The following is a 144,179-nucleotide window of genomic DNA, read 5'->3' as shown; positions in this document are numbered from 1 at the left end:
GCTTGTCTCACCCTGGCAGGAAGCCGTCCTCGCGACTGGAGTCTGAGAAATTTGTGTGGCAGGGGCTCAAGAGGGATGTGAGAGCCTGGGTCGACACGTGCACCGTCTGCCAGCGCGCCAAGGTGCATCGGCACATCAAGGCCCCCCTGGAACAGTTCTCCGTGACCATGTCAACGTGGACCTGGTAGGACCGCTGCCCCCCTCGCACGGATACAACTACCTTTTCACCATGGTGGACAGAACGACTCGCTGGCCGGAGGCGGTCCCGCTCTCCTCAACGACGGCCCCCGACCTGGCCCGGGCGTTCATCGCGGTGTGGGTCTCCCGCTACGGCACCCCGGCTGATCTCTCCTCTGACCGTGGCTCACAGTTCACTTCGGAACTGTGGGCGGCGGTGGCGGAGAGTCTGGGGGTCAAGCTCCACCGTACGACCGCCTACCATCCGCAGGCAAATGGGCTCTGCGAGCGTTTTCATCGCTCCATGAAGGCCGCCCTTCGAGCACAGCCTCACGGAGCAGCATGACATTAAACAAACATTACGTTACCTCCGTTTATTCCTCTTTCCTCCGGCACTACACTATACAATTTTATTTTTTATTACTATAAAAATGTATCGTCATACTGGCTCAATTGGCATACTGGCTCAATTGGCAGAGTCAGCGGGAGGGAAGCCGGTGGGGTGGTATTCTGACTCCTACAGGTCGGTCAGGGCACCTGCACAGCAAAGAAGGGATATGGTGAAGGTAGTGTGACCTCCCACGCGTTACACTTCACCAATGAGAGTCCGCGCTGGCAGGTGAAAAGAGGTTGCTGGCTGTCTCCTATGTAACGGAGGAAGCATCTGATAGACTTCAGGACTCCCTAGACTGACCAGTGGGGGGCACATGCGAGCAACGGCCAGGAAGGGGAGGGGGGAATTGGCATAGCGACTAAATTGGGATGGGGGAAAATCTGAGAAAAACAGGACAAAAAGTGGATAAAAAAAAAGAAAGAGAGAGATGCTCTTTAAAGATGCTGCAGTTGCCTCTAGTTGCCCTGTTGACTGGCAAGCGTATCACGTTTTTAGGAACACAATAACTCAAATTAACAGACAGAAGAAAAAACAGTACTATAAATTAAGATTTGAGGAATGCAAAAATGACAGTAAGAAACTCTGGAGAGTGATCAACGAAGCTGTAGGTAGAGATACAATTTGCAGGATGCCTTCATTCATAGAAGTATAGAGGGTACATGTACTGTATCACAAAACCAGCTGACATAGAAAACATTTTTTATTTATTTTTTTATTATTGCAAAACAAAAATTATTAAAAGTCAGTACTCAACACACAATGCATAATGAAACCAACAATCAAGGTGGCTAAAATGACATGCAAGTACAGAAACAGAAAACTAAAAAAAGTCTATAATAATATTTTACCGTATACAGTGTATATCCAACGAAATTACCAATTATACAAATGCCTTATACAGGATATACCCCTAATACCTATTTTCTAAAACCCTACACACATATGCTCCAGCTCGAACCCCCCCCTCCCGGACCCCTCCTTGGATAGTACCTCCATTATCCCTCACTCCTAACCAGACACTACCATTATAAGCTAGCTTTTATTCTCTCCACCACTTCTAACCACATTGACATTTTGGATTCGTTGAGACCCAGAATTCTTGCTTTAGATATTTCTTGATAAATCACATCGAGATATGTAAGAAACCAAACCTTCCGGCACATTTTTTCCGGTTGAAACCAGCGTGATACGATCAGTTTTTTAGCTACTGTGATACCCGATAAAACCAATCTCTTTAGCTGTGGATTTACTGCAAACTCAAAAACATCATTCAATAGTAATACAGAGGGGTGTACTGGTATATTCCAAGATACGAGTTTTGATAATTGATGGGTCACATCTTTCCAGAATGCCTTAACTGGTGGGCAGTCCCAATACATGTGCATAAATGTCCCTTCGTCTCCATTTGTACATTGGGATCATTTTGAGTCTTGTTTAAGGCCCATTCTGTTCAGTCTTATAGGAGTCAAGTATGTCCTGTGAATATAGTTAAGATTGATTTGTTGATGGTCCGGGTTCCTTGATGTAAGACGGACATTTGCCCATGCTGCTTGCCAATCAAAGTCACTTTCCAGGTCTGGTATATCCCTCCTCCAGACAGAGTCTAGTTGGAGGGTTTCATACGAGGACGTTAGTAATTGATAATAAAAACCTGATACAAAACCTCTCGATGTTTCTCTTTCATAGAAAACAATTGTAATCGTTTTTTCATTGATAAGGTAAGCACAATTAGAAATCAGATGATGACGGTGAATGGCAAAAGTTCAGAGTCGATCATAAAAAAACAAGATTATGCAGGACAAGGTGTGCAGTTTTGAGTTCAGGAGGGTTGATGCAAAGGAGGTGGAAAATCTCTTATTATAAGCCCTGTGGTGTTGACAATCTGCACAGCAAATTACTGCAGCTAGCAACCGAGTTTGTACCGGTGCCTATTTGTCACATCTTTAATTTATGTTTTGAGAAAAGTGTATATCCACAGTTATGGAAAATTGCAAAAGTCACTCCGCTGCCGAAAAACAGTAAGGGGTCCTTTAATGGGCCAAATAGTAGACCTGTGACTGCTCATTTGACAGTCACTATCTCTCGTCCAACATGTAAAAAATAGTAAATTTTTTCATGTATATGTTCGCGTGTTATCCCGTGGTGAATATTGTATAGTTTCAGAGTGATCCTGGCTAATTACTGGTAGCTGCGTTATGGAGCGCTACAGTATGTGAATTTAGCTAAAGGCGTTCGCGTTGCTCGCCTGGACACGTTACTATTTCCAAATCAAAGGTATCTCGATGGTGATGCCATCTTGGAAAAAACAGCAACAAGAAAAAAACTAAGATCTAAGAATCTAAGAAAAAACGAGTAATCACTGTTGAACGTGTGCCTGTGGCCAAACACTTCCGAATGATTGATGAATGATTGATGCTCCCCGTTTATATACGTAACCGGAAATGGGCGTGGCCGGGCAAATGGAGGTGCATGTAGCAAAAGTTTTCAGTGATACATATGAAATTAGGTTAATTCCCAGCAGAGCAGAACGTGAAGCAAGAATGAAATGTAACTGGTTGAAACACATAGACAGAAAGTCAATTGTGGGTGCTGTGCTTCTGGATTCTAGCGCAGCATTTGATATCATTGATCATGAGCTCCTACTCAGGAAGCTATTAGCATATACGTTCAATGAATGTTAAATTAATGAATAGTTACTTGGTTAACAGACAACAAAGGGTATTGTTTAATGGGACACTTTCAGATATGGAAACCCTTCAATGTGGCGTCCCCCAAGGAAGTTGCCTTGGTCCTTTGCTCTATAAAATTTTTGTTAATGATTTACCTTATGTATTGAATAATGCATGCATGGCAATTTATGCGGATGACACGACAATGTATGTCTCTGCAGAGAAAGATAACTTGGTTAATACGTTGCACCAAGAAGAGTTAATGCTGGTTTCTAATTGAAAACAAGTTAAAGTTAAATGTTTCAAAAACAAAGACTATCATGCTGGCCTCTAGAAATAAATTAAGAACAGATCAGGAACTAAATATTGTGTTGAATGGTGCTGCTATTGAGCAGGTTAGAGAGGCCAAGTTGTTGGGTGTGATTATTGATGAAAAGCTTGCTTGGTGAAGGCACATTAATAACAGTGGCAAACATTTGTAGGAGTATTTCAATGATCAGAAGGTGGGCTCATCTATTGAGTGAGAAGACAGTTAAACTAATGTTAAAAGCTTTAGTCCTATCCCACTTGGACTACTGCCCAACAATTTGGACGAGTGCTTCAAAACTTCAGCTTGCTCAGAACATAGCGGCACGTCTTGCCCTCCACTGCTCTGTGAGGATCAGTGTTGGGGGAATGCATGCCGCTCTGTCTTGGCTTAGAGTGGATCAGAGGCTGGCATGCAGCCTTGTAACATTTTTGTTTAATATTTATAAAACTGGTAAACCTAAGTCCTTGTGGTCAGAACTACAACCCACCAAAACTAGACATGACTATGTCACCAGACAGAATGTGGGTCATTTTACTCTACCTCTACCAAGAACTGCTGCATACTGGATTTGTATACCAGTGAAGATAATGATGATCAGCAACAAATTTACTTTTAAGAAAAAGTTGAAGGATGCTGTTCTATTTCATTCTGGCCTCCGCTCAGCGTCAGTCTGCACTGACTTCACTTCGTGCACGTGCACTGAATAAAAAATTCCACAATGTACCTTTACATACCAACATTCGTCTGGCCACACCCCTATCCGCTTACCTTCATAAGCAGGTGTGTGGTCACCTACTTGCCTCCTTCTTCACTTTCACCATAAGGAAGTGCCTTCGGTAGATACCCACAATTGACGAGGTTGTTTATTTGAAGAAAGTTGATACGTGTTTACATTTGTTCTTGCTTTTTTCTTCTCTCATATATTTCAAAAAGAAAAAAGCTAAGTCATAATGTCTACCTCAGAGGGTCACGCTCGCAACGCCACACTTCACCAGCGGTTCTCCATTGCCTCCTCTGTCGTACGTCTTGGAGCGGGGGTTGAGGCCTCTCTCGTGGTCGGCAGCCACGCCCGGTAGGCGTCTGATGGGTAGTTTGCCTCTCCAAGGAGCTGGTGCACCAGCGCCGTCTCCTGTGCGATGGCCTGGTTCCGGCTCTGGTTCCTCTGCTTCCGGGGAGTCGTCCGCTGTTGGGCGGCCGGCGCCTTTGGTTGCGGGGGATTTGAGACGCAAACTTTTTGCGTCAGCTCGCTCCCGTCGCAAGATGGTGGCTTGCAGACGCGAACAGCCTGGTTTTGGTGAGTTGCTGGAGCCGGATGAGGATGCGTCTGTCTCTACATGGCCGATGGAAACAGAGGACTACATGATAGAAGCGGTGGAGACATGTCTCCCGCCCGTCCAGGTAACACTGGAGGGGGGTGAGATGTCTCCTTGGGGTTCCTCGTCCGCAGATGTTGGGTTAGAACCTCCGACTCGGCGGGGTGCCCTGCTATCAGCCACATCAGAATGTGGCTCCTTAACCAGTGGTCTGCTGCATGTGAGGGACGCGGGCTCGGAGGGGGAAAGTATGCAAGGGGAACTGCATGCTTTGTTCCACGAGCTCATGGCGGCGGCGGCAGTCACAAGCGGCGTGCCGCTGCCGCAGCCACTGCCTGTTCCTATCCCTGATGATCTCATAGGTCATCTATGGCAACGTCGCCCGGTGAGAGGGGTGGACGTTGTCTACCCATTTTCCCTTCAATGGTGGCCTACGTCCGTCAGGGACAGGTGGTCTCCCACATCATGGGCCTTACTACCGCCTACGTGCAAGTCACGCGGGTGGTGGGTTTGGTAGAAGGCATGAAGGAGGGCGTGCCTCGGCTTGATAGGCCGATGGCGGCGCTCCTTTGTCCTGAGGTGGTGTGGGAGCCGTTACGGAAGCCGGTTCCTCAAGGGAAATCGGCGAGGCGGTTGGCTTACTGGAGTGACCAGTCATTTATCTCCGCGATGCAATCTCTGGCTGCCACTTCCAACATCGCGCAGCTGGCGAGATTCATGTCCGGGATACTGACGGGCGGCACGGAGCTGACTGATTTACAGCATGATCAGCTCGCCCAGGCGGCAGGAGCCATCCTGCATCTGATTCAGCCGCAGGCTATAGCCGCTGGAAAAGTGCGTGCCCTGGCCACTCTGATCCAGCGCCACCTTTGGCTGGAGCAGGCGCGTGTGCCGGAGAAGAAGAGGACTCCACTTCGGGACGGCACCCCTCTCCGAGGCTGGACTATTCGGGTCGGCACTGCAGCTGATGACCTCAACCTGCAGGGAGATGCAGGAGGAGCGCTCCGTGCTCCAGCCTCATTTCCCCCCGCTCGATGTTGCCGGTGGAGTCAGACGGCCGCCGCGTCGTCGAGGTTCCTCCGCCGTGGCCGCCGCTGCTACCACCGCCACTGCTGGACCTTCAGCGAAGAAGGCCAGGAGGAGAGAGGGCGCCCCCGCCACTGCAGCCGGCCCATCTACGCCCGGAGGTGACGGTAGGGATCGTCGTGACCAGCCGCCGATCACTTACCGTCCCTCCGGGGCTCCACGGGGTGGAAAACCCCGAGCGGCTCGTGGCAGGCGTCGCTAAGATAATTGACTTTTTCCCTCTGTGGTCCCTCCCTGTTCCCTTCCCGGCCCTACTATGATTTTGTTGAAAAATAAAGAGTCCCTCCTAAAGTGTGCTTATTCACCAAACATATGATGGGGATGCAACGTGTGAATCTTTCGCTAGTATGGGTTTGATAGGAGGGCTAGACGTTACTTTCATGTTAGAGCTTAAGCAAGGCCTGCAGCCTACACTCGGTTGAAAAAGGTTTTTTTTCTGCCTCGACCTGAATCTTCACATAAAGGTAGAGGTTAGTTGTGTGCTCTGTTGCTTAAACAGTGATATTGAGCTGCAACACTATTGTGTTGGTTTGCAGTAATGCTCGTATGAAAACGTACCGCGGCTCAGCCGCTCTCTCTCTCTATCAGATTTTTCTGTGTCTTACAACATAGATACAGGTGTTGGGTTCACACATACACAACTTGGCCTTGCTATAAACCCTGTTCACAGATGTGTCTGTGGCTAGCATGCATTGAATTAGCTTGCGCTGTTCATTAGCATTGCTACTGAAGGTATCATATGGCTGTTGTTGTTGTCGTATGCAAGGGTTGGGCTTGCGAGGGGGTACCGGATAAACCCCTCCTTCCCTCTTCTGATTGGTCAGGGGGTTATTGGACTCTCTTTTCATTCGGTCAGGGGGCAGGGGGGGGGGGGGGGGGGGGGGGGGAGGGTTTCCCAGACTCCGCACCTATCACAGGCGATTGAGTCTTGGGTTTCCCCCCGTCATAGCAAACGTCACTAGGCACGTTTCTATTGGACGACGGCTTCCGTGAGTTTAGACCCGTATGTAGGGTCTGTTGTTGTCAAGTTGTCGGGGCAGAGCGTAGGAACTTACTGTTCTACTACGTTCGATATACGTGTAACTTGAGTTGGTTGGTCACATGACTCAATGTTACCGTGACTTTTCAATCTATGGCTCACGTGGGAAGTCTCTCTGAGGAGTTCCGTCTCTCCTCTGTGGTGAGGGTGGGGTCTGGTTAGACTGTCAATTGATATGTTTGGGTCCCGACGCATACATAGTGCTGGCTCGGGGTGTTTCTGTTAAGAATCATGCGGGAGGGCGGTTAGGTGGCCGAGCGGAGATTGCGTTCGTCACCAACCCCGGAGCTGTGAGCTGGATTCGCCTGTTCGAATCCAGCTCACAGCTCCGGGGTTGTCACCAGCTTGGCTGGCCGTCTGCACTAATACAATTGGCTGTATTAGAGGGTGGGAGAAGCTGGCGGGGTGGGTCCGGGTCGTTGTAAACAGCAACTCCTACAGTTCGGTCGGGGCGCCTGCTAAGCGCGGATAGGACTTGAGGGGGATAGTGTGATCCTCCCACACGCTACGCCCTCTCGATGAGAATCCGCGCTGCCAGGTGAAAAGAAGCGGTGATTGGCTGGACGTGTGTCGGAGGAAGCACGTGGTAGCCTCTACTCTCCCAGATGATCTGACTGTGGGGGGTAAGTGCGCAGCGACCAGGAAGGGACTGGGAATTGGCATACGACTAACATTGGGATGGGAGAAAATCGGAGGAAAATGGAGGGGGAAAAAGACAAAAAAAAGAAAAAAAAAAGAATCATGCGGGAGGCTAGTACGCCTTGGTTGCTCGTTATTAAAACAGCGTTTTATAGGGCAACTGGGATGGGGGATTTTTTCCTCTTCCGAGAGCCTGTTACTGGGTCTCGACGGATTCTCGTTCATATCTGGGGGATGTTAACGGAATAGATCAGAACATAGGTAGAGGGGTCTCACGCCCTTGGGGTGGGCCACTGAGCGCGGTATAAATAGGACCATCTGGGTGGCGCCCTCTTTTCATGTTTTAGATCAACACGCATACCTACCCCCTCTCCTGGAGTGGGCATGTCGGCGTGGTTAGGGCACGGGACTGGTTCTGGTCACGCTGGTCCAGGTCAGTTAACCCGTTGTCCGCCGGGGACGCAGATCTGCTGTTCTGGTACCCTGAGGGACCTGTGCTTTTTTCGGGGGGAAAAATGCCGGGTCGGCCCGGGTGTCACAGGGTTAGGCGTTGTGGAGACCCTTTGTTGGGTACACATTGTACCTGGCACTATCATAAGGGACTGGTTCTCCTTTCTTTCGCTCCTCTCTCACGCTTGGCGAAAAGGGGGCTGTTGGGGTGGTCTTCTGGACCTCCTCTGGTAACCCTGTGTGCTTCCCGAGCCGCCGGGCCCGGTCCGAAGTAATGTTTAGTTGAAACCGTAGGCCTGGGATAACCCTTTTTTCTTGAGGGGTTATAGGAACAACCACCGTATGTGGTACCAAGAGTGTGGTTGATTCCCTGGTGTGTTGGAGCAGAGTCAACTCCCGGGTTACCCGGTTGAGTGTGCCCCTGCACGTTCATGACGTCTGCCAATCGTGTCAGCCTTCTCTGCCTCGACCCCTCTGGGTGTTTTTTTTTTTATGGAGGCTTTGTCATGGTGCACAACAACTCCAGCATACGCCCCTTCCGCCGGGGGGCTGTTTTCAGTTGACCCCTTTGGCACCTGTCTCGTCCGCAGTGCTTCAGGCTCGGGTCTACAGCCTGCTGCCTGGTTTCCCCGGTGCGCTGCCTGCTTCTGTTGGTTAACCTTTTGAATGCTTTACGGCCATGCTGACTGCCTGTGTTGCAGGGTCAGTGTGCCAGGCGGTGTACTAATGGGGGGAAAGGGCCCGCTCTTGGAGGGGCCCTGTCCAAATACGCTGGCGATGTGGGGGGCGGTGTCACTAAGTGACCGCCTGGTGGGGTCTTGATGCCTGGCGTCATTGACCTCTCCGGGCCCCCCTTTTTCCAGGGGATCCAGTCCCTTCAGTGGGTCTGGGTCTTCCTTCGCACTCCGCTGCTACGGCCTTGCCACGGGGTTGAGTTTTCTCTTGACCCCGTGATTTTGGGGGCAGTAACGAGGGTTGTTCCTTTCGTTCGTTCCCTGGTGGCATGCAGGTTGTGCGTGTGCGTAGTCGTGGGGTCAAGCCATGATCTGCTCACCCTGTGCGTTGAGTTGCTTGAGTTCCTCTTCGCACGGTCAGATCCGTCTCCCTCCCGTCCTCCAATAGGGAGGGTATCCCTCCATTAGGGATGGTCGGGGGGCTCGGTCCTCCCCGGTCTGATGGTTGTGGGGGGCCTCAGCGGGGTACATTTGTCGAGCTTCTGGCTTCCGCTCAGCTCCTCTTGTGCAGACTGACGCTGAGCGGAGGCCAGAATGAAATAGAATGTAAGGTTATGTATATAACCAAGTTCTATGAATTCTGGTGACGCTCAGCGTCAGGACGGCGCTGCGGCCCTTGATCTCGCCTTGTGGTGAAAGTTTGGGAAGGAGTCGAGTAGGTGACCACACACCTGCTTATGAAGGTAAGCGGATAGGGGTGTGGCCAGACGAATGTTGGTATGTAAAGGTACATTGTGGAATTTTTTATTCAGTGCACGTGCACGAAGTGAAGTCAGTGCAGACTGATGCTGAGCGTCACCAGAATTCATAGAACTTGGTTATATACATAACCTTACGTTATGAATGGTGAAATACAGTTGAGTTACTGATTCATTTAGTTAGTATTGTTAGTTTAGTTAGTTAGTTTAGTTTGTATTGTATTTGTGGTTGGAGCCTTTGTGTGATTTTTTAGAGAGATTTTGAAGATGTTGAGAATGTGCTTAGGCTAAGATGTTTCTTATTTTTTTATTGTTTTTTTGTTACTGTAATGTAATGTACTGTAATGTTGTAGGTTGTGTGTTAGGACCCCAGGAAGAATAGTCTTTCACCATTGGGTGTAGACTAATGGGATCCATAAATAAACAAATACAGTATGCCACGCCTGTGTGTGTGACGAGCGTGCATCGCAGGACTTTGCTCTCGTCTACCGGGTCGAAACTGCATTTTTCGAGGATCATCCAATGCACAATTCGAAAGTTGAATTTGCCACCTTTCGATCACCACCACACTCAACCAGCTGTGTACTTTGGTTCCCGAGTTACATGACGATATATCCGGCGAGCGTCATCCAAAAAGCCGCTCCGTCAAATGACCACTTCCGGTCTAGAACTGACCAATCACCTCTGATGGCGAAAATGATTGATCACCATTGTAGCCAACGAGCGTCCGCTCGGAAGATACCACAGCCGAGTAGGTGATAGTGGGGGAAGGTGGTGAAAGTTGACGAAGAAGAATGTTGTTGTCAGAATGAATTCAGAATGAATGGAAGTGGATCGCCAGTTTGGATTTTCATGCTGTTTTTTCTCGGTATACTGTTTACAAAAACCTTTCTCAAGCACACATTTTTTTATGGATTTTTATCAAATGTGGACCTGTTCTACATAAGACGTCAGGCTATGGAACCGCTGTGTTTTCCAGCTCATACCTCTATGCTAGAACTTAAAATCAGGAATATGGCAACAAAGTCAACAAAAAAGTAAGGACAAATATTTTATTTCAGTGTGTTCAAACCTCTGTCTCTCTAATATATTAGCACTCAAAGTGATTTTTCTTATTGAGTTAGCAACTTCAGAATGTTACAGTACCTTTCAAAAGAGACCAGACTCATGCATTTGCAATAAGTATAACGTATAAAGCTAAGCTTTGCAAAAGAGGTATGCAAATCGCTATCGCTTATAGCTTAGCCTATATTGCTGCCACACCCTCACACAACTCTGTCACTGGTGTTCTTTTAGGAATAGAAGGTTAACGTTAGTTTATGGAAAACCATTTGGATGCTTCTAATATTGCTGTGCTAATTAGCTTGAAAATATTATGGAAACAGGGGTCTAGAAGCCTTTTTTGGGACTGGGGGAATATAGGACTCTTTTTTCGGGACCGGGGAATATAGAACCTGGGGAACATAGGACCCTTTTTCAGGAGAGGGGAACATAGGAATGCTCCCCTCTCACTGCCTATCTTTCTACATGTTGGGTTGTGGTGGCCATCAGGGGCCATGTGGTAGGGTATGTAACATTGGCATTGTCAATACCTGGAGCTCACATCAAAGGGGCACAGGTTTGTTGAACTTGGCAATGTTGCTTGGGGGCCGTTAAGGGCCATGTGGTAGGGTATGTAACATTGGCATTGTCAATACTTGGAGCTCACATCAAAGGGACATCGTCTGTTGAAGTTGGGAATGCTGTTTGGGGGCTGTTAATCTATAGTGTGTAGTTTCATAGTACAATATTTCTAGGCATGTCTTTACTGGCACTTATCATTAGGGCACAAGTATCTTGTGTTTTATTATAAATACGGTACTAAACAATTGATAGGCTATATAAATAATGACATTATCAAGGATTTATAATATTTCTTATTGAAAAGTAGGTTACTTTTGCTTATACATTAACGGCTTCCCAATTATTATAATTATTTGAATATTGCTCATATTTGGGACCCTGCAGGGACGATACAAGTAAAACCTATTGTTGGTGAGCCTGTGATCTGTTATTTGCCAGTTCAAAGTTTGTGAAGTTAATGACCTGCACCTGCTTGAGAGACAGCTGCATCTAATCGAATAGGACACTACATGATTAGTCCCATGACAGATAGCCAATGTTTGTTATAAGGGTTGCATGTGCTAATGGGCTAGATAGCCTGAATAGTGGATTTACTGGTCTGTGTTAATGTCACAGGTCGACCTAAATGGACCTGGACATGAAATTTGACCTGGGGGAGTAGGTTCCCCAACAGCAACACAGACACGTCAGATGAAGGGATAATAAGGGGAAACTTTATTGCACACAATTATATTCCACAGTCACAGTAGGAAAAAAGATTCTGGCTTTCCAGCTGTCAATTGCCGGGGGCCAAACTTGGTGTTGGGGGCACTCTTGAGTCTCGTAGTGGCAGTGTTTGCGGGGAGGGGGGGACCTGATCCTGACAGCTACAATGCTAGCTGAACTGGCATTCCGTGCAAACTCCGGTCAAATGTCTACTCAAGATACCTATGCCATGCATCTTCCGGCCCGCCTGAGACCCGCTCTTTTTCGGACTCCTGGGAGGTCATTGAAATTAAGCAGGCTATTTTCTGTCCTGGCTCCACGGTGGTGGAACACATTTCTCACCACATTAGGACAGCTGACACCTGCCCAATCTTCTGCCATCAACTAAAAACACACCTTTTCAAAAAGAAATTAAAAAAAAATCTATCTACTATGCTACTATGCCTATGCCACTACAAACTGTGCTACTGTGTCTACACTTATTTACATTTTAATGGGGGGCTATGTATAAAAAGGGCTACAATTCCAATATGGTTCACTATGGATGTAAACAAGTTCAAGTTCAAGTTCAAGTTCTTTAATAGTTGTCATACAGAAGTACAGAATACTTTCATACAAAATGCTTCTTACTGTTACGCTCCAGAGACTGTGCTAGACAAGATAGTATCAAATAACATAATAACATAATATAGCATGAATTTAGAAGAAGAATGAGGTCACAGTTGTTCGGTATAGACATATGTACAATGTTCTGAGTTACCATATAATATACAATACACAATACTATGCAGTGTACTAATGTACAGTACTATCTAGTGCAAAGCAGAAATGGGATGAGGTACAATTTTAGGTACAATTTACAGTAAGGTGTACGAGTTGTAGTGCAATCCTTCATCCATAAATATAAAGTGTGGGGAGTGGGTGCTACAGTGTGTTTGTTTAAAGTGGGTGTGTGCTATAAAGTGTGTGTAGTGGGTGCTACAGTGTGTTTGTTTAAAGTGAGTGTGTGCGTGTGGATGTGTGTGCTATGTGTGTTTGGTGGTTGTTGTTGTGTAGTGTTCATTCATTGTTCGTTTAGCAGCCTGATGGCCTGGGGATAGAAGCTACTTCTGAGTCTTTCTGTGCTCGCCTTGAGACTCCTGTGTCGCTTGCCTGACGGCAGCAGTTCAAAGAGGCAGTTGTTCGGGTGGCTCGAGTCCTTAATAATTCTCTTAGCCTTCCCCTTGCAACGCTTGTTGTAAATGTTCTGGAGAGTGGGGAGCCCCCCTCCAATTGTGCGTTCGGCTGAACGTGTCACTCTTTGTAGTCTGCTTTGGTCTTTTGCAGTGCTATTCCCAAACCAGGAGGTGATGTTGCCGGTCAAGATGCTCTCTATTGTACATGAGTAGAAGTTCTTAAGGATCTTCTGGCTGACTTGGAACTTCCTTAGGCGCCTGAGGAAGTAGAGGCGTTGTCGTGCCTTCTTCACCACACTGTTAATGTGTATGGTCCATTTCAAGTCCTCGGATATGTGGGCTCCGAGGTACTTGAATATTGAAAATAATAAAGAAACACCCTCAAATGAAAGCTGGAATTCTGCACGTTATCCACAGTCATTATTCTATTTCAAGTCCAATGTGATGGAGTACAGAGCCATACAACAAACAGTGTTTCACTGGACTCAGACCTACGGACGGCACTGTAGACCAGTATCCATGCTGCTAATTATGGCTTGCGTTGTGGTGTGTAAATGTCATTATGTGAGCTGCCAGAGTTTACTTTCCTGTCTATGACTCTCCTGTGTTTCACTTTGAAATTACCACCCTCTGGTGCTGTGTTGAGGTGGAGAACGGAACAGATGGAGGGGAATCCCATTGGAATTTCATTCTTTATTATTTTCAATATTCAAATTATAATCAGATTTCTAATGCTTAAATTTAGCCTATTGCTATGTAACTTATTAATGCAAACTCCTCTTTTGGCAATTTTCATAAATTCCAGCAATTTCTCCGCATTATATGTCCAAATCCGAGCCATATGAAGTCGAGCCGTATAACGTTATACACATAATGTAGCAAATGCATCTGTACAAGCAAAATGGTTAGGAAAAGTAATCGTAATAACTTATTGATCAGAAGTCTTAAATATAACATTGAATGGTGATCGTTTTTGATGAAACAATATCTTTGTTTGCACTGTTACTGTTATCTAACACTGCTATCTAATGTTAGCAAGTATAGCATAGCTTGACCTGACTGTTAATGTTAACGTTACAAGTGTAACAGGACCGCGCTGCTCCGGTCATCAGAGCGCGCCTGTCGTGGGGCTGACCGGCGGCGGGTTCCTGCGCCGACGTACCACCCTGGGCAGAGGGTGTGGCTTTCCGCAAGGGACCTTCCACTTCGGTCCTCGGCCAAGAAACTTAACCCCCGGTTCGTCGGACCTTTTGAGGTTCTGAAGGTGCTCAGTCCGGCGGCGGTGCGTCTTAAGCTTCCTGCGTCCATGCACATTCACCCCGTTTTCCATGTGTCCCGGGTTAAGCCTGTCTCTCTCAGTCCCCTGATGCCTCCTGCTCCGGAACCACCTCCTCCCAAGATGGTGGACGGTCACCCCCAGTGGCAGGTCCGCCGGTTGATGGGCGTTCGACGGCGGGGTCGGGGGTTCCAGTACCTGGTGGACTGGGAGGGGTACGGTCCGGAGGAACGGAGCTGGGTCTCCCGCCAGCTCATCGTGGATCCCGGCCTGATCACCGACTTCCATCGTGCCCATCCGGGCGAGCCGGGTCGGCCTGGTCGCCGGGTGGCTCCCGTGGAGGGGGGGGTACTGTGAGGTTTGGTCCGCTCCCCACCCACACGCTCCGTTCCTTTAAGGTACTTTGTTGATTTATTGCATTCCCCGCCACACGCTCCGTTCCTGTAAAGTGCCGTGTTGTTTGGTGCTCTCCCCACCACACGCTTCTGGAGCAATGATCAATTTCATCCCGCAGCTGTCACAGCTTGTAATCAGCGCCCTGTGGCTTTATATACCCTGATCCCCCTACTATCGATGTTGGATCGTTTTGAATAACTCCTGCATTTGCCTGTCTTCCCCGTCGCTGTTCCCTGTCTGTTGCTCTCCAGGACTTTCGTGAAGAATCCCTGTCGAGAACCTGATTCCCCGTTCGGAGCTGCGCCTCGTTATCTGCCCGCTTTACGCGTTGCGCTCTGGTGAGTTTTTGGAAACACTTCTTTTTGGATCACCAGTTTTTTGTGTGTTTGTGAAACACAGAAGAGATCCCGTTTTTGTTTATACTGTTCTCACCTATTTTTTGTGTTGGATTTACACTTTGGATTACCGTATTGTTTTTTCTCTGGACTCTGCTAACTGTGTGTGGTACACCGAAGATCAAGTCACTTGGATATTTATTGGATCAGTCACCTCTTTGTTTCTGTTGTGCGCTGGGCTAACTCAGATTTCTCTCTCTCTCCGTTTCCACCGGGAGTGAAATCTGGGAGGATCTGCAGAGCGGCTTCAGACGTCACAAGCTAATTCCTCACCACCACCTACTGGGAGAATCTGCAGAGCCGCAACAATCTTCACATGCCAGATTCCCCGTTTGTTCAGTTGCTCAACTTAATTCAATCTTGTAACTCTGAAAATAAATACGCCCTTGCTTTGGCTAACTCTGAAACAACTCTCTCTGTGCCGTTGCGCTTGAGGTCGGTTACAAACCCTAACAATATCGGTATATCGGTATCGGTAAAAAAGCCAATATCGAGCATCCATAATTGCATGTTGACCTGCATTCTTTCAAATGTATAATTAATCATTAAAACAGATATGTAACAAATAAGAAATACAAATTCCACAGAAGGCATTAAATAATTATTATTTTCAATCATTTCACAATAATTGCATAATTGTGTTTGAATATCTGAGTAATTAAAGTAATTATACATTTGTCCAAAATAGCTGGTTCAGATATGGTTAATCCAGCTGCCCTGTGATCAGATGAATCCATATTATTTATTTTTCCGACATCAAATGCGTCATTTCTTATCGTACAAATATTGTCATATTTATATTAATTATGATTAAGTAATTAATTCCAAGGAGGCCTGTAGCGTTGACATGAAGGAATCACTATGAGAACACAGTCTGTCAAGTTAATACAATTTTCAATTAGTCAATCAATCATAAGTGTGCTCCTCAGCACTCTTAAATTCTGCTCTCAGCCACGACCAAATCCGATCTCAGGAAAAAAGGTAGTAAGTTTAACCCGAGCTCGCTTGCCTCGCCATATACATTTTGAGACTGATCTATGTAAATTTTCCCAATGAGCAACAGGTGGGGCAATAGGAATCATGGAACTACAGAAGTTTACTCGAGGTAATATGTTCATTTTGATAATAGAGACTCTTCCGGAAAGGGAGACAGGTATATTACACCATCGATTGAGATCATTTATGATTGACCTAATGGTTCTATTGTAGTTTACGGACAAAATTTTTTCAATTGAAGGAAATATATCAATACCAAGATATTTAAATTGTGTTACAACCGGGATCTCATGGTCAAGCACAGAGTTAGGAGTGGTTCTTAGGTACATTAGTGCTGATTTGGTCCAGTTTATTTTATAACTTGAAATTGAACTGAATTATTCAAAGATTTTCAGGAGGCTTGAGAGAGACTGAGATACATTCTCCATATATAACAAGATGTCATCCGCATAAAGCGAAATATGATGATCAGTAGAATTTACAGAGATTGGCTTAATGTTTTCTGATTGCCGTATAGCTTGGGCTAAAGGTTCAAGGGATAAAATAAACAAGCTTGCAGAGATCGGATCCCCTTGCCTACTTCCACGAGTGATTTTGAAAGGAGGAGAACTAATATCTCCGGTTATGACACTGGCTGATGGATTAGAAAATATTATTTTTACCATATTTATAAAATTTTGTCCCATATGTTTCAGTACAGCCCAAAGATAGGTCCACTCCAGGCGGTCAAAGGCCTTCTCTGTGTCAACAGAGAGAACAGCTGACGACACTTTAGCATGAGAGGCGGAGTTGACAATGTGAAGGAGATGTCGCAAATTATCAGACGAAAGCCTTTTTTTAACAAAACCACTTTGATCTGGGTGAATCAGTTTAGGTAAAAACGTTTCAAGACGGCAAGATAATACTTTAGAAAATAGTTTGGCATCTGTATTAATTAAAGAAATAGGGCGCCAATTAGAACACTGGTTTGGATCTTTACCTTTTTTTAATAAAAGAGAGATTAGGGACATATCCACGTCTCTCCCTAAGGAGCCTTTAGATATGGATATATTAATAATTTCAAGTAGTAGTGGGCCTAAGACGTCCCAGAACCGCAAATAAAATTCAGGGGGAATGCCATCCCACCCTGGAGACTTGCCTTTATTCATAGTTTCCAGAGATGTTTTGAGTTCTTGTAATGATATAGGAGCACCCATTAAACTTGATTCAACTGGTGACAAAACAGAGAGATTAAGGCCACTTAAAAAGGATTCAATCTCTTCAGAGGAACGCTCGCCTTCTGTAGTATATAAATCATTATAAAATTTAGCAAATCTTGTATTGATTAATTTTGGATCTGTAAGCAGCTCACCATTTTCTGATGTAACAGTAGTAATATTTCCTACAAGATCACTATTGCGTAGTTTGTTGGCCAGTATTTGAGTTCAGTAGTTCAGTAGTTCGGTCGACTACCATGAAAGTATTGATTTACTCTACCTTTATGGATGGAGGATTCGGCTCTTTTCCTGATAAGATCGTTTAGTTCACTCTTAACATTGGCTAGTGTAGCGGCAGTCTGCTGAGAGTAATGCCTCTGTTGAGATAGGTCCAAGGTAGACAGCATGGTTTCTAATTCCGATATTCGTTTTAGCTGAGATTTATTAAGACTTGAAGAGAAAGTAATAGCATTATTTCTGACAAAGCCTTTAGTAGCATCCCAAAGTATCCTGAAATCATCCACAGAGTTATTATTAATCATTAAAAATTGGGCTAGCTCAGACTGAAATTGCTCACAGAATGCTGGATTATCCAATAAAGAGCAGTTAAAGCGCCATTTGTGGCCTTTTTCTTAGCCTGGCTGAATTGAAATTGACAGAAATAGGCATGGTGATCTGATAAACTCATAGGTTGGATTTCAATTTTTTTTACGTCTGAAAATAAGGATGCTAATATTAAAACTAAATCAATACGGGAAAATGATAGATGTCTATTAGAGAAAAAGGTATACTCCCTGTTGCCTGGATTATGAACCCGCCAAATATCAATAAGATTAAAGTCAGATAGCAAGTGCTTTAAAGCATTTGTCGAGCGAGCATTATGATTAACTGCTTTTGATTTATCCCAAGATCCAAAACAGAATTCATATCTGAACCAATAATCAACTGGAAATCAGCTAGTTCCATTAGGATTTTATTCAATGATTCAAAAAAGTCTGGTTCATAACAGTTGGGTGCATAGACATTAATAAACGCAATTATTTTACCATTATGAATACATTTTAGAAAAGCTATTCTTCCTTCTTGATCACTGCCTTTGCCTATGATGGTAATTTTGCATTTTTTTATCAATGATTATAGCAACCCCTTTGGTTTTATTCAAAGCTGAAGCAGAAGAAGCCACTTTATAACGCTGATTTTCTAATTTGTGCATATCTCTTTCAAGCAAGTGCGTTTCTTGAAACATGGCAATTTCAACTAGATTTCTTGATATAGTATCAAGACAGCTAGCCCTTTTAATGGAATTGTTAAGACCTTTAACGTTCCATGAAAAAATAGCTAAAGATGACATTTATAATATGAAATAAAATAATTCAAAAGTATATGAATCTGTACTAATAGATAACCCAAATTTGGTCTTTGTTGACGAGATGCCCAAAGTACGAACATAAGAAAGAAAAAATGCCCATATAACCCACCCCATCTTAAAAAAAAAGTCTGTAAGAATATTAAAAACCAGTACAAACACTTCAAAAACAAAACAAGAAAAAACAAAGGTGATTGGTGCCCCTCCCACGTAGATCCTCCCCACCCTGTATATCTAACACAGGGTTGTGACATAGCTGCAAAAGGAAGCTCATCTCCTCATGTCCCAGTGGGTGGCTGTGTGCTGGTCGGTTCTCTGTGCAATTGGAGTAAACAGTATTGATTAACAGGTGTCTGAGCAACTATTCAGTTGGAACATATCTTTATGACATTTGTCAAATTGATAAAAATAATGTTAAAAAAACTTTGTGTTTATTCAATTAATAAGTAGACTTAGATAGCTTAACTATGTCCCTCTGCACAGAGAAGCCCCGCAGAACTACACCACCCAGATTAATCCTATGATGGACTATGCAGATGGATAGGTTAAAAAAAAAGAAAACAAAGAAAAGAATAACTGAAGCAGGTAAAATAAAAGGAGTATTGGCCAAAAGTTTGAAAATTACTATAACATTGTTGGTATCACCATTAAATAATTGGTGTTCTTGAGTGAAAGTAAAAACAAATAAGAAACAGCATCAATAATAAGTAGTACTGATAATATCGCCTATAGTAGCATTTTATTTAACCATCAAAATATGGTGAATATGAATGTGTGATATTATCTATATCATCTGTTAAGTATTATGTTAATGCGAGTGGTTATATACTAAACTATAGTAAACGCTGACCCGTTTTCTGAGGGAAGAACTGCCACAAACTCATTCTGTATGTGGCTGCTTGGTGTACAATCACAACCACCGGACATGAGGTCAATACAAGCTTTCTGAATGGAGACTCTTATTTCATGCACTTTCATCATTTGTAATTACAATGAGGGACCCACATTAATTCTTCCTCAAAACAACTAGCTTTTAATCACATCAAGAATATGTGGGGATCCAGGGATCCTGATGGTAGATTCCAGTTCAAATGCAGTATTACGTAAACAAATACATTCAAACTGCTAACATTTCATTTTTTATGTTGCTATGAAAATATATAGGACAACAGCTCATCTGTGGTTTCCTATGCAACACCATTGTGATTGAGCTGCTGTTTTCCAGTAGGCTACCTATTGCCAATCGCATATTATTCAACTGATTACTTTTGAGAGAAGATAAAGGAGAACTGTCTGTCTAGCCTTCAGCTGTACCCCATGGCAGAGGAACACAGGCTAGACGTTAGCATTAATATGGATGCCAACCAGGTGCCTCTCCCTTCTTTCTCTCTTTGTGTGCTGGCACAGGGCAGGGCACCATGGGCCACTGAATAGCATTAGCAACATGTCAGGGTCATTAATAAACATAGTCAGATGGCACATAATTAACAGTGGTGCATTTTAAATGAATAGCACCATGGTTTGATTAGTTGGGACAATATTGAGATTGTAGATGATTTTTCAAGGTCCACAACCACCATGCACACAGCTGTCATTAACCAACAATAACAACTGATTCATTCATGTACCTGAAAGCAGGGTATCATTTGGAATAAACCTTTACAGTGAAGCCTTTGTGCTGAAATAGTCAAACTAATGGGATGGGTGCTCATTGCCAATGTGGATACACCAGTAATAATAATAATAATAATAATAATAATAATAATAATAATAATAATAATAATAATAATAATAATAATAATAATAATAATAATAATTAATATTAGTATTCAGTGTCATTCGGACCCATTAAACCCACTTTCGCGAATTACCCCAGACCACTCTGAAATTATACTTATATTCACCACGAGATAACACACAAACGTATGCATGGGAAAAATATCTCTTTTTTCATCTTGGACGGAAGAAAGTCACTGTCAAATGACCATAGTATTGTCCCCATAGCTATAATATAGAATATAGATATAGCTCTACAAACAAGGTGACGCACTCCTCTAGGGTCGGCCCATCCTGTTTGCACCCACCCGCGGGTAACAAAGGCAGAGAGAATTTCTCAGAAATGACCAAAATAGAGAAATGGCATTTTTGAGTGCTTTGAGATGTTATATATATGTCTCCTTATTTGCCAAACTTAATACGACTTGTAAATACGTTTATTTTTATTAGATTGTAAGGCTTTTTCCCCACAATAATATGAAAGAACTACAATGTCGAGGGGAGGGGCTGATTTAAGGTCGATCATGTTGGGCTCTTAGACTGTTTATTTCCTGTACCCTCGGTTTGGATTTAAGTGTGTATATTTGCTCAGAAGATTTGTGCTTTGTGTCATAGTGGGCGCTTCACATTGCCACTTTTAATAATTGCCATGGTGTCGGAATATATGAGACATACTGGTTTTGAACTGCCTGTGGGAAGAATGAACATGTGAGAGTCTGTCCGTTCCTGATTAAAAGCTCTGTTTTCGCTGTCTGCGTTCCTCTTCTTAGAGCACGCCATGTGAAATTACTTTTCTCTGCCTCACTAACTTCTCGAACTGTTGTCTCTCGTCTCATCTCTCCCTTGTGTTTATCTCGCTCACTGACGCGAGCCGCAATGCTTATCGGAATGCACAGATTTGATTGGCTGAGTAGCATCATGTGAGATGATTTACAATGCATGCAATTGGTCTCTTAGTTTCCCGGGTCACTAAACCAGTACCACAAGGGCTAGAAAAGCTGTGTTAGAATAGAAATGCTCCATCAAAATGGACGAATTCTGGCGGCTGAGTGGCGCAGTGGGCAAGGCGCTCGCCACTAATGCAGGATATGCTGGTATCGAGCCCAGCTCTCGGCGTTGCTACCAGCTTGGCTGGTCGTTCATACTAACACAATTGGCAGTGTTAGGCGTGGGAAAGCTGGTGGGTGGGGATTGGACGTTGTGGACAGCGACTCCTACAGGTCGGTTGGTGCGCCTGTACAGCAGAATCAGGAAGCATACTCCTCGCCACTGAGAGATCGCGCTGTACAGGTGAAAAGATGCGACGGCTACCTCCTCGTGTACCAAAGGGGACACGTGATGCAAGGCTTCATCCTCACTGCAGCCGACCAGTGGGAGGCATAGTCTAGCAACGTTCGAGACAGGGGAGGGGAGAATTGAAGGGAGAATTGGCTAGGCGAAATTGGGATGGGAGAAAAATTGAAAAATAAGGAGAAAAAGTGGATAAAAAAAAAATAATAATAATAATATTATAGCATTCGTTCAGTTTCAGACCGTTTCTAGTGTTTTAGCTTTAGTCCTTTTAGCTTCATGGTATATCTCATCGATTAGCATGGGTTACATTCAGGGGTGGGCAATTATTTTTCCCAGGGGGCCGAATGAGCAACTGAAAATATGTTGGTGTGAGGATTGGTCCGATTCCGCACGCTTCCAGGTACCAATTACCTTTGCGCACCTGAAGTGAGTTTCAGATCAGCTCGGTGGAGCCCTTATATACTCTTGGGTTCTTAACGTTCGGTGTCGGGTCGTTTTGGCTTACCACTAGCTGCTGCTTGTTTTTTACTCCCGTGTTGTTCACCGTCTGTTTCTTCAGGACGTCTATGGAAGTTGCCGCTGTTGCTTTGCTCTGCCATCCGTTGGATCTGTGCCTCGTTGACCGCTTTGCGCAAATGCGCCTTGGTGAGTTTTTGGAAACGTACTTTTTTGGATGCTCTGTTTTTTCCTGGACTCTGGACCTTTCTGTTCTTTTTGTGTGTTTCGGTAAACACTGAAGATGTGTCGCTTGTGTTAGTACTGGACTCAGCTAGATGATACTGGACTGCTCATTATTCCATACGCTCGTTTTGTTGACATTCTCTCTCTCTCTGTTTCCCCGAGTGGATCTCCAAGTAGCTGCAGAGCCGCAGAGTCAGTGGCGCAACGCCACAGTGCCGTCTCTGCTCTGAGCCGAGCTGTAGAGCCGCAGAGCCAACTCTGCCTAAAGACATTTCTCCCCTTGTGCTTTTTGTTGTTTTCGCTCATTTCTGTTTTGTAAATAAATACGCCCTGGTTTTTGGCTAACTCTGAACTACCTGTCTGTGCCGTGCTGTTGGGGTTGTTAACAAACCATAACAGTTGGAGGGCCGGGCCAAAATTCCAAACTCAATTATGCATAATATACATTTTATTTCTATATAAAAAGCAGTAAATGGCATTGTTTTGACCCCTGGTAAGAGTGTATGTTATTATTTGGCAATTAAAATGTGAGGTTAGCTTTCAAAAATATCATTGATTCAAATAGAATTTATTTCCAAAATGATAAACAAAATGTGAAACATTAATAACAAAGGGCATTTTGAGTTTCATATACTATTGAAACAATGATTTTCTTAGCTTTCTAAAGACATCACATCATCTTATAGCAAAAATAAACAAGACATGTCACTGAACTGTGTAAAGAAAAGTGTCCCAGTTTTGTAGCCTTTTTTACTTTACATGCCTAAACATTTAATGTTTTCAGAACTGTGCAAAAAAAAATATATATATATATATCAAGTGTCCCATTTCACTTGTTATTATTCCACATTTTAGTGTTCTTCAGTTATTTTTTTTTCATTCAGTGTGATAAATCCAGTCTCTGTTGAGCTTTAACAAGTCCATCAAAGTCAGGTTGCATGTCTGAGGTGGAGATGCGAAGCACAGCTGCCAGATGTTCATCAGTGAGAGAGGATCTGTACCTGGACTTGGTAAACGTCATGACTGAGAATGTGTGTTCACATATGTAGGTGGATCCAAAGAGAACCAACATCTTCTGAGCATGTCTCCTCATGTTTGGAAAGTTCTCCTCCTTGAGAGCAGAGTAGAACTCTAGCAGTGATGCTGACTTAAAGTGCTCTTTCAGTAGTGAATCAGACTGCAGGTCAATGAGTTCAAGCTGAACAACTATCAACACTGCAGGTAAAGGGAGAGGAAACCAGCTGCATTTCATCCTCAACCTTTTTGAAATCTTGAAAACGCGTACCTGTGCTGTGATCAGCTGATGGTTTGACTTCTTTCAGGGTTTTCATGTGTTTGAGATTGTTGCTGCCTAGTTGCCTTGAAATTAATTGCAACTTTGTCATGAAGGCTTTCACATGGCTATGCATTTCATGAGCAAAAATGCCCTTGCCCTGCAGTTGTGTGTTCAGTAGGGATGGGTACCGTTCACATTTGAACCGATACGGTACCGGTACCTGTGAATCGATACCGGTACCCAACGGTACCTTTTTTCTGTACTTTAGTCTCTAAAAATGTAATCTACCTACCTCAGTTGTGGAAAAAAAATCCAAACTTCAAATAACCACACTTTCGACCGTTTTCGGCTTGCCCCGACTGCTTTGTTGTTGAATCAAGTCAAATCCTAGGTAAGCGTATATTGTGCGTGTGAACGTTGACATGAAAAAATAAATAAATAAATTTTCTTTTTTAATTATCATGTAATCTTCGCGGGCCGGTCAGAATCATCCCGCGGGCCGTACAATGCCCAGGTCTTACATGATAACTAGCCGGCAACAGGGCCTCTCGCTCCCGACGCTCCGTGCTGGTGCTGTGTCAGCTCGCCCCCGGAGATCCGTCAATTGACGGAGCATAACGATGTTTTTATAAAAAGTCGATTTGCTGTTATTAGTGTATTGAATACTGGCTCATATTCTATATATATATTACATTTTTTTCAACAACCCTGGCCCGATATGGAGACTGTTGAATAGAATAAAACACGATGACAAAAATAAAGATTACTATATACAGTTCAAAAAATGTGTGCATTGCAGATCAGGATGTAGATATTATACTATATTAAATTTGAATAACAAAATGGCTATGTACAGTTCCAAAAAAGTATGTTGTGTGATGTGCAATGACCAATGTGTAGAATGATCAGATAATTGTACAAACAAAAATGTGACACGGTAGGAACGTGCAACAATATGTAAATTATTCATTATTAATACTGTAATTTTAAGGATTAGTCTTATTGACGTTTTCTTAGTGAGCTTTGGGCAATGCAATACAAAATGTTTACACACAGTGCCTTAATAAACAGTTGCTAGTATTGGATCTCAGGATCAATCTTTTTCCTCACTTGCCTGCATGCGTCTTCCATTCAAACGCATATATTGAACTGCCAGCATGATAAGACCAGAAGACAAAGATGGATCATTCTACAGGCTTCCCCTCTCTGTGATTGGAGCTCAATAAACATCTCCCAGATGACGGAATAATAAGCATCTCAGCATCAAATGTCATAATATCCACAGAAGAAAATGAGAAAATCCATCCAATTGATCGGGATATGAGTGGCTGATGCACCCGTCAGTCACTTTGATGGATGGACCCGTCTGGCCAGTCATGGTAAAGGTTAATTTGGGAGGTGCTGCATGGAGGAAGTGGGAGGCAGGTGTCCCATACGGTAAAGTCTCTGTCACTTTGATCCTTTAGATCTCAGTGTGACTCATCGATCTCTCTTCCTTTATTGATCTCATCTTTGACTCAACCAACTGTTTCTCCATGTGTGTTTGTTGTATTTTTTTTTTTTTATGTTTGTGTGTGTGTCTGTGGTGTAAGTTCCTAGAGTACTAGTGCTAAAGTCTATTAGAAGTAAGGGCAGCAGGGGGATAGGAGCCATATTTAACTGACAGCATACAGGCAAAACAGTGACCCCTGTATGAAGGTAATCGATAGGCACAGCCAGACTCCAAAGCATCTGCAGCTTGATATAAGACCCTCAAACACCCTTTCAAAAGGTTCTTTGGCTCAACCCAGCGTGGACGTAATGTAGAAGTTTGTGTGTGCAGTGTGCACGTGCTGTTCTAGGGTGGCCTAGACCAGTGGTTCCCAAACTGTGGAGCGCCCTCTAGGTGGTGCGTGACATGAAAAGGCAATTTTAATTTTTACAATAAAATTTCATAAAAATCTTAGTTAAACCTTTAGTATTATGGATATTAAACATGCTGGCAGAGTACATGCATCCATGTTGTCATGAACATTTTAATTAAATAAAGAAATTCCCTATCCATAGTCGCCGTGGGAAGAGATAAAATAAAAAATAAAATAAATTTCCTACCTACTCATGGCCTTAACAGACAACCAACAGGAACCAAACAATATTTTTTTTATGCCTAATAAATATAACTAATATACATTATTTCAAATGGGGATTTTCACTGTGTAAATCATGAAATTCAAGAAACGTTTTAATAAAAAACGTACGTTTTAATAATAATAATAAACAATAATGTCTCGGGCGTGTCTGACACAGGTGTGCTTCATCTGTGCACGGAGACCAGCAACAATTTTTTCTAACAGAAACCCATTGGGGGGTGCGTCAGCTAGGTCGGGAGGTGACAGGGGGTGCACGGCCAAAAAAGTTTGGGAACCGCTGGCCTAGACTAAAGAAATTCTAAACCTCTTAAGCCCTAGCCATATTTTCAGAAAATTTGCCTAAAAATACATACCTAAGTAAATGGAAGATTGCTTCACTTCTACAATCCCATTTGCATGTTCTTGGTACTGTATCTAGAGACATCTATGGATCTCAGGGAATGTATTCCCAGTGTCAGAAATATTGTGTCTCTTACTAGGGCGAGTAAATTGTAATGAACCAACGGAGAGTATCAATTTTCTTTTTTTTTCTTTTTTCATCTTTGACTCATTCAGCACCTTCTTGAGATCAAGTGTACAACAAATCTAAGCAAATTAATGAAGGGCAGATGATGTACAGCTGGTTGCCAAATTGACAAATGCAATTTGAAATATGAATATAGAATATCAGGCCTATAAATGACCTTATTATGGCCAAGTCACACATCTATGGATCGGGCCAAATCTTCTTTTAAATTCCAAAAACGTCAATGAAATCGACCTTAAGTACTGTTACTTTTGTATAATGTAAATTGCTCCGCCATTTTTCATCAGATTGCAATGCGTTTTTTTTAAGGCTGTCAAATATATCGCGTTAATATCGCGTTAACTCCCGATTCTATTAATGCCACTAATTTTTTTAACTCAAGATTAACTAATTTTTTTTTTTTTTTTTTTTTTTTTTTACTAGACTTCACTCAGGTGTATTATTGATGCTCTCATTGATACTATGTTTGTTTCTGAAGTGTGTGTGTGTGTGTGTGTGTGTGTGTGTGTGTGTGTGTGTGTGTGTGTGTGTGTGTGTGTGTGTGTGTGTGTGTGTGTGTGTGTGTGTGAGATATAGAGAGAGAGGGGGGTGAGAGAGATGAGGAAGGGGCAAAAGAGAAAAAGAACTGGGAGAGTGTGTGTGAGGGAGAGAGGGGGGTGTGTGATTAATCAGCCCTTGTGTGTGTGAATGTAACAAGTTCCTAACGTTTTCTTTCCCCTATTATTTCATGCACACTTTATTCATTGTTTTAAATTATTATTTTCTTTTAAGTTATTTTGTGCATCACTCTGTTTTGAATTTGATGCAAATTTGCAATGCATGAGGGTCATCCTTTTGTGTTAAATGGCTGCACAAAGCAAGCATTTGTTGACTCGCATGTTGATAAGAGTATTAAAACTTGGAACTTGAAAAAGATCTGTTTAAGGTAAAAAAAAAAAAAAAAAAAAATGCGATTCATTTGCGATTAATCGCGAGTTAACTATGGACAATCATGCGATTAATCGAGTTAAATATTTTAATCGTTTGACAGCACTAGTTTTTTTGCTAGTTGTTCACAGAAAGGTAGATAAACTAACTGTGTTCTATTTTATGGCAATAATGTTCAGGTTTGTTCCACCTGTGAGATATGATCGTGAAAATAACAAGAAAAAAAAGCTTCACGCTAGAAGTCAGATGATTGACAGGGTGTGAGCTTGGAAGTGTAGTTTCTTTTTTATTCGAAAGCCCATCGAAAGCCTTGGGTCTCTTCTCTCAAAAGACTACACTCAAATTAGGTTGCGCCAAGTCCTTGCATGCGCCTTTTTCCGATGCGCTGAGATTTCTATAAGCTCATATTTAGCTAATAACACTTAAAATCATTGGTAAACAAATGTAGTGGTGGAAATATACACTTTGACTGCTGTTTTGATAGGGTAGTCTTTACTCTTGGCTACATTTGAAAAAGAAACACAACATCACTCAATACTGTATTGATCTATTTGTGACGTGAAATAAATCTCAGTCTGGTACCGGGCTGATCAGGCTTAACACATTGGCGCCCAGGCACGGAAATATCCGGCTTTCGAGTCCATGCATTGTGGGCAGAGGCACGGATATATCCGTGGGAAGTTGTTAATGCTTTTATTCCATTTTAATAACCTGTTCAAGGTCGCCGAGCGGCACTGCAGATTTCCCCTACTCTATGAATTCGACAATGTGCAATACCGGCCAGATCCTCTTAGGGGCGCTATCGCGCTACTGCAATGTGCCCTGTGGGCGAACGGATCAGTCTCTTTGTTTTCTTTCAATGGAGATTTCAGTAGCACGATTCTGGATCTGCTCGGGGGGATCCCACCGGCTCATGGTAAGATCTTTTTCACGTAAATTACAGCCCGATCAGAGCTTGCTATGATACTCAACCAGCCGACCAGTGTATGTGGCTACTTAGACGAACACGGTTATTGGTAATCAATCATAATAAACAACGTCCCCCGCCCACCCCCCCCCCCCCCCCCCCTTTCATGCATACATGCTTTGGGATTGTCCGGATCATATGCAGTTTGAGTTATTTCTGTAGCATCTGTAAAACGGAAATGCCATTGGATATAACGTTAGCAGCTATTAGCTATAACGTAAGGTTATGTATATAACCAAGTTCTATGAATTCTGGTGACCTTCAGCGTCAGTCTGCACTAACCTCACTTCGTGCACTGAATAAAAAATCCAAAATGTACCTTTACATACCAACATTCGTCTGGCCACACCCCTATCCGCGTACTTTCATAAGCAGGTGTATGGTCACCTACTCGCCTCCTTCCCAAACTTTCACCACAAGGCGAGATCAAGGGCCGCAGTGGCGTCCTGACGCTGAGCGTCACCAGAATTCATAGAACTTGGTTATATACATAACCTTAAGTTCTATTTCATTCTGGCCTCCGCTCAGCGTCAGTCTGCACAAAAGGGGGGCTGAGCGGAAGCCAGAAGCTCGACAAATGTACCCCGCTGAGGCCCCCCACAACCATCAGACCGGGGAGGACCGAGCCCCCGACGCTCTCTATTGGAGGACAGGAGGGAGACGGATCCGACCGTGCGAAGAGGAACTCGAGCAACTCAACGCACAGGGTGAGCAGACCGTGGCTTGACCCCACGACTACGCACACGCACAACCCGCTTGCCACCAGGGAACGAACGGAAGGAACAAACCTCGTTACTGCCCCCAAAAACACGGGGTCAAGAGCAAACTCAACCCCATGGCAAGGCCGTAGCAGCGGAGTGCGAAGGAAGACCCAGACCCACTGAAGGGACTGGATCCCCCGGAAAAAGGGGGCCCGGAGAGGTCAATGACGCCAGGCATCAAGACCTCACCAGGCGGTCACTTAGTGACACCGCCCCCCACATCGCCAGCATATTCGGACAGGGCCCCTCCAAGAGCGGGCCCTCCCTCCACTAGTACGCCGCCTGGCACACTGACCCTGCAACACAGGCAGTCAGCATGGCCGTAACTTGAAGCACTCAAAAGGCTAACCATAACGGAAGCAGGCAGCGCACCGGGGAAACCAGGCAACAGGCTGTAGACCCGAGCCTGGAGCACTGCGGACGAGACAGGCGCCAAAGGGGTCAACTGAAAACAGCACGCCGGCGGAAGGGGCGTATGCTGGCATTGTTGCGCACCATGACAAAGCCTCCATAAAAAAAAAGGGTCGAGGTAGAGAAGGCTGACACGATTGGCAGATGTCATGAACGTGCAGGGGCACACTCAACCGGGTAACCAGGGAGTTGACTCTGCTCCAACACACCAGGGAATCAACCACCCTCTTGGTCCACATACGGTTGTTGTTCCTTTAACCCCTCAAGAAAAAAGGGTTATCCCAGGCCTACGGTTTCAACTAAACATTACTTCGGACCGGGCCCGGCGGCTCGGGAAGCACACAGGGTTACCAGAGGAGGTCCAGAAGACCACCCCAACAGCCCCCTCTTCGCAATGCGTGAGAGAGGAGCGAAAGAAAGGAGAACCAGCCCCTTATGATAGTGCCAGGTACAACGTGTACCCAACAAAGGGTCTCCATAACGCCTAACCCTGCGACACCCGGGCCGACCCGGCATTTTTCCCCCCGAAAAAAGCACAAGTCCCTCAGGGTACCAGAACAGCAGATCTGCGTCCCCGGCGAACAACGGGTTAACTGACCTGGACCAGCGCGACCAGAACCAGTCCCGTGCCCTAACCACACCGACATGCCCACTCCAGGAGAGGGGGTAGGTATGCGTGTTGATCTAAAACATGAAAAGAGGGCGCCACCCAGACGGTCCTATTTGTACCGCGCTCAGTGGCCCACCCCAAGGGCGTGAGACCCCTCTACCTATGTTCTGATCTATTCCGTTAACATCCCCCAGATATGAACGAGAATCCATCGAGACCCAGTAACAGGCTCTCGGAAGAGGAAAAAATCCCCCATCCCAGTTGCCCTATAAAAACGCTGTTTTAATAACGAGCAACCAAGGCGTACTAGCCTCCGGCATGATTCTTAACAGAAACACCCCGAGCCAGCACTATGTATGCGTCGGGACCCAAACACATCAATGGATAGTCTAATAAGACCCCAACATTGTTCCTTCAAGTCGCCTGGGAGAACGACAAGAAGTTTGTCGCGCTCTTTTTTTTTTTATTAAAAAAGAAAGAAACACCGGCTGACATGAATCCCACGTGACGCAGCCGATGGTAAATTTTTTTACATTTTTACATCCCGCCACCCTCACCACAGAGGAGAGACGGGACTCCTCAGAGAGACTTCCCACGTGAGCCATAGATTGAAAAGTCACGGTAACATTGAGTCACATGACCAACAGACTCAAGTTACACGTATATCGAGCGTAGTAGAACAGTAAGTTCTTACGCTCTGCCCCGACAACTTGACAACAACAGACCCTACATACGGGTCTAAAACTCACGGAAGCCGTCGTCCAATAGAAACGTGCCTAGTGACGTTTGCTATGACGGGGGAAACCCAAGACTCAACCGCCTGTGATAGGTGCGGAGTCTGGGAAACCCTCCCCCCCCCGTGCCAAGCTGCCTAACAGCTTGGCCCTGACCGAATGAAAAGAAAGTCCAACAACCCCCTGACCAATCAGAAGAGGGAAGGAGGGGTTTATCCGGTACCCCCTCGCAAGCCCAACCCTTGCATACGACAACAACAACAGCCATATGATACCTTCAGTAGCAATGCTAATGAATAGCGCAAGCTAATTCAATGCACGCTAGCCACAGACACATCTGTGAACAGGGTTTATAGCAAGGCCAAGTTGTGTATGTGTGAACCCAACACCCGTATCTATGTTGTAAGACACCGAAAAATCTGATAGAGAGAGAGAGCGGCTGAGCCGCGGTACGTTTTCATACGAGCATTACTGCAACCAACACAATAGTGTTGCAGCTCAATATCACTGTGTAAGCAACAGAGCACACAACTAACCTCTACCTTTATGTGAAGATTCAGGTCGAGGCAGGAAAAAAAAACTTTTTCAACCGAGTGTAGGCTGCAGGCCTTGCTTAAGCTCTAACATGAATGTAACGTCTAGACCTCCTATCAAACCCATACAAGCGAAAGATTCACACATCGCATCCCCATCATATCTTTGGTGAATAAACACACAGTTTGTAACAAAAAATACAGTCCCTCCTAAAATCATATTAGGGCCGGGAAGGGAACAGGGGGGGACCACAGAGGGAAAAAGTCATTATTTTTAGCGACGCCTGCCACGAGCCGCTCGGGATTTGCCACCCCGTGGAGCCCCGGAGCGACGGTAAACGATCGGCGGCTGGTCACGACGATCCCTACCGTCACCTCCGGGCGTAGATGGGCCGGCTGCAGTGGCGGAAGCGTCCTCTCTCCTCCTGGCCTTCTTCACCGAAGGTCCAGCAGTGGCGGTGGTAGCAGCGGCGGCCACGGCGGAGGAACCTCGACGACGCGGCGGCCGTCTGACTCCACCAGCGACATCGGGCGGGGGGAAATGAGGCTGGAGCACGGAGCGCTCCTCCTGCATCTCCCTGCAGGTTGAGGTCATCAGCTGCAGTGTCGACTTGAATAGTCCAGCATCGGAGATGGGTGCCGTCAGAAGTGGAGTCCTCTTCTTCTCCGGCACACGCGCCTGCTCCAGCCAAAGGTGGCGCTGGATTAGAGTGGCCATGGCGCCTAAATATTAAAGGCAACCAACTTGTGTCTAGCCACGCCCAACTTGCGTCTAGCCACGCCCCCGCGGCAGCAGCAGAGCGGAGTGTCCGCTCTGCCGCGGAGCTCTGTCGTGGCAGCATTATGTAGCAGTAATCCCCCCTCTTTTAACATCGACAACTAGCTCAACTGGTAGCGCCGCCTTGCTGTGGATCCTGCGGTCCGTTGGTGACAAGTTCGATTCCCTTCAATTTTTTATTTTTTTTATTTTTTTTAACGTGCATTCTTTCGCCGGTTAAGTTTAGGCATGTTAACTTTAAGCATTGTTTCGGAGTTGGTTAAGGTTAAGGTTAGGCATTGTTTCGGAGTTGGTTAAGGTTAGAAGGGTTAAGTTTAGGCACTGTTAAGGAGCTGGTTAAGGTTAGAGTTTGTCTTAGAGAATGGCAATATTCTTTCAGAGTTGGTTAAGGTTAAGGTTAGGCATTGTTTCGGAGTTGGTTAAGGTTAAGGTTAAGGTTAGGCATTGTTTCGGAGTTGGTTAAGGTTAGAAGGGTTAAGTTTAGTCGCTGTTAAGGAGCTGGTTAAGGTTAGAGTTTGTCTTAGAGAATGGCAATAGACAGCCTATTTCCGCGCTGCAGCTCTCTCGCGCTGCCACGGTCACATGGGCGTAGTGGCCAATCAGAGAAACGCTAAACACAAGTTGGTTGCCTAAAATATTCACGTGGCCAGGGCACGCACTTTCCCGGCGGCTATAGCCTGCAGCTGAATCAGATGCAGGATGGCTCCTGCCGCCTGGGCGAGCTGATCATGTTGTAAATCAGTCAGCTCCGTGCCGCCCGTCAGTATCCCGGACATGAACCTCGCCAGCTGTGCGATGTTGGAAGTGGCAGCTAGAGATTGCGTCCCGGAGATAAATGACTGGTCACTCCAAAACGCCAACCGCCTCGCCGATTTCCCTTGGGGAACCGGCTTCCGTAACGGCTCCCACACCACCTCAGGACAAAGGAGCGCCGCCATCGGCCTATCAAGCCGAGGCACGCCCTCCTTCATGCCTTCTACCAAACCCACCACCCGCGTGACTTGCACGTAGGCGGGAGTAAGGCCCATGATGTGGGAGACCACCTGTCCCTGACGGACGTAGGCCTCCATTGATGGGAAAAGTGGGCAGACAACGTCCACCCCTCTCACCGTGCGACGTTGCCATAGATGACCTATGAGATCGTCAGGGACAGGAACAGGCAGTGGCTGCGGCAGCTGCACGCCGTTTGCGACTGCCGCCGCCGCCATGAGCTCGGGGAACAAAGCATGCAGTTCCCCCTGCATACTTTCCCCCACCGAGCCCGAGTCCCTCACATGCAGCAGACTACTGGTTAAGGAGCCACATTCTGATGAGGCTGATAGCAGGGCATCCCGCCGCCGAATCGGAGGTTCTAACCCAACATCTGCGGACGAGGAACCCCAAGGAGACATCTCACCCCCCTCCAGTGTTACCTGGACGGGCGGGAGACATGTCTCCACCGGGCCTTCGAACAAGAACCCGTCCGCTTCTATCATGTAGTCCTCTGTTTCCATCGGCCATGTAGAATCAGACGCATCCTCATCCGGCTCCAGCAACTCACCAAAGCCAGGCCGTTCGCGTCTACAAGCTACCATCTTGCGACGGGAGCGAGCTGACGCAAAAAGTTTGCATCTCAAATCCCCCGCAACCAAAGGCGCCGGCCGCCCAACAGCGGACGACTCCCCGGAAGCGGAGGAACCAGAGCCGGAACCAGGCCATCGCACAGGAGACGGCGCTGGTGCACCAGCTCCTTGGAGAGGCAAACTATCCATCGGACGCCTACCGGGCGTGGCCGCCGAACACGAGAGAGGCCTCAACCCCCCGCTCCAAGACGTACGACAGAGGCGGCAATGGAGAACCGCTGGTGAAGGGTGACGTTGCGAGCACGACCTTCCGAGGTAAACATTATGACTTAGCTTTTTTCTTTTTAAATATATGAGAGAAGAAAAAAGCAAGAAACACATATCAACTTTCTTCAACTAAACAACCTCGTCAAATGTGGGTATCTACCGAAGGCACTTCCTTGTGGTGAAAGTGAAGGAGGCGAGTAGGTGACCACACACCTGCTTATGAAGGTAAGCGGACAGGGGTGTGGCCAGACGAATGTTGGTATGTAAAGGTACATTGTGGATTTTTTATTCAGTGCATGTGCACGAAGTGAGGTTAGTGCAGACTGACGCTGAGCGGAGGCCAGAATGAAATAGAACTAGCCTTCCAGAAAATATACTAGACCAAATCCGCTATAATGCTTATATTCACGGCGGTATAAAATCAGAACCTATTGATGAATTTTCTTTTCTTTAAGCCATTTTGAAGGGACGGTTTATGGACTCAATTGACAATGAGAATGGACAGATAGCAATACTATAAAGTATAGATTTAGCTGTACAAAAAGCCCCACGTTTGTTTACAAAAGCTGGCCCTCAACCATTATATTAGACGGGAAAGTGTTAAGACGTTAAATCTTGTGATTACCAGAGATGTTCTTACAATACAGAAGGATCTCTTCAATGACCAGGAATCATACCCCACTGGCTTCCTACCAGCAAACTATGCCAATTGTGTTCATAGTAATGACTGACCAAGCCAGTAATTTAACCGGGGTCTCTGTGGTGGTAGAGTCCTTAGACCTCTATACTACCCAGCCGCGCCTTGAAGGACATCTTTAAATGTCATGATTACCAGAGATGTTCTTATCAGAAGGACCCTTTTAACCCTTTCACTACCACACTATAGAAGTTTAACCATTTCACTACAGACGGTTAACCGGTTAACTACAGGCGGTTAATACAAAGGCATATAAAATCACATAGATCATAACAATAAGACAACAAGGCGAGACAAAAGTAAGGATAACAAATCAATTAAAACACGTACAACTTGATTGACAATGGTTGGAGATCAAGGTTTTAAATTCTGCAACAGGGGAGAATCTCAAGCTATAAGGACTGTTGGAGTTCATTCCATGAGGTAGGGGCATCATAGCAAAATGCAGATTTACCCTGTTCCGAGCAAACTCGGGGGACCTTAAGGACCAGCCAGTCACTAGAACAGGTTTCATACGTTCCAAAATTCCAATAATGATGTAGTATAAGGAGGTAGCTTACCAATAAGGGCCTTATGAACAAATACCAATGTTTGTTGCACATCAGCGAGGACAAACCAACCTTCTCATAAAGAACACACATCTTAACAATTAAATGGCTTTAACACCTCCTTTTCTCTTGCTTTCCCTCTTATATCCCACTCCCCCACTTTATCTTCTTCAGTGAGAGAAGTGAGCTCTAGTCCTGCCAGCATTTTTAATCTCGGCTGGAATGGTGTCAGGGCCGTTCTCATACACACAAGTGTACTATAAGTGCTCATTAGTGAGCCTACAACGATATTTGGTTTGAATAAATAGTGAAGAAAGCTGCCTCGTAGCATATTGATTTAAAAGCTCTGTTTGCTTTTATCTTTTCAGAGCACGCCATGTGAAATTACTTTCCTCTGACTATTTATCCGACAGTTGTCCGTCTCGCCTCTCTCCCCCGACTGCCTGCGTATCTCACTGACTCAAACCGCAATGCTCATGGGAATGCACAGATCTGATTGGCTGAGTAGCGTCACGTGAGATGATTTGGTCTGTGAGTTTCCTGGGCTTTCTAAACCAGTGCCGTAAAGGGTTGAAAAGCTGTGCCACTTAAAATAGAAATGCTCCATCAAAATGTTCAAGCCTTTATCAGATCTAGGTCCGGGTCCGGATAGGATGGCGTCTGACCTATAACATATGGCATCTAAATGCATTGGCATGAACAGGACATACGTACAAGTCAATCTCAGAGCAGTAGGACTTCCCTTGCTTACATTGGCAAGTAGGATTGGGTATTCACATTTGAACCGATACCGGTACCAGTACCAGTACCAGTCCCTGGAATTCGGTATCAGTACCCAATGATACCTTTTCCCGGTTCTTATCTCTTTCTGTAATAACAAAAACATTATTTCAATTGTAAAAAAAATAAGTCCAAACATCTCAATTTCAACATTGTTATTTATTTTGAACATTTTGTTATTTATTGTTATAACACACCACACAAAATTAATTGCATGATCATGTATTATTTTTTAAATATCAACATTATCTGACCATCCTCAGTAAATATGATCAAACTCCTCTGACCTCGACCCAAGATATGGGACAGTAATATAATATATATATATTTTTGGAAAAGGCTCCCTCTTGTCTAGTAAAATATACTAACTTACTAAACATGTAAAGGTACCGAAATTTGGTACTGACTGATCTAGTGTCAATCGGTACTCGGTAGTACTGATGTAATTGGGTCGGTACCCTTAAAAGTACAGAGTTTGGTACCCAACCCTAGTCGCAAGGCTCCACTGGTTGACTCATGTCAATAGATAGGCAGAGACAACTACAGGTGATGGTGATGGTAGGGAACAGTGATGAATCTCGTCTTGGCATGTGCAGGCGCTTGCATCAAAGAAAGGAAAGGCTACCTATTGTTCAATGCTATGTGTGACCTTTTGATAAAACTCTCCTACCTCCCGTCACAAGGCAAAGCAGGGCAGGTTAGCGATGTAGCAGTCACATGGATTCACCAGCTTCAAAGTGGCAAATGTCCTTGGAATTGTCATGTTATGTTTACTGCCTTTTGATCCATAATATGTTTGTGGTGATATGAGTGCTGTAATGGTATTGTCTTATTTCAGCTTCCAGAAAAGGAAGGGTGGGGTGGAGGGTCCAAAGACAGAGGACATAAAAAATGCCAAATAATCTCAAATCTACCTCGCAAGTCTCCCAGCGCTGACTGCCCTGTCGGTTGGGTCAGGAATTGTCTTTGGCTTTAATTACAGGGTGTTTCAAAACACAAAGGATGAAAACCACCACAGCAAATGTATCTGATCCTAGGATGCGTCTCTGCGCACCCTGCAGAAAACAATAATCGCAAAGGAGAGTTAGAAAACACACCGCTTCAGTGATCAGACAATGCAAGTATTGATTCACGAACCTCATGAAGACGAGTGATAATCTCTAACAGGTGTAATGCTGTCGAGGAGCAGTAAAACACATTTTAGTCACTGTAAAGCAAACACACACTTCCGATTCTCCATCTAATAGATATCTATGTTGTTGTTGGGGAGGGGGGGGGGGGTTGTGGCAAGGGGAGATGGCTTAATAACGGAGCGAATGGCAGCGGGTCGAGAAGGGAAGAGAGAGTGTGAGGAGGGGTCGCCAGGCGGAGAGCTGCCCAGAGAAAAGGGTAGCTAATGCGTGTCAAATGAAAACACTTAAGGAGGCAAAAGGAGGCGGCAAATCGATTTCATCTTCAGCACTAGCATGGCCATATATTCTTTCCGGTTAAGATTGCCTGCATGTGCGAGTGCTTTAAACACAGCTGGGGATGTCACTCCACCAGACTTTTACTAAATGTATGTACAGTATAGTCATTTTTAACCCAATCTTGGTAAAGGGCTTGGCAATTCTTAATTATTTCTTTTATATATAGAGTTTGGTATTATTTTAGTTTCCTTGGCTTATACCCTAACCCCGTGTAATTGTATTAGGTACATTACAGTAGATGTGCATTTTGTGGTTTCTTTTCCATTTTTCCCCCCAATTCCATTTCCATTCAGTGCATTCAATGGAATGTGAGAGTCATCCCAGAACTCTTTGAACAGCCCCAGACAGCTGGAGGTTATTCTCGCTTGAGGCAGAGGATGTGATTTTAAAACAAATAAAGTGATGAAACTACATGTTATTCTAAGTGTCCTTGATGCAGCTGCCTCGCATGCAACCAGGAAATAATCATCAATCATAATCATCTTCACATCAGATTTCATTTATTCGATTCTTCCCTTTCCATTTTATTTTCTTATTGCACCTACACTGAGATGCTGGGTGCACACACACACACACACACACACACACACACACACACACACACACACACACACACACACACACACACACACACACACACACACACACACACACACACTCATAATCATTCAGCCCTTTAAACTAAATAAAGTTGTGCATTTACACAAGTGCAGTTCAGCAGTCTATGTTGTCGCAATAACAATGCTATTAGCATATAAGTGATTGTTCATGGCTAATGAGCAATGCTAATGGAGAGTGCGCTAATTGTAGCCGCCTAGTCATGATTATGAAGAATGTCACGAGAAGGAAAATTTACTTTATTCTTAAATTACAGGCCCCTCTGTGGCGGATGCGCCTGTCCTATTATGTGCTAATTAGCTGACGCTGGGGACAGTTTGGTTAACGAGCCCTGGATAATGTTAACCTTCCACATGGTAGAAGAGAGACACTAGTGTGTGACACAGAACCACAGACACCCAAGCATACGCACACATTGACAGCTCTTACATAAAGCATACAGACACACACATACTACATGTGAACACACACACACACACACACACACACACACACACACACACACACACACACACACACACACACACACACACACACACACACACACACACATGCACTGTTTAAACGCTGCTGTGCTAATTGGCTTGATGTGGTTCTGAAAATAGTATCAGTACAATCCCCTATCTGCCTTCATAAAAGAGCATGCCCTTTCAATTCAGATTCACAGTGGGCTGTCAACATTGATTGTTTTCCAAAATGGCCAGGTAATAAAAGCGATGTTTGATAGACATACACTGATTTATCAATATGGTACTGTATATCAATATGGTACTGTATAACCAGTGGCGTCGCGTGGGTAAAATAACAGGGGAAGCCAAAAAAAATTTATTAAAAAAAAATTATTCAATATTTTTATTAATAATTTTTTTTTTTTTTTTTTTTTTTTTTTAAGTCAAGCAGTCACCATGTACACTACAGTATGGCTCGGCGGCCAGTCAAACGTTATTTTTATTTATTTAACAGATTGCAGAATGGGTACAATACAGTACGGCTCAATACACATTTACGATGAATTGAAAATGGGGGACCCTGATGTAAACAAGACGAAAGTCTTTCTCTGGTCTGCATCCCCTTAACAATTGTATGTATTGAGCTGTACTGTACTGTACCCATTCTGCAATCTGTTAATAAAGTTTTCATTCATTCATTCATTCACACACAATTGTATAAGGGGATGCAGACCAGAGAAAGACGTTTGTCTTGTTTACATCAGGGTCATTAATACTGCTGGAGCATTGGTTAATTTTTGGTCCGATTTTTCCTTGCGCGATTTTGCGCGCCGCGTGGGAGCAAATTCGAGACACATATTCGGTTGCAAAAAGGTGTCCCACGGTCTCCTCTATGGCCGTGAATATTTTCACGCGGATCGGAATCACGGCGCGCCCGTGGGACACTTTTCCGTTTCGGCGAGTTTATTCCATGCTTTCTGTTTTCCTTTTCTAAGCATTTTAGGGGCTACATGTGAATCAGTAAAAGTTGCGGGACGCCCAGATGTTTCCACGATAGAAAGCTCGCGTGGATCCCATAATAGGCTCACTTAATACAGCGTTTTTAAAATCACGCGACATTTTCAGGGTCGCGAGCCGACCTTTTCCCCTCGTTTTCGATGATGGAAGTGATTTAGGAAAAGCTTCGGCACGCCGAGAGGTCCCCGTGGATTTAATCTCGCGAGGATCGGGGCAATATTCGGCCCGTGGGAACAGTTACGGGTTAATACAATGTTCAGAGTGCAGAGGGGAAAATATGGCACCTGCCCCGCCTCCAGGTGGAATATTATGCTGAACGTCTTCCTCCCAGCTCCGTTTTAAACTTTTAGGGTGTGGCCCAGTGGCAGTCAGCTCGAATCTGATTGGCTAGGATCGGATTTGGAGTTTGGACTCACTCTATAATGCTGGAAGCCTGGAGAAAGAGACCTACCCACTGCTTCTCTCCTATACTAGCTGCAGTAGTGAGCACAGTCTGACAGTGTGTTAAAGGGAGTGAGAAGGAGAAGAGGGAGACATTAAAAAAAAAAAAAAAAAAACACAGATGCACAGATGAAAATGAATGTAAACTATATTAAAAAAAAATTATATTTTAATTTTTTTTTTTTTCATATTTCATATTTCATAATTTGATATGAAATTTATAGGGAGGCATGGCTTCCGTTGGCTTCCACAAGGATTCGCCACTGTGTATAACACAACCAGTGTTGTGCTAGTTACTGAAAAATAGTAACTCAGTTACTTTACTAGTTACTTCATTTCAAAGTAACTTCGTTACTGTACTAGTTACTTACACCCAAAAGTAATGAGTTACTGTGAAAAGTAACTATTTAGTTATTTAAAAAAAAAAAAAAAAAAAAATTGCTCAAGTCCCATGCCCCATATACTCAAAATCGGTTGATCAACTTGACAGTTTCCATTCACATCACCGAACTCTGCTAAGCAATGTGGTCTAGAGCGTTTCATTATATATTCCCTCCCCGCTGTATGTATATTTCTCTCCCACCCACCCACCCCCTCCTAATGTACAGTCCCCTCCCCATCATATGTATATACTCTGTCAGGATCTAGGGGTAACAGTACTGTATATTGGAATACCGTTTATGTCACAAATGTATCAGTACTAAATACCTATATGTCCCTATGCCATAAATGTCATGTATGTTGTGTATGTCATAAATGTCTATATGAATTGAAAATGGGGGACCCTGATGGAAACAAGACAAACGTCTTTCTCAGGTCTGCATCCCCTTAACAATTGTATGTATTGAGCCGTACTGTATTGTACCCATTCTGCAATCTGTTAAATAAAGTTTTCATTCATTCATTCATTCATCCATTCATTAATTCATTCATAACCATCTTGCAGCGTTGTTATCAAAGCATTGCAACGTTAGAATAGTTAGGATATCAATTGTGCATGAAAGGACTATATTTATATTGTTTGATTAGTATTATGAGATTCCCTGGCAGATTTTGTACAGTCAAAATCCGTTGATCTTGAGTTTCAGTGAACACATTGCACTCACCGTCACCAGTCTGCGGTGGTCGAGATGTAACGTTAGTCCAGTTGACTCCAGCAGCCCTTCAAACATGTTCTTTATCTCGTTTCCATGTTGTATATTAATTATCTCTCCAAGTAGTTGCTAAATGGTTTGTTAGTTCGTTATTATTACTGCGTTCTTATTATGTAGATTCATAGCGAGCGTCCTCTTGTTGTTTACTGTAGAGAGCGCCTATTTCTTTCAGAACGTCAGTGGCCAATCAGAAGTGCGAAACCAGAATGAGGCTACGGAAAGAAATAATAATAATAATAATACTTCGTTTTATATAGCGCCTTTCAGTCTACAGTAAACAAAACAAACGCAGGCGAAATAAGGACGCTCGCTATGAATCTACATAAAAAGAACGCAGTAACGAACTAACAAACCATTCAGTAACGTAAGTAGCGTTACTGAATTTCAAAAGTAATGCGTTAGAGTACTAGTTGCGGCAAAAAGTAACTTCGTTTCTGTAACGCGTTACTTTGTAACGCGTTAGTCCCAACACTGAACACAACTAAGTTACTCCTCGCCGCTGAGAGATCGCGCTGTACAGGTGAAAAGATGCGACAGCTGCCTCCTCGTGTACCGGATGGGACACGTGATGCAAGGCTTGGTCCACATTGCAGCCGACCAGTGGGAGGCATGGTCTAACAACGTTCGAGACAGGGGAGGGTAGAATTGGATAATACAAAATTGGGATGGGAGAAAAAAACAAAATGGGGAGAAAAAGTAGATATAAAAAAAGGAAATATGCCGGTTTGCATAATGTGTGTCTGCGATTTATAATGACAACATTCATACTACCTGCGGCTATTATTGTGGTGCTTTGCTAACAGCACAGCAGTGCATGATTGAGCACAAGTATGCCCAGCTTTCATCCCTGAATGGATTTAGCTTGATGATATGTTGGCCAAAAGTTAGGGTTTGTTTATTGCATTAAGCCTATATAGAAATAACTATGAGCAGAATTGGTTGAAGCAGTCTCCATCAGTGTTACTGTGTCAGCTGAACTGTGTGTCTTTAGCATTAGCTAACTGGATATACTGTAGCTACAATGAGCTGGAAACTAGACCTACTATTGTGGCTCTTCAACTAAAGCTTCACCAGGAGCTACTATACAGTAAATCCATTTTTGCTAGGGCTGCCCCTGACTAAAGATTTTCCTAGTCGACCAACAGTTTAGGGTGACCATATTTTCAAACCCCAAAACCGGGACACTTACCTGGGATTGAGTAGCTTTACCTAGTTCGAAGTGCTGGATAAATTCGGAATAAGCTTTCGCGATTTGTGGTTTGAGGTATCGACAGCAACAGAGACTGACATTCATAGTGTCCACTTCAGCCAGTCCATAGCGTGAGGGGATATAACGTTGCTCACAATTGCCTCAGCTTTTTGGAGAGAGCGCATGTAAAACGCTCATCGTAGAATGTATAATAAGACCAGTTGTACAGTCCATAGATCAAAAGCTATCTTTGTGTTTCACCAGATGGTAGGCAATGGTTTCAGTCTTAGCCTCCTGGAGCTCTTTAGAAAAGAAGTTATCTTCAGTATGACAGCTTAATGCTTAGTTAGCATACTAGATTATGTCAGAAAAAGACGCACGCACATGGCCGCATCATAGCAACAGCTTGGCAACAACATTTATTGACATATATACAGACAAATCAGTGTTGAAGTAGCGTGGTGCATTGTTAATTGGTTGGTTTTCTATTGGTTAAAGCCAGGGTAATTTTATAGTGAATGCTGAAAACCGGGAGATATTAGCGGTTTACAGATAATTTCTAGGGACTTGGGACACAAAGCTTGAAACCGGGACAATATTGGATAAACCGGGACAATATTGGATACGCCAGGACGTGTGGTCACCGTACAATAGTCGTCAGTTCAAGCCGACTAGGAGTCGCATGTTTACTATGTAAATACAAATGATTATTAAATATATATTTTTTTCGGGGGGGCTGAGAAAGAATGTTATAAGTAACATTGGTCCTCATTCTCGAACGTGTTCGTAAGTGCCTTGGTAAATATCTTGGTAAAAATTTACCAAGATTTACGGAAATCTTCCTCCGGATTCCTGAAAGCGTGAAACGGTCTTTGTAAGTGGGCAAAAACGTTCGCAGCTGTGCTCCGCTGAATGGAGTATGTCACTCATTCTTAAACTTTCAGCGCATGCCCGTATCCCTTGAATTTGCATACAGACACGCCCGGCCAGCTCCTTATAAATTCAGTGCCGTATGCAAAACAGAAGTAAGACGGTCTGCCGTTGCATCTCTGCTGTGTTGATCCTTGTATTTAACAGGTAGCGATTTGCGACTGATCACAATTCGATTAGTCATCATACTGTATCCTGTACACACATACACATGCGCACTCCGCAGTGCGACAGCGATTTGCTACTCAAAATGATAATACTACTCTTTTATATAATCTCCCAAAATGAGATTAGATTCGATTAAAATGTATTGTCATCATACAGCACAAGTACAATCGTAACATATATCAAGCCGTTTTAATACTGGCTCTTAGATGTGCGCAAGCAATGTAATAAATAAATAAAACCAACAATAAATAATATAAGAATAACAAGACAATATATGGAATATTAATAGTCTATTCCACTAGTTACGGTTTGTAAAGCGACCCCAATAGCACAACACAAGTATGAGAGTTAGCCAAAACTGGGCTGTCACGTACGTGGGTTGTTCATTATCATTATTGCCATATATTTTAACACCATGTAACATCAGGGTAATATATTATTTGTGTTGTCTGTTATGTGTGGTGTTGTGTCATCTCCTAATTGCTGTTTCTATTCACAGATGCCACTCATCGGCACGCCTCACTCTGTCAGTTGTCACTGATCAGAGTTTCGGGAGGTTGCCATTGATTGACCACTGTGGGTGGATTACCTTGTGCTTATGTTGGCCACTGTGTGTGGACTTACCAATAGCCAGATATATAGGTATTGTGTTGTGGGCCTTAGAGCCATTTGCCTTCCTGCTTGGAAGTAAGTATCCATATATATATATATTTATCGGAATTATACGATATCTTATATTATGTTATATCATATGGTATTATATATATATATTTAGTATTTTCCTATACCTCACTTTGTCTGTTCTCCAATTACCTTTTTCCCTATTTGTTTACATGTTTGTGGGTTGTTTTTTCCCTTTGTTGCCTATTTAAATCAGTGGAGGTTTCAAGCCCTACCCTGCAAGAATAAATATAATTTACTATTTGGATCAACGTCTTGTGTTCACTTTATTACCTGCCCGGGACCTTGCTTTAAAAGCACTACTGGACGGGCTGGTTTTCACATACAGCCCGTTCCAGCTTATTCTATATTGTCTTGTGACATTGTGATGTGACATGGGGGCTCATTTCCGGTCTTTCATGTCCTTGTGACATGGGGGGCTCAATGCCGGTCTGCTGTGTACGTTTGACATAGGGGCTGATGGTATCAGGTAAAGTGGCGTTGTTGTTTATTAGTATTTATGTGTCCATGCTGTGTTGTATATAATAATTAACCATTCGTGTATGCTCTTAAACCAGATCTCTTTTTTCTACCACATAGGTAACATGGGGGGGTCACCTGCTTGGCTAGAGGGTGGGGGGCACGAGTCGTGATTCCGGTGGAGTGCGCAATGAAATCGGTAAGCGACTGAAGATATGTGTAGCCTTCATCCCGGTATGGGAGTAGTTTAGCTGGGATAGGCTAGAGTGACACAGGTGACTCCTAATTGAGTGGTTAGGAACATTTGTTATTGTTTTCATTTGGTAGATGTGGTCAGTTGGATTGTTTTGGTTAAGAGGTGTAAAAACAGAATGTGTCTATTATTATTGTGCACGGTCATGGTTAACTAAGTGACTAACTAAGTGAGGACGTGATATATATATTTTTTTGGGTGTATCATAGTCACGCATAAAGACATATTATGGCTGCGTCGGCGTTTGTTTTTGAAGTCTTCGTGGCGGATCCAACAGAGGATCAGGTGGAAGGTTGCACTAAGGCGGAATTATGCCTTATTGCTAAGCATTATAATATTACTGTGCAAAGTTCCCAGTCCAAGGCTGATATGAAAGCGGCTGTAATAGCTGGGTTGGTGGAGCAACAGGTGTTCAGCACGGCTGTGGGAGTGGTGAGTCATAGTGACTCACTGTTAGAAGACCAGGAGGTTAAAAACACTGGCGATAAGTCTCCCTTGCGTGATCTTAACCGGGAGGGGGGTGCTATTAGGAAGAATGGTAGTACTCACAGAGCTGAAAGTGAGGGCGCGGGTGATTCAGATAAAGAATCCGCGTCTTCTGGCCATACACGCTCTAGTCTGCGTTTTGCCCGTCTCCAGATGGAGGAGAGAGCGCTTTTGCGCAGGGAGGAGCGAGACAGGGAAGAGAGAGACAGAGAGGACAGAGCGGCTGTACAAGATAGAGTGGAGAGACAGGACGAGAGGGACAGACTGGAGAGAAAGGAGGTGGAGGAGAGAGCCGGGCTGGAGAGAAAGGAGGCAAAAGACAGGGAACTTCAACTGGCCATAGAGAGGCTGAGGTTGGAGGCTGGAGCTGGTAGTGGTAGTGCTACCTCCTCTCCAGCTGGGGTTTCCCCGGCTCACTTCAATATCGGCCAGCACGTTAATCTGGTACCCATGTTCCGAGAATCAGAAGTAGAGGCTTATTTTTCTGCTTTTGAGCGTATTGCACAGGCTCTGCATTGGCCGGAGGAGATGTGGGTAATTTTACTTCAGACCAGGCTCACTGGCAAAGCCAGTGCGGCGGTTGCGTCGTTAACTATGGCAAAATTATGAGCGGGTGAAGAATGCTGTTTTACGTGTGTATGAGTTGGTTCCCGAAGCATATAGACAGCGTTTTCGCTCGCTCAGAAAATCCCCTTCTCAAACAAATACTGATTTCTCCCGTGAACAGAGGAATCTTTTTGAACGATGGTGCGCGGCGAGTAAGGTGCAGGATCTTGCAGCCATGAGCGAGTTAGTACTCATGGAACAATTTAAACTCTGTATGCCCGAACGAACCGAACTGTATCTGAATGAACAGAAAGTGTCTACTCTCCAAGACGCTGCTGTTTTGGCGGATGAATTGGCGTTGACGCACAAACATGCTTCGGTGCGTAACGATACTGTGTGTGTTAAAAACGGTGCGTTTCCCTCTCGGGAATTACCATTTCGGGGAAATGGCGAGCGTGCGTATCGGCCACGCTCGCCTCCGTCTGAAAAGAGACATTGTAATTATTGTAAGAAGCCAGGTCATTTGGTGGCGGACTGTTATGCATTTGTGCGCGATCGGCAAGATACTAAAAGGCCAGCTCAGAAACCAAAGGGGGTGGGGTTGATTAGCACTGTCTCACGCCCAGAGCGGGAGAAACCAGACAGTTGTTTTGATCCTTTTATGTCTACTGGTTTTGTGTCACTGTCGGGTAAAGTCTGTGACCAGCGCGAGGTGAGGATCCTTCGTGATACAGGTGGTTCACAGTCCTTTATGCTGGCGGATGTATTGCCGTTAAATGAGGAGTCGTCTTGTAACTCAAGTGCTATTGTGCGCGGGATAGAAATGGGTTACATACCCGCTCCGTTACATATGATACATGTGACATCAAAACTAGTCACAGGTTGTTTTCCCGTGGCGGTTCGTTCCTCTTTTCCGGTAGCCGGAATAAATTTTATCATGGGGAATGATATAGCTGGGGGGAAGGTGATTCCATCCCTAGAGATGGTGGATGCCCCAGTGTCTGAGTTTTTGTGCGATGCGTTGGTCAAAAGTCACCCAAATGTTTTTCCTGTCTGTGCTGTGACTAGGGCTCAGGCGAGACGAGGGCAGGCGGTGACGCTGCGTGACTCCATCTGTGGCGAGGCGCTCGCTGAGGACAGGTGGCCGTCTAGTGACGAGATAAAAAGGGGTGTGAGTAGCGTTCAGGGGAAACTGGTAAATCCCAAGTTTTCCGACGTGCTGTTGCCTCTAACGCGTCAAGCGTTGATTGACGCTCAGAAAAATGATTCCTCCCTAACAAGTTGTTTTGCGGCAGTAGCCAGCACTACTGATAGTAGGAAACACACCTTCTTAATGGAGGAAGGGGTGTTGATGCGAACTTGGGTAGCTAGGCCAGGTGTGACAGGCTTAGAGTGTGGGGATGCATGGAATGTAGTGCACCAGGTTGTATTACCAGTGGAGTGTAGACTTCACGTTTTGATGTTAGCTCATGAACATATTTGGTCTGGTCACTTGGGTATTTCAAAGACTTATGACAGAATACTGCAAAATTTCTTTTGGCCCGGTCTGAAGGCCGATGTGGTAAAATTTTGTAGTACTTGTAGTACATGTCAAATTGTGGGTAAGCCAAATCAGGGGGTTCCTTTAGCTCCCTTGCACCCCATTCCGGCGATAGGGGAACCTTTTGAACATGTGATCATTGACTGTGTTGGCCCCCTGCCTAAGACAAAGGCAGGTCACCAATACATGTTGACTATCATGTGTCTTGCCACCCGTTTCCCAGAGGCGATACCTCTGAGGAAGATTACTGCCCCAGCCATTACCAAGGCATTAAACAGGTTTTTTTCGACTTACGGGTTACCAAAAACCGTGCAAAGTGATCAAGGCTTGAATTTCATGTCTAAGACCTTTAATCAATCATTACAGGCTTTGGGTATCAGTCACACTGTGTCGAGCGCGTACCATCCTGAATCGCAGGGGGCGCTAGAGCGCTGGCACCAGACGCTGAAGGCGATGCTGAAGAAGTACTGTGTTGATACGGGTTGTGGTTGGGACGAGGGTGTGCCATTTGTACTGTTTGCTATTCGGGATGCTAAACAGGAGTCACTTGGGTTTAGCCCAGCAGAGTTAGTGTTTGGTCACAGTGTGCGTGGTCCATTGAAACTGCTCAAAGAGAAGATGTTGTCTGGGTCTTCTCCTAAATCGACTGTGTTTGATTTTGTCTCCCGGTGCAAGGAGCGTCTCCGCTGTGCGTCCTCGCTGGCTAGGGAGGCCCTCGCCTCTGCCCAGGGGGAAATGAAGGTGAGGTTTGACAAGAAGGCGGTGGGGCGGCAGTTCAAGGCTGGCGATGAAGTGCTGGTTTTGCTGCCCATGCCTGGGTCAGCTCTCTCTGCCCAGTTTTCAGGGCCCTATAAGGTGGAGAGGAAAGTATCAGACACCAATTATGTTATATGTACGCCCGAGAGGCGCAGGAAGACACGGTTGTGTCACATTAACATGTTGAAGAAGTATCTCACCCGTGCTGGTGAGAGTGAGCAGGAGGTGCAGTCTGGCAGCCCAGGAGCTGTGCCAGCTGTTTTGTTAACGTGTGTTAATCCCCTGCCGGACGACGATTTGAAGGCGTTGTCTGAGGGTCAGCAGACGGGGCGTTTGACTAACTCAGAGTTCATGAGTGAGGTCACTGCCCATCTGTTGTATCTGCCTGAGTCACAGAGTGATGATGTACGTCAACTGTTGTTATCCTACCCTGTGTTGTTGTCTGATGTGCCTTCCAGAACGACCGTCCTGGAGCACGATATTGATGTGGGTGGTGCGACCCCCATCAAACAACACGCGTATCGGTGTCCGGTGGTGAAGAGGGAGGTAATGAGGAAGGAGGCTGAGTATCTGTTGGAACATGGGATGGCTAAGGATAGCCGTAGTCCCTGGAGCTCTCCTTGCCTTTTAGTTCCTAAGGCTGATGGGTCTCCCCGGTTCTGCACCGATTACAGGAAGGTGAACGCGGTGACGGTGCCTGACTCGTTCCCGTTGCCCAGAATGGATGACTGCATTGACAGTATTGGTCCCGCTGTATTTATTACGAAACTCGATCTCTTGAAGGGGTACTGGCAGGTTCCCCTGACAGAGCGAGCATCTGATATTTCGGCGTTCGTTACACCAGACTGTTTTTTGCAGTACACCGTCATGGCCTTCGGAATGAGGAACGCACCGGCCACGTTCCAACGTTTGATGCACATGGTGTTGGGGGGTGTGTCTAAGTGTAACGTTTATTTGGACGATGTGGTGGTGTACTCTGACACATGGGGGGAGCACATAGACAAATTGCGGGTGGTTTTTGCACGCTTGGCGGAGGCTTCGTTAATTCTGAACCTCGCCAAGTGTGAGTTTGGGAAAGCCACGGTGACGTACTTGGGGAAGCAGGTGGGTCACGGACAGGTTCGCCCGGTGGACGCTAAGGTGACAGCGATCCTGGCGTATCCGGCTCCTTCCACGAGACGCGAGCTACGGCGTTTCCTGGGGATGGCAGGGTATTACCGGTGTTTTTGTAAGAATTTTTCTGTGGTGGTGGCTTCCCTCACTTCTTTATGTAGTCCTATAGTACCTTATGTGTGGTCCGAGGAGTGTCAGTGGGCCTTCGAGGCTGCTAAGTCTCTCCTCTGCAGTGCTCCTGTTCTGGCAGCCCCTGACTTTGCGTTACCCTTTCAGCTGGAGGTCGACGCGAGTGCTGCTGGGGCTGGAGCTGTGCTGTTGCAGGCGGGAGAGGGCGAGGTGCATCATCCGGTTTGCTACTTCTCTGTGAAGTTCAAGCTGCATCAGTTGAACTACTCGACCATCGAGAAGGAGACGCTGGCGATGCTCCTCGCTCTCCAGCACTTCGAGGTGTACGTGGGCTCCAGCGCTATCCCAGTGTTGGTCCACACGGACCACAATCCCCTGGTGTTTTTGGCGCACATGTATAACCATAACCAGCGGTTGATGCGTTGGGCCCTGTTGGTGCAGGGCTACAACATTGTCATCCGTCACAAAAAGGGGGTGGACAATGTTGTGGCCGATGCCTTATCCAGAGGGTAGGTCTTGGGGTACTGCTCTGATGTTGGTTGTATAGGTAATAATGTTTTGTTCACCCGGTGGGTTCGCTTCTATGGGGGGAGGTGTCACGTACGTGGGTTGTTCATTATCATTATTGCCATATATTTTAACACCATGTAACATCAGGGTAATATATTATTTGTGTTGTCTGTTATGTGTGGTGTTGTGTCATCTCCTAATTGCTGTTTCTATTCACAGATGCCACTCATCTCCCTGATTGGATTGGTTGCATCTGATTGGTGCACCTTGGAACAGGCAGTGGAGATGGGTGGTTAATAGAGTGGAGATGACACACATCGGCGCGCCTCACTCTGTCAGTTGTCACTGATCAGAGTTTCGGGATGTTGCCATTGATTGACCACTGTGTGTGGATTACCTTGTGCTTATGTTGGCCACTGTGTGTGGACTTACCAATAGCCAGATATATAGGTATTGTGTTGTGGGCCTTAGAGCCATTTGCCTTCCTGCTTGGAAGTAAGTATCCATATATATATATATTTATCGGAATTATACGATATCTTATATTATGTTATATCATATGGTATTATATATATATATTGATACTTACTTCCGAGCAGGAAGGCAAATGGCTCTAAGGCCCACAATTTATTATATCACAAAAAGCGGCACAGTCCCTTTAACACATTGCCCGCCGGGGGTTATGCCCATCTAATGAGCCTCTCTGCCAGCGCTGTAAGCCTATGGAGATGTTTACCTTCTTTGCAGGGCTATAACTTTTTTAATTGTATTGCTATATTGACATTACTATGGCCCATTCAACATCGATTATCTATCGTTCAGGATGTGGGAACGTTATACTTTTTCATTCATACATTGTTGTGTTAATACCTTCTAGAATATAAGTATGTTTTTAATCTTTTCTGCTGTAATTCCAAAAACGCTAGTTATAGGCCCAAACGCATTATATAGATTATCGATTGTCGTTTCCCCCCCATACACGCTACACCAAAAAACTCAAATGTATATGATCGGTATACATTATGCCTCATCATGCGCGGAGGAAAGGGGGGGGGGGTCGTTTATAATTCCCCGATCATCAGTTACTGCTTTATGTAGGTTGGGTGGATATATTGATCAGATGGTTTGCAAACAAGGAAACGCACAATCGGGTTGAAAATAACGTTATATTCCTCTTACCGTGGGCCAATGAGAGTGGCGGTGAAAGATCCCAATTATACGACGCTGATCGCCTAGGTCCATTTCTGGTTTGTATGGCGCAATAAACGCCGAAATCATATCGATTATTAAGTTTAGAAAGCGATCCATTATGTACATAGTGTCTGTCAGGAGTCCCGTAACGAGATGTGACTGCCGGATGGTTTTCATCGATGCACTGATGGCACATCCTGTTTGGGAGTGTAACTCGCCCGACCATCCACCAGGCGGCGGTATTGAGCCGTCGTTGCAGTCACATCTAAGGTCCAGCTGCAGGACCGGGAGTGGGTATATGAATTATGAATGCCATGGCGAATTTTTTTATTATTGATCTCAAAAACGCTGTACAGCGATCCTGGCGGTCAACGCATGGCGGCCAATAACGCTGGACAGCATTTTTGGCACTGGATGTGTTAAGGGAGAACACAAAAAACACTAGAGTCCATGAAATATGAAAAATGCGGCACTGTCCCTTTAAGGGCAACATATACTAGAGTCCATGAAATAACAAAATGTCCTGAGTCTGGCCTTGTTCAGACTCACCAGAGTAACTGCCGACGGGCAACTCAACTAAACAGGGTCCACGGAAAATGAGCGAGAACGCAGGCATCCTCCCGTGGAAGCATAGGGAGCAAAGACGACGTCTCACACCAGGAACGAGGAGCCATGGAGAGAGAGAACGCACACGCACAGGAGTCCTCCCGTGGAAGCATATGGAGCCACTCGACATCTCATACCAGAGACGCGACAGTAGGTGGTGGGGTACCAAAGGCATGACGTCTCGCACTGGAGACGCATCAAGGAATCCTCCCGTGGAAGGGAGCGACTCGATGTCTTGCACCGGAGACGCAACAGTAGGTGGAAGGTTACCAATGGCACAACGTCTCGCACCGGAGACGCGACAGTAGGTGGTAGCAACAAAAACGACCTGGCCATGAGTGGAAGGCAGTCGGCAATACTTAAGCTCTTCCGATGAGCTGATTGCCAACCACTCTCAGGTGCGGGAACCTGATTGTTGGGCATGCCCCTCGTTGGGAAGCGTGCAGAGTTCCACCAGCCCTCACAATAGTGATCGGGATTAGTTCTTATTTTAAATTTTTTTGTATCCACTTTTTCTCCTCCTGTTTTTTTCTCCCATCCCAATTTTAGTCGTGCCAATTCCCCCCTCCCCTTCCTGGTTGTTGCTCGCATGTGCCCCCCACTGGTCGGTCTAGGGAGGGTTGATAGATACTATTGTCCCCTCCGATACATGCAGAGTCAGCCAGCCACATCTTTTCACCTGCCAGCGCGGACTCTCATTGGTGAGGTGTAACGTGTGGGAGGCTCACACTACCCTCATCATCTCCCTTCCTCGCTGTGCAGGCGCCCTGACTGACCTGTAGATTACCACCCACCAGCCTCCCTCCCGCTGATTCTGCCAATTGAGCCAGTATGGCGGCCGGCCAAGCCGGAGGCAACGCTGACAGCCGGATTCGATACCAGTGTATCTCGCGTTGGTGACGAGCGCTTAGTCCGCTGCGCCACCCAGCCGCCTTGGGTTAGTTCTTATTTATTTATTTTCGGACATGGTTTGTTGAGTCATGACTATTATGTAAAAACGTGATTGTTAATGATACAAATAGTGTCGTATTTATTATCATTATAATAATTTAATTACGTGGATATCTGTCATATTGAAGTGATGGAAATCCACAAGGCTTTGTCCCAAAGAAGGCTCTTCCAAACTCGGGTGCATTCCATGCATCGAGACAGTCGTATTTATTATCATTATAATTATTTAATTCCATGGATATCTTAGTGTAGAGCCATGTCAAGAGCCAATCGCGCAGTCGTTCAGTAGAGAGCGTTCTTTAACGTCACCGTACGCCGGCGCCCCCTACTGTCCGTGAGGCATACCTGTGCGTCTCCTCTCTCTTGCGCCAACCCGTAGGTGCGCCTCCCGTCTGCCAGCTCCATGCTGTGCCTCTCCGGGTGGAAAGTGATGTCAAAGTTCTTGAACCGATTCCTATCGTTGATGACATGGGACGACGCACCTGTGTCCACTATCAGTCCCCTCCTCTGGGCCCGCTGCAGCTGTGCCGGCCCGTCCGCGCCCCGAAAGCGTAGTCTTCCTGTCCCGTTATTCTCCGGGCGTCGTCTCGATCCGTCTCACGTCGACCGTTGCTGCCATCGTGTCCACTGCCGCCATCTTGTCCGCAGTCGTCATCTTGTCCACAGCCGCCATCTTGTCCGTAGCCACCATTTTGTCCGTGGCCGTCGGCTCGTCCATGGCCGCCGTCTCGTCCATGGCTGTCATCTTGTCCATGCGCGTATTGCGCGCTCTGGTCGTGTTTCTTCATGCACGCTCTGTCTGTGTGCCCCGTGGATTTGCAGAAGCTACACCAGACAGTCTTTGTGCAGTCGCTTCTCCGATGGCCTTTCTCTCCGCATCGCCAACACGCCAGTTCTGCCGTGGTCCTGGTCCTCTCCCTTGGCGTCGCTTTAGCACCCTCTCTCCCGCCTCCGCAGTGGCTGGGTGGGTATCTTCTGAGGCCTCGAAGTTTCTTAACTTAGCCTTGAACTGTCCCAGCGTCATGTCCGCTGAACCGTGTGTTACCAGGAGTGTGAACGGTTTGTACAGCTCCGGTAGTCCGCTCATCATCATCGCCATCATTAGCCCATCGCTTGGTGCTTCTCCTGCACTCCTCAATGGCGTTGTGATCTGCTCCGCTCTGTTGGCGTATTCGGTCACAGTCTCGGTGTGCCCCTTCCTCAGGGCCGTTAGTGCTATGTAGAGGGCCACGACTCGGGGTCTTCCTCGCCCGATGTAATGCTCTCTCAACACCTCCAGGCTTTCTCTGCCTTTGTCTTTAGTGTCGCGGAATATCAGCCCCAAGCTGGTGTCGTCGAGCAGTGGCGCTAACTCACAGTACGCGTCTGCGTTACGCTGGTCGTCCAGGGCTTGCTCTTCCATCGTCAGGTCTCCCGTGGGGGCTGCCAGGATTGTCTCCTTCAGTCCTGCACCGTGCATGCAGCATAGCATGCGCTCTTCCCAGAGCTCGTAGTCCTCTGCTTTCCCATTGAATGAGGGCCATTTGCTCCTTCCCTTGGTTTCCATCCTCTTCGTTGATGGTAGGCGTAGCTTTAGCTCTTGTTGGCCTAGCGTCTAGCCACGCGGTGCTCCCGGCGCTAACATAGCCTATACTTTAGCTAAGCTCGCTACCCTTATTATTTCGCCCTGGCGTTATCTGTGTTATGGTTTGTAACCGACCCCAATCGCACAACACAAGACAGGTATGAGAGTAAGCCAAGAACTGGGCATTTATTGAATACAACAGAATCAATCAATCAATCAATCAATCAAATGTATTTGTATAGCACGTTTAAACATGACGCTTGTCAACCAAAGTGCTTCACATGGCTAAGCTAAGTACAAAGAAAAGTATAAAATAAACAGAGAAATAAAATAAAATCAACGGATAGACAAAGGAAAAACAGAACAACACGTCAACAAGTACGGCAAGAGTCAAAGTGAGTCAGGGAAGGCCAGGCGATATAGGTGGGTTTTGAGTTTTGATTTAAAAGACTCGATGGAGGGGGCAGATTTGATGGACATGGGGATGCTGTTCCAGAGGTCAGGGGCTGCGACCGCAAAAGCACGTCCCCCCCTAGACTTGAAGTTGGACCTACGAGTGGTTAGGAGACCCTTATCAGCCGATCTGAGGGCCCTGGCGTTGGTATAGGGGGTGAGGAGGTCTGCTAGGTAAGCAGGGGCTTTACCATTTAGGGCTTTGTACACCATTAAGAGGACCTTGAAGTCTATTCTAAAGCGCACCGGGAGCCAGTGGAGGGAGGCAAGTACAGGGGTGATGTGAGCTCTCTTCCGGGTACCTGTGAGCAGTCTAGCGGCAGCGTTTTGGGGGAGTTGTAGACGGGCTATGGTGGATTTATTTAGCCCCAGGTACAGGGAGTTACAGTAGTCTAAGCGTGAGGATATGAAGGCGTGAATTATTCTTTCCAGTTCTGAGGGGGATAGAATGGCCTTGATCTTGGCTATGGACCGGAGCTGGAAAAAGCATCCCTTCACCACCGAGTTTACCTGCCTATTGAAGGAAAACTCGGGGTCAAAGAGCACGCCCAGGTTTTTAACAAAGGGCTTGACTAGGGGAGACAGGTTACCCAGGCTGCTGGCAATGACATTGGTTTGGTTTGGAGGGCCAAAAAGGAGGATTTCACATTTTGAGTGATTAAGTTGTAGAAAATTGTGTGCCATCCAGCATTTGATGTCGTCTAGGCAGGAATGAAGACTGTCAAGATTGTTTATATTGTTGGGTTTCATGGGGAGATAGACCTGAGTGTCGTCAGCATAAAAATGGAAAGAGATGTTGTGTTTTTTAATTATCAGACCAAGGGGCAGCATGTATAGGGAGAATAGGATAGGGCCAAGGATGGAGCCTTGTGGAACCCCGCAAGAGAGAGAGGAAGAGGGGGAGGAGCAGTTTCCGATGTTAACGGAGAAGCTTCTGTCACTGAGGTAGGAGGTGAACCATGATAGGGCTGTGCCACTGACACCAACTGCTTGGTGGAGACGGTCAATGAGGATAGCATGGTCTATTGTATCGAAAGCTGCACTGAGGTCTAAGAGCATAAGGACAGTGCAGTCCCGGTTGTCTGTAGTGAGGAGCAGGTCATTGGTGACCTTAAGCAGGGCAGATTCTGTGCTGTGGTTGGCTCTGAAACCTGACTGAAATGTGTCCAGGATGTTATTCAAGTGCAGGTAGGGAGACAGCTGGGAGAGAATAGCCTTTTCAAGGACCTTTGATAGGAATGGGAGCTTGGAGATTGGCCTGTAATTATTGAGCTGGGTGGAGTCTAGGTTGGGTTTTTTCAGAAGGGGCTGGACCACTGCTTGTTTGAAGCAGGTTGGAACGGTACCAGTGACTAGGGAGGTGTTAATGATAGAGAGGATGCTGGGGCCAGTTGTGGGAAATACTTCTTTGAGAAGAACAGAGGGAACTATGTCAAGGGGGGAGGTGGTTGGTTTCATGGCTGAGACTATATCTGTGAGAGTAGAGGGGTGATGGGTTGAAAACAGGCCAGGGTGGATGAACAGGGCGGCGAGACATCTAAGCTACGTGTAGGTGGTGTGATGTTGTTTCTGATTACCTCAACTTTGTTTATGAAGAATTTTAAGAATTCCTCACATTTGGTTGGAGACACATCCAGGCTAGTTCTAGGGGGGGGGCTAATGAAAGAGTTAATGGTGGCAAATAGGGTCCTGGGGTTTTGAGAGTTACAGATGAGGTCTGAGAAGTATGCGGCTCTCGCTGCTTTAACTGCTAACTGATATCTGATGCGAGTGTCTCTAAGCATCTCGAGAGAGACATGGAGTCTATCATTTTTCCACTTACGCTCTGCTCTCCTGTACTCTCTCCTCTGGGCTCTGGTGGTGTCATTTAGCCACGGCTGGCCCTTAGACTTTGTTTGTTTTTTTAGTCTAAGGGGGGCTACTGAGTCCAGAATGGAGAGGCAGGTGGAATTAAACAGGGATGTGAGTTCATCTATGTTAAGGTGGGAGGGAGAGGCTTCAATAGTACAGATGTTAGGGGCAGCTAGGAAGGCGGAGGAAAAAAAAGCGGCACTGTCCCTTTAAGGGAGAACACAAAAATACTGGAACAAGGAAAAAGGGCAATGTGCCTTTAAGAGGCGAGCAGGCTAAGGGGAAGGCTAAGGGAGAACACAAAATACTGGAAACAAGAGTTAGGGAAAATTGGCACTGTGCCTTTAAGAGGCGAGCAGGCAAGGGGCTAAGGCTAAAGGAGAACACAAAATACTGGAAACAAGAGTTAGGGAAAATTGGCACTGTGCCTTTAAGAGGCGAGCAGGCTAAGGGGCTAAGGCTAACGGAACAGGGCCAGGGCAAAGGACAAGGGCAGGAACAGGGGCACTGGAGAGGGGAACAGGGACAGAGGCCCGGGGAGGCGGGCTGGAGACAGGGACAGAGAAAACAGGGTTAAGGCCTTGGACAGGGCTAGGGCCAGAGCTGCTTACAGGGATGGAGTAGGAGCGCACAGGCTAGACGTCTGGAGTGGTGCGCGTCGGCTTGAAGAGCGCGCCGGCTCGGAGAGACGCATCCTCCCGTAGAGAATTAGAGAGCGATGCGCGTCTGGAGAAGTAGCGCGCCGGCTAGAAGTCTGGAGTGGTGCGCGTCGGCTTGGAGAACGTGCCGGTTCGGAGAGCGCGCCGGCTCGGAGAGACGCATCCTCCCGTAGAGAATTAGAGAGCGATGCGCGTCTGGAGTAGTAGCGCGCCGGCTAAACGTCTGAAGTGGTGCGCGTCGGCTTGGAGAACGCGCCGGTTCGGAGAGCGAGCCGGCTTGGAGAGACGCATCCTCCCGTAGAGAATTAGAGAGCGATGCGCGTCTGGAGTAGTAGCGCGCCGGCTAAACGTCTGAAGTGGTGCGCGTCGGCTTGGAGAACGCGCCGGTTCGGAGAGCGCGCCGGCTCGGAGAGACACATCCTCCCGTAGAGAATTAGAGAGCGATGCGCATCTGGAGTAGTAGCGCGCCGGCTAAACGTCTGAAGTGGTGCGCGTCGGCTTGGAAAACGCGCCGGTTCGGAGAGCGCGCCGGCTCGGAGAGACACATCCTCCCGTAGAGAATTAGAGAGCGATGCGCGTCTGGAGTGGAGCGCGTCTGCTGTAGGAGCGCGTCTGCGCGGGGTCTGGAGTGGAGCGCATCTGCTGTTGGAGCGCGTCTGCTGTAGGAGCGCGTCTGCGCGGGGTCTGGAGTGGAGCGCATCTGCTGTAGGAGCGCGTCTGCTGTAGGAACGCGTCTGCGCGGGGTCTGGAGTTGAGCGCGTCTGCTGTAGGAGCGCGTCCGCTGTAGGAGCGCATCTGCTGTAGGAGCGCGTCTGCTGTAGGAGCGCGTCTGCGCGGGGTCTGGAGTGGAGCGCGTCTGCTGTAAGAGCGTGTCTGGCGCGGGGTCTGGAGTGGAACACTGGAATACCTCCCGTAGAGAATTAGAGAGCGCAGGCTGTGTCCCACTCCAGGCAAACAGCGACAGGTGGCGAAGGCTTGCACCTCGTCTCACGCCGGAGATGAAACAGCATACAGAATACAGAAACAGATACAGATAGGGAATCTCCCGTAGGAGCTTACAGATAGAGAACGACCCGACAAGGACTGGGGGGGAGATCCAGGTATTTAAAGCCCACTGGGGCGCTAATTAGAACACACATCAGGTGCGTGATGGTAATTGATACTTGACTAGAAGTGTGTGTTCGGCACGGACCAATCAAACACATAATGAAAGGTAGTCCAATGGTGTGGGCTGCTGAAGAGCAGACGAGAGTAAACGAACGCGAGGGTGGGGGCTGGAGAGGTGAGGAGACAGGGAATTAAAGGTCCAGGGAAACAGGAATTAAAGGTCCAGGGAAGAGGCGAACCTCACAGTAACGACAACGCGAGGGTGGGGGCTGGTGAGGTGAGGAGACAGGGAATAAAAGGTCCAGGGAACAGGAATTAAAGGTCCAGGGAACAGGCAAACCTCACAGTACTCCCCCCTCCACGGGAGCCACCGGGCGACCCAAAAATAAAGACAGAGGGGCAGGGGACATAACAAGGCAACAAACAAAGATTTACTGGGCCATGCTAGCAGGGGAAGCTACACCAAAAGTGGGGCTAGCAAAGGGACAGGGTAGCTGAGGGGTAACTAGGGTAGCTGAGGGGTAACTAGGGTAGCTGAGGGGTAACTAGGGTAGCTGAGGGGTAACTATGGTAGCTGAGGGGTAACTAGGGTAGCTGATGGGTAACTATGGTAGCTGAGGGGTAACTAGGGTAGCTGAGGGGTAACTAGAGGAGCTGAGGGGTAACTAGAGAAGCTGAGGGGTAACTAGAGGAGCTGAGGGGTAACTAGAGGAGCTGAGGGGTAACTAGAGGAGCTGAGGGGTAACTATAGGAGCTGAGGGGTAACTAGAGGAGCTGAGGGGTAACTAGAGGAGCTGAGGGGTAACTAGAGGAGCTGAGGGGTAACCAGAGGAGCTGAGGGGTAACTAGAGGAGCTGAGGGGTAACTAGAGGAGCTGAGGGGTAACTAGAGGAGCTGAGGGATAACTAGGGGAGCTGAGGGGTAACCAGAGGAGCTGAGGGGTAACCAGAGGAGCTGAGGGGTAACTAGAGGAGCTGAGGGGTAACTGCCAGGGCACTGATAGCTACAGGGCCTATGCTAGCTGTATGCTACATTAACATAGAGGCTGCGCTAGCTGCCGGAGCTAGGCTAGCAGACAGGGCTGGACCAGCATGAGAGAACAAGCTAGCTGGAAGGACAGTCCTAGCTGTGGGGAAACTGACCTTGCTAGCTGAAGGGGCAGTCCTAGCAGTGGGGAAAACTGACCTTGCTAGCTGAAGGGGCAGTCCTAGCAGTGGGAGAAAACTGACCTTGCTAGCTGAAGGGGCAGTCCTAGCAGTGGGGAAAACTGACCTTGCTAGCTGAAGGGGCAGTCCTAGCAGTGGGGAAACTGACCTTGCTAGCTGAAAGGGCAGTCCTAGCAGTGGGGAAAAACTGACCTTGCTAGCTGAAGGGGCAGTCCTAGCAGTGGGGAAACTGACCTTGCTAGCTGAAGGGGCAGACCTAGCAGTGGGGAAACTGACCTTGCTAGCTGAAGGGGCAGTCCTAGCAGTGGGAGAAACTGACCTTGCTAGCTGAAGGGGCAGTCCTAGCAGTGGGGAAAACTGACCTTGCTAGCTGAAGGGGCAGTCCTAGCAGTGGGGAAAACTGACCTTGCTAGCTGAAAGGGCAGTCCTAGCAGCGGGGAAACTGACCATGCTAGCTGAAGGGGCAGTCCTAGCAGCGGGGAGAACTGACCTTGCTAGCTGAAGGGGCAGTCCTAGCAGTGGGGAAAACTGACCTTGCTAGCTGAAGGGGCAGTCCTAGCAGTGGGAGAAAACTGACCTTGCTAGCTGAAGGGGCAGTCCTAGCAGTGGGGAAACTACACAAAAAGTGGAGGCCATGCAGAGGAACCGGGTTAGCTGCCTGGGCTTGGCTAGCTACAGGGCCTATGCTAGCTGCAAGGGCTGCATTAACATAGAGGCTGTGCTAGCAGCCGGGGCTAAGCTAGCAGACTGGGGCCATGCTGGTAGTAGAGGCCTGGCAAGCTGCAGGGGAGCTAACGAGGCTAACAGGGAAGCCAACAGGGGAGACTAACAGGCTAACAGGGGAGCTAACAGGGAAGCCAACAGGGGAGTCAACAGGGGAACTAACAGGGGAAACTAAACAGGGAAGCTAACAGGGGAGCTAACAGGCTAACAGGGGAGCTAACAGGGAAGACTAACAGGCTAACAGGGGAGCTAACAGGGAAGCTAACAGGGGAGCTAACAGGGAAGCTAACAGGGGAGTCAACAGGGGAACTAACAGGGGAAAACTAACAGGCAAACAGGGGAGCTAACAGGGAAGCTAACAGGGGAGCTAATAAAGGCTAACGAAGGACAAACTCAACATACACTGTCTGTGCTGGCTGGGGTCGTCGACTGGTCGGGTCGTACTGTTATGGTTTGTAACCGACCCCAATCGCACAACACAAGACAGGTATGAGAGTAAGCCAAGAACTGGGCATTTATTGAATACAACAGAAAAGCGGCACTGTCCCTTTAATGGAGAACACAAAAATACTGGAACAAGGAAAAAGGGCAATGTGCCTTTAAGAGGCGAGCAGGCTAAGGGGCTAAGGCTAAAGGAGAACACAAAATACTGGAAACAAGAGTTAGGGAAAATTGGCACTGTGCCTTTAAGAGGCGAGCAGGCAAGGGGCTAAGGCTAAAGGAGAACACAAAATACTGGAAACAAGAGTTAGGGAAAATTGGCACTGTGCCTTTAAGAGGCGAGCAGGCTAAGGGGCTAAGGCTAACGGAACAGGGCCAGGGCAAAGGACAAGGGCAGGAACAGGGGCACTGGAGAGGGGAACAGGGACAGAGGCCCGGGGAGGCGGGCTGGAGACAGGGACAGAGAAAACAGGGTTAAGGCCTTGGACAGGGCGAGGGCCAGAGCTGCTTACAGGGATGGAGTAGGAGCGCACAGGCTAGACGTCTGGAGTGGTGCGCGTCGGCTTGAAGAGCGCGCCGGCTCGGAGAGACGCATCCTCCCGTAGAGAATTAGAGAGCGATGCGCATCTGGAGAAGTAGCGCGCCGGCTAGAAGTCTGGAGTGGTGCGCGTCGGCTTGGAGAATGCGCCGGTTCGGAGAGCGCGCCGGCTCGGAGAGACGCATCCTCCCGTAGAGAATTAGAGAGCGATGCGCGTCTGGAGTAGTAGCGCGCCGGCTAAACGTCTGAAGTGGTGCGCGTCGGCTTGGAGAACGCGCCGGTTCGGAGAGCGCGCCGGCTCGGAGAGACGCATCCTCCCGTAGAGAATTAGAGAGCGATGCGTGTCTGGAGTAGTAGCGCGCCGGCTAAACGTCTGAAGTGGTGCGCGTCGGCTTGGAGAATGCGCCGGTTCGGAGAGCGCGCCGGCTCGGAGAGACACATCCTCCCGTAGAGAATTAGAGAGCGATGCGCGTCTCTGGAGTAGTAGCGCACCGGCTAAACGTGAAGTGGTGCGCGTCGGCTTGGAGAACGCGCCGGTTCGGAGAGCGCGCCGGCTCGGAGAGACACATCCTCCTGTAGAGAATTAGAGTGTCTGGAGTGGAGCGCGTCTGCTGTTGGAGCGCGTCTGCTGTAGGAGCGCGTCTGCGCGGGGTCTGGAGTGGAGCGCGTCTGCTGTAGGAGCGCGTCTGCTGTAGGAGCGCGTCTGCGCGGGGTCTGGAGTTGAGCGCGTCTGCTGTAGGAGCGCGTCCGCTGTAGGAGCGCATCTGCTGTAGGAGCGTGTCTGCTGTAGGAGCGCGTCTGCGCGGGGTCTGGAGTGGAGCGCGTCTGCTGTAGGAGCGCGTATGGCGCAGGGTCTGGAGTGGAACACTGGAATACCTCCCGTAGAGAATTAGAGAGCGCAGGCTGTGTCCCACTCCAGGCAAACGGCGACAGGTGGCGAAGGCTTGCACCTTGTCTCACGCCGGAGATGAAACAGCATACAGAATACAGAAACAGATACAGATAGGGAATCTCCCGTAGGAGCTTACAGATAGAGAACGACCCGACAAGGACTGGGGGGGAGATCCAGGTATTTAAAGCCCACTGGGGTGCTAATTAGAACACACATCAGATGCGTGATGGTAATTGATACTTGACTAGAAGTGTGTGTTCGGCACGGACCAATCAAACACATAATGAAAGGTAGTCCAAGGGTGTGGGCTGCTGAAGAGCAGACGAGAGTAAATGAACGCGAGGGTGGGGGCTGGAGAGGTGAGGAGACAGGGAATTAAAGGTCCAGGGAAACAGGAATTAAAGGTCCAGGGAAGAGGCGAACCTCACAGTAACGACAACGCGAGGGTGGGGGCTGGTGAGGTGAGGAGACAGGGAATAAAAGGTCCAGGGAACAGGAATTAAAGGTCCAGGGAACAGGCGAACCTCACAATCTGGGCCCATAACCAGTTAGACAGTTACTAACAATCCTACATAGAACCTCTGACTTCAATATATACTGTAGAGATGAAAGCTGCAGCTGCTACTAGTGTGGACTGAATAGACGGCAGCAAAGCGTTATGGAAATGCCAGTATTCTGTGGTATGGCAATGAATTTGACAAATAATAGCTTGCAGCAACGTATTGAAACAAGAACTATAAACTATAAATTAGTTCATTTTTGAAACCATGAACTTTAGTTAAAAAAATTTTTATTATGAACTATGAACTGAACTAGTTCATTTTAAAATTTGTGAACTGTGAACTGAACTAGTTCATGTAGAAAGTGAACTTTCCCAACACTGATAGCTATATATGGTAGTATACCTGTGGCTGGTTGTCTTCACTTACTATAGCCTACTACTACTTTTACTTACAGACAATATTGCTTTTATGCTTTATATATAATAGTATTATTCACACAACACAATTATAGTCGATCAACATATTTTATTCCATATTCTAGAACTTCAAACTTACTTGCTCCTAATCAGAATTCCCTCTGTTGCTGATGAACAGCTCTTGAGAGTGAGTAACGTGACCAACGAGTGTGCGGCTGTGACGGGGCTGATGAGAGTGAGTAACGTGACCAACGAGTGTGCGGCTGTGACGGGCTGATGAGAGTGAGTAACGTGACCAACGAGTGGACGGCTGTGACGGGGCTGATGAGAGTGAGAAATGTGACCAATGAGTGGGCGGCTGTGACGGGGCTGATGAGTGAGTAATGTGACCAACGAGTGGGCGGCTGTGACGGGGCTGATGAGAGTGCAGCCCTGTAGCTCTCACCTCCATAGCCATGAAGTGCTTTGAGAAGCTAGTAAAGGGCTACATCTGCTCCTCCCTCCCCATCAACATGGACCCCCTGCAATTTGCATACCGCCCCAACAGGTCCACGGAGGACGCCATAGCCCATGTGCTGCACACAGCAGCATCACACCTGGACAAGAGGCAGGGGAACTATGTGAGAATGCTATTCATCGACTACAGCTCGGCATTCAATACCATAGTCCCCTCCATACTCATAGCCAAGCTCAGGGACCTGGGCTTGAACTATGACCTCTGCCAGTGGGTCTTGGACTTCCTGACTGGCAGACCCCAGGTGGTGAGAGCAGGCAACTGCACCTCCTCATCCATCACCCTCAACATAGGGGCCCCCCAGGGCTGTGTTCTGAGTCCCCTCCTCTACTCCCTGTACACACACGACTGTGTGGCTCAGCGGAGTAGCAATACAATCATCAAATTTGCTGACGACACAGTGGTGGTGGGCCTGATCTCTGCCAACGACGAGAGGGCCTACCTGGAAGAGGTCAAGGTCCTGGCGGGATGGTGCCAGGAAAACAGCCTCTCCCTGAACGTCAGCAAAACAAAGGAGATGATTGTGGACTTCAGGAGGTCGGGGGTCAAGGACTACAGCCCCCTCAGCATCGACGGGGCACCGGTTGAGAGAGTCAACAGCTTTAAGTACCTCGGAGCCTACATATCCGAGGACTTGACATGGACCACACACATTGACAGTGTTGTGAAGAAGGCACGACAACGCCTCTACTTCCTCAGGCGCCTAAGGAAGTTCCAAGTCAGTCAGAAGATCCTTAAGAACTTCTACTCATGTACAATAGAGAGCATCTTGACCGGCAACATCACCTCCTGGTTTGGGAATAGCACTGCACAAGACCGAAGCAGACTACAAAGAGTGACACGTTCAGCCGGACGCACAATTGGAGGGGGGCTCCCCACCCTCCAGAACATTTACAACAAGCGTTGCAAGGGCAAGGCTAAGAGAATCATTAAAGACTCCAGTCACCCGAACAACTGCCTCTTTGAACTGCTGCGGTCAGGCAAGCGATACCGGAGTCTCAAGGCGAGCACAGAAAGACTCAGAAGAAGCTTCTATCCCCAGGCCATCAGGCTGCTAAACGAACAATGAACACTACACAACAACAACCACCAAACGCACATAGCACACACATCCACACGCACACACTCACTTTAAACAAACACACTGTAGCACCCACTCCACACACTTTATAGCACACACCCACTTTAAACAAACACACTGTAGCACCCACTCCCCACACTTTATATTTATTGATGAAGGATTGCACTACAACTCGTACACCTTACTGTAAATTGTACCTAAATTGTACCTCATCCCATTTCTGCTTTGCACTATATAGTACTGTACATTAGTACTGTTGTGAAGGGCCAGATTAAACCGAATATATATATTTATTTATATATATATATTTAATTGTATTTGTATATTCTCTAATATTCCCTGATATCCCTTGTATATTCCTTGTACAATATGCATTGAATATCCATTCTAGCCTACTGAACATCCCATAATAGTCTCCATTCTACTATTGGTCGAGACCTTGGTGCCAGGCTGCCATACCCCTCAGACCCAGTTCAAACGTACCGCTCCACATGTACGAACAAGTCCTAGTTCCGCGTAGGAATCTGACTACCGCACCACTAATGGGACTATTTGTTCATAGTGCGTATATATACTGCGCTACTAAAGTAGGACTTCCTTTTCAGTCCAGTTTCTTACCCTCCAATAGAGTCACAGACGTAAAGCCTCCCCGCGACGCCACGTGTGGGAGTAAGGCCAAGTTCGCCTACCATCGGTATTGAGACATCGTGTATATTAATATTTGAATAGTCATATTTGGCACTATATCGTCGAGTTGGACGTAGTCTATTAAGCTAATAATAGTCTGTTAATATATAGTGCTTCGTGCGGTGAGAATACTACCGTAGTCAGTACCCCATCGTTTCGGGCAGAGAACTGGCTGCTTACCCAGGGTGGTTGACCCCACGTGAAGCTGCACCCGAGGAGCCCCAGAGCCGACGAGCGAGTGGACCTGTATACCGGATTATTCTACCGACGACAGCCCGCCTTCCCAGGCACGGATTATGCTTTGTATACTTTGATTATTCCATGGATAAAGACCCCCGACACTGCCGTGTGTTGGAACCCCCCCCCCTGGAGAGGACGCAAGGTGAGGAGACGCTCTGCAAGACGAGGTCGCTTCACGTCTCTCCCCCGTGGACCGGAGAGAGCCGGCCCACAAAGAGTCCACCTGCTTTCATCTGTGGTCCAAGGATCGCCGGCGGATTGAATGGCACTACAGTGGGTTCACCTGGGATACCCTTGGCCGGATGAGGCAGTCGGATTCTACCCCCCCCCCCCATCCTACTCCTGTCGGCTTACAAGCGACCGGATTAACCCCCCCTAGTGTGTCCAGTATATAATCATTAAAGTATCATTGCTGTTATTCCTTAAACTATTCCAGGTCGTATATGTACCACCTGCGCCTTCAGAGATTGGACATTCTCTATTGATATACCGACGAATACTCTTGCCATAAAAGTGCATACTAATTCCATTCATAAATGTGATTGATTTGATTAAGTGCTTGCTCTACACACCATCGCTGTGTAGAAATAAAGACCTATTTCTAATTTGTACATTTGTGTTGGATCCGTTTCATCTACGTGACAGTGTTCATCATAATATATTTATGCCGTGTACTGGGTGGCCGAATATTAAGTACAAAGGTAGTGGTAGTAAGTATCATATCTAGTAATACAGTCAGGGAATTGTACCCCTCAGTTACAATTGGTCCTTCGAGCCGGATGGTAATCAGTGTAATATTAATATAGTGTTATTAATATTGAAATGGCCTATGATGAACACTCCACGAAACGATCCTCCTAACCAACGCCCGCAGCGCGAACGACGGCTCCCTCAGTACTTAGAGGCTTACGCTGTCAGTCAACAACCTAGTCTTCTACTAACAGTAAACGCGGTAAAACTAGAAAGTAAAAGTATGTCTAACCCCAACGCCCAGACTACCCCGACCATAGAGGCCCCTACGGGCTCTAATGTAACTGACCAAGTTCACGGTGGGGACCAGTGGGAACCAGACATGACTTCACACCCCGCCAGTACTGAAGAAGTAGTCCCCGATGAGTCCCGGGAGGAATACAACGCTACCGAGAGAGAACTCGGCACGGAAGAAGACGGGGAGAGCACCGTGGAGATAGAGCTCCAAGGCTCCGCAAGGAGTACCCCGAGGGAAGGCTCCCCTATACAACCGCCTTCTCCCAGCGAGGCAGAGAGGACCCTACAGCAGGCCTTCCTCATCAGCCTGAACGCCGCTGCTGAACGCGACCGACTGCAGATCCAGCAGCGAAGCGAACACGAGCAGATACGTCTAGAAATAAGACGCATTCAGATGGAAGAGAATGTGGCCCGAGAACGAGTGCGTCGTGCTCACAGAGACCCGAATGGCCCCGAACCGAACCTCCTCGATCTAGCAGACTTCCTGGCGAGAGAAGTCAGCAGCCTACGGCTAGATACATTCGGACGGAGCACCCCTGGCTCCAGAGAAGGAACCAGACGACTAAATGATGGAAGAAGATCGGTGACTGTGATGCACCAATCGGAGTCAGTACCGAGCAGCAGGAGCCACAGTACCCCCTCCAGAACGGAGAAGTGGAAGATAGTGTGCCCCTACTGTGAGAAAGAACACTGGCTAGCGCAATGTGACTCCTTCCCCAAGCTGAACGCGGAGGAAGCAAGTCAATGGATAAAATCCAACAAGCGCTGTTTTCGCTGTGCGCGCTCACACATGGCAGCCGAATGCCGCTTAAAGAAAAGGTGCACCAAGTGCGATGGAGCCCATCTGGACATACTTCACGACAGTAACAGACGGCGCCCTTCACCCGCACCATCCAGCCGCAAAGCGAGCGTCATGTACATCGATCCCGCCAGCAGCAGTGGAGCCCGAGTACTCCTAAAAGTAGTGCGTGTGACACTAAGCTACCAGAATAAAGTCCTGGACACTTACGCCGTCCTCGATGACGGGTCAGAGAAGACCCTGCTGCTCGCCTCCGCTGCGGCCCAGCTAGGGCTGCGGGGAAGCGAAACCCAAATGACAATTCGGACAATAAGACGAGATTTGAAGACGATAAAGGGCGAGAATGTCTCATTCTCTATCGCAGCAAGCGGCCAGCCTGAGCGACGGTACCAGATTACAGACGCTTTCACCAGCCAAGAAATAGGACTGTCGCGGTACACATACCCCGTCGCCAAGCTGATGGAGAAATATGTACATCTGCGCAAGTTACCGATCCCGCTCATAGACAATGCTATGCCGACCCTGTTGATAGGCTCCGACCATGCAGACCTCATTGTCCCGATAGACCGGGTTCATACCGGACCCCGAGGCTGTCCTGCAGCAGTCGAGACCCGTTTGGGATGGACTCTCCAAGGCCCGCTCGCCAAATCTCTCAACCGAAGTACAGCCACTAGATGTCTCCACTCCCGAGTCACAGAGGGAGAAACCGCACTCCTGCAACACGTAGAGCGGCTATGGACCTTGGAACAAATGCCCTTTAAGAACGGAAAGAAAGACATTCGCTCTAAAGATGACATTTACGCCATTCACCTCCTCGAGACAGGGACCAAGAGAATCCCGGTCAACGGCGTGTTGAGATACGCCACGCCACTCCTGCGGCGAGAAGGAATGCCTACTTTCCACGCCAAGACAGACGCGACAGAACGGTACCTGCTGAACACGGAGCGGCGCTTAGCCAAGAACCCCGCCCAAGAGAGTGTATACCGCGCTGAGATTGAGAAGCTCATCACAGCGGGACACGTCACAAAGATGGACATAAAAGAGGCTGACCAGACCACTGAATCGTGGTACGTGCCTCACCACAAGGTCCATCACAACGGTAAAGACCGCATAGTATTTAACTGCAGCTACCAGATCGGATCCCAAAATCTGAATAAAGAGTTACTGCCCGGTCCCACACTCGGCCCCTCCCTACTCGGCGTTCTACTCCGCTTCCGCCAGGAAAAGGTGGCCATCAGCGGGGACATTAAAGGAATGTTCCTGCAGGTGAGATTAGTAGAGGCGGACAAGCCCCTGTTACGGTTCCTATGGAGAGAGAAGCCAGGAGATGAGCACCCAGCCATCTACCAATGGGAAGTCCTCCCCTTCGGAACGACGTGCAGCCCCTGCTGTGCTACATTTGCACTACAGAAACATGTAGCAGAGGACCCAGCAGCGGACGAAGAGGTCCGACACAGCGTAAAGAACAGCTTCTACGTAGACAACTGTCTACAAAGCCTTTCAACCCAAGAAGAAGCCGAGGCTCTCCTGATTAAACTCCGCGCCTCATTGATCAAAGGCGGCTTTGATCTCAGGCAGTGGGCCAGCAGCGATCTGCAAGTACTGCGCAGCCTCTCCTCCGAGGACAAGGCAGCCAGCAGCGAGACCTGGATGGCTACAATCCCGGGAGAAGCCCAGGAGATGACCCTGGGATTGGTGTGGCGATTCAAGACGGATTCGCTTCACTACAGACACAAGCCCCTGACTACGGAGCAGGGAAGGCCGGCGGCGGCGCCGACCACCAGACGGAGTGTGTACACAACACTCGCCCGACAATATGACCCGCTAGGATGTATTCTACCGTACACCACCAGGGCAAAAATGATTGTACGAGCATTGTGGGACAAGGACCAGGGCTGGGACGACCCCATTCCCGCACACCTTGCATCCACCTGGAGAGAGTGGGAGATGGAGCTCCACTCACTCCCAGGCGTTAATATGCGCCGAAGCTACTTCCCACCCACGGTAAGGCCAGAGACATGTAAAATGGACTTACACGTCTTCAGTGACGCCTCAGAGGTCGCATACGGATCAGTAGCCTACTTGCGGGCCCAAGACCAGGGGGGAGAGATCTACACAGCATTTGTCCTCGCCCGCTCAAAAATAGCCCCACGCAAGCAACAATCTATCCCACGTCTAGAGCTCTGCGCAGCCCTAGCCGGAGCGCACCTAGCCACGCTCATCCAACGTGAGCTCACCATACCGGTGTCTAGAACAATCCTGTGGTCAGATTCCACGACGGTACTCGCCTGGATCAAATCGGACTCATGCAAGTACAAAGTCTTCGTGGGAGTCAGAGTCACCGAGATTCAAGACTTAACCGAAGAGTTAACCGGAGAAACAGAGTGGCGCTACGTTGATACAAAACAGAACCCAGCTGACGTCATCACCCGGGGGATGCCCCTGGATGACCTCACCCGTCGCAATGTCTACAGTGACGGCCCCGCATTCCTAAGACTCCCGGAAGGACAGTGGCCCATGCCTATCCCGAGGGAAGCAAGTCCAGAGGAGGTGGAAAATAAGAAGTCTGTGTTCTGTGGATTGAGCACCGTAGCCTCCACCGACCCTAACATAGACGATTGCACGTCCATAGAGAGTGCACAACAAAGAACATTCCTGCGGTACCACCCGGAGTGCAAGCCCCTCGGATATGTCTCCAGTGATGTGGCGGATATCGACCCAGTTACCCCCAACACACTCCTGATGGGGCGGCTAGATCCTGCATTACCCCAGACAATGTACCGGCCTGAAGAAGCGAACGGCCGACGAATGTGGAGGTACAGCCAAGTATTAGCCGACAAGTTTTGGAACAGTTTCCTACTGCACTACCTACCGTCTCTACAGACCCGCCAGAAGTGGGTAAAGGAGAGAGACAATTTGACAGAAGGAACAGTCGTCATGATTATTGATCAATCACTGCCCAGAGCTATGTGGCCGGCCGGCCGCGTAAGCAAAGTGATCACCGGTGCCGACGGCAAGGTCCGAGCAGCTGAAGTGCTCGTCCAGGGTCGCACTTACACCCGTCCCGTGGCGAGGCTCATAGAACTGCCTCGACTCCCAGACACAATCGATGATGACCATGACCCTACAACCCTATGACTTTGTGAAGTTGACTGACCCTACAGCAAACCCTTATGTGTAAATAGACAACGCGATTAATCTGTCTCTGTTTAACTGATTAGGTCTGGGACCTATTCAGGGGGTGGCTGTTGTGAAGGGCCAGATTAAACCGAATATATATATTTATTTATATATATTTAATTGTATTTGTATATTCTCTAATATTCCCTGATATCCCTTGTATATTCCTTGTACAATATGCATTGAATATCCATTCTAGCCTACTGAACATCCCATAATAGTCTCCATTCTACTATTGGTCGAGACCTTGGTGCCAGGCTGCCATACCCCTCAGACCCAGTTCAAACGTACCGCTCCACATGTACGAACAAGTCCTAGTTCCGCGTAGGAATCTGACTACCGCACCACTAATGGGACTATTTGTTCATAGTGCGTATATATACTGCGCTACTAAAGTAGGACTTCCTTTTCAGTCCAGTTTCTTACCCTCCAATAGAGTCACAGACGTAAAGCCTCCCCGCGACGCCACGTGTGGGAGTAAGGCCAAGTTCGCCTACCATCGGTATTGAGACATCGTGTATATTAATATTTGAATAGTCATATTTGGCACTATATCGTCGAGTTGGACGTAGTCTATTAAGCTAATAATAGTCTGTTAATATATAGTGCTTCGTGCGGTGAGAATACTACCGTAGTCAGTACCCCATCGTTTCGGGCAGAGAACTGGCTGCTTACCCAGGGTGGTTGACCCCACGTGAAGCTGCACCCGAGGAGCCCCAGAGCCGACGAGCGAGTGGACCTGTATACCGGATTATTCTACCGACGACAGCCCGCCTTCCCAGGCACGGATTATGCTTTGTATACTTTGATTATTCCATGGATAAAGACCCCCGACACTGCCGTGTGTTGGAACCCCCCCTCCTGGAGAGGACGCAAGGTGAGGAGACGCTCTGCAAGACGAGGTCGCTTCACGTCTCTCCCCCGTGGACCGGAGAGAGCCGGCCCACAAAGAGTCCACCTGCTTTCATCTGTGGTCCAAGGATCGCCGGCGCATTGAACGGCACTACAGTGGGTTCACCTGGGATACCCTTGGCCGGATGAGGCAGTCGGATTCTACCCCCCCCCCCCATCCTACTCCTGTCGGCTTACAAGCGACCGGATTAACCCCCCCTAGTGTGTCCAGTATATAATCATTAAAGTATCATTGCTGTTATTCCTTAAACTATTCCAGGTCGTATATGTACCACCTGCGCCTTCAGAGATTGGACATTCTCTATTGATATACCGACGAATACTCTTGCCATAAAAGTGCAAACTAATTCCATTCATAAATGTGATTGATTTGATTAAGTGCTTGCTCTACACACCATCGCTGTGTAGAAATAAAGACCTATTTCTAATTCGTACATTTGTGTTGGATCCGTTTCATCTACGTGACAGTGTTCATCATAATATATTTATGCCGTGTACTGGGTGGCCGAATATTAAGTACAAAGGTAGTGGTAGTAAGTATCATATCTAGTAATACAGTCAGGGAATTGTACCCCTCAGTTACAAGTACACTGCATAGTATTGTATATTATATGGTAACTCAGAACATTGTACATATGTCTATACCGAACACTGTGACCTCATTTTCTTCTTCTAAATTACATGCTATACTATGTTATTTGATACTATCTTGTCTAGCACAGTCTCTGGAGCGTAACAGTAAGAAGCATTTTGTATGAAAGTATTCTGTACTTCTGTATGACAACTATTAAAGAAACTTGAAACTTGAAACTTGAACTTGAGTGAGTAACGTGACCAACGAGTGGGCGGTTGTGACGGAGCTGATGAGAGTGAGTAACGTGACCAACGAGTGGGCGGTTGTGACAGAGCTGATGAGAGTGAGTAATGTGACCATTTACCAATGAGTGGGTGGCTGTGACGGAGCTGATGAGAGTGAGTAACGTAACCAACGAGTGGGCGGTTGTGACGGAGCTGATGAGAGTGAGTAATGTGACCAATGAGTGGGTGGCTGTGACAGAGCTGATGAGAGTGAGTAACGTGACCAACGAGTGGACGGCTGTGACGGAGCTGATGAGAGTGAGTAACGTGACCAACGAGTGGACGGTTGTGACGGAGCTGATGAGAGTGAGTAACGTGACCAACGAGTGGACGGCTGTGACGGAGCTGGTGAGGCACTCACTGGAACAGAGGTGAGGGAGGGAGGAAAGTCCAGGTTGTTGGTCAGTCATCCAGTAAGCAGACCACTAAAATATAAACACATTTATTCATCGAAGGTGCGGTGGCATAAGTCTCGACAGCCCAAATCTGACAGCTCAATAGTCCCATTTTCCCATTGGACCGAAAGCCCATTAGTCTGACAGTCCGTTATCCCCGAAACAAAACCCATTGTTCCATAGTGCCGTTGCCCCAAATAGTTGATAAGGTCAGACAGTCTGTTAGTCCGAAAATACACACTCCATGTGGCATTGTTTCAGCAAAAGCCAAGGTATGGCACAATTAGGGGGGAGACCAAAGCATGTGCACCGATAATGCCAGACTTACACAGAGTAGTGACGGGAGTTCCCACTGTTCTTGACAATCCAGGATAGAACTTTCTCACAAACGGTCATATAATTTACCGGTAGGCCTAGTATTGACACATTTTAACCCAGTTTTATTCCACCTCTTTTAATGATGTAGGTTTCATGAAGTGTCTCACGTTCATTACAGGTGACTTAAGCATTACATCACGAGACAGAGTGGGTTATAGAAATTAGATCACGGCTGTTAGGCCCGAGGCGCAGCCGGGGGTCGTTAGACCCCCATAGGCATGATCTAATTTCTATAACACACTCGGTCGTGTGATGTAATGCTTTTATAAAATGGCCGAATTCATCCCTAAGGAAAAATATGCCCCATAGCCCCCACATTTTTAGTGTACCGGTCGAGGGCCTCTTCACGGACACTTCAGTTAACCTTAATTTACAGGGGAAAAATCTATAATTCTTTTTATTATTATTATTATTATTATTATTATTATTATTATTATTATTATTATTATTATTATTATTATTATTATTATTATTATTATTATTATTATTATTATTATTATTATTTTTTTTTTTTTTTTTTTTTTTTTTTTTTTTTATTTATAAATTGTAGATAACTTTTGAAATAGCACCAAAATAACATTCTAGAGTTGAAATTGTGAATTTTAAGAAGTGACCGGTAAAGGGTTAATGACTTAATATCAGAACAAAGGCAGGTAGCAGTTTTAACACGCCCCCACTTTCAGGTCAGAGAAACAAGGCTGAATTCAGATTACAAAACAGGACTTCCGGACTAGCCCCACCATGGAGCATGTGAAACAGCTGCTCACTCGTTTTTTTTATTTTATATACCACCAATGCGTTTAAACCTTGACGCATATATCAACTGAGATTATCAACTAACTATATTGACTGAAAGAATCGAGATGCCAGCAAGGAAAGATAGAACGGTTGCAAAACCAAGTTCAGAGGTATCTTCTACGGTTTCGGGTTTCGTGCGTAGGACAGCAGAGGAAATTGACGAGATTACCTCCTCCCCATACCAACCGCTACAACCACCTCCGCAGATACCGAATATATCGTCCGGGAAACCACTAAACTAGTAAAATCGATGGAGAAGACAATATCCGACAAAGTAGATGCTATCAAAGAATCTATCGAATCCAATATCGAAGCGCTAAGGGTAGCTGCTGATGCACATATCGAACGCACCATAGCAGTGGAAACTTGTTTGGAAGAACACCAACGTAAATTCGAACTGATCTACGGAGACATAGCTGATATCAACGATAAGCTAATGGTTAAGATAAAGGAAAACAACGAAGAACACAAGCAGGGACTCGAAATGATGGACGTATCCATAACGGATCTCAACGATAAGCTAACGGCTGAGCTTAAGCGAAACAACAAGGAACAAAAGGCTAAAATATTCGAGCTGGAATATCAATCTCGTAAGCTGAATATCCGTTTAGTTGGGCTGGACGAGTCGGTGAGCTGCACACATCCCGAAGCGTTTGCGACAGTATTACATCAAATCCTGGGAACAGCTATCCTTCCTATGGCACCCGAAGTGGAACAGTGCTACAGACTGGGGACCCGACAAAACGACAACAACGCCAGACCGAGAGTGATTATGGCTGTCCTACGTCACCTGGGCCCTGTTTCTCGTACCTGGTTCAACTAAGTCGATCAAGATGTCATTATCCAGATTCAGTTAACCCGATGTTTGAAGCCGGGATTTTCCTGTTCCTCGAAGGTGGATTCAGTCTCGTTAACTCGATTCAGACTTGAGACCCAGGCTAAGTGCGCGCGGCCGCTTCAGGTGAAAAGCCAGCACGTATCGATGGCAGAGATCCTGATTCTCTAACGGCATTGATTGATTAATTGATTTAAAACTTTATTGACAGATTGCAATACGGCTCAATCGCCTCGCCGACAAGTTAAATGCGTTATCTATAGGCTAATTTTAAGTCCCTCATTACCTCAATCAATCAGATTATATTTCTTTAAACTTGCCTGCTGGATTGAATAATCAAATGAGATCTTGCTAGCGAAAATAATTAGTTAAACTGTTATACAGGATAACGATACGGCTCTCTTACCCATTGATTGATGTATAGTCGATCTTTAACTTATCTCCACTGTGGTCTAACGGGTTGTTCTTTTGACTTTCACGCAGACGACCGGGGTTCGAAACCCTAGTCTTTTCCTTCTTTTTGCAATATAGGAATAATTCAATTTGGTGCACGTTGAGAGCTATATAAAGAATGACATCCTCAATGCATGTAGATTTATAATATTTTAACTTAAAACCAGGCTACTTTGGCGTATAATCATTAATATTATATTCAAAAAAATTATATTGGAAACACGGGGTTTCGAACACCGGTCGCTGGGTTGGCAGGCTTGAGCACTACCGCTGCACCACTGTGCCAGATGGGATAAATTCATTGTTTATACATTAATGAACGAGAGACCCGTGTTTAGAATATTCTTTATTTTGAATTACGTTTTATTTCTTTATCCTCATTCATTAATGTGACGTCAACGGCTCATTCAATTTCTCAAATCCGTCAAACAGCGCATCTCATCAGACATCTTAATCCCAGTTACAATTAAAATAACCACGTCATAATGTGTACATCGCACCGAGCGAGCGCCACGGTATATATAACGTGCATTATTTAGGACAAAGTGAATTTAGTATCAGCATTTTGGGTCTATTTTACATTTCAAAAGCCCCCTCTGGAAGAATGGAGCACAAAAACGTAATTCAGAATGGTATAATGCAGATCGTAGACTGTGGGAATAATTTCAGGAAACGGGCTGTCACTTTTTTGCGAGGGCGTGGCGATGGTTCAGGCTAACTTGAACTTAAACTCTGCTTTCGACCAGGCTCAAACTTTTGGATCTGTTGTCATGGTGATTTGGAAAATCCAGGTACGGGGAATCGGAAAGTCCGGCTTAAGTCAGAATTACCCGAAAGTTATCCGGCTAACTCAGTTATCCAGGTACGGGGAACGGGGCCCAGGTCAGAATAAAATAATTGATCATTCGGGAGACGCGCAGGGTGAAAGGCAGCCTGAAATACAAGGATGTATCAATATACTTCTTTGAAGATTATTGTCGGGATGTGGTGCTCTTGCGGGCCAAGTACAAGACGGTGATGTCTCAACTTTTTATGGAAAAATACAATCCCACACTACCCTGCAAGGCTCCGCATCATTGATAAACATGGAGAAAGGGTTTTCCTCAACTCGCCTGATGAAGCCATCAAATACATGGCAGCACAACGTGCAGGATAGTTTATATACGGCCTTTTAATCTTTGTTAAGCATGAACACCATATCGTATAAACTTTAATGAATCGCTGATTTGGGACAGATAGACTTACGAGTTCTGAGTCATTGAATGTTTTCCCAGTTGGACTTTTATTATTGCTGACATATTGGAATAGTATGGATCTCTAACAACATTCTGGAACATATTGGAACATTCTGGTACTTTAAAAACGACATATTGGAATAATCTAGAACATTAAAAAACGTTCTGTGATATATGGAACATTCTGGATCACAGCAATATGTGGCCACACACCGAGCCAGAAGACCTCCGGAGGAACAACATTCTTCACAACGGAACATCGCCCACCCCTGGCTAGGGGAAGAACTGCATAATTATACATATTTAAAAACGTCTTTTTATTAATTGGAAATAATTCCACTACTTTTCCACTTTATAATCTAGGTGTTTAAGCATAGCAAAGCTCTTTCAAGATCTAAGTAAATGTTCTCTTTCTTTGAGGTTCTCTATTCAGTTCAATACTTCTCTATTATTCTTGGGTTGTTTTAACTTACACAAGTTCGTATCAAATGTAAGTGATTATAGTATGATATTTGAAGCTTATTTTTAGTTTAATTTTAATTTAATTTTTTTTACTTTTATTTAGCGGGAGAGTGGCCAAGCCACTGTTGACATTCTACTTATGGTAGAATTTAGAATGTTAGATCCTATGGCATACATAGCAGTGGCGTCGCGTGGGTAAAATAACAGGGGAAGCCAAAAAAAAATTATAAAAAGAAAAAATTATTAAATATTTTTATTATTTTTTTTTTTATTTTTTTAAGTCAAGCAGTCACCATGTACACTACAGTATGGCTCGGCGGCCAGCCAAACTTTATTTTTATTTATTTAACAGATTGTAGAATGGGTACAATACAGTACGGCTCAATACACACAATTGTATAAGGGGATGCAGACCAGAGAAAGACGTTTGTCTTGTTTACATGACCCCTCTGCACAAAAAAGGCAGTAAATTAGACCCAGCCAACTACCGCCCTGTTTCTATCCTTACCTCCATCTCGAAAGTCATGGAAAATTTTTTATACGAACAGGTCGAAAAATACCTTGCGGAAAAAAATCTAATCTACGAATTCCAATCTGGCTTCAGAACATCCCACTCCACTGACACATGCCTTCTCTATTTAAACGACAACATCAAACAAGAGGTGGACGCGGGCAAATACTGCGGCATGGTCATGCTGGACCTACAAAAGGCCTTCGACACTGTCAATCACACCATTCTGATTGACAAGCTAAAAGCAATTGGTTTTGATAGTCTATCAGTGAGCTGGATGCAATCCTACCTGGAGGGGAGAGAGCAGATGGTGGAGGTAAACGGTACCCTATCCCCCCCCTCACAGTAAGCTGTGGTGTTCCACAAGGAAGCATACTAGGTCCGCTACTGTTCCTAATTTATGCAAATGACATGTCGTCAGCTTGTGACTGCAACTTGTTCCTGATTGCAGACGACTCAGCCCTGCTGGTCTCTGACAAGAACAAGTTACAGGTTGAAAAAACCCTCAGCTCAGAACTAGGCAAAATCTGCATATGGCTCGCTGATAACAAACTATCATTACACATGGGCAAAACAGAGTCCATTCTCTTCGGTTCACATAACAAACTCAGCAAGACCGACGGCTTCTCAGTTACAGTGGGTGACAATATTGTCACAAGGAAAGAAGATATTACCTACCTGGGTTCCATGCTAGAGGCAAATCTTTCCTGTGACAAAATGGCATCCAATGTAATAAAAAAAGTCAACCAACGAACTCGATTCTTGTACCGGATCTCCTCACTGGTAAACAAGAATACCCTGAAGACTCTAGCAGGAGCACTCATTCAAGGGTACTACGACTATGCCTGTACCTCATGGTACCAAAGCACCTCAAAGGCGCTAAAAACAAAATTACAAACATCTCAAAACAAACTGGTCAGACTACTGCTTGACCTTACTCCTAGAACCCACCTCACCCCTGCCCACTTTGACAACCTAGGATGGCTTAGAGTAGACGACAGAGTACAGCAACTTGCAATGGGCCTGGTCTACAAGATACACTACACGACCAAGGTACCCATGTACATGTCAAAATACTTCCCAAAGGTCAGTGAATACCACGATCACAACACCAGAGGGAGCTCCACAAATCATGTTAAACCCAGATTCGGCTCAAACAAGGGACTAAACACGTTTCGCAATTATGCCACATCAATGTGGAACGCCCTACCCAAAGCTGTAAAGGAATGTGAATCACTACCCACTTTCAAAAACACTCTCAAAAAACACCTAAGGGAGACTGCAATTCGAAACTGGCCACTGTAAATGTCCGAACACAACCCCCTCCAATGTACAGTAAATTACCAAGTATGGTCATGTCAATATTCCAATGTACAGTTTTGTTTGTACAGTTGTACAGTGTACCCCACCCACCCCACTCCTACCCAACCTGCCCCCCCCACCCACCCAACCACCTCCAATGTACAGCCCCCCCCCCCCCCCCCCCCACCTACCCAATCCAATGTACAGTTTCTACGTCAAATGTATATACTTTTTTTTCTGGACTCTTTTTGTATCACAAACAGTACTGTATTTGCAAATCTGGTGTATAGATGTAGCAGTACTGTCTATCTGTATGTCATGTATGTCATATATGTTACGATGAATTGAAAATGGGGGACCCTGATGTAAACAAGACGAAAGTCTTTCTCTGGTCTGCATCCCCTTAACAATTGTATGTATTGAGCTGTACTGTACTGTACCCATTCTGCAATCTGTTAATAAAGTTTTCAATCAATCAATCAATCACATCAGGGTCATTAATACTGCTGGAGCATTGGTTCATTTTTGGTCCGATTCTTCCTTGCACGATTTTGCGCACCGCGTGGGAGCAAAATCGAGACACATATTCGGTTGCAAAAAGGTGTCCCACGGTCTCCTCTATGGCCATGAATAGTTTCACGCGGATCGGAATCACGGCGCGCCCGTGGGACACTTTTCCGTTTCTGCGAGTTTATTCCACGCTTGCGGCTTTCCTTTTCTAAGCATTTTCGGGGCTACATGTGAATGAGTAGAAGTTGCGGGACGCCCAGATGTTTCCACGATAGAAAGCTCGCGTGGATCCCATAATAGGCTCACTTAATACAGCGTTTTTAAAATCACGCGACATTTTCAGGGTCGCGAGCCGACCTTTTTCCCTCGTTTTCGATGATGGAAGTGATTTAGGAAAAGCTTCGGCACGCCGAGAGGTACCCGTGGATTTAATCTCGCGAGGATCGGGGCAATATTCGGCCCGTGGGAGCAGTCACGGGTTAATACAATGTTCAGAGTGCAGAGGGGAGGTGTGCAGAGGGGAGGCCACACTCAGGATTCTTCTCACAGCCCCGTTTTAAACTTTTAGGGTGTGGCAGTCAGCTTGAATCTGATTGGCTAGGATCGGTTTTGGACTCTAGATACATGAATCACATGGTTGAGGCTGGAGAAAGAGACCTCCCCCCTGCCTCCTCTCCTCTATAACTGCAGTGAGCACAGTGAGTCTGACAGTGTGTTAGAGGGAGTGAGAAGGAGAAGAGGGAGACATTTAAAAAAAAAAAAAAAAATATAACACAGATGCACAAATGAAGAAGAATGTAAACTATATAAAAAAAAAATTATATATATATATATATATATTTTTTTTTTTTCATATTTCATATTTCATATTAATTCATATTTTAATAGGGAGGCCTGGCTTCCGTTGGCTTCCATAAGGATTCGCCACTGATACATAGGAAAGTTAAAGGAAAACTCCAACATTTTGGGAAATTAGCTTATTTAACATCTTCCCTGGAGTTAGACAAGAAGATGCATACCTTTTTTGTCTCTGTGCGTGCATTTAGCTTAGGGAACAATCGCTCCGTTAGCATAGCTTAGCTTCATCACTGGAAGTGAGGCGGATCCGGAGCCTTACAGTGTATAGTTTGATTGATTGATTGAAAAGTGTATTAACAGATTGCAGAATACACTCCAAATACAACTCCAAAACGTTCATGTAAACATGTTGTGACCTGTGTATTCACCACGTGGAGAAATAAAAAATAATTGAATTAGACAATTACGTTTTATAAGCAGATATACTCTGAACTATTTTTTTGCCCAACCACTCCTCTCTGAGCGCAGCCAGTGATTTCAACGTGACGCCGTGTTTGTTTACATTCTCATTCATTCAAAAGATCCGAACCGATTGAAGTTTATGGATACCATGACTTGAAATCCTCTTACCTTGACGATTAAAAGCCTCCCCAATTTAGAAAACAGTAATCCAAGCCCTGGCATATTGTTATACCGGACGCTCTGAGCTAACCGGAGCTAACGCAGAACAGGAGGATGGTAAAGCATATATAATGACTTCCTTTCTGGGGTTGTCAAAATAAAAGTGCAACGTTTATAGCAGCGGAAAACGTTTATTTTGTACTTTATCTAACGTTAACACGAACCTAAACTAACTTTAGGTTAGTTGTAACGTTAGTTTAGGTTCGTGTTAACGTTAGATAATGAAATTTGTTCACAAAAAGAAAGATTACAAAACAGATTTACTCAAGTTTACTCACTGTTCAAGTTGCACTCACTGTTCTAGGCTGTTCTGGCTGGCATACAGAGTGTGTGATTATACATACAATATACTGTATACTTATTTGATGTATAAGTATTCATGGAAATGTATTTATTTGGTGTTAACTACATTCCCTTGTGCTGCTGCATCTAATTGAATTTCCCCTATGGGTGATAAATAAAGCTACATCATGCACTGTAGCTATTTATACCTGGGTGTGTCGTGGCTAGTACATGGGAACCAAGGCACCGAACACAGAGACAGGAAGGCAGGGGGTTAAACCCAGTGGTGGGTGCGTTTATTAATGAAGGGCTGGGGGAAGGTAGAGGCATAAGTAATCTGTTATCTGATGAGACAGTGTTTACAGCAGCCTGCATGCAGAGCTGTCTCTACACCTCTACGTCACAGCCTCTGAAATATCGTCCAACTCTCTGCGTAGGAGAGTGGGTGTAAATAGCTGAATAGCTGCCGTGTCTCACCCGGGTGCAAATAGACACTCGGATTAAAATGTCCAGGACAATATAGATTTTTCCCCCAGGATATTTGGTTATTTCAGTAAATTTTCCAGGTTTCCCATGACTGATCTAGTCTCTGAATTTCCTGGTTTTCCAGGATGAGTGGTAACCCTGAATGAAATGCATTTCATCCTAACTATTTTAGCTTGCATTACGGCACCATGGACAGAGGGCGGAGGTATAATTATCATCATAGCTGCTGATTTATGTTTCTGCCAGTGGTGCTCAACATACCTTTAGTTGAATGCCCCACCCCCATGTTCTGCAAGCGTGCATTTTAGCACCATAGGAAAGGAACCAATACACACACACACACACACACACACACACACACACACACACACACACAATATGTACAGGAATTGGAGATCAAAGGTTTAACTAATGTTACACACCACACACCATGAAACACATGGAAAAGTGATAATCAATGCCACCAGAATTATTTAGTGAAAAGGCTCACATGAACATAAATCATAGGCCAAGTGCACGAACAACACCACTGTGGCTGTGAGATCCCACTGGTAGTACACACATAAAGAATGCAACATAATAGTATGGGCTAAGGAACCTATCAACAAGCATATAAGGAAGCATACTAGGACCGCTACTGTTACTAATTTATGCAAATGACATGTCGTCAGCTTGTGACTGCAACTTGTTCCTGTTTGCGGACGACTCAGTCCTGCTGGTCTCTGATAAGAACAAGTTACAGGTTGAAAAAACCCTCAGCTCGGAACTAGGCAAAATCTGCATATGGCTCGAACTATCATTACACATGGGCAAAACAGAGTCCATTCTCTTCGGTTCAAATAACAAACTCAGCAAGACCGACGGCTTCTCAGTTACAGTGGGTGACAATATTGTCACAAGGAAAGATGAAATTACCTACCTGGGTTCCATCCTAGAGGCTAATCTTTCCTGTGACAAAATGGCATCCAATGTAATAAAAAAAGTCAACCAACAAACTCGATTCTTGTACCGGATCTCCTCACTGGTAAACAAGAATACCCGGAAGACTCTGGCAGGAGCACTCATTCAAGGGTACTACGACTATGGTTGCACCTCATGGTACCAAAGCACCTCAAAGGCACTAAAAACTAAATTACAAACATCTCAAAACAAACTGGTCAGACTACTGCTTGACCTTACTCCTATAACCCACCTCACCCCTGCCCACTTTGACAACCTAGGATGGCTTAGAGTAGACGACAGAGTACTTGCAATGGGCCTGGTCTACAAGATACACTACACGACCAAGGTACCCATGTACATGTCAAAATACTTCCCAAAGGTCAGTGAATACCACGATCACAACACCAGAGGGAGCTCCACAAATCACGTTAAACCCAGATTTGGCTCAAACAAGGGACTAAACACGTTTCGCAATTATGCCACATCAATGTGGAACGCCCTACCCAAAGCTGTAAAGGAATGTGAATCACTACCCACTTTCAAAAACACTCTCAAAGAACACCTACGGGAGACTGCAATTCGAAACTGGCCCCTGTAAATGTCCTAACCCAACCCCCTCCAATGTACAGTAAATTACAAGTATGGTTTTGTCAATATTCCAATGTACAGTTTTGCTTGTACAGTTGTACAGTGTTCCCCACCCACCCACCCCTCCTACCCAAAATTAACTATACACTTAAATAAAATAATGTATTTGAGATTATCTTATTTATTTATTTTTATTTTAATTTTTTTTATTCTTAAACTAATTTAATCTATTGAATAACGACCTGTTGAATGTAACTACAGTTCAATATCTTAAACAAATTTTATCTATTGAACTGTAGTTGCATTCAACAGTTTGTTATTCCTCTGACTGCTCAGTCTCTGGTTTTTCAGAAGACCAGCGTACGCACACACACACACACACACACACACACACACACACACACACACACACACACACACACACACACACACACACATACACACACACACACACACACACACACACCCTCTTTCTACCCTTTCTACCTGAGCAGTGTGTCTGTCTCTGTGTGTCTATGAGCTTGGTTAGCTAGCGTTAGCTCCGCGGCTAATTAGGTTAGGTTGCCCCGAATTAAATAAATGACTAGGTTCTAATTAAAGCATTGGAGTAGTTTTCACTGCACATAGAAACAGTCAAACAGTGGGAGCATTTCGGGAGCATATGACCTTAAAGGGGACATGCATTATAAATGGCTTTTTTCTGTGTTTAGCATGTTTTTATAGTAATAGGAGTTAGTATCAATGGGTCTGTGTCTCTAATTATCATATTGACTCATCAGTCTAGTCTCGAGTTCACGAGATCCTCCCTCACTCAACTAAGCTGTTCTGATTTGACCCGCTCCCTGACGTGAATAGGGTACTGATCTGCATAACTAACGCCCCCTCTATAGCGCACAGTGAAACCCGACACTTCCTCAAACGGGAGGCAGAGGGAGGGAGAGAGAGAGAGAGAAAGAGATATAGAGAGGGAGAGAGACAGAGGGAGAGACAGAGGGAGAGAGAGATAGAGAGGGAGGGAGAGAGAGAGATCGCTCCGAGAGCCTGCGTGTGCGTGTGCACGCTTCGAGTCGCGATGCAGGGGGACTTGGGGAGAGACAGGGGAGAGATCTCTCTCCCTCTCTCTATCTATCTGTCTCTCCCTCTCTCTCTCCAGTCGGGAGCACTATATATCACTGTAATATCTTTGCGCATGCTCCCACTCACACGCCGGTATTCAGATCCGTACAATAATAATCACAGAGGTATATATTGTCATTTGAAACAAATTACAAATGCATTGTTCCGTGGGATTATGCCCCGCCGCGGCGAAATTAATTAGTATCCCCCTCAGTCTCTCTCTATCTCTCTGTCTGCCAGTCGCAGACTGTGTGGATGACTGTCACTCAAAGTGCTTATGGGCGGAGCCAGGCCAACACAGCCTGAAATCCAAAGTGAGAAAGATTTGGCTTTTGAGTACTTGATTAGAAATATAAAACAATGCATTTTTTTTTTATAAAACCTTACAGAGGTGTTCCATAGACTCACAGGAATTGTGTAAAGTTGCCCAAATAGTGCTAGGAATAGCAATGCATGTCCCCTTTAAGGAATCAAATAGTCTGCTCTATGGCTGCATGCTAACGCTAACGCTATTGTTTTGAAATGCGCAACGGACGGAAAAACATGGCAGCGATAAGAGGAATCGATAGTCACTGAGGCATGTGATTCCAGGAATCGGACAATTGGGAACCGGCTCCCAATGGGAACCGGTTTTCGATTCCCATCCCTACAATTAAGTACAGTCAATTAACCCATTTAGACCTAAAAACGCCTGCTAATAATGCATTACATAGCCTGTATATAATGCGTTTCCTGGTTTCAATGGGTTAACCATCAACACATAGGCCCACACAGCTAAATATAAAAAATCTGATATTTTTCACTCACAATTTGATGTTTAGTCCGACTTGGCTTCCTGGAGGCACTGGAAGTCACACTGGTGGAACTGGAACTAACAATTTATGTTTTTGGTTATCTGATCACAAATTTGTCCATTTTGTTGGGCTGGTGTCTGGTCAACGGCAAGGCTAGTTAACAAGTTGCCAGCCAGCCAAGGCTAGTTAACAAGTTGCCAGTGGTTAATCTGACATCGCTTTCAATTGGACAGTGCAATGTAAAGCTTTTGAGTGGGTGGATGAACCTTTTGCTAGAATACAAGTTTGCTATCAAATCAATGTAAATTTGGCCCCTGAATGGATACTAACCTGGCGCATCGGCGCTCTGCTTTCTCTGTGGGTGCTCAGGCCCTGAAGTACCCACGGAATCTGCATCTATGATTATTATCATTAGGGGCGACAGTGGCTCAGGAGGTAGAGCGGTCAGCTGAAGGTTCCCGGTTCGATTCCAGCTCCTCCCAGCAGCGAGTTGAAGTGTCCTTGAGCAAGACACTTAAACCCTAACTGCTCCTGATGAGTAGGTTGGCACCTTGCATGGTTGCCTCCACTGTCAGTGTGTGAATGTGTGAATGTCTGAGTGAATGGGTGAATGTGAGGCATAAGATGTAAATCGCTTTGGATAAAAGCTGCTTTAAACAGTAAATGCAGTCCATTTACTAGGGATGGGCACGAGTAATGTTTTCCCAGATCGAGGACTCGCATGAATTACTCGAGTAGTGCTCGAGCAATTGTTTAGGGAAATATATTTTTAGAACACATCTTAAAGCACATGGCAGCAAGGGCGCCTGGGTAGCACAGCGGACTAAGTGTCTGTCTACCACCGCAGAGACACTGGTATCGAAACCAGCTGTCAGCGGTGCCTCCGGCTTGGCCGGTCGTCATACTGGCACAATTGGCAGTGTCAGCGGGAGGGAAGTCGGTGGGTGGTAATCTGGTCGTTGTAAACAGCGACTCCTACAGGTCGGTCAGGGCGCCTGCACAGCAAGGGAGGGAAATGGTGAAGGTAGTATGACCTCCCACGCATTACACTTCACCAATGAGAGTCCTTGTAGTCCAGAGGGCTCGCAGTCACACACACGCGCACACATGTTAGGGCTCGCACTCACGCACACACATTTCCACTCTCTATTGTGTCCAATAGACGAGCGCCCTTTTCGACTGCGTGACATTGTTCAGAAAGTTTGGTACACTTGACAAATTGCAATGTGAATGCAGACCAAACCAAATGAAGAATGCAACAATGTTGCAACTTCACCCCCCGAATCGCACAGAGTCCGCCAAAACTATATCGTGAAAGCGCCCTAAGACTGTCAGGCAACCATTATAGGGCATGGGGTAGCCCCATGACACCTACCATTTACCATTTACCTACACATTTCTTCAATGATAATTTCTTTATTTTCTGTGAAGTTTAAGCAAACAAGAAGTTTAACCCTAACCCTAATGATGATAATTAGTGCTGCATGTCTAGACATTATTATAACCATTTATATCATTTTACTAACCATTCACAGAAACTCAAATACTAAGATTTTCTCAGAAACTGAGATACTACAATGTTCTCAATAACATAAATTAAATTACTCTCCAGTAGGAACTTTTTTTAAATATATATTTTTATTATCCAATTACTTAATGGAATGACTTGACCAGATAACAAGACCCTACTCACCTAAAGTCCAGCTTCTCTGGACACAATTTGATGTGGAATAATTTTACCAAATATTATTCACGGAGGCGGACAACAGAGTATTTGGTTAAGGAGAGAGTTTAAGAGTTTATTGACAGAATGACATGTTGCAACATGGAGAGACCTAGGTTACAGCAATGGCCCTAGCCTAGATCTCTGTAGAATGGCGAGCTAACAAAGTATTTATACAGGAGAGTACAGTAGACAAAACAAGTGGAGCATTGACGTACATAACATAAATTATAGATATGATGTACAGGGATAATGAAGTATACTTAAATGTGTTTGCGTATATGTGTGTACAAGTTGAAGGTTATTTGTATAGAGAGAGAGCAAGAGGGGTAGTGTGTTTGTGTGTAAATCTCCATGTCACACATCATCATCATCATCATCATCATCATAGATGGCCTTCTTTAAACTGCAAGCTCCATGCCCCTGCTTCACTTCCCTGCTGCTTCCCCGCTGGGCAGCCATATGTTTGCACAGCCCAATGGTCCCACAGCCCTATAAGGCTGTCCCCGAACCCTGTTTTTAGGATTCAAACTTCGTCAGGGTTTTTCGAACGAACGTTCAAACCTTCGTTTTTTATTTAAAAAAATAATAAATAAGTAAAAAAAAAATGTATAATATATATATATTTTTTTATTATCTTCAAACTAAATCCTCAATTTGAATAAAGTGATTAATCTGATTAAATTTGTATTTTTTTTATTAAATCAACTTTCCAGCCCCAGACCCAGCCCATGCAGGGAGAAGCCCCAGCCCAACTAAATCAATTAAATCAACTTTCTTTAATGAATATAACTCATCAGTTTCTTTTAATACTATAATATTAGTGTAGCCTAATCTTTATCTGCAACTGTGATGAAAAATCCCATTGGTTTAAACAGAATTAATAGAAACAAATATATTAAAAACATTTATTAAAAAAAATCTTTTTTTGTATTCAAAATTCAAAATTCCAATATTGATTTAGAATTCGAATGCCAACGTAACGAACGAAGGTTCGAATGTTTGGGCTCAGCCCTACAGCCCTATGGTCCCACAGCCCTATTTCCCCACATTTCTAAGATATTCTTTTCACTCAGAATTAGGCCATGTTCCCACAGCCCTATGTTCCCACATTTCTAAGATTCTTAAAAAAATTAGGCCCTATGTTCCCACAGCTAAATGGTCCTACAGCCTTATGTTCCCGGACAAACCCTCTACTACCAGAGGACAATTGGATAATAGGTTGGGTGTAATTGGCTACCAAATTAAGAGAAATGGGGGTAAAATCTGATAAAATGTATGAAAAAAGGAAATGTGGGAACATACTGTAGGGCTGTGGGAACATATGCTGTGGGAACATAGGCACGCTCCCCCACACTGCTGCTAAAGTTCACTGCTTTTTTGCTGCTATTTCGCATTGTTCTCGTCACTGCGGTGTCCCATGGCTTAGCCATCTTGACTCCGGTCCATGAGCATTATTTTGATTCCACCGTTTAACGCAACGCTAATGTAACAGAGTAACCAGTGGCGTCGCGTGGGTAAAATAACAGGGGATGCCAAAAAAGTAATATATTTTTTTATAAATAAATAAAAAACGTATTAATATTTTTTTTATATAATATATTTTTTTATATTTAAGCCAAGCAGTCACCATGTACACCACCACTCTGTCAGGATCTATGGGTAACAGTACTGTATATTTGGATACCACATATGTCACAAATGTATCAGTACTAAATACCTATATGTCCCTATGCCATAGTTTCAAGTTTCAAGTTTCTTTAATAGTTGTCATACAGAAGTACAGAATACTTTTGTACAAAATGCTTCTTACTGTTGCGCTCCAGAGACTGTGCAAGACAAGATAAGTATGAAATAAAATAACATAGTAAAATTAGAAGTAAAAAAATGAGGTCACAGTGTTCAGTTTAGACATATGTACAATGTTCGATGCAGAATAGACGTAGTTACCATACAATATACAATACTGTGCAGTGTACTAATATACAATACTATATAGTGCAAGGCAGAAATGGAGAAATGGAGAAATGGGACGAGGTGCAATTTAGGTACAATTCACAGTAGGTGTACGAGTTGTAGTGCAAATCCTTTATCAATAAATATAAAGTGTAAGTGTGTTTGTGTGATCTAAAGTGTGGAGAGTGGGTGCTGCAGTGTGTTGTTTGTTTGAGTGAGTGTGTGCGTGTGGGTGTGTGTGCTGTGTGCATTTGATGGTTGTTGCATAGTGATTATTGTTCGTTTAGCGATTATTGTTCGTTTAGCAGCCTGATGGCCTGGGGATAGAAGCTTCTTCTGAGTCTTTCTGTGCTCGCCTTAAGACTCCGGTATCGCTTGCCTGACCGCAGCAGTTCAAAGAGGCAGTTGTTCGGGTGGCTCGAGTCCTTAATAATTCTCTTAGCCTTCCCCTTGCACCGCTTGTTGTAAATGTTCTGGAGGGTGGGAAGCCCCCCTCCAATTGTGCGTTCGGCTGAACGTGTCACTCTTTGTAGTCTGCTACGGTCTTGTGCAGTGCTATTCCCAAACCAGGAGGTGATGTTGCCGGTCAGGATGCTCTCTATTGTACATGAGTAGAAGTTCCTAAGGATCTTCTGACTGACTTGGAACTTCCTTAGGCGCCTGAGGAAGTAGAGGCGTTGTCGTGCCTTCTTCACAACACTGTCAATGTGTGTGGTCCATGTCAAGTCCTCGGATATGTGGGCTCCGAGGTACTTGAAACTGTTCACTCTCTCAACCGGTGCCCCGTCGATGCTGAGGGGGCTGTAGTCCTTGACCCCCAACCTCCTGAAGTCCACAATCATCTCTTTTGTTTTGCTGACGTTCAGGGAGAGGCAGTTCTCCTGACACCACTGTGACAGGTTCTCTACCTCTTCCAGGTAGGCCCTTTCGTCGTTGGCAGAGATCAGGCCCACCACTACTGTGTCATCAGCCAATTTGATGATGGTGTTGTTGTTCCGCTGTGCTACGCAGTCATGTGTGTACAGGGAGTAGAGGAGGGGGCTCAGAACACAGCCCTGGGGGGCCCCTATGTTGAGCGTGATGGATGAGGAGGTGCAGTTGCCGGCTCTTACCACCTGGGGTCTGCCCGTCAGGAAGTCCAAGACCCACTGGCAGAGGTCATAGTTCAAGCCCAGGTCCCTGAGCTTGGCTATGAGTTTGGAGGGGACTATGGTATTGAATGCTGAGCTGTAGTCGATGAACAGCATTCTCACATAGTTCCCCTGCCTCTTGTCCAGGTGTGATGCTGCTGTGTGCAGCACATGGGCTATGGCGTCCTCCGTGGACCTGTTGGGGCGATATGCAAATTGCAGAGGGTCCAGGTTGATGGGGAGGGAGGAACAGATGTAGCCCTTCACTAGCTTCTCAAAGCACTTCATGGCTATGGAGGTGAGGGCTACAGGGCGGTAGTCGTTGAGGCAAGCGGGCGTAGATTTTTTGGGTACAGGGATGATGGTGGACTTCTTCAGACAGGTGGGGATGACAGCCTGTTCCAAGGACAGGTTGAAGATGTCAGTGAATACCGGGGCCAGTTGGTCGGCACAGACTTTTAGGACGCGGCCGGGGATGCCGTCCGGTCCTGCTGCCTTCCTGATATTCACTTTTTTAAAGATCCGTCTCACCTCACCCTGAACACTGAGTCTCCATCAGCAGACCCCCCCCCCCCCCATTGCCGTGGTTTGTAGGCTGGTGTTGTTATTCACAGCCTCAAACCTCGCATAGAAGGAATTGAGATCATTTGCTAAGGAGATGTCACTGTTCAGTTTGAGGGGGGTGCCTTTGTAGTCTGTCATTGTTCTGAGGCCCTGCCACATGCCTCTAGAGTCAGCCTGTTCAAACTGAAGTTCAACTTTATCCCTGTAACGCCGTTTTGCCTCTATTACTGCTCTCCTGACGTTGTATCTTGCCATAAATGTCATGTATGTTGTGTATGTCATAAATGTCAATATGAATTGAAAATGGGGGACCCTGATGTAAACAAGACGAACGTCTTTCTCTGGTCTGCATCCCCTTAACAATTGTGTGTATTGAGCCGTAGGCCTACTGTATTGTACCCATTCTGCAATCTGTTCAATAAAGTTTTCATTCATTCATTAATTTGCTGTCTCGTTATAACACAAACAGCTCACGTTAGTCACCATGAACCATGACCAGCTTACGTTAGTTAGCATCCAAGCTAGCCTGATAACGTTAGTAGTTTAGCTAGGCTGCTTACCTGGCCAATAATGTGGTCCTCCTCGCTCCTCCTGGACAGATAGATCATAATATCCACAGTGGTGTGCTGTGCTGGTCCTCAGTAAATGTCCCGCCGGCGAAAAATAAGTGGCTAATAAAGTGCTAAATGTTTGACACACTAATAGAGGATTCGAACGTGCCTGCTCTGTTAATAAAATGTTCAATCAATGAATCAATCAATCACGCGAGGGGATGACGTTGTCACGTGACTCACGTTAGATGCCAGTATGTGGATGCAAGAGTACTTTCTGTCAGAAGGACAGATATGAATATTCATATTTTAATGAGAAAGCCTGGCTTCCAGGATGATTCGCCACTGAGAGTAACATCGGTCCAGCTTTCGTAGCAGAAGCAATATACAGCGTGACTGGCCTGCCAATCGTATCCCCCGTAGTAGATTCATGCCTGTAATGTTTCAGTCCCACGAGACTCGACGTGGTTAACAGTCTAGTTTTATTCGCGTGAATACCAAACCAAGCCGCATTTCTCGGAGACGCTCTCTGATTGGCCGATGCCTGTTTCTACACTGGTTAAGCTTAGGCACTCTTCGAAGTTGGTTAAGGTTAGAGTTTGTCTTAGAGTGTGACGGCAAGTTCTTTTGACGGTTAAGCTTAGGCACTCTTTCGAAGTTGGTTAAGGTTAGAGTTTGTCTTAGAGCATGGCGATAGAACGCCAGGTAGTTTGCAGGCTGTTTGGCGTGGAAATGGGCACAGACACAGCTCGTCACGGATTGGGCAAACGCGTCAGTGGCCAATCAGAGAGCATCAGTCAGTGCCAATCAGAGAGCGTCTCCGAGAAATGCGGCTTGGTTTGGTATACACGCGTTTTATTCACGTCCTCTCATCGTTACATTTAACAAACGAATCAGTGCAAGTAAATTAAAGTCCAACTTGCTCAGGTGCAAGTTCCCTGCTGACCTTTGTTAGATTTGTCAGAGGTTGGTTGAACCTGTGTTTACACCTGTGTGTCATCAATGGCATATGTCACAATGTGTATACAGTAGCTTCCTCACATAATGTGTTTAGTCGTGGAGACAGACTGCAATCAGTTTGCCTCATGGAAACCACTCAGTTCAGAGCTCTGGGTAAGGATCGCACAGATCAATGGAAACGGGTCAGAAGTGGACTATAAAATAAAGATAAGAGATAAGATATTCCTTTATTGATCCCCTTGGGGAAATTCAGGTATCATAGCAGCATGGGGGAGGGGGGAGGGGAGGTACAGGTAGTAGAAGACATACAGGTACAGGTCACAGAATTATAGTACAGTGGAGAAGTAAACATAAAAATAGAATAAAAAGGCAGTATACAATATACAATATAATTAACTCTGGACATGTGCATTATGGGCAACAAGGTGCGAGATGAGGGTATGTATGCCCTCTCAGATATTTTGCCCTACAATAAATATAGTTACAATATATAATCTAAATCTAATCGAATATAATCTAAAAAAACTAAATGTAAAAATTCTAAATATATGCAATATATAATCTAATAATCCAATAGTCTAAATCTAATCTAATATATAATCAAAAAATGCTAAATGCTATATGATGTTCTTGTGGGAAATTACCATCACTACAAAGGGGTGAGGGCATGATTGATTAAATAAATGACTCCACTAATAGGCCTAATTGATTCTGTGTGTTAGTCAATATCCATTCCAGCCTATAACCATTTGTTTGGTAATCTTCATGTCTCTTCATTAATTTCCTTTGAAAGTTAGATTTGCTCATTCTTTTTTTATATTGAATAAATAGAAATGTACATACATTTCTCCGCAACAGTAGCATACATTTGATGCATGTATCATCTGCATTGGCAGTGCGCAATGTAGCAGGGGCAAGGCATTTTTTAATGAATTATCTTCCGTCAAAGAGCAAGGCATTACGTTTGTGTGTCACCAGACCCCAATGGGAAGCATCCAGATCTTGGATTAAGGTGTGCAAACGCACGGATGCACTTCCCAAAAGGCTCAGCTGACCTACCAGACACAGGAGAATGTTTAAGAAACAATAAGAAAGACTTTATTACATATAATATATAGCATACAGTTCATGAATCTAAATAAATAACTACTAACTAACCTAATCCTAGTTCATTTGTTAGTCAATGGCCGCCCCGTTTCGCTGCTCTCCAACAAGCGGGCCTGTGTAAATAGTAGCAGCGTTTCAGCACGCGGTGCTCTCAATTCTCTTCAATTGTACTGACAGCTTGTATTATCCAAAGTTTCTTATAGCACAGTTCACATAATCCATTCACTGATAGCTCGGGAAACAGTACATTCATCCGGCGCAGATATTCCGATACTTTGTGTTGTGAAGGATCAGATTAAACCGAATATATATATTTATTTATGGATATATATTTAATAGTATTTGTATATCGTTTGATATCCCTTGTATATTCCTTGTACATATACACGGAATATCCCTTTATTCTACTACAGCCCATAATAGTTCATTCTCTTATTGGACAAAAGGACCAGGCGCCAGGGACAAGCCCCTGGCGTTCAAGTTCAAAGGTACCGACGAGACATGCCCTTACTAGCCCCAGCTCCGCGCAGGAATACGGCTACCGAAAGCAGAGCGGCACTACTTGTCCACTGTGCATATAAATATGGCGCAAGAAATGTAGAATTCCTCTTAGTCCTTTACCCTTCTACCCAACTAAGTAACAAGACGTGAAGCCTCACCCCACGATACCGCGTGCGGTGTAGTACGGCCTGTTTGGCCTTAGAATAGCATTGAGACCTCGTGCGAATTAATAGCTGAATTGCCAGAGTTTGGCACCGTATTTCTATTAAGTAATAATAGTCTATTATGTATGGTGCATCGTTCGGTTAGAGTTCTAAAGTGAGCAGCACCCCCATCGCTTCCTCGCGTTATCTAGAGTCTTAACCAGGTTGGGCAGACCACACGTGGTGCTTTCATCCGAGGAGTTCTAGGCGAGGACGAGTGGACCTGCACATTGGATTACCTACCCCGACGACTGCTGAGCCCTATACGGCATGGAATATCTATTTGCTTTGGTGCTTTGATTTGTGGAGCGGATAATCGCCAACACCGGTGAGTGTTGGATTTACCCCGAGAGGAGCCAAGGTGAGACGGCGCTCAGACCAGACTGAGGTCGCCTCGCTTCTTCTTCGTTGTGGACCGACAGCTACAGCTACAGCTATCGTCTACAAGAGAGCCCAAGTGTATTCATCTGCGGATCAAGGTTCTACGGGCACTGTGTTCTGTACCTGGACTCTCCCTAGAAATCGTTGACCAGACGGGATACAGCCGACGGCTCTCCTACCCCCCCTACTGGCTTACAACCGGCGGGACCCCTTCAGTATATTATCCAGCTATAATCATTAAGTGACCATCGCTATAATTCCCTAAGAGCCAGGTTGTATACTTGCTTCCTGGGTAACCAGAGATTGGACATTCAGTGTTGATTTGCATACGAGTACTCATTTGCCTTACAAGAGCATTCAATTCAAATCATAAATGTAATAAGTAACTATTATATGTACCCTTTGCTATATATTAAATATTTGACTATTACCTTTGTGTGGACCTGATTTCATATGTGGGAAAGTGTTCATCATACTTGGATATCGTGTACTGTATGGCCAGTAATTAAAGTACATAAAGCGGTAGTGGTTTAATGATACCATACTTATCAATACAGTCAGGGAATTGTACCCCTCAGTTACAATTGTTCCTTCGAGCTGGAGGGTAACTAGTGTAATATTAATATAGTGGTATTAATATTGAAATGGCCTATGATGAACACTCCACGAAACGGTCCTCCTAAAGTAGAACGCCCGCAACGTAGACGACAGCCACCTCAGTACTTAGAGGATTACGCTGTCAGTAAACTACCTAGCCTTCTACAAACAGTAAACGCGGTAAAAGTAGAAAGTAAAATTATGTCCGACCCTATCAACCAGGATACCCCGACCACAGAGGCCCTAGTGGGTTCTAATGTAACTGACCAAGCTCACGGTGGGGACCAGGAGGGAACTGACACGACTTTACCCCCCGCCGAGACCGAAGAAGTAGTCCCCCCAGAGCTCCGGGAGGAAGACAACCCTCCAGAGGTGGAACTCTGCACGGAACAAGATGAGGAGAGCGCCGAGGAGATAGAGCTCCAGGACTCCCCAACGAGTACAGCCAGGAGCAGCTCACCTCTACAAGCGTCTTCCGCCAGCGAGGCGGAGAGGATGCTGTCACAGGCGTTCCTCGCCAGCCTGACAGCCTCTACCGAACGCGATCGACTTCAGGGTGAACGCGATCGACTTCAGGGTGAACGTGATCGACTCCAAACACAGCAACGGAGCGAAGAAGAGCACATACGTCTGGAGCTGAGACGCCTTCAGACGGAAGAGAATATGGCAAGAGACCGGGCCGACGCCCAGCGCGCCGCTGCCGGTGCCCAAAGAGAAGCAGATCTCACCAAGCGCGAAGCCGAGCGCGACAGACTACAAGCGCAGCTAATGGAGCAGCTGATCACCAGGGCAACACCCCCTCCCTCCACAAGGGGTTCCAGAGCCTCGTCAAGACACACGTCAAGGGCACCCTCCCCCAACCGAGCAGGCGACCTTGAACTCGACCACCAGAGAGAGTCTACACCCCCCTCCGAACTCATTCCCCGACCGGTCCAAGTGAGACCCAGCTACAAGGAAGGAACAGCGGACACCGCGGAGAGGCTAAATAGACGACTACAGGATCTAGGTGACCTGGCAGAAGAAGAAGAGGGAGAAGAGGAGAGTCAAGCCCGACAGCAGCACATTACTCCACAGGACCAGGAGGTCCAGTACAGCCCAGGCTATACCCCCGCGGCTCTGCGCTACAGACCCCCGACTCGATTCACGGGTGAGCATGACGCACAACCAGTCCCGAGGAATAGCACCTGGACCAGCGGGCCATGGTACCCTGCCAGTACCAGCCCACCGAGAGGCGTAAGAAGAGACTCGCCCAGGAGGCCTCTCTTCCAACGCTCACCGATGTGCCAGCCATCCATGGCGTCATACATTGGCACACCGACGTTTCCAGACTTCACCCATGAGAATCGAGCACAGTACACGGAACTCCGGATGTGCTTAGAGACAATGATGGTGGATGTCGCTGATGAACGCCACAAGTATGCAATATTATTGAAGCACCTGAAAGTGCCCCGAGCGCACAACATAGCGCTGGCCTATGCCACCTCTACGACCCCATACACCGCGGCTCTAGCAGCGCTGGACCAGAGATATGGACGTATATGGGATTACGTAATACAGGAGATAAGGCATATTGACCGCCTACCCCCAGCAACAGACAATCGCTCACTAGACGACCTGTCTATAAAAGTACAATCCCTGGTAGGGATGCTGGGGGCGCAACGAGAAAAGGGTATGCACGAACTATACGCAAACTCGAACGTCGAGAGGATTTTAGAGAAGCTGCCGCCCGCCCGACAGGAGCGCTTCAGGCGGCAAAGAGACCACCGTGATCCTAACGGTCCCGAGCCATCCCTCCTAGACTTAGCCGACTTCCTGGCGAGAGAAGTCAGCAGCCTACGGCTGGATACGTTCGTGCGGAGCACACCAAGCTCCAGAGAGGGACCTAGGAGAGTAAACGATGGCCGAAGATCGGTGACTGTCATGCACCAATCAGAATCAGTACCGAGCAGCAAGAACCACAGTACCCCCTCGATGAAAGAGAAGTGGAAGATGGTGTGCCCGTACTGCGAGAAGGAACACTGGTTGTCACAATGTGACCAGTTCAAGAAGATGACCGCTGAAGAAGTAAGTCACTGGATAAAGTCCAACAGGCGCTGTTACCGATGTGCGCGCAGTCACATGGCAGCCGAGTGCCGGCTAAAGAAGAGGTGTAGTCGGTGTGACGGAGCCCATCTGGATGTCCTACACGACAGTAACAAAAGAAAGCCTGTACCATCCAGCAGCACAAAGGCAAGTGTTATGTACATTGACCCCGCTAGCAGCAGCGGCGCCCAGGTGCTCTTAAAGGTGGTCCGTGTAACACTGAGTTACCAAGATAAGGTCATGGACACTTACGCCGTCCTTGACGACGGGTCAGAGAAGACCCTTCTCCTCGCGTCCGCTGCGGCCCAGCTGGGGCTGCGGGGGAGCGAGAACCAGATGACGATTCGGACAATAAGAAGAGATCTAAAGACGATAAAGGGCGAGAATGTCTCCTTCACTATCGCAGCAAGCGGGCAGCCAGAGAGACGGTACAGGATTACTAATGCTTTCACCAGCCAAGAAATAGGACTATCGCAGTACACCTACCCCATCGCCAAGCTGATGGAGAAATATGTGCACCTGCGTCAACTACCTATACCGCTCATAGACGGTGCCACCCCGACCCTGCTGATAGGCTCCGACCATGCAGACCTCATAGTCCCGATAGACCGGGTCCATACAGGACCCAGAGGTTGCCCTGCAGCAGTCGAGACCCGCCTAGGATGGACATTACAAGGCCCCCTCGCCAAGTCTCTTAACCGAACAGCAGCCACTAGCTGTCTCCACTCCAGAGCGACAGAAGGAGACACCACACTCCTGCAGCATGTCGAGAGGCTATGGACACTAGAGACAATGCCCTTTAAGAACGAAAAGAAAGACATTCGTTCTAAGGAAGATATCTACGCTATAGCCCTCCTCGAGCACGGGACAAAGAGAGTCAACGTCAACGGAGTGATGAGATACGCAACTCCACTCCTGAGGCGAGAGGGAATGCCCACCTTTCGTGCTACAAAAGAGGCGACGGAGCGGTATCTATTGAACACAGAGCGGCGCCTAGCCAAAGACCCCGCTCAAGAAGCTGTGTACCGCGCTGAGATTAACAAATTAATCACAGCGGGACACATAAAGAAAATTGACTGGCGACGTTGTGCGCTGCTCCGCGCCTCCCTGATCAAAGACGGCTTTGATCTCCGGCAGCGGGCCAGCAGCGACCCCCCAGCATTGCGCAGCCTCTCCCCCGAGGACAAGGCCGCGAGCAGCGACACCTGGATGGCGACCATCCCAGGAGAAGCCCAAGAAATGACACTAGGACTAGTCTGGCGCTTCAAAACAGACTCGCTCCATTATAGACACAAACCCCTGATCAAGGAGCAGGGAAGGTCGACGGCAATACCGACCACCAGACGGAGTGTATACAGAACACTCGCCAGACAAAGATGATTGTAAGAGCGCTATGGGACAAAGACCAGGGCTGGGACGATCCCATACCCGAACACCTTGCATCCACATGGAGAGAGTGGGAGACGGAACTCCGCTCACTCCCAGGTGTTAATATACGCCGCAGCTACTTCCCACCCACAGTGAGGCCAGAGACATGCAAGATCGACCTGCACGTATTCAGCAACGCCTCCGAAGTAGCCTACGGTTCGGTGGCTTACTTGCGTGCCCGAGAGGAGGGAGGAGAAATACATACTGCTTTCATCCTGGCTCGCTCAAGAATAGCCCCACGCAAGCAACAATCTATCCCGCGCCTAGAGCTCTGCGCAGCCCTAGCAGGAGCGCAGCTCGCCACGTTAATCCAACGTGAACTCACCATCCCGGTGCAAAGAACAATCTTGTGGTCAGACTCCACGACCGTACTCACATGGATCCGGTCTGATTCGTGCAGATACAAGGTCTTTGTGGGAGTCAGAGTCACTGAGATTCAAGAGTTAACAGAAGTAACCAGCTGGCGGTATGTGGACACCAAACACAACCCAGCTGACGTCATCACCCGGGGAATGTCCCTGGATGACCTCACCCGTCCCAACCTTTACAGTGACGGGCCAGAGTTCCTCAAGCTCCCCGAAGAAGAGTGGCCTACACCCACCCCACGGGAGGCGAGCAAAGAGGAGGCAGAGAACAAGAAACCTATGTTCTGTGGGTTGACACACACACTCGTCCCCACAGACCCGGTTCTAGACGATTGCCTCACCCTAGAGAGTGCGCAGCTAAAGACATTTCTGTGGCACCACCCAGAGGTTCAGCCCACAACTGACATTTCAGCAGCTGACTACGAAGAAGCAGAACTCCTTCTACTACAACGAGCCCAGAGAGACTCGTTCCCCGATGAGCTAGCCTGTCTACAGGGAGCAAAGCCCGTCCCATCAGACAGCAGACTGCTTCACCTGGCCCCCGAGAGCGACGCCCATAATCTCATCAGAGTGGGTGGTCGTCTGCGGAGAGCCCCAGACCTACCGGATGACGTTAAGTACCCGATAGTCTTGAACAGCCGACACAAGGTCACAGAGCTGATCATAAAGAAATACGACGAGGATGTGCACCACGCAGGGGCAGAGAGAGTCTTCGCGGAGATCAGACGTCGTTATTGGATACTGCAAGGGAGAGAAGCAGTGCGGCGCTTCCAGCGAACCTGTCTAGACTGCCGTAAGTGGCGCGCGCAGCCCAGTATACCCCGGATGGCTGACCTACCTCCCTGTCGCCTCCGACTCGGCGACAAGCCCTTTCACTCCACCGGTATGGACTGTTTTGGCCCGCTGTATATAAAGAGAGGAAGAGGAACCGAGAAGCGGTGGGGTATTGTATTCAAATGCATGACCACCAGAGCGATACATATCGAACTCCTCCCAACCATGAGCACAGACTCATTCCTTATGGCCTTCCGAAGATTCACATCACGGAAAGGAAAACCGTCTACATTGTTGTCTGATCACGGGACAAACTTCAAAGGCGGAGAAAGAGAGCTGAGAGAGAGCTTCCAAGCTATGGGCCCAGAACTTAAGACCCACCTCGCTCCATCCCAGATTGACTTCCAGTTTAATCACCCGAACGCACCTCACTTCGGTGGAACCTGGGAACGAGAAGTACGTTCCATAAAGACAGCCCTGTACGCCGTGCTTGGGGCCCAGACTGTGGCGGAAGAAGTCCTAATGACAGTCCTCACGGAGATCGAGGGAGTATTGAACTCAAAGCCCCTCGGTTACGTCTCAAGTGATGTAGCAGATGTCGACCCAGTCACCCCCAACACCCTCTTGATGGGGCGGCTGGACCCCGCGCTACCACAGACAATGTACAGGCCTGAAGAAGCGAACGGCCGAAGAATGTGGAGGTACAGTCAAGTACTGGCTGACAAGTTTTGGAACAGCTTCCTACTCCACTACCTACCGTCTCTACAGACCCGCCAGAAGTGGGTAAAAGAGAGAGACAATTTGACAGAAGGAACAGTCGTTATGATTATCGACCAGTCACTACCCCGAGCTATGTGGCCGGCTGGCCGCGTAAGCAAAGTGATCACCGGTGCCGATGGAAAAGTCCGAGCAGCCGAAGTGCTCGTCCAAGGGCGGACCTACACCCGACCCGTGGCGAGGCTAATAGAACTGCCAAGGCTCCCTGATACTATTGATGACGACCATGACCCTATGACTTTGTGAGTTGACTGACCCTTACAGCGGACATTGAGTAGTGGACAGTGCGGTTAATCTGTCTCTGCTTAGCTAATTAGGTGGGACTAATTAGGGGGCGGCTGTTGTGAAGGATCAGATTAAACCGAATATATATATTTATTTATGGATATATATTTAATAGTATTTGTATATCGTTTGATATCCCTTGTATATTCCTTGTACATATACACGGAATATCCCTTTATTCTACTACAGCCCATAATAGTTCATTCTCTTATTGGACAAAAGGACCAGGCGCCAGGGACAAGCCCCTGGCGTTCAAGTTCAAAGGTACCGACGAGACATGCCCTTACTAGCCCCAGCTCCGCGCAGGAATACGGCTACCGAAAGCAGAGCGGCACTACTTGTCCACTGTGCATATAAATATGGCGCAAGAAATGTAGAATTCCTCTTAGTCCTTTACCCTTCTACCCAACTAAGTAACAAGACGTGAAGCCTCACCCCACGATACCGCGTGCGGTGTAGTACGGCCTGTTTGGCCTTAGAATAGCATTGAGACCTCGTGCGAATTAATAGCTGAATTGCCAGAGTTTGGCACCGTATTTCTATTAAGTAATAATAGTCTATTATGTATGGTGCATCGTTCGGTTAGAGTTCTAAAGTGAGCAGCACCCCCATCGCTTCCTCGCGTTATCTAGAGTCTTAACCAGGTTGGGCAGACCACACGTGGTGCTTTCATCCGAGGAGTTCTAGGCGAGGACGAGTGGACCTGCACATTGGATTACCTACCCCGACGACTGCTGAGCCCTATACGGCATGGAATATCTATTTGCTTTGGTGCTTTGATTTGTGGAGCGGATAATCGCCAACACCGGTGAGTGTTGGATTTACCCCGAGAGGAGCCAAGGTGAGACGGCGCTCAGACCAGACTGAGGTCGCCTCGCTTCTTCTTCGTTGTGGACCGACAGCTACAGCTACAGCTATCGTCTACAAGAGAGCCCAAGTGTATTCATCTGCGGATCAAGGTTCTACGGGCACTGTGTTCTGTACCTGGACTCTCCCTAGAAATCGTTGACCAGACGGGATACAGCCGACGGCTCTCCTACCCCCCCTACTGGCTTACAACCGGCGGGACCCCTTCAGTATATTATCCAGCTATAATCATTAAGTGACCATCGCTATAATTCCCTAAGAGCCAGGTTGTATACTTGCTTCCTGTGTAACCAGAGATTGGACATTCAGTGTTGATTTGCATACGAGTACTCATTTGCCTTACAGGAGCATTCAATTCAAATCATAAATGTAATAAGTAACTATTATATGTACCCTTTGCTATATATTAAATATTTGACTATTACCTTTGTGTGGACCTGATTTCATATGTGGGAAAGTGTTCATCATACTTGGATATCGTGTACTGTATGGCCAGTAATTAAAGTACATAAAGCGGTAGTGGTTTAATGATACCATACTTATCAATACAGTCAGGGAATTGTACCCCTCAGTTACACTTTGTGTTTAGTTACTCACGGCATATAGCGTGGCTACAATGTATCTCTCTTGGTTTCGGCTCCACTCGTTCCCCAGAGAGAAGGTGAACACATGCAGGCTGGAGCAGTCTGTGTTTTCCTTGGAAAAAGGCACAAGAGAAGGGTAGCGTGTCCTTGTATCTCCGCAGTTCCGCGTTCCTGGTGTCGTCCGTGCGACTCTGTTCTGTCTACTGCCAACACGATTTCTCCTTTCAACAGCGCCCTGTCCTTCCTGGTACCGCCCCTCCACGCCAGCCAGCCAATCCATCTCCTGCCCCCTCCAGCGGCACACCCCGGCTGCGTAAGAAAGAGGGACCTCATGTGTAGACTGCACGACAGAAAATAGATTACCCCCCCCCTGGTGGCCCCGCACTTGCCTGCTGTCACTGGCCCCAGCACATATCACCATCCCCACAGGACGGCTCCCCACGCTCTCACCGGGACTCCAAGGACCTCATCTGTTAAAACGGCCAGGTAAGCATCTAGGTCCTCCTCAGGACCATCACTGGGCGTGTCCTCCTCTCAGGGTCCCGCAGGTACATCAACACACATACATACAGAGACACACACACCCCCACCGCGAGATGTGTACAAAGGATAGGATATCCACCTTGTGTGCAGCCCTCTGGTAGTCTGGCTGTATTAAGTCACACAGCCGTACTTGGTGGGCCGATGGGCATTACGAGGAATGCATAAGGCATTACATGTGGTGTAAAATCAATAAATGATGAAATAAAAATACGATTGTAGTCTCAATTTCATTGCAGGTGGCGACAGAATATTTCTGTGGTCTCATTCTACAAAGTTCAACGTTTTGCAGTTGAATAGTAGCCTATTCCAGCATAGCCTCAAGTGCAAGGTCTAATGAGATGTCCATGGCTTGTGTGGTCAGGTCTCTGAAGTGGTCAAAACTGCAGATCCGAATAAAGCCTATTCTCCTTTTCAGGAGTAGCCTACCTCGGTTTGAGGAGTGTTAAAAAAAATATATATATATTATGAATATAATAATACAACCCCACCTTTGTGTGTAGAAAGTATATGGGCAGGGGGTTATGAAGGCCTCTGCATTGTATAGCTGCCCAATAAGAGCTATTATATTGGCCATTTCAATTATCCAATGCAGATATATCCCAATCAAAACTGCTTGCTCGTTTTGGGGATTCTATAATAACATTGTTTTCTGATGTATAGCTAATCAAATGCATTTAAATGGGAACTATTTAGCTATTTCTTTCACTATTTGGGCAATTTTACACAATTCCTGTGAGTCTGGAACACATCTGTAAGGTTTTTTTCAATACAAGTCATTGTTATGTATTTTTAATCAAGTACTTTGGTGGACCACTTTCTGCCCTTCCAGATTCCAAGCTCTTTTTGGCTGGGCTCCGCCCATACTCTGTGACACTAGTCACCCACCTGCACTGGCAGATACCTTTGGGGGAGAGAGAGAGAGAGAGAGATAGAGAGGGACTAATTAATTTCGCAGCGGGGGGGCATAATCCCACGGGACAATGCATTGGTAACTTGTTTGAAATGACAATATATATCCCTGTGAATATTATTGCACGGATTGGAATACGGGAATACGGGAAAATTCTGAATGGCTTGGTTTAGTGGGGGAGGATCTTGTATCAGCTGAACTGGAGGAATGAGACTGAATGAGAATTTCACATCTAGTCAGTGTTGGTACAACCCCACATTGCTAGAGAACAATGCAAACCACTGGAAAAGGCCATTTATAAGATAGTTCCCCTGTAATCAGACTGCAACTTTGTGGCCTCATTTCAATTATTATATCAATACTCATGTCTGTAATTGGAGGTCAGTGGTCTTGCTAGCTATATGGTTGGTTTGTGCTAAAGGAATATTGGAAGTCGTATGGTGGGCACTCTGCCAGTTCACAAGGCCTCATAACGTGTCCTCTGCTTATAAATATGCAGCATAGTCTTCTTGCCATAATGCACAGCTCTGATGCAGAGCTCTAATGCCTCTTAAAGGAACACGCCAACATTTTGGGAAATTAGCTTACCGTCTTCTCCAGAGAGAGACAAGAAGATAGATACCAGTTTCCTCTCTGTGCATAGCAAAAAGCTATCTGGTAAGCTAATTCCCCAAAATGTTGGCGTGTTCTTTTAAGATGCTTGCTGCTAATAAACATGTTGCATAGTCTTCTTGCCGCAATGCCCAGCTCTGATGCAGAGCTCCAGTGCCTCTTAAGATGCTTGCGGCTAATAAACATGCTGCTGCTCAAGCTGCATATCAGGGGGTTTGCTGGGTGCATTCTTAAAAGTAGAATGCTCCATTAGACACATTTTCAACAGCAGATAGTTCTATTAATTCCTCTTGGTGACAAGGTTCGCTTCTCTACGCTTCAGCCAGGCTTACATGTCTGTAGGTTTCACATACGGCTAGAATGACTAGGTTTGACCCAGAAATGCAATGGCTTTGCATTGTCTCCCTTGAGAGATAATGCGACACCAGCCCCCCCAAAATGAAATCTGTTTATTTTCATGCTCAATAAAGTTTTTATTTCAATACGTGAGTTGTCTGCTTATGCGTCTTTGCTCCCAGCATCCACCTGTGGTCTTTGTTTATCTATAGTCCAAGAAGGACATGGCTTTATATGGTTCCAGGGTTTTGTAATTGATCAGTCCCTGTTCTTATGTTTGGCTGGCTTTAAGTTATTCTACGGCAGTGATTTCGAAACAGAGCCTTGACACCAACATAAAGCCTGTTTACATTCATGCTCAATAAAATTACTATTTTAATATGTGAGTTATTACTTCCACAACTATGACTGCATCTCCTACCACTGCAACTTCAGTTACTGCGGTTTTGGTTGGATTTTATAGTTACTGTAGTCGTAGTACCTATTGTACCTATTTTCTCCAAGGTTAAACCAGGGCCTTTTGTCACACGATAGAACAGATATACAACGGGTACATTTCAGGCATAACAACATTTTTACCCACATTTTTGTTACTGTGGTTAGCCTTTATAGAGCAGTATACCATGGACATTCTATTCTATAGACCTTTATGTATATATATATATATATATATATATATATATATATATATATATATATATATATATATATATATATATATATATATATATATATATATATATATATATAAAGTCATATTTCTGGCTATTAATAGATCGCTCCTAGATTTGTGTGTGGTTCATGCAGGCTCTCTCTGTCCATGCTGTCCAATACGACATTAAAGCACTTGTGTAATAGACTACTATTTTTTTAATATCTCCACGATGCTGCATGCTAGCTGCTCACTTCTTTTGTTAGCTAGCCTACCATTGTAGCTTTCCAAAGGTTATGTGCAATTATGTTACACAATTACACCAGGCGAGCCAAAAACGCGGCTTCGTCTCCAGTACTAGCTTGAACAAGGTGTTCCGATATTGATGTCTCTCTCTGCTAAGGCAGGGGATTTTGAATTTGGAAGCAGCAAAAAAAAGGAAAAATCGCTAACCAAAAGTGTCAGTGCATTCGTAGTGGGGGACAGGGGCGTTGCTGTCGATTCTGGGGCCCATGCAGGGGCGGAGCTATAGGCGCGGCAGGGGAGGCAGCGGCCTTAGGGCCCGCCCACCGTCTGGCGGGAGGGGGGGCCCGGGACTGAATGGAGTTGCCGTTCGCGTGTGGGACTGGATCGAACACAACTGGTGGTAACGGCAACTGGGACTGGTGCGTTTGTTTTGATTCTAGGCTCCTCCCGTTTTGCCAGTACTGTGGTACGAGTACGACTGATAGCGTGTGGTTTAGGAACAGGGCGTTTTGCACAAATCCAGCGCTCCCTTTCCTTGGCTGTGACGTAGCCACGTAAATCTCACAAGCAGCGCGGAGGTGATATTTTTCTCTGATGTCGCGTTCACGTTACGTGGGAAGAATCGGAAGAATCAGCTTCCGACTGGGAAAAACCATTCACGTCAGCCTCCTAGTTGTAATTCCTACTAGGACATATGGGATTTTTTATAGACCCCGATATCTCCCACTTCGCGTCACGAATTGCGGAAGTATGGATGTGGGCGTTTTGATCGAGTCAATGCGTGAAGGCTTCCTAGTTGTAGCAACGAGATGTCCTCTGGTTCTTCCGCTTCTTCCCACGTAATGTGAACGCGACATCAGAGAAACACAACATAATAAGTCACCTGAAACATGAATGAATGAAAACTTTATTAACAGATTGCAGAATGGGTACAGTACAGTACAGCTCAATACATACAATTGTTAAGGGGATGCAGACCAGAGAAAGACTTTCGTCTTGTTTACATCAGGGTCCCCCACATCACCACCGTGGTGTATTAAAATCCGACGACGCCGAGCAGCTAAAGGGGACATTTACCAGCACAAAGTGTGGATATATTATGATTTAACAAGTCTTATCTGTCCAGGACGATGACAACATTATTGCAGGTAAGCTACCTAGTACTACTAACGTTATCACGCTAGCTTGGATGCTAACTAACGTAATGTGAATGAATGAATGAAAACTTTATTTAACAGATTGCAGAATGGGTACAATACAGTACGGCTCGTTAAGGGGATGCAGACCAGAGAAAGACGTTTGTCTTGTTTACATCAGGGTCCCCCATTTTCAATTCATAGTGATCATAGAAAACATATACGTTACCACCTAGCCACAATCTATGGTATTTCTAGGTTACCACATGGGTGGCGCATGTGAACACTTTGTGAATTATGTGAGGGTGTATCATGATGATGGTAATTTGGCACTTAACGAACGTTACCTATCTCTTTGCCGTTTTGCATAGTGCACTGCATAGTACCAGAGATGACAACAGTTATGTGGTAACATAGGTCGCATCACTGCCAGTAGTCGGCATATTACCCAATTCTGACTCTGGTATTAGTCAACTAACGTACTGTTAGCCAGCTACTGTAATAACGAAACTGAAATATCTAATGATGATAGTCAATCATAAAGACAGAAAACACTCTCATCACAGACAAGCTGGATCTGGCCAAATACCTAAACATGTCATGGTGAATGAATGAAAACTTTATTTAACAGATTGCAGAATGGGTACAATACAGTACAGCTCAATACATACAATTGTTAAGGGGATGCAGACCAGAGAAACACTTTCGTCTTGTTTACATCAGGGTCCCCCATTTTCAATTCATTATAACATAATGACATACAGATAGACAGTAGTGCTACATCTATACATGACATACCAGATTTGCAAATACAGTACTGTTTGTGATACGAAAAGAGTCCAGAAAAGAGAGTATATACATTTGACGTATTATTATTGTATTGTGATATGTTTTGTTTCATGTTGGATTTTTTTTTTTTTTTTTTTTTTAATAATACAATAAATATCGGGGGGGGGGGGGGGGGGGGGGCCCGAGCTGTCAATCTCGCCTCGGGGCCCGTGGGGCATTCCAACCGCCACTGGGCCCATGGAAGAATGTATTTGTAGGCCCCCAGTGAATTCGAGCGTGCGTAAGTGCGCGAAAGAAAAAGAAAAATTTGCCATTTATTTATTGATGAAAACGCATAATATGGTTTTTACCTATACATTCGGATCAGCAGTTCAGCATGAATTGACCAATGCAATAGTACCAAAGCCCCCCCCCTCTCTCTATATATCTCTCACACACACACACACACACACACACACACACACACACACACACACACACACACACACACACACACACACACTCACACACACACACACACACACACACACACACACACACACACACACACACACACACACACACACACACACACACACACACACACACACACACACACACACACACACACACACACACACACACACACACACACACACTTCAGAAACAAACATAGTATCAATGAGAGCATCAATAATACACCTGAGTGATGTCTAGTAAAAAAAGTGCTGGGCCCTTGGAATCATCCTAAGCCCCCCCCCCCAGCTACGCCCCTGGTGGGGGATTTAACACAATTGCAACATCCAGTCAAATTAGGCTAGTTAGCAAAACATATAATAAGTATAAAACGTAACTCTTTATTTTCAGGCGATAATGAACAAGGACAGTGTCATAGATGAGAAGTGATGCAGGCTATAACTCACTCACTACGTCTAGGATTATATACGGTGTATACAGAATTATTGTACATGCTATCATACAGAGTTATATGCAGGTATATAAAAATTATTATATGCAGGTATTTTCAGACAGATGTGGATAAATATAGCCTATGGTAAATATAAATATATACATATGGTGTATACAGTTTAGGCTGTACGGAATGACATTTTTTTTACATTCAAAGCTTCTATTAAAGTTTTCGAATGAAGCTTCGAATGTCTGTCGTCATATTTTATGACGTAATCATATATCCTCAAACTAAGTCCTCAATTTAAATAAAGTGATTCATCTGATTAAATAAGTATTTTTTTTATTAAATCAACTTTCTTTAATGAATATAACTCGTCAGTTTCGTCAACATAAATAATCCAATAAGGGCACGGTTGGAACAAAAGTGATGGTGACGTCTTGATGGAGCGCCAAGCAGACATGCTACATAATTTATGAAAAATGTTTTGTTTAAGTTTTTTTGACGAGTCATATACTATAATAGTATAATACTATAATATTAGTGTTGCCTAATCTTTTATTTTTTTTTATCCACTTTTTCTCCTTATTTTTCTATTTTTCTCCCATCCCAATTTCGCCTTGCCAATTCTCCCTTCAATTCTCCCCTCCCCTGTCTCGAACGTTGCTAGAGTATGCCTCCCACTGGTCGACTGCAGTGAGGACCAAGCCTTGCATCACGTGTCCCCTCCGCGTCTATTCTTATCCTAACGGATTTATGCTTCCGCGTTCGCGTTTTGCGAATCTGATTGGCCACTGACGTTTCTAGTGCGATCTGATTGGCCACTGACGTTTCTGGTCATGTGACATGTGCGCCCAATCGCGTGACGCGCCCATTTCCGCCTCGAACAGCAGCAAACTACCTAACGCCTAGTTTATCACTGGTTAAGCTTAGGCGACTCTTTCGAAGTTGGTTAAGGTTAGAGTTTGGAATCAGGGCTGGCATTCTATCGCCCTGCTCTAAGACAAACTCTAACCTTAACCAACTTCGAAAGAGTGCCTAAGCTTAACCGGCGAAAGAACTTGCGTCACACGATTGGCGCGACCAGAAACGTCAGTGGCCAATCAGAGCGCAAAACGCGAACGCGGAAACATAAATCCGTTAGGATAAGAATAGACGCGTCCCCTCCGGTACACGAGGAGGCAGCTGTCGCATCTTTTCACCTGTACAGCGCGATCTCTCAGTGGCGAGGAGTAACGCGTGGGAGGCTCACGCTGCCCCCATTACTTCCTGATTCTGCTTTACAGGCACACCAACCGACCTGTAGGAGTCGCTGTCCACAACGTCCAATCCCCACCCACCAGCTTTCTCACCCCTAACACTGCCAATTGTGTTAGTATGAACGACCAGCCAAGCTGGTAGCAACGCCGAGAGCTGGGCTCGAACCCAGCATCTCCTGCGTTAGTGGCGAGCGCCTTGCCCACTGCGCCACTTAGCCGCCAGTGTTGCCTAATCTTTATCTGCAACTGTGAAGAAAACCCCCATTGGTTAGCCATTTGTTTTAATGTTGATGTAGAATTCGAATGTCAACGTTATGAATGAAGCTTCGAACTATTCGGTACAGCCCTAATACAGTTATACGGGTAGATCGTAGGTAGGTAGTTATGATTACAGTGTAAGGCAGTTGTATTCAGTAGGCAGGTATACATTGAGTATATGCAAGAGTTCAGAGTTCGTATATTATGGAGGCAACAGAGTTCCGAATTTAAACAGTGTGCACAGTATAGGCCTACTATACTCTTAAATTACAAAAGAAAAAGAGTATAAGTCATGATGACATCTATATCCAGCTAGCCAGCTGTTCATAGTTAAATATTGAGTAGCCAGTTGATGGGGAATAATCTAAGCAGATTATTCACAGAGGCGGACAACAGAGACTTTGATTGAGAGTGGAATTTGATTGAGAGTGGAGTTTAATGAAAGCAAGATGTTGCAGCGTGGAGAGATACAGAGTACCACGATGCATGCACAACCATGGATCTCTGTAGAATAGAGAGCTAACAAAGTATTTATACAAGAGAGTAGACAAACTGAGTGCATTGAACAGATATGGAGTGGGTTACGTAGGGAAAGGGTGAGATGAGAACATGCAGAGTGTATGAGAGATATGGGGTAAGTGCCATAGATAGAAATGGGAGAGGGCAGTGGTGACTGGCCAATAGAGGGTGCTAGGGCACCGCCCTCCCTGGAGGAAAGTATTTTTTATTTTTGTTTTGATGACATCATTTAACTCATTCAGCATCATAAACTGTCCCCATCTCTGCCACTTCAGGCCAGCTTAAGATTGTCATTTTCGCGGTGTTTCACAATGTTTGCAGAGCTGTGTGTATGTTCTGTATTATAGCTGTGGAGACAATGGTGTGGCTCATTTGACAGACACTACTTTTAGTCCAACATGGAAAAAAATTGTTTGTTTCTACACACTGTAGTTTATTACACGCTAAACATCGCACATTTCCAAGATAATCCAGTCTTTTTCCATAGATCGTGAGATCAAGCGCGTTATGTGCAATAAGCCCAAACCGTTCTGGTTGATCCCCTGAAACCCCAAATACTTCCAAATCAAAGGTATATACCATGTACACATGTACCTTCACAAAATCAACAAGGGGGAGGGGGGTCGTTTTAACTCAAAACCGTGATCGTTTGTCGAGCATGTTTTTTTACGTCCGGTAAAACACAAAACTGTGATCGTTAGAAAAACATGTTTCAGGTTCGGTAAAATAGACATAGAATATACCTTACCTTAGCCCGAAGGTATTCCAAAAAGAATAATTCCAAGTGATCACATCGCCATCGCGATTACCAGTGTATATGTCTATACACGTTTTGATGGGAAATACGCTCCGGCAACGGAATTTCGAGGCGATTAATGTGAATCTCTGTTCAAGCAGGAGGAGCCCTTACCAAAAAAAATTATAAAGGAAAACGTGTATCCACGCCAAGCCATTCCAGTTCAAAGGTAGGCGATACTGCTACCTGGTGATGTTCTGCATTGCAATTCCAACGTAGGCAAACGAGCCAGGGACGGCTAGAATGATCCGGATGATGATTTAGGAAAGATCAAAGGATCTAAAAACGAGTTTACTCATTATTAGCACTCAACGCTTGGCGGCCAATAACGAGTTTCGCTGAATGTGTTAAGCACTAACCATATTTTCAGAATATTCACATAAAAGTACATACCCAAGTAAATGAAGAATTGCTCCACAACTGCAAGGTCCATTTCGCTGCTGGCGGGACAAAACCTCCTAACTCCATATTTGTATTTAATTTTTTTTATCAACTCAGTAGATCATCTTCCATGTGTGTGTGGTTTTACAAAGTCTACACAATGGGAAAGCATTAAACCAATCATCTGTCTAAACCTCATAACTCTATTCGCCCTCAAATCGTTAGGTTATGACTATAACCAAGTTCTGTTAGTTAGGGGCGATGCTTGGCATCACACTGCACTATCTCGCGTACGTGCACGCGTACTGAATAAACCACAAATGTACCTCTAATACCAGTATTAGTCTGACCACACCCCTCATCAGCTTACCTTCATAAGCAGGTGTGTGGTCACCTGCTCTCCTCCTTCCCAAGCTTTCACCACAAGGTGAGGACAAGGGCTGCAGCGGCCGTCTGATGCCAAGCATCGCCCCTAACTAACAGAACTTGGTTATAGTCATAACCCAACGTTCTGTATCGTTAGTGGCTTAGCTTGGCATCACACTGCACAAGGGAGGCCAAGCGGAGCCACTTGGCTGACAAATACACCCCGCTGACAGCCCCCCAAAACCATCAGAACAGGGAGGGCCGAGCCCCCCCGACCCCCCCTAATGGAGGGTATCCCCCCTATTAGAGGCTTCACGGGAAGGCGACGGACCCGACCGTGCGAAGAGGCACTCAAGCAACTTAACGCACAGGGTGAGCAGACCGTGGCTTGACCCCACGACTACACACACGCACAACCCGCATGCCACCCGGGAACGAACGGAGGAACAACCTCGTTACTGCCCCCAGAATCACGGGGTCAAGGGCAAACCCAACCCCGTGGCAAGGCCGTAGCAGCGGAGCGCGAAGGAAGACCCAGACCCACCAAAAGGACTGGACTCCCTGGAATGGGGGCCCGGAGAAGTCCATGATGCCAGCATCAAGACCCCACCAGGTGGGCACGTAGTGCCCCGCCCCCCACATCGCCAGCGTATTCGGACAAAGGCCCCCCAGTTACTGCACCTGGTAATCCCAGGCGGTATCCCAAGTACTAACCAGGCCAGAACCTGCTTAGCTTCCGAGATCGGACGAGATCGGGCGTGTTCAGGTCGGTATGGCCGTAAACCGAGCGGGCCCCGTCCCCCCAATAGTACACCGCCTGGCACACTGACCCTGCAGAACAGGCAGTCAGCATGGCCGTAAGCACACAAAAAAGGTTAACCAACGGAAGCAGGCAGCGCACCGGGGAAAAACCAGGCAACAGGCTGTTAACCCTAGCCTGGAGACTGCGGACGAGACAGGCGCCAGAGGGGACAGCTGAACACAGCCGCCCCGGCGGAAGGAGCGTAAGCTGGCGGTGTTGCATGACCAAGCCTCCATTTAACAACCCCCACCCAGAGGGGTCGAGGCAGAGAAGGCTGACACGATTGGCAGACGTCATGAACGTGCAGGGGCACCCTCAAACGGTGAACCCGGGAGTTGACACTGCTCCAACACACCAGGAAATCAACCACCTCGGTGTTACCCAATGCGGTGGTTGTTCCTATAACCCCTCAAGAAAAAACTCCAAAACACACCTGCGGGTATACACCGGCTATACCGCAGTACAAGCGTTTCAGTTTCCAAAAAGGGTTAACCCAGGCCTACGGGTCGCAAACATCACTTCGGACCGGGCCTGGCGGTACGGGAAGCACAGGGTCACCAGAGGAGGTCAAAAAACCACCCCCACAGGCCCCTCTTCGCCATGCGTGAGAGAGGAGCGAAAAACAATGGAGAACCAGCCCCTAAGCACACCGTACCTGGTATTCCCCGGCGGTCTCCCAACCAAGTACTAACCAGGACCAACCTGTGTAGCGGCCGAGATCCGACGAGATCGAGCGCGTACAGAATGGCATGGCTGTAAGCCATGACGACAGTGCTGAGTAAAAACATACCCAACCAGGGTCTCCATAGCGCTTAACCCTGTGACACCCAGACCGACCTGGCATTTTTCCCCCTGAAAAAAGCCCAAGTCCCTCAGGGTACCAGAACAGCAGATCTGCATCCCCGGCGGACAACGGGTTCAACTGATCTGGACCAGCGTGACCAGAACCAGTCCCGTGCCCTAACCACGCCGACATGCCTACTCCAGGAGAAGGGCAGATATGCGTGTTAATCTTAACATGAAAAGAAGGCGCCACCCAGACGTTCGGACGAACCGCGCCTGGTGGCCCACCCCAAGGGCGTGAGACCCCACTACATATGTTCAGATCCATCCCGTCATCATCCCCCAGACATGAACGAGAATCCGTCGACAACCCACCCAGGTCATGGGATGTGGTCGTCGGAAGAGGAAAAACCCCCATCTCAGTTGCTTTATAAAAACGCTGTTTCAACCACAAGCAACCAAGGCGTGCCAGTCAATTGCCTGTTTACAGCGAGCTAGCACTATACGTGCGTCGGGACACACCCCCATCAATGAACAGGCTATTTAGACCTGTCATTGAATCCCCAAGGCGCCCAGGGGAACGACAAGAGGGGTGTGACACTCCCTAACTCCAACACTTCTGGAATAGAAAGAAGGAAGCATCAACAGTATGTATCCCAGTCTACACAGCCGGGGTAAAAAATGTTCACATCTTTACATCCCACCACCCTCCCATAGGAAAGAGACGGGGATCCCCAGAGAGACTTCCCACGCGAGCTGTACAGATTGAAAAGAATATATTGCACCTTGAGCCATGTAAAAAACTGGTTTTAGGGCCTCCGGGGAAGAGGCACTGAACCCATACACACTCAATAAACGAATTGAATCGAATATACATACAATAGAAAAGGACCCTTCTAGAGGGTCCACTCACTTTGACAATCTGAGGAGGAAGGCTCTGTACTCTGATGGAGGCTTCCTCACATGGAAGAAGGAGTCCGAACTCACAGAAGGCCTGAATAGGCGCTTGGTGAGGAGGAGCCCTGACCACCCCCCCTGAAAACAGATCCATCACATGGACCTGAACAGCACACGGAAGTCCTACCAACAGAGACGCGCACGGTGACGTACTCTATGGCGGGGGAATTCCTGCGGTGCACACGCCCAATATACCAGGCCGTGGGACCAGGAACTCCCAACCCCCCCCCCCCCCCCCCCCCCCCCGTAACGTGCCGAACCGCCACGTGACGGGAACCCTGAAGGACAGGGGGTGTACCCCTGACCGACAGAACAATGGGGAGAGGAAAGGTTACCAGTTCACCCCTTTACGACCCTAAACCCATGATACGACGTAACGACAAAAAGAGAATATGACACAGTCATAGTCAGCTCTATGAAGCGTTTCACAGCTCCACACAGCGCATGAGCTAACCTGCTATCTGATTTTTACTAAGGAAAAACACAGAATAGAGAGGGCTCTAAGAACCCCGGTCCAACATACACATGTGCTTCTGTGGCCAGTACAACCCAGTTGTAGGTCACATGACACACACAACCCATCATCACCTACAAAAAATGGCAAAAACACTCAACAGAGGAACGCCGTTTTTTTCACAATGAGAGAATACATCATTCTTGATTAGTATCGACCACAGGCCTTGCTAAGCACACATGACAGCAACCAAACCAATTTCCCTTTAGGAAATAAGTTTCTCCAGCAGATTTAGCACAACCTCAGCAATCAAGCTAAGAGTTACATCGTATCCCTACCACACAAAAGACACACTTAATGCACAACATGTCTGATAGGAGGTGATAAAGTCCCCAGGGAACCGGGGGGGAAAACACAATCCTCCTATTTTACCCTCAATACGGCCAGTTAAAACAGGAAAACCTGTTAATGTGTGAACACACTGTTCATTGTCATTACAGTCTGAGAAAGAACATTCTTTTACTCACTTGTCACCAAGCATAGCTTCATAGGTTAGTTGCCTTAGTAGTGAGTACACGGTACACATAAACACCATGATGTTTCTCACACAACAACCAGATCAATACATCACGATCTGCACGGAGAAGCTAACTGCCAGTGACAAAAACAGCTCACACATAACCCGCAACGTACCCTAAATGCATTGCAACAACACACGTTTTGGGAAAAAACACCGTTATTCACAATACATTTAGCAAAGTAAAACCAGAAGACGTGTTATGAGGTCTGGTCAACCCCGTTCCTACCCGGAACGCAGATCAGCGAAGTGCAGTCACAAGACACCGTAGAACACAGCCGTCCTGTGTTGTTCGATCCGGGCAGCGTCGCCGCTCCAACCAGTCGCTACAGTCCTCTTAGTTGACGCAATCCCCGTCCAGGCTCAGGGCAGGGTCGACGAAACATCCCCTGTCAAGGATGACGTCGCGGTCAAGAGTGTAAAACATGTTAAAATCAAAGCACGTTCAACAGAATAGCATCAAGCTAACGGCGATCAGAAGCGAGCTCCCGGCGGCGCGCGAGAAGCTAAGCTACCCCGCGCCAGCCATGGCCATAGCAGCAAGCTAACGTTACCTAGCGACCACGACATGCTAGCCCCGCAGCTAACAGCTGACTGGCTAATAGTAGGCCTTAAGCAGGCCATGCAGCGATCCAGCAGGCTAACGCAGCAGTTAACAGCTGACTGGCTAACCGTAAGCTATGAACATGTAAACAATGACATAACACTCACCCAGACAGGCCGCCGTTCTGAACCTCTCCTCACTTTTTAAGAGAAAAGAGAAAACAAGACGTCAACACCGCTTCACAACGGTGACTTTACCACATCCGGCGGAATCAGCACAGTACCAACTGGCCTGTATAGCTGACTTTGAACATGAATCTGCCGCTATCGCACATTACATGCACATATCCCCTCGTGAAGGAATACTCTCATTTGGATATGAAAGATGGGGCCTTAACACGGTGACAGAGAGAATCCACTCGTCCAGAACACACAGGGATCACCAGTGTCAATGGTCGCGGCCCACTAGTTAAAACTATAATGGTCTCCAGACCAAGGCCTTCTGTCGCCTAGGCGGCTAAACAAAGGACCCTAGCCTGGGGCCGGTTTCCATAAACTTTGTCAAGTAGCCCCCATAGCACTAACAGACAAGTGGAGCCCGCCAGCAAACACTACTCACCCAACCTGGAACGCACCGCTTCTCACAACAGCGGCATGTCCGACAGTTCAGCTGTGGCCTGACAGGTTTCACCCCAACAAACACAGCAAGGAACTGCAGTTGAGAAGCATGCAGCGGCGTGCTCCCAATACGAAAACCGGTGGAGGGTTTTTAGAATGATCATCATCTTCTAGACACTCCAGTACGAAGACAATATCGCCGTATTTTCTCGAAAATAGTGAGAGAGAAAATAAAGATATGATGTCAACGTATCCTTGTTTCCCAAGCTGTTCCTAATCCAATTTCTTCCATCATGGTGTCAAGTGTGGGGATCTACCGAGGCACTTCTTCCTTGTGGTGAAAGCGAGAAGGAGGAGAGCAGGTGACCACACACCTGCTTATGAAGGTAAGCTGATGAGGGGTGTGGTCAGACTAATACTGGTATTAGAGGTACATTTGTGGTTTATTCAGTACGCGTGCACGTACGCGAGATAGTGCAGTGTGATGCCAAGCTAAGCCACTAACGATACAGAACTGTGTTCGTTTTTTTCATCTGCTGAAAAGTTGGGTTTTTGGAGTTATGAGGTTTTGTCCCGCCAGCAGCCATTTGCATGTTATTGGTATCTAGGGACCTCAGAGAATGTCTTCCCAGTGTCAGATATATTGTGTCTGTTACTATGCTTGAGTAAATTGTAATTAACCAAAGGATAATATAAACGCCTAGTTTTTTCCCGATCTTCGACGATGAATAACATGAATATCATTGATCAAAGCAAAAAGATGCCACTGAGCTCATTCAGCAACTTCTTGAGACCACTTATAGTAAATATCTAAGCAAATGAACCAAAGGCAGATCATTTACAGGGGTTTTTGTAGATATGTAACGGAGGTACAGCGTGTCTAATCACAGTCACGATGTTCAACTCCCACTCAGGGCATGTCAAATGAGACCGGTTACAGTGGTGCCCAGTGACCCGGATGCCCTTGGTGGAGTGAGTTTAGGGGGGTGAGTGTAACGGAGGTATCGCGTGTCTATCCACAGTCATGATGGACTGTGTATAGTGAAGTGGCTGTGGACGTTAAGCGGTACTGCAAGTAAACTCACTCCCCAGAGGCATCCAGACCTATTACTAAGAAGTGAATTCACCTCTTGGTATAGTGGTTTGTGATGCCGCCCGCGGCGCGGGAGACCGGAGTTCAACTCCCACTTGGGCATGTCAAATAAGACCGGTTACTAATACAGTACTGAATTTTGCCATCCGGACACATTATGAATATAGAATATCAGGCCTATAATTGAGTGCGCACGACGACAAATATCGTTTTATTTTTCTATTAGCGATATTTCATCAACCGAGTCTCCCGTTGGTACACCAGCCCCTACAGGAGCTCAGATTGGAAAAAAGCGCCCCCTATCGTCTATCCCTGTGTAACTGCAGGTCAGTCGCTTAGACTGACCTGGGATCTGTAAATCTCTGGGGGGGGAGCCAACTCGCTCCTTGTGCTGGCGAGGAGCCTGCTCAAGAGGGATCTGCTCGCGGGACGGAAATCAGCCTGGATTATGTATTTACAGGAATCAACACTGTAATCAATAAGCGTGATCGATATTTGGAATGGCGATCAGGAATTGGAATCATCTTTTTGGATAACATCTGATCTCAGGTAAGGAATCTATTTTACCAGTCTTAGGATAATCAGACCTGTTTTCACGGAGATATAAGCTTTTGCCCAATGTGTGATGTGGCTGTTTGGCTGTGATCGCTGATGAGGAAATAAGATAATCGATTTTTCAGCTCGTGTCTATAGCGTGCATACGTACACATATACTATCGATAATCTAGCGTTTATTTGAAAACGATTCATAAATAGGCCGAAAAATGTCAACGTTTTTGTGTATTCTAGAATATTCCAGTAAATGTCTTTTATCATGGAATCTTTATTTTCCTTGAAAACGAGGGCTTTTCAGAATGCTATAAAACGAAAATGAACCGATAAAAAAACAATTCGTTTCGACAATGTTGACTGGAAAACGAGTCATTGATAAGCGACGGGCAGATTAGACACGTAGCCATAATTTAAAACATAGATTAGGCGTTTTTAACGCTAACATTGAAGTGGATGGTGGCATTCAACGGGGTAAATCAATGTTAATCAAAGGCACTGGGCGTTTTCCCAAAAATGAGTTTTTAATGCGTTTTTCTTACATACTTAGGTATAAATCTACCATTCCATAGCACCTACACACACCATACTTTCCACATTTCTTCCTATATATACCCTGCATCTTTCTACAGAGGGGTTTGTTGATATATCATTCATAGCCTGATTTATAGTACATTTAGACCAAAAAACATGGCATTTTTTATGGCTGTAGACAGCATTTCCTGATTTATGGGATGATAAAAAGACATATCCACAATCCCCCTTGTACAAAGTTCACTGTGTTATGTGGCAACATAATGAAACAATAAAAAAAAATCTGACATCATCCAATGTTTGTATTTATACCCAAACGTCATATACAAATGTGTGCATATTTAATGAGGTAATGCCTATATTTCATATATAAACATAAGATCTCAGAAAACTTACAAGAACTTTTTTCTAAGTTTGGGAGAGTTTCATAGTGATATATTGTGACGTACGTGGGTTGGTCATTATCATTATTACTGTATTTTGGAAGACCATGTGAACATCAGATTAGTATCATGAGTATGGGTTATGTTGTTCTTGGTTGTGTGATGTGTCATCTTTAATTCAGTTTCTTCTCTCTTTTTCCCAGAGACCACTCATCCTCCTGATTGAGCTGATTGCACCTGCTTGATTACACCTGTGGGCAGTTAGTTGGATGAGTGGATATAATCTGGAAGATGACACACACACGGGGCCCTCATTGATGGAAGTCACTGCCACGTTTCAGGGTGGAGTGAGGAGGCTGCCGTCTCGCCTATCTGTTGCCTGAAGCAACACTGTGTGGCTGGGTGCCATTTATCGCATGGAGTGTGGATTAAACCCCATAGCTGTGGTGTCCTATGATGGGCATGTGGTTGTATTTTGACTACTAAGTGTTTGTTTGTTTACCTGTATGTATTGTTTGTCCTCCCCTACCTTTTCCCCTTTTTGCATTATGGTGGAGGTTTAAATCCCTACCACCATAAATATATAATTTACTATTTGGAAAACGTCTTGTGTTGTGTCTTCTTTTACCTACACCTGGGACCTTGATTTGAACGCATTTACTGAGAGAGGCTGCTTTTGCTCATGTGCCGCCCTCCAGTTGTTATTATTAGACCTTCGTACATGACATGGGGGCTCGTTAGTTTGCGCAATTGTATGGTTCCTTGTTGATAAAATAACGGGGTGACTTGTCGATTGAAGCATGTCAGGTGAGATAAGATAGCGTTTTCTAATTGGTAAGTTAGTGTGGTTCCATTGTCCATGCTACACAGTTTGATTGATGTAAACCATTGTTGTATGTGACACTCTTGAACTAATCTGTTGTTTCTGCCACATAGGTAACAGGGGGATCGCCTACTTGGTTAGCGGGTGGGGGGCATGCGTTGTAATTCCGGTGGAGCGCGCAATGAAATCGGTAAGCGACTGAAGATATGTGTAGCTTCATCCCGGCAGGGGAGTAGTTTAGCTGGGGTATGCTAGAGTGACGTGGGTGATCCTAGTTAGGTGGTTAGACCAGCATTTATTGTTTTCATAGATGGTAGATGTGGGCAGTAAATCAGAGTGGTTGAATTGTATACTACGGAATGTAATGATTAAATGTGTTACGCACGGATATTGTGGAGTAGGTGAGGGGTTATTTTCTTGCCACCTGTGATTCGTTTATTATTATTGTGTTATTTTGCGTAGGTTATTTGTGGTGTAGTCATATTCTGTAGGGACTATGGCTGGGGCGGCTTTTACTTTGGATTTGTTTGTGGCGGATCCTACGAGGGATCAGATTGATGACTGCACGAAAGCTGAATTGTGTGGGGTCGCCAAGCATTATGGCATTACGGTCCAAAGTTCAAAAAGTAAAGAGGAGTTGAAAGCAATTGTGCTCGCTGGGTTGGTTGATAGGGAGATATTAAGTTTGCCCATAGTCGGGGGAAATGACTCGGAGGACGTCACGCATGACGAGGCGTCTGGTGAGTCCAGTGAGGGAACAGGTGGTGCTATACAGGAACGGAGGGGTAGCGGTGCCAAGGCTGAGGAGATTGACAGTGATAATTCTGTACACTCAGGACGTGCCTCTGTTTCAGAGGAGAGAGCTGCTATGCGTGACAGGGAAGAGAGAAGGGAGGAGAGAGACAGATTGGAAAGAAAAGAGGAGAGAAGAGAGGAGAGAGACAGAGAGGAGAGAAGAGAGGAGAGAGACAGAGACAGAGAGGAGAGAAAAGAGGGGAAGGAGAAGGATAGAGAGCTCCAGATTACAATAAGGAGGATGGAACTGGAGAGTGGTGGCTCTTCTTCTCCCTCATCTGAAGGTTACCAGGGCAGTTTTAATATTGGGCAGCATATTTCTATGGTGCCCCTTTTTCGGGAGTCTGAGGTGGAAGCATATTTTTCTGATTTTGAGCAGGTAGCGTGGGCTTTACAGTGGCCGAAGGACCAGTGGGCACTATTATTGCGATATAAGCTCACAGGTAGGGCTAAGGGGGCATGCCAGTTATTATCAAAGGAGGACAGCATGGTATATGAGAAAGTGAAGGGTGCTGTCTTGCGCGTATATGAACTGGTGCCGGAAGCGTATAGGCAACGGTTCAGAGCACTAAGTAAAGCTCCCTCGCAAACACATCTGGCATTTTCCCAGGAACAACGGACAATGTTCACTCGTTGGTGTGAATCATGTAAAGTGGATGGGGTTGAGGCTTTGAGCGAGTTAATCCTCATTGAACAATTTAAAAAATGTGTGCCCGAACGCATGATTGTGCTTTTGGAGGAGCGAAAGGTTTCTACCCTCCAGGAAGCTGCGGTTTTGTGTGACGAGTTAGCAATGACCCACAAATATATTTCTGTACGAAATGATGTGTATGTAGGAGGGGGCGCGTTTTCTCCGTCGGGGTCGCCGTTTCGGGGAGGTGACGAGCGACCATTCCGACCTCGCTCACCGCCGTCTGAAAAGGTGTGTCATTATTGTAAAAAAAAAGGGCATTTTGTGAAGGACTGTCATGCGCTAAGGGATCGACAGGAGACCAGGGAGTCAGCCCAGGACCCGAAAGGGGTGGGGTTGATTGGTACGGTGTCATGTCCTGACCAGCATAGCTCTTTTGAACCCTTTTTGTTTGATGGTTATGTGTCCCTGTCGGGTAAAGTTGGGGACTACCAGCAGGTGAGAATACTCCGTGATACAGGAGCCGCTCAATCGTTCATCCTGGCTGATGTATTACCATTGGATGTGGACTCCTGTCAGTCGAGTGAATTGGTGAGAGGTATTGACATGGGGTGTGTCCGCGTGCCGTTGCATAAGGTGCATGTACAGTCTGTACTGATCACAGGTTGCTTTCCGGTCGCGGTTCGCCCATGTTTTCCCGTAAAGGGCGTGGATTTCGTCATGGGGAATGATATCGCTGGGGGTAAGGTCGTCCCTGTGTTGGAGGTTGGAGACGCTCCATTTACTAACTCATTGATTGATAATCACCCCAATGTTCCTTCTATTTGTGCTGTCCCTAGGGTACAGGAGCGGAAGCGAGACCAAGGTCTAGCGTTGGGTGACTCTGTCTGTGGTGAGTTTTGCAAATTGGCGGTGGCGCAGCATTTTGAGGCGGGGGATGAGGTGTTTATTGTGCTGCCCACGCCTAGTACTGTGCTCGCTGCCCGGTTCTCAGGACCTTATGTGGTAAAAGGAAGGGTGTCTGCCACTAAGTATATGTTGCATACGCCCGGGCGGCGGAGGAGGACACGCTGGTGTCATGTGAATAGGCTAATGAAAGGTTCTGCCCGCGTCTCGTCGGAGTTGGGATGTGACAGGGTGGTTGGTTCACATGCTGGGTTGTGTTCTATTGTGCCTTGCAGAACGCATAGTGCTGATGTTGGGAGTGCGAACCCCGGTAAGCGGTTCGCGTGTCGGTGTCCGGTGGCGATGAGGGAGGTCGTGGGGAGAGTGGCTATGTACCCTGACAAAAGAAAGAGGGGGCTGGCTTCACCTGGCCATGGTCCCTGGGACTCTCCTTGCCTTCTAACAACCATGGCTAATGTGTCTCTCCAGTCTTTTTGTACTACAGGAGGGTGAACGTAATGACGGTGCCTGTCTTGTTCCCGTTATGGCATATGGTATTGGGAAGGGTGTTGTTTATTTATTTCTGTTCTGTTGGTGCTAATCGGATGTTGGTTAATAATAAGTGATAATGTTTTGCTAACCCTGCGGGTTCGCTCTTATGGGGGGAGGTGTGACGTACGTGGGTTGGTCATTATCATTATTACTGTATTTTGGAAGACCATGTGAACATCAGATTAGTATCATGAGTATGGGTTATGTTGTTCTTGGTTGTGTGATGTGTCATCTTTAATTCTGTTTCTTCTCTCTTTTTCCCAGAGACCACTCATCCTCCTGATTGAGCTGATTGCACCTGCTTGATTACACCTGTGGGCAGTTAGTTGGATGAGTGGATATAATCTGGAAGATGACACACACACGGGGCCCTCATTGATGGAAGTCACTGCCACGTTTCAGGGTGGAGTGAGGAGGCTGCCGTCTCGCCTATCTGTTGCCTGAAGCAACACTGTGTGGCTGGGTGCTATTTATCGCATGGAGTGTGGATTATACCCCATAGCTGTGGTGTCCTATGATGGGCACGTGGTTGTATTTTGACTACTAAGTGTTTGTTTACCTGTATGTATTGTTTGTCCTCCCCTACCTTTTCCCCTTTTTGCATTATGGTGGAGGTTTAAATCCCTACCACCATAAATATATAATTTACTATTTGGAAAACGTCTTGTGTTGTGTCTTCTTTTACCTACACCTGGGACCTTGATTTGAACGCATTTACTGAGAGAGGCTGCTTTTGCTCATGTGCCGCCCTCCAGTTGTTATTATTAGACCTTCGTACATGACATATATATTCAAATATATTTTTTGCCTATTGTTATGTACCAGGAGCCTGATCACTCCTGTGTCACTGGGCATGCAGGCCTGATCACTCCTGTGTCACTGGGCATGCAGGTGAGGGCTGCTAATTAGCTAATTGCTGCTGATTGGTTACCTGCTGGCAGTTTAAAACCAGCCCTTGAGTCACACATGCAGGGTCTGTGGTTAGAGGAGTGTGGGTTAACAGAGAGTTATCACGTTCTTCTATTCTTGGTTCTTTAGTTTGTATTAGTATTTCCTTGTTAAAGTAGTCTTCTTGGGTTAAACACGGGTTTTGGTGTCGGTTTTGCACATAGGTTGCGTGCCTTTGAGCCAGGGTTGTAACAGTTGGGCGCTCATCCGGGATATTTACCCATAGAAATTGTTTGGTGTTTTTATTTTTTTGTGTTGTATGGTGTGGGTGGTGTTCGTTACATATTGTGTAACGTGGGGGCTGGAGCCGTTCATCAAACAGGTGAGTATGCCCGTATTTGTTTGTAACTTGATGTGACTACCTACTGCTGTTAAAATATATAGTTTAGTGCACACCACATATAGATAGGGACATTATTTTCTGGTTGTTGGTTAGCTTCCTGTGCACCACATACTCCTGGGGCAGTCAGGGAAGTGATTAGTACCATCGACTTGTCTTGTACCATACCATGTACTTGACGGGTGGATGGTCAAATATGATCTCTGGCTGGTAGCAGGTGTGGTTGAAGAGGGTTAGGTCTACAGGGCATTAGTTTAAGGGTAGGTAGGATAGGGGGGCCAGAAAACACAGGTAGTGTGGTAGGGCCTGATTTAGTGTTTTTTTAGGGTAGACATGTGGTGGGCCATTTTTACTGAAGTTTAGATGTAGAAGCGTAGGTAGTCATATCAGGTTAGAAGGGGCACCTGTTTGAATTTGTTTGTTGTATTTATTTTGTTTGTTTTGAGTGTTTGGATAGCCTACCTGTTAGCACCTGACCTCCTGCGCGTATGACGCATCTATTTATTTCAGGGTGGTTGTTTTTTTACTTTATTTTTGTAAATTAGAAAGGTGCGCTCAGTAGAGCACACATTTCCACCGCGTCCCTTTATGGTTATTGGTATTGGCTCAATGGTTCTTCAGTGGTTCTTTAGTGTTTCTTTAGTGGCTCTTTGGTGGTTCTTTAGGTAGATTGTGTGTGTGCTAGGGTGCTTTTGGCGGCTTTTTGGTGACTCTATAGTGAACGGGTTGTGGCGCTGGTGCAGAAAAGATGGCTCCCATTAGGGATTTTGTTGATCGCCCTTCGCATGACATGTTGGAGAGGTTTTCCAAAGAACAGCTTCTGGAGCTTGCTGTGCACTACAAGGTAGAGCTTACTCCCAGTGAGAAACGTTTGAAACCAACTGCCTTGGGTGCTTTGAGGGTTTTGCTCGTTAGGGAGCAGGTGCTTGTGGCGAGGGTGGAGGAGCCTACTTTGTCTGACGCGTCTCTGCTGCTATCTGGTGCGGAGGGTGAGTGGAGGCTTAGGGAGTTGGAGTTTAAGGAAAGACAGCCGCTACAAGAGTGTGAGGAGAGGAGAGAGGAGCGTGAGCTTAAGGAGAGGAGAGAGGAGCGTGAGCTTAAAGAGCGTGAGCTTAAGGAAAAACACATGTTGCTGGAGCACGAGCGTCCGCAGAAGGAGCTTGAATTTAAGCATGCTGCCTTACAGGCGGGGGCTCTGCATTCAGAGTCGCGTTCCGGTTTTGATGTCGGCAAGAATATTAGGATGGTGCTTCCTTTTGTTGAGAAGGATGTGGAAAAGTATTTTCCCCTTTTTGAATGGGTGGCAACCACGTTGAAGTGGCCTGATACGGCCTGGACGCTGCTGCTGCAGTGTGTTATTCTTGGTAAGGCACAAGAAGCCTATACTGCTCTGTCCCTTGAACAAAGCGCTGACTATGAGCTTGTTAAAGCTTCCATATTGAGGGCTTATGAGTTGGTCCCCGAGGCCTATCGTCAGCGTTTTAGAGCCTATTGCAGGTCGGAAGGACAGTCTTATGTTGAATTTGGAAGAGAGAAGGAGAACCTGTTTGACAGGTGGTGCACTTCTCAGAAAGCAGAGTCAAGAGAGCAGCTTAGACAGTTGATTCTCCTAGAGGAATTTAAAAGATGTGTTCCTGATACCGTTTCCACTCATCTAAACGAGCGTAGGGTATCGAAGATAGGCGACGCCGCTGTCTTCGCTGATGAGTTTGTGTTGACACACAAGTCAGTTTTTTTGGAGGACTACCGTGTTGAGTCCAGGGATAGGCGTCCTGTTCAGGGGGGCCGTTTCCCAAAACCTGTGTTTGCTGGTCAGTTAACTTCACCTCCTAGGCGGGGTGGTTCTGCTGGTGCATTCCCAGAAGGGATTATCTGTTTCTACTGTAAAGAACCTGGTCATATCGTTGCTGGGTGCCCGGTGCTTGAGCAGAAAAATGTCAGAACGGTAGCTCTGGTAGAAACCATATGCAGAACACCTTTACCAACGTTAGATGGTGATGGGGGAAGTATCAAACGTGTGGACAAAGAGCTTGAGGGTTCCTCAAGATTTATGATGGATGGATTTGTTTCCCTGACTAATGCACTAGAGTCCAAACAGGCTATAACAATTTGGAGAGATACCGGTACTTTTCAGTCCCTCATTCTGGAGGGGGTTTTGCCGTTTTCAGAAAACTCTTCTTTGCATTCCGGTGTCGTTGTTCGGGGCTTTGGGGGTGGATTTGTGGATGCACCTCTGCATGAGGTCACGCTCAATTCTCCCTTAGTATCAGGCAATGTTGTTGTGGGGGTATGTTCTCACATTCCCATAAGAGGGGTGTCCTTCATTCTAGGGAATGATTTGGCTGGTGACAAAGTGTTGGCTACTCCAGTTGTAACTCCCATTCCTGTGGTTTCTGAGGTCCCTACTGAGCTGGCACAGAAACATCCAGGAGTGTTCCCTGTATGCTGTGACACGGGCCATGTCAAAGGACAAAAATGATGTTGTTGATACTTCGACCTGGGACATTACACTTGATGACACATTCTTTGTTGAATTGAAAAGTGTACCTGTTGAGAATTTTGGAAAGCACACTGTGGATGTACCTCTGCATAATGATTCTCTTGATTGTGCCTTTGTGTTAGGCCCGGTGGTGAAACCAGGGTTGACATCCGTGCCAGAGAGGCATGTGGTAGGAGATGATCTGGCAGCGCAGTGTCTCAAGGTCTTCCCAGCCTGTACGGTGGCTGAGGCCACGAACGAATTGGAGGATGAGTGTGGGAAGGATGCTATGAGAGGTGCTGTTGGTTCATGTGACACCGTTCTAGTTGAAGGGGCTACTAGGCCTGACTTAGGCTGCCAGCCTTCCCACAGTAGCTCTATTGTCCCTAATGTTTCACTTGTGGGCAGGGATGGTCCCAGTATGTCAGTTGATGATTCTGACATTGATCCACGTGTCCACACTGATTCTCTGCCATGCACTAGGTGTGATGGTCAACCTAGTTACCTGTGTCCTGTGGAGCAGTAGCCGCCTTCGCGACCTGGTCTGTTGAGTGGCAGCCATTTTGATCAGGACAATGTTATTTTGTGTGACGCCATTTTGGATGGTGTTCCAGACGCTTTTGTGACTGACGTATTGCCATGTTCCAGGGACGGTGGGGCTGTACCTGAGGCGGTACATGCTACTCTGGATGTTCACGGTTTGCGGTATCCTGAACTGCCAGTGCCAGGTGGGATGGATATGGGCGTGGTGGTGGTATCAGAGATCTATGGTTTTTGTTTTTCTGTGTTCTGTCCTGTTGAGCGCAGTGAGATTAGTTCTCAAATTGATTTTGGTTTGCAGTCTATTTTTGACAGGTTGGTATCGGTGGAGGGGCCTGTTGAAAGGGAGCTCATATATGATACGGTCTTGGTTGGTCAACGGGGTCCTAAGTCTTATGCCTCAGCGGAGGAGGCGCCTGCCCCACTGCAGCCATGTACCGCAGTGGCGGAACCTTTTGTGAGGTCTAGCTTGCCCGAGAGTCGGGACAGGGTTGTTTTTTGTTTTACACAGCATTGGCAAATGTTCCACGCTGAGGAACATACAACACGGTTGGTGGTCGTGTTCGACCGGGGCCGGCCCGTTATCGCTGTTGTGGTAGTGGCCCTGGCAACTAATGGGTCATGTTTTTTTTGTTTTGTTTATGGGTTTATGTGTTGTGGTTGCCTCTTGGGCAACCAGTTTGGTGGGGGAGGTGTTATGTACCAGGAGCCTGATCACTCCTGTGTCACTGGGCATGCAGGCCTGATCACTCCTGTGTCACTGGGCATGCAGGTGAGGGCTGCTAATTAGCTATTTGCTGCTGATTGGTTACCTGCTGGAAGTTTAAAACCAGCCCTTGAGTCACACATGCAGGGTCTGTGGTTAGAGGAGTGTGGGTTAACAGAGAGTTATCACGTTCTTCTATTCTTGGTTCTTTAGTTTGTATTAGTATTTCCTTGTTAAAGTAGTCTTATTGGGTTAAACACGGGTTTTGGTGTCGGTTTTGCACATAGGTTGCGTGCCTTTGAGCCAGGGTCGTAACACCTATTTACCTGGGGTGTTTCACCTTAACCTGCAAGGGCCCACATGTGGCCCTTTTTCGGACGATTTGCCCACCGGCACTTTGGCGACCACTAGTGGCTCGGGTGTGCATATTTTGTAATACAATATATATATTAGGGCTGTCAGTTTATCGCGTTAATTAGATTAATTAATTACACAGCTGTTACGTACCCCAGTAAGGAGACGCAACACAAGGCCACAGACAGGGTAGGTGAGGGTGCAGTGACACAAAACCCAAGAAACAATTTGCAAAATAATAGTATTTATTTTTACGAACACAGCAACACAGAGATCAGGGAGGACTACCAGTGGCACCAAATGAAATATCAAAAGGAAATGAAAAACCCACCCCCCCTTACAGGACGGACGCCCAAAAGTACAGGTGGCGGTGCTCACTTCTAAGACTGGTGTTTTTAACAGCAGGTCACCTACGTGATGCAAAAATGTAGACCCCAGGGTATCTTCCTGTCCTCAATGTCCCTGTGTGCAAAAACAAAAGATTAATACAAAAGAAAGACAATCACCATAGGCTGGGTGAACAGGGAATAAACAAATATCCAAAGGTTAAGGTTAACAGAAATGTGCAACAACAAGGAACACAAAAGATAATATGCTATAGTATAGACAACCAGAGCTTTGACCAGCTCTCACACAATACCAGCTCACACAGAGCTTTGACTAGCTCTCACACAAAACCAGCTCACACAAAGCTTTGACTAGCTCTCACACAAAACTACCTAAGAGCCTCAGCTCTATACCAAAACACACAAAGAGCCACGGCTCTATAGCAAACGACAGAGAGAGCTCTACCACAAAGACACAGAATATAGTTACCACAACCAATGAACCAGAGAGCTAACTAACACTCCACAAAATGGGATATATAAAAGGGAGAGTGGATGTTGATTGCAGATCAGCTTCACCTGCCGTTGCACTGGGGTGAGTTGCTGCTTGACCAGCTGGCTGCTGGTGCTGCAACTGGGAGACACCTGAGAATGGGATATGTTACACAGGAGGGAGACAAAAACAGAACAAACAAAACATGCCTATATATACAACAGATAACATACATAACTCCCTCTATATACATACATAAGGACAGGGTCTGTAACCCCCCCCCCCCCCATAAAGAGTCAGCCCATGGCTGGCGACAACACAACACATAACATCCAAGTCCCCCATTTTCTTTTCCAAAGAACACATCATAACACAAAAAATATCCACCACTGCCATCAACCAACCAGACCATCACCTTCCGCTTCCTCATACCTCTCTTGGTAGCAATGACATGACAAGGGGTGCTGTTGACACTACATGTCTAGGGGTACAGCATTCCCAACATCAACGTCAAAAGTTTTAAGACCGTGGTCTGAGAAGGCACCTCACAAAGAAAACAGAGGGATGGTCCATGGCTAAAATGCACAGTGAGATTGCTGCTCTCCTTTCTTTTTTACAAACAAAAACACAAAACACATCTGGAGAAAGCCTCATGCAGTCGCTTTTCAAGCCTGCACACACAAGACAACAAACCCCTCACCTGAGGTTTGTTGTGAAGAGTCTCTCCCATCAGCTGCCTCCTTAACAGCCTCAAAGGGCTTCTCATTGACCGAACATTACTCACAACAGAACATACCACTCCCTTGCTTCCAGCTACCCCTGGAGCAGGAGCAGTAATAGAACATGTGGCCAAACCAGCGTCTCTATTCCGGGCAACTACCAGCTTACCACGAGTCCTGGGTAACTGTGCTGCCTCAGAGGCAAGTGTACCCCGCTGAAGCGTCACCCGGTCACTCGTCACAACTACAGGTTGAGCACGGGTGATCACACGAACTGGCACCACATCAGGGAGCAATGGAGCCAACACATTAGGGTACAAAACAGCAGGGCGTTCCAAAACTTCTAAAGTCGGCATAACTGGTAATGATGGGCACACGCCCACCTCGAACACTCCCTTTGCCAACCCGCAGGTTAAATGTATCTGATGGAGGGGCACCGACACAAAGCCCATCTCGATCCCCTGCACCAACACACTAGAGCCAGTCGATGACTCAACACAAAATGGTAACATGTCTGATACAATGAATGACTGTGCTGCTCCAGTATCCCGCAGTATGCATACTGGACGCTGGTCCAACTCACTGCCACTGAGCGAAACCAACCCGTCCAACATAAATGGTTCGTAACAGGGTCCTGGTATGTCACACATCACCTCCGAGACCACTGACATTGGAGCTAACACTGTCTGGACTAAACCAACCTCTTTAGGTCGTCCATTTGTCTGAGACTGCTCCTTGCGCTTCAAAATAACACAGTTACTTATTACGTGGCCCACTTGATGACAATAAAAACACTCCCGCTCCTCCTTGTAGCGGGGAGACACTGAACGGGGCGGACTAGACTGTCCAACATAGCCACTGCGGCGGATCTGCGGCGGACTAATGTGTGACCTAGCTGGAGTGTGAGCAGAGGGATAAAAGGTCCTACCCTCATGTCGTAGAGTACCAAACGCTTGCTTATGGGTCAGCACAAACTCGTCAGCGAGCACTGCAGCCTGAGCCAACGTACCAACTTTTTGCTCACTCAGATATGTAGCCAAATGGTCAGACAGACTACATTTAAACTCCTCCAGTAACAGTAATTCAGACAGTGAATTAAAATCAGACACGTAACTTGCTTTACACCACCGAAAAAACAGAGACTCCTTCTTACGAGCGAACTCCACAAAAGTCCTGCCAGGCAACTTTTTGTGAGCTCGAAATTTTTGTCTGTACGCCTCTGGCACTACAGCCGTCTTGATTATGTCATAAGACAAACTGTCAGTCAGAGGGAGGGCAGACAAAATCTCCTGGGCTTTCCCAGTCAGCTTACACTGGAGCAAGAGAGCCCAGACCTCTCTAGGCCACTTTAAAGAGGTAGCAACTTGCTCAAAAGCATTAAAATAGGAGTCTACCTCCGCCTCACGAAATTGAGGTACAAGAGATATAAGTTTACTCACATCGAAAGCCCCCACAGCCGTGGAAGAAGGATGAGCAGGACTCCCAATCCTAGCAGCATCGAGCTCCAGTTGCCTCATTTTAACCTCCTTCTCAGCATCCACCCGGTGGTTCTCAATGTCAGCCTCCAGCCTCCTAATAGCTAACCTGTGGTCCCTCTCTGTTGTGTAAACCTTGTACCTTTAGTTCACATATAATAAGAGACGGAGAGCATGTGATCACGTTGACTCTTTACTTGTAGGTAAGTCAGGAAGTACCTTGCAACATACAAATGTGTCCGTGTAGCAACACGAGCCAAACCCTTACAGGACATATTCCCCTTTTAGTAAGAAACATCTCCCAGTCCCTTAATAACAAAACATAATTTTTTTCAAGTATTACACCACAATAGGCATCCAATATTATGTATAACATTTTCAAACAATAAACTCAACAAGACTCCTGTCTTGCATCTCTTACTGAGATTATGAACACATGCAAATCACATCATCTTTCCTCTCTCTCTTTTTTATTTTCTTTTTTTCATGAACAGTCATTCACCCCCCCCCCCCCCCCCCCCCAGTCTCTCACATATCCAATCTAACTGGAGGACGTGACACTCTGCCAGAGGAGGTCACATAGGGCACTTTGGTGTTATCAGAATGTCTGTCATTTCTAATGTTACTGGCACTTTGAGCTGGCTGGTATGGGTGTGTCTCTGAGTTACCTTGTTCCACAGTTGGCTCAGGTACCTCAGATGTTGTTGTCTGTGGAGCAGGTTGCTGAAGAGTGCGCAGGTGAGCACGATTTCTTCTCAACTGTCCTTCGTCCGTCTGTACGATGTATGACCTGGGCGTTGTCGCCTGCTGTATGACAGTCCCTCCTCTGTTCTCTTGGGGGAGCCACACATTTTGGCCACACTGCAGCGTAGGTAAGGGACGGGCTCTGTGACGTAGATTGTAGCGACGTTGTTGATCCTCTTTTGCCTGCATCTCCGACTTCCTGAAGTCTCTGATGTTTGGCCAGCGAGGGAGTAGAGTCTTTGGGAATTGTGGTATGTTGGAGCGAATCTGTCTCCCCATGAGGAGCTGTGCAGGGGAATAACTGCTCTCCAGGGGCGTGGTGCGGTATGCCAACAGCGCCTTTGCCTTGTCGCCTCCTCCTTTCCACAGCCCCTTCACTGTAGCCACGGCCCGCTCAGCCTCTCCGTTTGCCTGTGGATACCGTGGACTGCTAGTCACATGGGTGAAACCATACTCACCAGCAAAGCTCTGGAAGGGTAAACCACTGTATTGGGGCCCATTGTCAGAAACCAGGGTCTGCGGGGTCCCGTGACGGCTGAACACGTATTTCAGCGCAGCCACGACTGTCTCCGCCGAAGCTACCTTAACACATTCCCTGCCACGCAATTTGAGCATCTTATACCATTCTCTGCCAGCACTGTAAGTATATGGAGATGTTAACCTTCTTTGCAGGGCTATAACCTTTTTAAATTGTATTGCTAAATTAACATTACTATGGCCCATTCAACATCGATTATCTATCGTTCAGGATGTAGGAACGTTTTACTTTTTCATTCATACATTCATACGAAAATACCGTCTAGAATATAAATATGTTTTTATCGTTTTCTGCAGTAATTCCTAGAATGTGAGATATAGGCATAAACGCATATATAGATTATCAAATGCCGCTTGTTGCCGATCCACGCTATATAAAAACTGTCAACTGTACATGCGCGGATGAACGGAGGGGGGGGGGGGTCGTTTATAATTCCGTGATCGTCGTTAAATGCTTTATGTAGTATGGGTGATATATTGGTCAGAGCAGTTTGCATGGATAATAATAAACAAACAGGCTGAAAGTAACGTCAGCGTCCTCTTACCGTTCGACGATGAGACTGGAGGAAAAATATCCCACTTATTTGACGTGATCGCGTAAATCCATTTCCGGTTTGTATAATCATAATACACGGCCAAATCGTATCGATTATTGCGTTATGGCAGAGATCGCTACACACGGACGTGTGTCTACAGTCCCGCAACAATATGCGAGTGGCCGGACGCATTTCGGAGACGCACCGAGATCGACTCGTCCATTTCCGGTTTGGCAACTCGCCGATCATCCACCAGGGGGCATTATTGAAGCGTTGCAGAGTTGTGCCGGCTCACACTGCATCAGACCAGGCTCTGTGAGGGAAATATGAATAACATGGCGAAAAAATGAAATATGATCTCAATAATGTCGTACGCCGTGGATTGGCAGAATTAGCATGAACTTGAAACACGTTGTACAACGTTTTTGGCGCAGGATGTGTTAAGATGGGCAACTTCTATATATCGCGAGAAAAAGTCCACAATCACCATATAAGTCTTCTTCTCCCAGAAAATCAAGTCAGTAGCGACCCGCTGCCAGGGCCTTTGTTGCACTGGTGTGGGGACCAAGGGCTCTCTGCGTTCTGCCCTGTGTTGTGAACATGTGTCACACTTTTCCACCAGCTGATTGATGTGTACCGACAGTCCGGGCCACCAGACTGACTGGCATGCTCTTGCTCTGCACTTGACAACTCCTTGATGTCCAGCGTGCAGGTCATTAAGCACCTCCTGTCTGATGTATTGGGGAATCACGATCCTCTGACCACGCAGCAGTAGCTCACCAGCCAGTGTGAGGTTCTCTCTTTCTGGCCAGTATGTCCCCAACTCCGGTGGGAGGTCATGCTTCTCAGGCCAACCTGTCTTACAGTATCTGATGAGCTTTGCACAGACAGGGTCAACACCCTGTTTCTCCTGTATGCTCCTCAGCCTAGCTTCCGTGGCTGGGAGGCTTTGCACAACTGCATCCACGAACACTTTGACTTCTGTTTCCCTGTCCATTTCTTCTTGTGTGAATGTGTGCTTGACAGGAGCTCTCGACAATGTGTCTGCTGTTATCAAGCACTTACCGGGCACATGTACAATATCGTATGTGAATCTCATCAGTCTCAGCCGAAACCTCAGAACTCTGGGTGGGACCTCATCTAGTGCTTTGTTACTCAGCAATGGCACTAGTGGCTTATGATCAGTTTCCAGCCTGAATCTGACCCCCAGAAGGTAGGATGACAACCGCTCACATGCCCATGTGGCTGCCAACGCCTCCTTTTCTATCTGGGCATAATTCTTCTCTGGGCTTGACAGGCTCCTAGAGATGAACACGACCGGCTTCCATATCCCATCTGTCTGTTGTTGCGTCAGAACGCCTCCGATACCGTAGGACGAGGCATCGGCCGATGTGCACGTCTCTGCTGTAGGTGAGTACGGGGCTAACACCCGCGGGGATATTAACTCTGCTTTCAGTTTCTGAAAAGCTTCTTTTTGTGGGGCCTCCCAGACCCATTCATTCTTCCCACACAACAGGTCTTTGATTGGGCGAGTGTACGAGGCCAGATGAGGTAAGAACTTGCCTATATATTGGGCCATCCCCAGTCTTTTCACTCCTTCGACGTCGGTAGGCTCAGGCATCTCCAAGATTGCTCTGACCTTAGCTGGATCCGGGGCTACCCCGTCTGCTGTGACCCAGGAACATTATGCTGTTTTTTGCAAACTCACATTTTTCACTGGTCAGTGTCAGGCCTTCTGCCTGCAGTGTCTTTAGGACCCTGTGTAATCTCTCATTATGCTCCTGTATGTCCTTTCCGTACACCAGTATGTCATCAGCATGACACTGGACACCTGTGCAGCCTTCTATCATATGTGACATACGGCGTTGAAAATGCTCGGTGGCCGATGAAATCCCAAACGGGAGGCGATTGAATGCATACCGCCCGAACGGGGTGATGAAGGTTGTGAGTAGCTTGCTTTCCTCTGACAGCGGGATTTGCCAGAAGCCAGCAGTAGCATCCAACTTTGTGAATATGGCCTCCTTCAAGCATGGCAAGTGTCTCATCCACCGCTGGGAGGAGTAGTCTCTCTCTTCTGACATATTTGTTCAAAGGTGTCATATCTACACACAGCCGTATTTTCCCTTTAGTCGGCTTGGGAACCACGACTATGCCTGCGCACCACGGTGTGGGTCGTGTCACTTTGGAAATCACCCCCATCTTCTCCATGCGCTCCAGTTCTGCTCTCACTGTCTCTCGTAGGGGCAAGGGCACACGACGTGGAGTTGACAGGGCGTATGGGACAGCATCGGGCTCTAGCTCAATTTTGTAGGGCTCCTTTAGCTTCCCTAAGCCTGAGAATACTTTGGGGTATTGAACCTTGACATCCTCTTGCTGGGCTGCGACTGTGTGCAGCCGCTTTATGAGTCCAAGCGCCTCTATTGCAGGAAGGCCTAGGAGGGGCCTGGTTAGTTCTTCCACAACATAGATTATTTGTGCTGTTGTTCTCTTTATAATGGTTAGCTCACCACTGAAGCAGCCTTTTGTATTTAACTTGTATTTTCCTGGTCCATACAGTACTTTTTGTGGTGGCTGTAGATTTCCATGTTTTTCAACTGAGTGCATGCTGCTCGGCACCGCTGTGACCTGGGCCCCTGTATCCAGCTTGAATATGGCCTCCTGTCCATTCAGCTCTAACAGTTCCAGCCATTCATCTTCAGGTTCCTCTAGGTTTACTATGTTCAGGAATGCAAAGTCCTCCTCTTCATCTTGAGAAGTCTCTGTGTGTGCCAGTGTGATGTCATGGACCCCTTTTCCTGTTCTGCATGTCTTTGCAAAGTGTCCTTTTTTATGACACACATCTACACTCAGCATCCCAGGCAGGGCATTCTTTCCACATATGTCTTTTTACATTTCCACATCTGCCAAAGTCCTCCTCTTCATCTTGAGAAGTCTCTGTATGTGCCAGTGTGATGTCATGGACCCCTTTTCCTGTTCTGCATGTCTTTGCAAAGTGTCCTTTTTTATGACACACTCTACACTCAGCATCCCGGGCAGGGCATTCTTTCCACATATGTCTTTTTACATTTCCACATCTGCCACATCCAGGAGACTGTGTGTCAGTTCTGTATTGTTGTGCTTTCTGCCATCTATTTTTTTGTATGGCCTCCACCTGTGCAGCTGCCTGCTGCTCAGTTCCCCTTAAGATGGGCTGTTGTTTCTTTATTGCTGCACTCTGCTTCACTTTAGTCATTGTCTTTTCCAGAGTTAAATCTGCATCCATTTGCAGGTTTTCTGATAGCTTGGCATCTCTTATGCCTACTACAATCATGTCCCTTATCAAGTCTTCTCTTAGGGTTCCAAATTGACAATGTTCAGCCAGTGTGTGTACAGCAGTGATAAAGGATTCAACATTCTCACCCGGTTCTTGGTTCCTTCTGTTGAAACATGCTCTTTCAAATATGACGTTCCTCTTACTGACCAGGGGTGGGTATCACCAGTTTCATCACGATACGATACGATATCGATTCTTTGGACAACGATACGATATTTTCCGATATCACAAAATCTGCCACGATACGATACGATTCGATTCAGGTGCCTGCGATCGATATGAGACAATATTATATGCCCATTTAACACAATCAGTAACATTTAAATCAACAACAAAAAAAGGCAATGGAAATATCATTTGACATTTAAATTTTTGATCTCTTCCAGACATTTAAATGAAAAACAATCTATTGTTTTTAATACAAATAGACCTCCTGTTCACTTTTTTTGGTTCGCTTTTTTTTTTTTTTGATAATATATCCTAATCACTGTCACAGCGCTGTATTTTGGCTGGAAAAGGCATATTGGGAGTCAGAAGGTGCAGTACCGGCCAGATCCTGTTAGTGGGGCTATCTTGAGAATGCAGTAACCCCCCCTCCTTCCCAGTCCCTAGTGGACCTCTGCTGTTCTCTTAGCTTAGTTAGCTTACGCTAACGCAACGTTAATTTCGGTATTTAACGCGACATGGGCATAAAGGAATGGCGAGGATGGAAAGCATGTTAGATGCATTTGACCCCTAACATGCACTTATTTCGGGTCTCAAAATAGGTGGACTCTGAAGCAATGCTGTCTAACGTCTACACACGCTGAGCTGCGCTGAGCTAATGTTGTTGTTCCGACCGTCTGTATCAGTTCCGCAATCGTTCCTATTTCCGGGGTAGGCCTGATTGGCCCCGACAGGCACGTGACCCGCCGCGGCCATGCCCCGCGGCAGCCCCAGGACGCGGCAACGAGGCTGCTGTGGTTCACCGCCGCTTTCCGCCTTCAACGCCGCAGAGTTACCATACGCTATACAATATACTATGCAATGTACTAATATACAATACGGCTCACTTTTCCCACTTCAATGACAGAGCCGCTGTTTAATAATATTGTCGCGGCGGAGCTCCGTCCCGGCAGCATTATGTAGCAGTAATCCCCCCTTTTTTACCATCGACAACTAGCTCAATTGGTAACGCTGCTTGGCTGTCGATCCTATGGTCCGTTTGTGACAAGTTCGATTCCCGTGATTTAAAAAAAAAAAAAAAATTAACGTGCATTGCACTATAGCATATTGTATATTGTATATTGTATGGTACAGTAACAGTCTCTGGAGCGCAACAGTAAGAAGCATTTGCACTACAACGCATACACCTTACTGTAAATTGTACCTCATCCCATTTCTGCTTTGCACTATAGCGTATGGTATATTGTATGGTAACTCAGTTACTTCTATTCTGCATCGAACGCTGTACATATGTCTCTATACTATTTTATTTCATACAACAATGTATGCCTTTCAAATGTTAAATGATAAATGATTGCATGATACACACTGAAATAATCCTGCGCTCGTGCAAATTTGCTGCTGCGGGCGGCGTTGAAGGCGGAAAGCGGCGGTGAACCACAGCAGCCTCGTTGCCGCGTCCTGGGGCTGCCGCGGGGGGTGGCCGCGGCGGGTCACGTGCCTGTCGCGGCCAATCAGGCCTACCCCGGAAATAGGAACGGTTGCAAAACTGATACAGGCATTCCGGCCAGGCGGATATGCTCAACAGGGGATTTTCAAAATAAGAGTATCGCAATATGAATCGATCTTTTTACGTTGCATCGATCCTATTTGATAATTGATAATAGATCGATATATCGATCTGGATCGATGTATCGTCCCACCCCTATTACTGACACAATGTGCGTTGAACGCATCCATGATGTCTTTGTATTTCTTTTTCTGTTCCTCTGTGAGCGGCAAAACACTTAATATGTCTTCGGCGTCGTCTCCCGCCGCATACATGAAGGCATTTACCTGGAATTCTTCGGACTGTTTATCCAAACCAGACGCTATTCTATAGCGTTCAAATCGCTTCATCCATCTCGGCCAGTCATTAATGTTATTGAAGTCGAACCTGCCTGGCGGAGCCAACTGTGGCAGCGACGGCAACAGGGCTGCTTCTTATGCCATTCCGTCGTCGTCTTTCTCTTTTTTAATAATTTTTTTTATTTTGTATAGTTCGTCTTCTTACTAAGTGACCCCACTTCTGACACCATGTTGTGTAAACCTTGTACCTTTAGTTCACATATAATAAGAGACAGAGCGCATGTGATCACGTTAACTCTTTACTCGTAGGTAAGTCAGGAAGTACCTTGCAACATACAAATGTGTCTGTGTAGCAACACAAGCCAAACCCTTACAGGACACTCTCCTCCTTCTGTGCCTCGAATTGCAACCGTGCCAAACTTAATTTCAGACTGGCCTCTTCAGTACCCCCACCAGCGAAGGGTGAAGCATGTCTGGGTACTGGAGACGTGACACCCGAAAGGGGAGGCTTATCCTCCTCTACCCCGTCTGTAACCGGGTCCACCACCACCCCCTCTACCCCCTCATGCTCCGTGTTAGACTGAGGGAAAGAAATAAAAGACGCTCCCTCACCTACACCGAGCACCTTCCTATACACCAAAATACGTACCACCTCTTCCCTCAGGTCAGCCTTCGCCAAACTTTTAGCAAGGCTGACCTGAAAATGTGAGGCGATAGCACACAGATCCTCGTTCCTACACTGATCCAAACCCTCAACCGAGGGATCACGTACAAAGTCCTCCACACTAAAAGACGCCATAATCACAAAGAGACACCAGCGCAAACATACACCAACCAAATACTAGCCTATCTAACGTGCCCACCGCACACCAACACGAGCCCCCATTTATGTTACGTACCCCAGTAAGGAGACGCAACACAAGGCCACAGACAGGGTAGGTGAGGGTGTGAGGATTGGTCCAATACCGTACGCTTCCAGGTACCAATTACCTTCACGCACCTGAAGTGAGTTTCTAATCAGCTCTAAGCGAGCCCTTATATACTCTGGGGTTCTGATCATTCTGTGTCGGGTCGTTTTGCTTACCACTACCAGCTGCTTGTTTCCTCCCGTGTTGTTTCTCTGTCGTTTTCTCCAGAACGTCTTTGGAAGTCGCTGCTGTTGCTCCTCTCTGCCATCCGTGGATCTGTGCCTCGTGGATCGCTTTGCGCAATTGCGCCTTGGTGAGTTTTGGAAACATACTTTTTTGGATGCTCTGTTTTTTCCTCGCATTTTCCTGGACTCGGGACCTTTCTGTTTTTTGTGTGTTTTGGTAAACACTGAAGATGTGTCGCTTGTGTTAGTACTGGACTCTCTGCTCTGGGCAGTAGCTGCAGAGCCGCAGAGCCTACTCTGCCCAAGGACATTCTCCCCTTATGCTTTCTGTTGTTTTTGCTCTTCTCTGTTTTGGAAATAAATACGCCCTAGTTTTTGGCTAACTCTGAACTACCTGTCTGTGCCGTGCTGTTGGGGTTGTCTACAAACCATAACATTACGACCCGACCATGTCGACCCCAGCCGACACAGACAGAGTTAGAGCAGCGTTGGCGGTCCAGAACCAGCTGACCAACGACCACACCCAACAGTTAGGTGCGGCTGCGGCTGCTGTGCAGGACCTCCGGGCCCAGGTCCAGCCAATTCAGGATTCTCTTGACACTCTGGCCACCCAGCAGACTACCCAGGGTAATCAGCAGGCTGATATTCTGCACCAGCTACAGGCTCTCAGTGCAGCATTTAACACCCTGCTTTTAACCCCACCTGTGCCAGGAGTCCCAGCCAGATCACCACCCGCCGCCGCGACAGACCCCACACCTCCCGACCTCGCACCTCGGCAGCCCCGTCTCTCCAACCCACGTTTGTTCGACGGTAACTTCGAGGATTGCGCCACATTCATCATGCAATGTGAGTTGGTTTTCATTCATCAACCCAGCCGATTTACGTCAGAGGGAGCCCGAGTACCGTACATGACTAACCTGCTCTCAGGCCGAGCAGCACAGTGGGTTACTGCTTCCTGGTCTATGAGGGCTGATTTTTGTTTCTCATACCCAGACTTCGTGGCAGAGCTCCGAAGGGTTTTTCACCACCCAGCTCGTGGCCAGGACCCGGGAGCTCGGTTGGGCACCTTCCGGCAGGGCAGTGGCAGTGTCACCGACTACGCGCTGGAGTTCAGACTGGCCGCAACCGAGAGTGGTTGGAATGATCGGGCGCTTCATCTCACCTTCCTGAAGGGGCTCAACGATGCTGTAAGGGACCAGCTCGCGACCCGAGAGGAGCCCGATTCTCTCGAGGGCCTTATCAGCCTCGCCATTCGTATCGACGGACGCCTCCGGGAGAGAAGGCGTGAGAGAGCACGACTGGGACCCCCAGACGTTCCCCAGACCCCCCGTACTCGTGACTGTACTGCTGACCGTCCTGCCCCCTCCGCGACTGGTGGCCCTTTTCCCTCCGGATCTGTGACCAAGGAGGAAACCATGCAGCTGGGACGCACGCACCTTAGCCTTTGTCTCTACTGCGGTCGGGATGGACACTGTATCTTCAATTGTCCTACCCGGCCAAAAGACCAGGCTCGCCGGGACCCCGGGAGATCCTGGTGAGCCGTTTTTCCTGTTCCCACACCCATGCACCACCTAACCGTCTGACGAGCGTCACCCTAGCCTGGGCGGACCAGCGGGCGACGGTGGGTGTACTCATTGACTCGGGTGCTGATGAGAGTTTCCTGGACATTGAGTTTGCCACCCAGGCCAACATTCCACTTGAGAACCTCGAGAGGCCCTTGGAGGTTTTCGCGTTGGATCAGCACCGCCTGGCTGACATCACTCAACGCACCTGTCCTGTCCTCCTCACCATTGCTGGTAACCATGTAGAGAGACTCCAGTTTTTTATTACCAGATCCCCTCTTGTCCCAGTAGTCCTGGGTCGGCCCTGGCTCGCGCTGCATGAGCCCCACATCGCCTGGTCCTCCGGCACCATCATGGGGTGGAGCTCCTCCTGTCATGCCCAGTGTCTTCAGACGGCGTCCAGTCCTTCGCCCCGGATTTCCCCTTGTGTGCCGCCCTCGGACCTCTCAACTATTCCCCCCGAGTACCACGACCTCTGGGAGGTTTTCAGCAAGTCCCGGGCTCAGGCCCTTCCTCCGCATCGGCCTTACGACTGTGCCATCGACCTCCGCTCAGGGGCCCCCCTTCCCGGCAGCCACCTCTACAGTCTGACCGTCCCTGAGAAGGCAGCGATGGATAAGTACATCTCTGAGTCCTTGGCAGCAGGCCTCATTCGATCCTCGTCCTCCCCGGTGGCGGCTGGCTTCTTTTTTGTTGGGAAGAAGGATGGAGACCTTCGGCCCTGCATTGACTATCGCCAACTCAACGAGATCACCATTAAGAACAAGTATCCTCTCCCTCTCATGAACTCCACCTTCGAGCCCCTCACCCAGGCTACCGTCTTCACCAAACTGGACCTCCGGAGTGCCTATCATCTGGTCCGTATCCGAGAGGGCGATGAATGGAAGACCGCCTTCAAGACTCCCAGGGGTCATTACGAGTATCTGGTGATGCCTTTCGGCCTCACCAACGCTCCGGCGGTATTCCAGGCGCTCATGAACGACGTCCTCCGTGACATGCTCGAGGAGTTTTTGGTGGTATACCTTGACGACATCCTCATCTTCTCCAAGACTCTCGAGGAACATGTCCAGCATGTCCGCCGAGTACTGGAGCGCCTCCTCCACAACCGGCTCTTCGTTAAGGCAGAGAAGTGCCGTTTCCACTCCGACTCCGTCGATTACCTTGGCTTCATCGTGGAGAGCGGCCTGACCCGAGCCGATCCTCGCAAGATCAAGGCTGTGGAGGAGTGGCCGGAATCCACCTCTCGGAAGGAGCTACAGAGCTTCCTCTGTTTCGCGAACTTTTACCGGAGGTTCATCCGGAACTACAGCCAAGTGGCGGAACCACTTACCAGGCTGACCTCTCCCTCCCTGCCGTTTGACTGGTCTCCAGCAGCCTGCGCTGCGTTCCGCTCCCTCAAGAAGAGGTTCACCACCGCTCCGGTCTTGCTCCACCCAGACCCCAAGAGGCAGTTCATCGTGGAGGTGGACGCCTCGGATACTGGACTAGGGGCTATCTTGTCTCAGCGGTCGGCGACGGACCAGAAGGTCCATCCGTGCACCTTCTACTCTCGTCGTTTCCTTCCTGCTGAGAGGAACTATGACATTGGCAATCGGGAGCTGCTGGCAGTAGTGGCTGCCTTGGAGGAGTGGCGTCATTGGCTGGAGGGGGCCGAGGAACCGTTCACCATTTGGACGGACCATAAGAACTTGACGTACATCCGTGCATCCAAGCGCCTCACCGGCCGACAGGCAAGGTGGGCCAGCTTCCTCAGTCGGTTCGACTTCTCGTTGACTTTTCGCCCTGGGTCCCGCAACACGAAGGCCGACTCTCTGTCCTGGTTACACTCCAAGGGGGCTCCAACCATTGAGGATCCGACTCCCATCCTCCCAGAGGTCAGGGTGGTGGGAGTGGTCACCTTGGGCATCGAGACCGTGGTCAGGTGTGCCCTACGTTTCCATCCCGCTCCCAGCAACATTCCTTTTCGTCGCCTCTTCGTCCCCGACTCGGTCCGGTCCCGGGTTCTCCAATGGGGCCATACCAGCCGGTTTGCCTGCCACCCCGGCGTTCACCGCATTTTCTCCTTCCTGGCTCGTCGATTCTGGTGGCCCAACATGAGGAACGACGTCAAGGAGTTTGTTCTGGCCTGCACGGTCTGCGCCCGTCAAGTATGGGAGATCACCAGGACTGTGCTGCTCCGGGCATCGGAGCGCGCCAGTCGGGGAGCTAACCGACGCCGGACTCCTGCGCCAACGTACCAACCTGGGCAGAGGGTATGGTTGTCCTCCAAGGATCTTCCGCTTCAATCCACGGCCAAGAAGCTTAACCCCCGGTTCGTCGGCCCTTTTGAGATCCAGAAGGTGCTCAGTCCCACGGCGGTGAGTCTTAAACTTCCTGCGTCCATGCGCATTCATCCATTTTTTTTTTTTCTTTTTTTTTTTTTTAAAAGTCTATAATAATATTTTACCGTATACAGTGTATATCCAACGAAATTAACAATTATACAAATGCCTTATACAGGATATACCCCTAATACCTATTTTCTAAAACCCTACACACATATGCTCCATCTCGAACCCCCCCCTCCCGGACCCCTCCTTGGATAGTACCTCCATTATCCCTCACTCGTAACCAGACACTACCATTATAAGCTAGCTTTTATTCTCTCCACCACTTCTAACCACATTGACATTTTGGATTCGTTGAGACCCAGAATTCTTGCTGTAGATATTTCTTGATAAATCACATCGAGATATGTAAGAGACCAAACTTTCCGGCACATTTTTTCTGGTTGACACCAGCGTGATGCGATCAGTTTTTTAGCTACTGTGATACCCGATAAAAACCAATCTCTTTAGCTGTGGATTTACTGCAAACTCAAAAACATCATTCAAAAGCAATACAGAGGGGTGTACTGGAATATTCCAAGATACGAGTTTTGATAATTGATGGGTCACATCTTTCCAGAATGCCTTAACTGGTGGGCAGTCCCAATACATGTGCATAAATGTCCCTTCGTCTCCATTTGTACATTGGGAGCATTTTGAGTCTTGTTTCAGGCCCATTCTGTTCAGTCTTATAGGAGTCAAGTATGTCCTGTGAATATAGTTAAGATTGATTTGTTGATGGTCCGGGTTCCTTGATGTAAGACGGACATTTGCCCATGCTTCTTGCCAATCAAAGTCACTTTCCAGGTCTGGTATATCCCTCCTCCAGACAGTGTCTAGTTGGAGGGTTTCATACGAGGATGTTAGTAATTGATAATAAAAACCTGATACAAAACCTCTCAATGTTTCTCTTTCATAGAAGAATTTGTGGTATCTGTGGTGTTCAACTGGTATGTCTAATGGAACACTGTGAGACCTCAAACATAGGCGTAACTGTATGTAAAAAAGCCATGTGGACTTGGTGAGGTTAAACTTTGTGCATATTTCTCCATAACTACAAAAGCCCTGGTTATTAAAAATGTCCCCTAATGAGTGTATGCCTTGCTCTTCCCATATATGGAATCTTATAGGACGTTTTTCCATTAAGAGTGCATTGTTATTGAATATGGGAGTGTGATTATGCCATTTTTGAGGGTTAGGATATTTTTTTTGTGTTTCCCGCCATGTTCAGATTGCATGGGTAATTATGGGGCCAAATTTCTGCTCACAGTGCTTGATTGGAAGTTTAGTGTGTGCTATGTCCTTCAGTCTCTGTGGGGCTACTATGTTTTCTTCCAATTCTCTCCAGGATACCAAAGCCTGGGGATCAAACCATATTGTCAATGGTCTTAATGTGTAAGCCTTAAAATATTGGAAAAAATCTGGAACTGCCATGCCACCGTC

The sequence above is a fragment of the Notolepis coatsorum genome (genome assembly GCF_963971535.1).
Source record: "Notolepis coatsorum genome assembly, chromosome: 16".
NCBI lineage: Eukaryota > Metazoa > Chordata > Actinopteri > Aulopiformes > Paralepididae > Notolepis > Notolepis coatsorum.
Note: the sequence above shows the minus strand (reverse complement) of the source record.